The following is a 117582-nucleotide window of genomic DNA, read 5'->3' as shown; positions in this document are numbered from 1 at the left end:
TTGACACATTATTTTCTTCTTGTGGCTTGAGATGGTATGTCTCTTTACTACCTTTTGCTTCTTTTTGGACTAAAAATTTGATAAGGCCTGATGTTGATCTGAACAGTCAGGGAAACTGAGTATGATCATATGATCTCATACGAATTTTCAGATTGTATTCTATATTTTATTTGTGCTCAATTTTCAAGACAATAAATATTTTGTCACGTGGATCTGTGGCCCGTGAAAGTGGACAAAAATAAGTATGGAAGAGAGAGAGTCAGATGGGTCGGAATCCAATGTCAGGCCACCCTAGTGAAGCATCACAAAATCAGGACAAAGAAACAGGCCAGAAACCAAGAAAGCAGAAAATACATATACTAAAAGTATGTGGGGAAGGACTTCCAGGTTTAATGCCAACATAGAAAGAGCTTGGCAGTGGCCATGATTACAACAAGAAAAAATTGAACAGACTAAAAATCAGTGACTTTCCTTGGATCTATCAGAGAACTGAGGTCACAAGGCAGACCTCCACTGCAAAATCTGCAGAGACAGACACATCCAGACAGCTGCAGCAACCAATATCTCCTCACCTGGAGCAGAAGCTCTGAGGCCATCAACTAATAGGAACGCCTAAATGGTGAGCTGGATGAATTGCTGAACATAACTGTGGACTAAGCGTGAGAAACTCATGGGAACCATAGTCTAAGAGGGACCCCGAAAGCCACCAGAGTCTCACCATGAGGATTCAAGAAAGATTCCCTCATGGACCTGGCCAGGGAAGGGGCAGCATCACCACTGTGAAATAAGCCAAGAGCCTTCTCAGTAACAAAGACCTACACTCCAGAGGAAAGGACTTTGTCAGAGCACAGTTCTCAAACCTAGTCCCAGCTCCTGCAGCCTTCCTGTCTCACCTAAGAAAGAAAAATAAAAATCATAAGCATAATAACATAGTCAACAGTGGCCAGGCTGTCATGGAAGTAGACTGGAAACTCTGCAGCCAGGGATTGGGGTAGAGGGCAAGAGGGAAAGCAATTCTGCCAGGGAAACATCTGTGAACTTAACAAAGTCATAGGCTTAGACTAAATCATACAGTAGTAGAACACCCTCCTCCCCCGCCACTTGCCATCACACCAGTAGGGGCCCAGTATAATCACAGCAGACTGCAGACAAAAGAGCTCAAGAGGGAAAATCTCTCTGAGGAGTACCTAGGAGTACTCGGTACATTTTTTTCTTTTTTGCTCTTTGTGAAGTCTCTCAGGAAGGGAAGGGGGCACATGCGAAGCTCTCAGGATGCACTTTGTGAATGTGGCTGTGTACGGGTGGGGAGTAAAGTGCAGGTCCAGGTAGAGGCTCAGGCAGAGAATAGGCTGGGATGTGCTCAGTGTCAGGAGCAGCTAAGAGGACAGCAGAAAATGCCCAAGATGCTGCCCGGAGCATTCATTCCAGAACGAGCCCGATGTCTCCTGATCTCAGGAGTTCCTGGGGTGGGGTGAGGGGTTGGGGAGAGGATGGAGAGTCCTTGGATGGAAACACCTGGGCGCCCCAGTTGCCAGAGGCCCTTATTCCAGACTTGGGAGTATGCAGTCTGGTCCACGCCATCTTTCAAGCAAACCCCAATCATTGTCAAGGCCTCCCAACCCTCAGTCAGAATCACAGTGCGCTGAAGTCTCACCCCAAAGGCACAGCCAGCTGTGGGGACCAGGCTCTGGGCCAAAGGACACACAGGGGCAGGACTGACCAAAGCCAGGGCAGGGGTATGTACTGCACATGTGTGGGCCGAGAGTGTGTACATTTCCAGAGCATTCTGGGCCACAGTGAGGACTCCTGGGGGCCAATCCAATGTCTGCCATGGTCCAAGCCCATAGCTGGAGATATATAGGACATGCTAACACAATTCAAAAGAAAGCTGGAGCACCTGTTTAATTTTAGACAAAGCAGACTTCAGGACAAGGAATGTCCTCAGGGATGAAAAGGGCATTACATGTGACAAAGTGGTCAATTGTCCAAGAAACACTGACAATCCTAAAAGTGTATGTTCCTAATAATAGAATATCAAAATACACGAGGCAAAAGCTGATAAAACTGCAAGGTGACATAGACAAATCCATAACTGTAGCTGGAGACTGCAACATGTCTCTATCAGCATGCGATAGAACAAGCAGGGAGAAAATCAGAAAGAATAAGGGTGACCTGAACAGCACTATCAGTCAGTCTGATCTACTGAACATTTGTAAGATATTACATCCAGCAGCAGAATGCACATGCTTCTCTAGCTCACGTGAAATATTCTCCGAGGTAGACCATATTCTGGGCCATAAAACACACCTTAATACATTTAAAAGAATAGAAATCATACAAATAATGTTTTCAGACTACAACAAAATTAAATTAGAACTCTGTAAGGCAAATATAGTAGAGAAATCCAAAAATATAGAGAGGTTTAAAAAGCATTTTTAAATAACCCATGAGTCAAAGAAGCCTCAAGAAAAATCCAAAAATATCTTAATTAGAGAAAAATAAAAATACAGCTTACCAGAATTTGTGGGATGCAGTGATATTTAAAGCATTAAATGCCAAGAATGGAAAGGAAGAGAAATCTAAAATCAGTAACCAAAGCTTACACCTTAGGTAACTAGAGAAAGAAGAGCAAAATAAATCTAAAGCGAGCAAAAGAAAGAAAATAATAAAAATTAGAGCAGAAATCAATGAAATTGAAAATAACAGAATAAAATCAATGAAACCAAAATCTGATTCTTTGAAAAGATTAAAAAAAAAATTAGTAAGGTCGAGCAAAGGTAGTCAAGAAAAAAAGAGAGAAGACAAAAATTACCACCATCATAAATAAAGAAGGATCATAATTACGTATAACCAATTGAAGAAACAATTGGATGTTAAAGGGTAATAAGGGAATATTGGGAACAACTCTATGCTAACAACTTGATAACAGATAAAATGGGCCAATTCCTTGAAAGGCATAAACTACCAAACCTCACACAAGGAAAAACAGACGAACTGTACAGCCCTATATCTATTAAAGAAATTGAATCAAAAATTAATAACCTTCCAAAGTGAAAGTACCATCCTACCAAACATTTATGGAAAAATATAATACCAATTAATTCTCTACAACTCTTCCAAAAAACAGAAGCAGAGAAATCATGTCTAACTCATTCTATGAAGTCAGAACTATCCTAATATCAAACCAGATAAAACATTGCCAAAAAAAAGATAAATATCTCCCATAAACTTAGATGAAAAAAAATCAACAAAATATTAGCAAAACAAATCCAACAATGTCTAAAAATAATTATTGTTATCAGCTAGGATTTATTACAGTTATGCAAGACTGGTTCAACATTCAAAATTCAGAAATGTAATCTACCACATCAACAGGCTAACAAAGAAAAGTAATATAATCGTATCAATTGAAGCAGAAAAGGCATTTGACAAAATACCACGTGCATTCATGATTTTTTAAAAACTCTCAGCAAATTCAGAGAAAAACTTTCTCAACTTGATAAAGAACATCTACAAAACACCCACAGCTAACATCATACTTAATGGTGAGAGAAGGCAGGAATGGACTATCTTATCACTCCTATTCAACATTTTGCTGGAAGTCCAAGCTGCCACAATAAGACAAGGAAAAGAAATAAAATGCATAAAGATTGGGAAGCAATAAATGAAACTATCTTTATTTGCAGAAGACATAGTTGTCTATGCAGAGAACTCCAAAGAATCCACCAAAAAAAAACCCCCTGAAACTAACAAGCGAATACAACAAGTTAATAGGATACAAAGCATACAGGTCCTGTACATATTTAGTTAAAAATACACCTAAGTAGTACAGCACCACCAAACCAGCTTTACAACAAATTCTAAAGGAACTTATCTAGGCAAGAAACACAAGAGAAGGAAAGGACCTACAATTACAAACCCGAAACAATTAACAATTAACTGATTCATTTTGTTGTAAAGCAGAAACTAACACACCATTGTAAAGCAATTATACTCCAATAAAGATGTTAAAAAAAAAAAAAAAAGAATGAACCAGCAGAAAAATATAAAATCAGCTGAGGTTAAATTTTGAAGAGTGAAGAAAGAAAGTTATCAGAGCTCAAAGTGGTTTCCTGCTTGTGGACCATTGGAGTTGCCACTTTTTCTCTGTTTTCTAAACTTGTTCCATCAGTGTCCTGGAACTGCTATGAGCCACCCATATCGCTCAAATAAATTAACTGTTTTTTCTATAACATAGTCAGCATCTGCTTCTAATGCTTAAAACCAGTACCCTCAACTTTTACAGACACAAACCCAAATATAACAGGCTTCTTATTGTGCCGTTTTCTGGGTACTGCTTAAATACTTGTAATCTGGCACCTCATATCCTTTTATACTGGGAAATTTTCTCGAATTGACTCCAGGATGTACTGTCCTCTTTCTACTTTTTTCTGGATGAAGAGAGACACCAGGATGACAGCTATGCAGAAAGAATCACTGCTTGTCAGCCCAAGTCAATGTTCTAGGGTAATTTTTTAGGAGGAGGAGATTGACTAAATATCTATTGCATGTCAGAGAATCTGGAAAGATCTCTTAGACCATTGGTGAAGAGCCTGAGATAGATTTATGGTAAATACAAAAATAGTAAACTACAAAAAGAGACAATTATTAACTCTAGGTAGGAAAAAAAGTTATGTAGGAGAGAATGCATAATCATTTTTACCATGGGATTCAACTAAGAAGAGTATTGGCAAGATCATCAAAAATAAACACCAAATATTGAAATAATCAAAATTTTAATATAAATATTTTGGAAGGATGGGTACATGGGAAAGGTATACATGTGTGGTGAGTTCGTGGAGAGCAAGACATCTAAATCAATAAAGAATGTCTAAAATTTTAAAAATCTAGTAATGATATATGTATACTATTCAGAAAAGTAGAAAAAATAATCAGAAGTGAAATTTGTTGTCTCAATGGAGGGAAAATGCAAAGGACAGGGTACTATTTTTTTGCAAAAAACAACCCTTGAACAGCACACTTTGACTCTTTGAACTACATGCACTTATAAAATGAACTGAATGTTGCATTGAGATAGAAGCTACAAAGTAACACTGGTTTGATTTTTTTCTGCATTTAACTCTTCGTGTTAATATTATTCTGTAGGAATTTTCCCCTAATATTCTTTGATAACAAGTGAAACTAACAATCATGGAACTCTACATTTTATTCATTCAAACAACAGAATACAGTATATCAAGGTAAACATTTGCATGCCTTACAAAACCCAAGTCTGAAATTACATATAAAGCCGGAAAAAAATGTTCTAAAGAGGGTGACTATGTTACTTATTCAAACAGGGACAATAGGCAATAAATGGGGATTATTCCAGACATTTATCACCCATACCCCCAAATTAGATCTTTTCTTACAACACCTTACAACATAGTCTTTATATCTCGAAAAACATAATATGTAATCCAACCTTGAAGACTTGTAAAATTTTTTAAGAAAGCATTGCAGTTAATTCTAGAAGCCACAGTTCTACCTATTGGATCACTAGCAATAGAAAAGTTTTAAAAAAAGCTTATTTTTACTTTACAAATGTATAAGAGCCTAGAGACTTGACTTAGAATAATCCAAAGAACAGACCAGTGGAAAAATGTATTAATTTATGCAAAAACCTGCACGTGAAGGTCAATACTTTCTAGACACTACATTCTAATAGTGGCCTAACTAATGATGATAATAAAATAATGGTATTACATGTTTCTATTGTTTTATATTTTTCAAAGATATTTTCTTATCTCTACTGTGGAAAGAAGCTAAACTTTGTACTCACTGTTTAGCACCTTCATTCTCACTATATAAGCATCTGTATTCTACAGTATCTTCAATCTTGTTGACATTTCACACCAGCAGTACAAAATACAGCACGTTATTAAAAATCAAGGAGAAGAAAAAACAACAAAAATCAAGGAGAAGCATTTTGATTACGGTGATTTCTAATTACGATGTGGACTCTACCAATCTGGAAAATTACTGTAATGTAGCTGTAGCTATTTTTTAACATAGTTCTATACAAACAAACATAACTTGGATGTTTACAATAAAGGTAAACCTATTTAAATTATTTTTATTTTACTTTATCTTGTAAATTGATAGTCAAAGTATTTTAAATGTATATGTATAATATTTTAGTAATAAACCGTGAATAAATGTGAATATTGACTAGCTGAAAACGCTAACCTCATCCACCTGCCTCCCACCCATATAAGCATGATTACAAGCTAATGAAATTCCTATGCGATTTTCTCAGCATGCATAGAGGCTTTTAAATAATGTTCCAAGGTCTCTCTGATGATAATATAATCAATACCCTAATCATTGTAGGTTAATAAGATGTATTCTTTCCCTGACAAAACTGTGTACTCTATACTGACATTCAACAAACTTACCTACCTTGTCATTACACAGCAATTCCTTGTAACTGGTTACTTTAATGTAAATACTAAAACAAGGGCATTCAAAGGAAACACAGATTATTATTTAATGTATTATGTATCAGTATAAATTATATATGTAAAAAAGAATCTTAGGAAGCATCTTGTTTCCTAAATAACACCTTGCAAAAAAGATTTAAAACATAATTTAATTCAAGTCTGACCTTTCATTCCGTGGATCTGTTTTGATCTGTTTCCTTAGTAACAACTGGAATAGTAGGTACAACAGATTAGGGAAAAAATATATACATGTGTGTTTGTAGGTGCATATATATACACACACATACTATATATATACCATATACCTACTATAGATACCATATATAGTGTGTGTGTGTGTGTATATATATATATAGAGAGAGAGACAGAGAGAGAAAGACAGAGAGAGCAAGCATAGTTTTTTATATATATTAGGTAGAGTTCACAACTCCAGCAAGTTAGGTATAATATTAAAGAGACTACAATGAAAGTGATTTGTTAAGTAGAATATCCAAAGAAAGAAAATGAATGAACGGAATTTCATCAGCATAACAGCTGACAGTGTAGCAGGATCAGTAGAGGAGATCAGAGAAATTTCAGCAGGATTTAGGAAGGTTCCAAATCCCCGAAAATATTCTGAGCCCTGCAGAGGAAGAATTTATAGAAACGAAGGGACAGAGTAAATAGTTCTCGTAAGTATTTTGAGTGAGAGATTTTTATAAAAGGTCAAAACACCCATGGAAAAAGAGATGAGTTTCAAGTGTTCTGGAGGCTTTGCAACACGTAAGGGGTTTGCCACAAAAATCTTCCCTGAAACCATATTGTAATGGTAGAAATGTTTTACTTCTCACCTACATTAGTCATTGAGGATTTGGTTATCAGAATCTTCCAGAAAGTAATATTTTTATTAACTTTTAGGGAAAATAAGTCATTTATCTTTTAAAGGATGTTAAGTTTGCTTCACCATGCAAATTGATAGATTCAGCCACGAAAACTTTCATTGATCTGATATAGTCAACAAAACAGTAGATGGTTTTCTTGTAAAACTGCCTTCCAACTTTGTTACAAATATATTTGTGGAAACACTTCTTGAATCCAGATATAAAGATCTATAAGCAAACAAAATAAAAATGAGAGCTAACTCTCATTGCATGTACGTAAGTACAACTGGGAGTGGTCGGTTTTACTTTTTCCCTTCTGAAATAGGTAGGGGCATTCACAATTTCTGTAATTCACAGATAACTGCACTATGTGGCGTGCGTGTATTTAAAGATAAAACCATAAAATACCCACTGGCCTGCTAAAGCTGCCAATTACAGCTTAAGAATCTGTCTAGACAGTGTGAGAATTTGGTCTGGGATTGCTTTAGATTATCATGAAAAGTCTGCAACTTTGAAACCTAAATGCAGCCATTGTGATGAACCTTTTAGAAATGAGGATCTTCTTTTTTCTTTCTTTTTTTTTTTTTGGCTGTGCCACACAGCTTGCAGGTTCTCAGTTCCCCAAGTAGGGGTTGAACCTGTGCTATGGCAGTGAAAGCCCAGAATCCTAACCACTAGGCCACCAGGGAACTGCCTAGAAATAAGAATCTTTTAAAGATGAGTATTAGAGACACGAACGATCATTATATTTGGTCATTACCAAACCATTGTGGTTTCAAGGTGACCATGACTGTTACTGAGTTTCACAAATTCTTTTCATTGTTGCCTGCATCTAGAATTTGGACAATGGCAGGCATGGTCTCTAATTGCCCTGTCAGTCATAACATTAGGCCAAACTGTGTCTTTGGCCAAACTTTGAAGCAACAGAAGTTTCTTTGCACCTTCCTATTCTTTGATCCCTTTTCCTCGTTCCCTAACCCTCCCAGTGCTTTGCCCCCTCTCTTTTCTACCCTACCACCCTATACCACCACCTCCAACTATCATTCTTTTTCTCGTATTTAAATTTCACATAATTATTTTTTTAAAAGCTAATAATGTCTAGGTACCTCTTTTGAGAGAAATTATGTATTAAAAACGATTCTCAGAAGTATAAAAAATTCAATATAAAAATTGTTACTGTTGGATCATCTACTACTCTTGCTTATAAGGCTAAAGCAGGGATAGTGAAATTCTATATGAAATCAGAAATGGATTTATTTGAGAGTAGCAAAGGAAGAGATTTCCCTGCCACATTTATCTTCCTCTTGACCATTTAGTCCTTCTACTGCCAAGTACTCTTCTGGACCAAGCTGGCAGAGTAGGTTCTAGAAGTGGGAAGAGGGAGAGCTAACCTAGACCTGCCCTCCTACTCTTTTTAGCCGGCTAACAGAAGATGTCTTGGAAGGTCATTACAGTCCGCATTTGTTGGCAACCAGCCCAGCTTCCAGGCTCCCCTTTACTTTTTCTAATAAAACTCTGAATTTCCCAGTAGGGTGCTTTGGTCCCACTCCTACCTAGCTCTAGAGGTGAGCCCTTAACTGACTTAAGCATTTTCATCCTTTCTGGCCATAATGACTGTTTTATGATGGACAAGTAACCAAATGTGTTTGCTCTATCAGAACAAACTCTTTGCCAGACAGAAACAAGGATTATGAATTGCCAAGAGTTGTTGGCAGTAATCTTGGAAACACAAGGGAAAAGCCTGAATGAGAGCTAGGCTAACACCAAGGAAGTGGATCCAACACTGTGAAAGGGCATGCAGAAACTGTCTTATATCCATACTTAATTCTAGACATAATATTTAAGCCCTGGTAAATAACCCTTGCCTGAAGGTTGATCTCCCCTTGATTGTTCCATTACAGGATTCAGTAAGTTTCCTTTTATGTGTGAGCTAATTAGAGTCAGGTTCTCTAAAACATTTCTGTTAAGAATGCTCTCTAGTTAAGGCAGTATTTTTCCTGTCAAATGAAATAAATTTGGTCAACTAGTATCCAAGGTAGACACTAAATAGTGGGAAGAAATTGTATAAAGATCCATGTGCATAATAGTCATCATTAATATGCTCAGATTAAGGGAAAAGCTTAGGCTCTAGTCTTTGGTCTACGAGAGAAGGTTGGGTAGTTGACATAAATATCCTCTCCTGCACCATCTGAAGGCTGATTGGCAGGGACAGGAATTCTGTAGTTGTTGGTTGCCTAGAAAGACAAACACAAAGGATGTTAATAATTCACTGCATTTCAGCACTTAATAAAGACACTCAAAACATAAATCTCTCCTTAGTTCAACCATGATATAGGTCAAATTTCTAGTACAGTTAATTTCATAAAACATTCTCTTCACTGTATTGAACTTCTGTGAGAAATTACATTCTTGATTTGCAGAGTGGTGAGTGAGATACAACAGAGACCTAGCCTTGATTATCACTTGATATATTGTGATATAAATTACCTGTTTAAATGTAAAACTCCCTCTCCTGATGTTAGGCTATTTCGAAGAGAACCATTATTTGTATTTTTTATATGGAAAGTCTAGTACAGTATTTTCCCATAGTGGATAATCATTAATTTCTGTTGAATGGAAAAATAAATATTTTTAAAGCACACAGTGTGCTGGCTTAAAAATAAGCAACTGAACACAATTAAAAAATTACAGGGACTCCCCTGGTGGCACAGTGGTTAAGAATCTACCTGCCAATGGAGGGGAAACAGGTTTGAGCCCTGGCCCAGGAAGATCCCACATGCCGCGAAGCAACTAAGCCCATGAGCCACAACTACTGAGCCTGCACTCTACAGCCCGTGAGCCACAACTAATGAGCCCGCATGCCACAACTACTGAAGCCCACACGCCTAGAGCCTGTGCTCTGCAACAAGAGAAGCCACCGCAATGAGAAGCCCGTGCACAACAACGAAGAATCGCCCCCGCTTGCCGCAACTAGAGAAAGCCCATAACGAAGACCCAACACAGCCAAAAATAAATAATAAAATAAAATGAATAAATGTTTTTAAAATTACAAAAATAAATGCACATTCACTTTCAAGATGATGTTATACAATCATTAATCTTCTCTACCTTAATTGGGTCACTTTGACCACCTGTATGTATGTGTGTGACAGAAAATACGTAAGCATAAGTGACAGAGGAGAGAGAGTGGGGGTGGGGCAGAATTGAAGGGAGGAGAAGAGAGGGAGAGAGAGGGGTCTTTCGGTGAGTAGTCTGAAAATTTAGTGTGGTTTCAGTGTTTGCGAGGAGAAAGTAAAAGGAAAATTCAAGTGCTATTGTTTTCTACGTAGTTTGTCTAAAAAAATACCCCGCAGAATCAAGTAGGTCTAACTTCACAGACCAGTTTACTGTCTAACTTTCTAATCACCATTCAAATTATCATTATTCTGCAAGAGCCTGGAAGAGTTGAATACCTAGTGAGGAAGTTGCAAAGCGCCTTTCCTCCTCTGAAATTCACAGCAATAAATGTGGCTTTGGATTGGCTTGAATGGACAACAGCTAAGGACAGAGAAGGGATCCGGAAATTGCATGTGACAGAACACGGTTTCCTTGCGTGCAGCCATGGCAGGTCAGACAAGGCCAGACTTCTCCAGCCTTCGCACTTGGTGCCCAAAAGCAAACCATGAGATATTCAGAAAAAAAATTTTTTTTGTTTTGCAAAAAAGTAACTACCTAACAGAAAGAAGAATGTTAAACTGATAGATTATTAAGAAGTTTGAAGCACACACACTGGATTGTCAGAAACTTTTTAGTACTTGAGGTTTGGGCCATGTAGCATTCAATGGCAAATAATTAAATTGAAGAGATATGGATGTAATTTTAGATAACACTTAGGGAAATGTTTTATTGTAAAATTTTGTAAACACAATGGTATGTGTTAAAGAGAATATCTGACCTATAGTGGAGACAATGAGCACGAAAATAAGTGTCCCTCTTATCTTCACACCCAGAAGGGAATTTCTCCTCTGTCAATTAAACATTAAGGGGCAGGGGCACGTAGAATAGGAGGACAATGTCAAGTTCACTCGATTCCTGCAGCCCAACAAAAAGGTCTTTAGCTTTATAATCTGAATGTCCGTTAATTAATAAATTAATCCAAACATCGTAACAATAATGGATATCCTGCATTGCATTTTTCTACGTGCTTGCTATGCTTTTAGTTACATTTAATTTAATCCTCACAATAACCTCATGACATAAAAATATTATCATGCCCTGTACTGGGTCAGATATCATCCCCCCTAAATTTTTGTCCTTCCCAGACGTTCATTAATGTGACCTTATTTGGAAATAGGGTTGCTGCAGATGTAATTAGTTAAAATGAGGTCATACTGAAGTAAGGTGGGCTCTTAGCCCAATATGACTGGTTCCCTTATAAAAGGAGAAGAGATACACACACACACACACACACACACACACACACACACGGAAGAACGCCATGTCAAGACAGAGGAACAGACTGGAGTGATGCGTCTACAAGCCAAGGAATGCCAACAACCACTGGAAGCCAGGAGAGAAGCACAGAACAGAGTCTCGTCCCAAGAGGGAACTGATCCTGCTGAGACCTTGATTTTGGATTCCAACCTTCCAGAACTGTGAGAGACTAGATTTCTGTTGTTTCTAGTCACCCTCTTTGTGGTAATTTTGTTGCTGCAGCCCTAGGAAACTAATACAGATTTTGGTAATGTGCAATGTTGATTATTATTATCTAGTGTAATTGCTCCTTTATTTATGTGAATGTAAAACAAACAGTTTCAAAAGGTATTAATAATAGGAGACTAGTTCAGAAAATAACCATTTCATCAAATAGCTGATACTGGAACAACAGGCAACTGCACTGGTTAGGTTATTGAAAGGAGAATAAAAAAGAAGATTGCTAACTACAAAATGGACTGACTTTACATTTATCATGCACAAAACGGGGGGGGGGAATGACAATTCTGAGAAAACTTACCCTATTCTGTGTGTCCCAGTACTCTTTAAATAGGCCTCTTTTCTGTCTCCTTCTCCTTCTGGGGAAACATGTACAAGAGAGGTAATAAGAATGACACTCCAGCACCAGCGTTATTTCAGACACTCTATAATACCTCACCTGTACCCGCAGCCCACATGCCCTTAGTGATTATGTTAAAGCAGCTGTCCACAGCGGTTTTATACATACTCACCCAAAATTCCACGGTCCTAGATTTTTTCATTTTTCGTACCTTCTCCAGTGTGCTCACAGATGGTGAAGGCAACTAAATGGATATGCAGCCAGTTCCTTAGTAATTAATCTCAGTGAGTTTACTAAACAATGGTGCAGAGTGGGTTATTATTGATACATAAATGACTTAGAGATTTCCCACAATTAAAACTTCCTTTTAAACGCTAACAGTGCAACTTCTTGGATGACAATGACAGTATAACTAAGCTTTATGGAATCTTCCGGGTGTTTTACGAAACCACCTGTATGGATTACTTTATTCAGATTTCATCAGAAACTCTCTATTTAACGAACTGGGGAACTGAGGCACTGTGAGGAAGAGTAATTTGCCCCAAATCACATGGTTGGTTATCAGCAGAATCGGGATTTGAATTCACAGCCCTCCTTCCCGACTACCGGGCTCACTGCTTCTACAGTCACATTGCTGCTGCTGCAGCTGAAAACGGGCCATCCGAAACCATACTATTCAATAAACTCTCCACAGTTTCAACAAAACTTATAAAAACCTAACTTCAGGAGGAATCTTTGAAAAGAAAATACAAGAGAAGAGAGTAATGTAATTGAATGCAAAGATGAAATAACTACATCCAAGTGTATGGAAATTGTTATCATGGGGAGATGATTTTCATCCCTCTACAGAAAAGATTCTTATTGAACCACAGAGGGGACGGGTCAGATACAAAAATGTCGAGGTTTTTTTTAAAGATGAGGTTATAATTACTCCACAGAAATTTTGAAAACCTGGCAAGATAGTCTCTCTCCAGGGAAAGGTTGTTCAGATAATCATTGTTGACTCTGATGGTCTCTTTTCTAGTTGCTATGAAATCCTCCTACCATGTCAACAGAATCACAGACTATGTGCATTTATGTATTTACTTATTAAGTAGTATTTAAACGAATTATTTACTTACTTTATGTGTAAATTTACTATGTGCAAGTCATATTTCTAAGATCTTTTATATAAATTATTTATTCCTCATAAGAAATCTATGATACAGACACTATTATTACCCTCTTTTCACAAGTGAGGAAACAGACACAGATCTATGACTTTTGATCCTTTGTTAAATTATCCTTCACAAGGCTTGTTATATCATAATATAGAGTTAACTTTCCCAAGTAGGTCCAAATATATATATATATATACATGTGTGTTATATATATAAATAAATATATTTTTAAACATCTTTATTCGAGTATAATTGCTTTACAATGGTGTGTTAGTTTCTGCTTTATAACAAAGTGAATCAGCTATATGTATACATATAATCCCCATATCTCCTCCCTCTTGCGTCCTCCTCCCACCCTCCCTATCCCACCCCAACAAATATACTTTTAACATAAGCTTAGCATATACAATGTGATGAGGAAAAGAGAAGATGATTTTTTTCTCCAGTTTTATTGAGATACAATTGATACAATACAGCACTGTGTAAGTTTAAGGTGTACAGCATAATAATCTGACTTACATACATGATGAAACAATTTCCACAATAAGTTCGGTGAACATCCACCATCTCATATAGACACAAAAGTAAGGAAATAGAAAAAACATTTTCCTTGTGACGAGAACCCTTAGAACTTGCTCTCTTAACAACAGGCATACATAATGTAGAGCCGTGTTAATTATATTTACCACGTCGTAGATTGCATCCCTAGCACTTATTTATCATACAACGAGAACACGAAGTTTAGAGTTGGATGATCTGCGTCTAACTTGTGCTCTGCAATTGACTAGTTATTTGCATCTCTAAAGGTCAGTCCTCTCACCTGTAGAATAAAGGCAGTAAACATATTCCCGTTCTGGCTTGCTTGATTCTAAGGAGTTTCCCTGGGATGAGGAATGATCAGCGCTGAAACCCGGAAAGTCCCAGGCAAACCAAGACACCCTATTTGCTGTGAACCTCGAAGCTGACAACAGAGGTAAAAGTAAGTGCCTAACATTTGCTCGCTAAATATTAAATTTCTTCCTACAGACTCAGGTGTCAATCCCTAGACTGTATCTCGGCTCCTGTCATGCTTACTGGTGCTATGCCTTCCCCTAGCCATGCTCACTGAATATGGTCACTATTCTGGTCTCTAACTGGAAATGACACCAACTGTGCTCCAAAGGCCTCGTGCTCACAGGCTCCCCGGTGCCGGGCGTGAAGGAAGAATTCAGTCTCCTTCAGGCACCCTGTGATGTATTTTGGCTTCTCTCTAGGTCAGCACATCTGAAGCTGAAGCGGCAGGATTATTTTAAACAGTTGCTAAGACAGAGTTCAGAAGGTCATTGTTTAGTCCCTTGGGTCATTTTTCAAGACGTTTCCATTCTAAGTAACGACCACAAATCAATACCAATGACAAGGTAGAAAGAACAAGTGCTTTTTGCTGTGTGGTGTTTGGCCATGGTTATGCATTCAAGTCCACTGATCTTCTTTTTATCACATTTAACCAAGTGGGACAAGATATTCTACAGTTCAATTTAGCTATTCATGTAAAACTGATGCATTTTCATGAAGCTAAATCCTTTCTGTCCAGTATCTGTGACCCTCTCGAGGTCTGTCCTGTCACTCACTCTCTCCTAGCCATATTCCTTGTGTTCCCATGTGCTCCTGCTGTCGAATCTGCCCTCAGTGCATTTTTTAATCAACCAAGGTGAAGCAGTAGAGAAATCCTCAGTGTCACTAACATCCTTACCTCAATTTGCTAATTTCTGACCAGGGAAAGACTGGAGGGCAGCCCATGATGGACAGAAAGGAACGACGACAGTTTCATGTTTCAATTTAATTAGACAAATGCTTATGGACCATCCTTATTTGGAAAGATTAGCGCTAAATGCTATCAAACACTAAAAAATGAGTAAAACATAATCCCTGCCATTATGAATAGAAGGGAAGCCAAGCATGGAAGTGATTAAGCTACAAAGCAGGCTGCGAGGTGTGGTGGTTAAGAAGTGCAACACGATTCTGGATGGTGACATCACGTCTACTTGTAGGGAGGGAGAAGCAGGACAGCCCTCCCAGAGGGGACACGCATCCCACACCTTGAATGGTCTGCAGGACCAGATCACTCTAAGGCCAAATATGGGGGAAATCAGCATTTTGGTGTCATAACAAATGGGAAGAGTCAGGCGTGTTCACAGAATAAAAGTTGTAGTTTTAATACATTTTGTCAATATCAGGGGAGTAAGTAAAGTAGAAAATATGAATGAATATTAGGTTGGGGTCAGATTAATTGGGCTGGGGTCAGAACAAAGGGCACCTGTGCCACAAGGTTAATGAGCTTAGCGTTATCCTGGTGCCAGTGGAAAGACAATAAACAAGTCTTAAACAGGGAGACGACGCGGCCAGTCTAGCTTTTAGAAGAGGAACCAGGAAAATAACGGATGAGTTAGAAAGGGGGAGTACCGCTGAAGTCAGGCGAGCAGTGAGGGGAGACTTCGAAGAGGATATGGCGACGAGATGGGGAAACCGATGGGAAACCCCGTCAATAAGCACGCAGGACTGTGTGTGTGTGTGTGCGTGTGTGTGTGTGTGTTCGTGTGCGTGTGTGTGTGTGTGCGCGCGTGCATGCGTGAGTGGTAACATTACTGGGGGAGAAGAGTGGAGAAGGATGTATTCCTTCACTCAACAAACATACAGTAAGTGCCTACCATGTGTCGGACATTCAAAACGTAGACATCAAAAGTTTGGTTCCTTCTTTCCTTAAGAATTTAACACTTTAGTTGGATCACAAGTATAAGGAATGATTCCAACCCAATATGACTACAGCTAAGATTGCAACAAATACCTAGAGTGGTGAGTTGATGAACATGGGGCAGCTAAGAAGGGAAGAGTTAACCAAGAACAGCCTAGAAAATTGCCAAGTGTGCCACAGGCGGTAAAAGGTAGGAAACTTTAGAAGAGGCCAATGGCCACCTGCTCTCTCTAGGGCAGCCCCTCCCAACTCCTTTCTTCTCAATGATTTGTAATAAAGGCACCTACACTGATTGTTTCAGAGAATATAGAACCATTTAAAATCACGTTGCTTGCTTATTAGAATATGCATGCCACTATATCTCAGTCACCACTGCCACAATAAATATTTAATGAATGAATGAATGAAGGCATTATTACTGTTCAATCCTGATCTTCTCTCAGAATCCATCTCTCTCTCTCTTTCTCTCTCTCTCTCTGTTACACACACATACCTCCCCCTCACCTGACAGCCGTTTTCCTTTGCAGGAGGAGATGAGAGACGGGGTAGCAGACAGAGCAGAGGCACCAGGCGGCTGGCTTTTTTAGTGCAGGGGTGCACTGCCCACTCCTACTAATTCTGAAATGAGTCATTCTAGCCTCCTCCTCCAACTTTAACTCCTTCTCTGCTACGTACAAGAGCAGCGCTCAAAGTACATGGACTCAGTACCTGCGTCGTACGACAGCTTGACCAACTACTGGGTTATTTAATGGAGAAACTCCAGCATCAGAATTACTCAGGGAAAACTAGATCCAGGAGGAGCTGCAATACTCACCTCTTATAAGGAATGGCAATGACGGTGGTAATTAGGATAATCAACAGCAACAACATGGTCCCTGCGGCCATGAAGAGGATGGATTGGTTATTGGTTTTACCTAAGAGCAAACAAAGTTATAGGAGGAATTAGGAATTCAGCTAAAGCCAGAAAGGAAAGGGAAGTGGGAAAATTAGGAAAGGGTGTATTAATCATCATAGGGTAACAATGTAAAACAAAGATTCCAATAAAAAATAGGATGAGATAGGGGAAAAAGATTTTTCTTTCAGTCTCCTAAATACTTCTGACTCCTCACAGATTTTCACTAGTTCCTGGATCTAATGGTGGGTTTGACACCTTATTGAGACCAAGAATAGAAAGCATTCAAGACAGATATCACTTCATTCTAATGAGCTCCTGATCACATACATGAAATCTTTTGTAGGAAAAAAACACATCAAAATAGTATATAAATGAAGATTACTTCTTAGTTCTATTGCATTAAGTACTTCCAAGACACAACAGTATGTAACTTTGAGGTTTATAAGTGGAATTTTGTTCAAGAAATATTGTCTACTCAATTACGGTTAATGATAAAAATAATCAGGAAAAGCATGTTACTTTTCCAACTCAGCGATTAACTGGAAAGAGCAATGGCCAGGGAATCTGAAATTCTCATCCTGCTTCTTTCACTGTTTAGCTTGACCTCCAGCAAATTCCTAACCTTCTCTGCCAGCCTTCCTTCAACTGTCAAGTGATGCCAACACTTCTAATTACATCACAGAGCTGTGATAAGAGGCTAATAAGGCAATATTCAAATATTTGCTCACCTCTGGAGCCAGATCCCATGAGGCCAGAGACCATTTCCTCTTTCAAATGTCCTCCTGCCCACAGCACACCTCACCCACCGCCACCCACAGAGCTCCTTACAAGAAGAAGAAACTCATCGGTATGTGTTGTTGATGGAAACAGGATTAAATTGAAACCGAGGCGCCATCTTTTTTTCTTCTTCTTTTTTTGCGGTACGCGGGCCTCTCACTGTTGTGGCCTCTCCCGTTGCGGAGCACAGGCTCCGGACGCGCAGGCTCAGCGGCCATGGCTCACAGGGTCAGCTGCTCCGTGGCATGTGGGATCTTCCCGGACCGGGGCACGAACCCGTGTACCCTGCATAAGGCAGGCGGACTCTCAACCACTGCGCCACGAGAGAAGCCCCGAGGCGCCATCTTTATGGCCATCTCTATATCTTTAGGCAGCAAATTTCCCAGGAAATTTGTAGGAAAGGGTCAGCTATGGCAGAGAACAGCACAGCTTCCCTCTCTCTTGAAATAAAAGCTCGAACGCTTGTACCCTGACTCCCAGGCTATCTGGAATCCCACAGCAACCTGTAAACCATACTTTTCACAGCATTCTTCCCAATCCTTCACTCAGATGATTTCTTCCTTCCTGACCCACTACAGCTGAGATTTTTTTCATGATAAGAGCTCAAAGTCTACTCCACTCATTCTTTTGCAAACTTTACTGCAAAAAGAAACTAAGTCAAAAAATAAACATTGGGCTTCCCTGGTGGCGCAGTGGTTGAGAGTCCGCCGGCCGATGCGGGGGACATGGGTTCGTGCCCCGGTCCGGGAGGATCCCACATGCAGCGGAGCGGCTGGGTCCGTGAGCCATGGCTGCTGAGCCTGCATGTCCAGAGCCTGTGCTCCGCGATGGGAGAGGCCACAACAGTGAGAGGCCCGCGTAACGCAAAAAAAAAAAATAAAATAAAAATAAAAAATAAAGTAAGACGACACAGCTGAGGGTCTCAAATGTAATTAGAATCACAGGGCAGGGGGATGGGGGGAGGCTCGTTAAACCACAGACGGCTGAGCTCCCCCCTCAGAATTTCTGACTCAGGAGGTTTGTGTGGGTCCCAGAATTTGCAGCTCCTGTGTGATGCTGGTCTGGGGCCACCTCCTAGAGAATCACAGCTATAGACGTTAGGATCATGGGTGTAAAGAATCCCAATGAAATGGAAAACTGCTGACTCCAGATAGAAAGTTAAGTAAAATTTCAAAGCCAGAATTCACAGTTGTGCATGCTATGATATCTCAATCAAGTATAGAACTTAGGAGGAAAAAGCCTGCCAGGCAGCAACATGCCAAAATTTTAAAGTGATGATCTTCAGGGAATAGAATTAAAAGCAATTGTTTCTTTAAGCTTTTTGCTATTTTCCAGATGTACTAAATGATGTATTGCTTTTAATAATCAGAAAAAAATAGTACAAACATTTAAAGGTCTGCATGCTTAAAGCAGAATACTCTGCCAGTTTTTCGTGGTTATATTTAAAGTGCAGGATGTAGAGAGCATCTTTGCAGAAGTGCACTCCGAATCCTTAACAATTAAGATGGCGTTCTTTGCTAAGCTCTCAGTTGTATGAATTAAGTAGAAAGCACTGGAAAGTATCTTCATTTGTTTCACACTGCTCACTTATAAAATCTAAATTTCAGATGCATTCCTTAGTGTGACATATGTTGCCTCTTTTTAACCTCTTCTAGCAATGGGTGACCTGCTGGACGCAGATCCATCTTCTTCACTCATCTTTTAACACATAGTTTTGAGGCAGACTGTGTACCTGGCATTAGAGATGAAATGGTGGGCACCGAGAAAAAGCATGGGAGTCTGGTAGAGATTCACTTACAATCCAGAGTATCCCAGCCTATAGCCAATCCTACTTGTTACCTCCTTCTCAGCTTCCCACCCCTCTGGCTGCGTTACTATGAACCAGCAGTACTTGGACCGGGCTGGTGTAATCACCCAACTTGCTGGGCCCTGTACGGCTAAAACCAAAAAAGAATGGAAAAGCGAATGGGTGTGGGTGCTTTAGGGAGTTAATCAATAGCTCCTAACGTTCACTTTTTCCTAAATTATTTTAATAGATCTTAGCTTGAGTAACGTCAGCCCTCAAGCCCCTCTCTTAAAGAAAGAATTACTGTCTCTTCTCGGCAGCCACTATTTTGCTGATTTTTTTTCAACCTTCATCCCAATGCGGTGTTGATTCATAGGAGGACAAAAGTGTCGTGAGCCATAAAGCCATTATTTTCCCTCCCATCAAGAAAGATAAATAGGACTCCCCTGGTGGCGCAGTGGTTAAGAATCCACCTGCCAATGCAGGGGACATGGGTTCGAGCCCTGGTCCAGGAAGATCCCATATGCCATGAAGCAACAAAGCCCGTGCACAACTACTGAGCCTGTGCGCCACAACTACTGAGCCCACATGCCACAACTACTGGAGCCCGTGTGCCTAGAGCCCGTGCTCCGCAACAAGAGAAGCCACCGCAATAAGAAGCCCGCGCACTGCAAGGAAGAGTAGCCCCCGCTCGCTGCAACTAGAGAAGGCCTGTGTGCAGCAATGAAGACCAAATGCAGCCAAAAAAAAAATACATAAAATAAATAAATTTATTTTAAAAAAGGAAAGAAAGGTAAATACAGTTAAAACAATTTAAAGCACGTCAGTGAGATATATAAATGAGTAACTTACTCGAGGACTGCAAACCTCCAGGCTACGTTTCTGCCAACGACAAGTATTTACAGCTGAGTTATAAACCCTTAGAAAGGCTTGGGATATAAATGCTTCCAGGTCCTTGCCTCAGAGCCAGGCGGTAAGAGCAGGCATTGATGTTTACTATTTATCTTTTATTAGAGTCTGGGGTGGGGTTAGGGACTGGGGAAACCAAGCAACTTAGAACCTAAATATCTGGACCAAAAAACATGCTGAGAAAAACTCAGAGATCCTGACCCTCTACCCAGCCCTGGGCAGGTCATGGTAGATACGAGTAAAAGTTATTCTTGCTGTCTTACCTCATTAAAAAGAAGAGAAATATTTGATTTCGCTCTATGTACAGATGGGATACACACTGTGTATGTTCCCACAGGATAGATGTGTGTTAGTTGACAGACCAGGACTATCAGGTTGATTCCAATTTTTGACTCACTGTATAATGCAAATATCCAATCTTCGTCCCACATTAGACACTGATTTGCTGAAAAAAATAGATGGAGGAGGGAAGCCTTCAGTTCTAAGTCCTATCTTCTGATTCTTTTCCCTGGAAGACCCTGGCATAAGATCACTTGATCTTCTGGACACTTTTCTGGCAACTGCAAAATGATGATGCAATCAATCCAAGGGTGGCCATGGGGGTGGCTCTAGATAAAACATGTAGGGGGGCTTTATTTACATATTTAAGCACCACATAATGTAAGCTATTAAGAGTGAACTTATGTTTTATCTGCACACATTCAAAATTAGAGTTAAATAACTAATTTCTATTCTTTTCACGTTGACATTCCATGTTGCACTAGTCATGTATAACAGAGGATGCCTGTCCCTGTAACTAGATTCACCTTTCTGGGGAAAGGTAGAAGTGGTGTTGATAAACATGTATAAGATGGTTGTAGCTTTGGAGGACCCCTGGAAAAAATGGTAGTCTGAAGTCTGTTGAACGTTCCTGTATGCCTGAAATACAGGCATGGTAATATGATCCCAAGTTTTCAAAGGTCGACTTTCTTTGTGCAGACCGATTTTATATTCTTTGTAGTTCAGAAACCTTTCCCTGTTTTATAGCAAGAAGGTCCTAGGGAATAAATTATTTTCAGAGAATTAAAGGGCCATGACATCAACCTCTAATTTTTCTTCTGAGTGAATAGTAACTATTCCTCCTCAAAATGAAAGTATTATCGTATATGTGGAATCTAAAATATGACACAAATGAACTTATCTATGAAACGGAAACAGATTCACAGATATAGAGAACAGACTTCTGGTTGCCAAGGGAGAGGGGGTTGGGGGAGGGGTGGGTTGGGAGTTTGGGGTCAGCAGATGCAAGCTATTATGTACAGAATTGATAAACAACAAGGTCCTACTGTATAGCACAGGGAACTCTATTCACTATTCTGTAATAAACCATAATGGAAAGGAATATAAAAAAGTATATATATACATGTATAACTGAATCACTTTGCTGTACAGCAGAAACTAACACAATATTGTAAATCAACTATGTTCAATAAAATTAAAAAAAAGTATTATTAGATTTTAACTGAGAAACATAAGGTGCAGAGAATCGAAATAATTGTCCTATAATTACAGAGCAAGCCAATGAGGAAGCGAGTTTCTAATCTTATGTACACGTTTTGCTGCAATGGTTTTGCCTCTCTTGATGGAAAATAGTTTCCCAAGTGACTTAAACACTTTAAAGCTTTACGTCAGTTGAGAAACACATAGTCTAAGATAGGTTGTAAAGTCTACTACTCAATAGGCTGACCGCAGTAGCTACATTTTCTGGTGTCACTATGTGCACTGGCCGTACTCTGGGCCATAGTGCTCTACAGCGAGTGAAGTACGGTAAGGGTACCCAAGTCAGCATATGCGGCACAGGGATGGTGAACGTTCTGATCTGCTAATTTGTTGAGAAAATTTTCAAGGCTGACTCCATCATATTAGATGTCTCACCTTTCTACCCAAGTATTCCTTAGTCTTATGTTCTATTTCTTAAAATATTTCTCCATTTTCATAAACAGATATTATTTATTAAAGGAGATTGTAATTTATGCATCACAAGTCAGAATGTCAAGACCTGCACACTTCCTGCTCCCTTCTGTGGTGAATTAGTGTGCAGAAAAGAGTTAATGTAGCAGCCCGAAGACTGCTGGCCTTAGAAAGGCCTGCTTACAAGGTTGGCTCTTGGCTAATGTGTGGGAACTTGGATTTGGGGAGTGCTCTCACCATTTCTTTTTTTTTTTTTTTCTCACCATTTCTTAACTGTTAGGGTGGTTTATTGAGTCTAAACTGTTGATACAAACAATGTGGTTTACGCTAAACACCTGCTTTCCTTCTGGGAATTAGTCCTTCTGACTTTGCCCCATGCATCTTTTCCCTTTGCTGATTTTGCTTTGTATCCTTTTGCTGTAATAAATCAAAGCCATATCTTTGGAATGTAATCATCAAAGAAGAGAGAGCCCGTATTTTCCAATTCTGTGGGAAGGTAGAAGCCTAACTTCCAAGGGAACCTTGCTCCGAGGTGCAAAACTACCTCCTGGCGTAAAGATGTAAGAAGCTCATTTTTCCTTTGGATAAAGCCAATTAGCTAACATAGATGGTCATACCAGGTGAATTTAGGATGAGCTGTGTGTGACAAATGATGCTATCAAGTCCTCCTACTTGAGGACTAGTTACTGTTTACCTTGAGAACATGCATATAATGGGTTGTATCTGCCAGGCTTTACAAAAGGTTAAGATTTCCTTCTGTCTTTGCAGTGTCTTAGTGGACTGCCTGCGATGCATATCACAATTCTGGTTTCATGCTTATTCAACAATAAAATTGTTTTCTTTCCCTTCTTCCTTGGTGGAGCAGTTTTCTGGGTAGGGAGGAGATTTTGTTTCCCATTCTAATTCCCCAACACATTGTTGTTATTACTGTTGTTTAACCAAGTGTAAGTCTACATTACTGTGTCACTATCATGCTTATCCACGAGGAAATAATGGGAAATTTTTCAAATGTTCCACTAAAATCAAGATGAACATTTTACCCATGCAATAAAACATAAGTAGGCCTAACATACCATTTAAATTATTTATTTATTTAGCTGTTCAAGATAAAGGTCCATAAATGTGAGAGAATATAACTCTTGAGAATATTTAATATAGAAAATAGACTTCCGTTTTTTCGTGGTAGATTGTGAAGGCTAAGTCCTTGCTGTCCTTATTCTGATGGCTAATAACTGCAGCTCTGGGTCCAGTGGTCATTAGTCAACTATGAGAACTGGAGGGAGAGCCGGATTCGAGAGGAAGGAGGAGGGACTTAAGGCGGAAGGAGGGCGTGTTCAGGAACTCTGAGCCGGTTTCAGGGCAGTTGCTCAAGGAGGCAAGCTTGCCCACAGGGAGATTCTGCTGGGCGGGTCTGGTGAAGACCTTGGGGGCAGGTGTTGGCAAAGCCAATGAGTCACGTGAGAGCTGAGCTCTCACCAGTTCTCTCCAGCAAGGACCTTAATTCGCCTTTGCCTGGAGGCTACTCGTAAAGTTGCCCTAGCCTGTGCCTGGTGTGGACATGACTTATGAGCAACCAGCACTCCCCTCCAGACCCTAACACCTACTACCTGATTTTGCTTGTGCCTCATGTGACTGTGTGAACACCCCCCCTCACGTGACTTCAGGATACCTGCAAACCCCAGAAAAGGGGACGAGTCAGCGGGGAACCCACAGACACAGCACCTGGGGCGACCTCAGCAGGTGGAGCTGGAAGAAACTAGCGGACGATCAAACTCCCGCTCCGTTGCCTACAGATGCTCTTTTGTGCTGGTTCAGTAGGTAACCCATTGCACCTATGAACCTCCTAAAAGGATGGACACAAGGCTGCGGAACTCCACAGTAGCCAGCTTCCCTTGTGATGTTGCTGTTGACGGCAGTAATGATTTTTTCCTTCCACTTGGAGAAGCAACATAGTGCCACAGTTAAGAAAAAGAAGCCTGAAGCCAGTCTGCATGGCTTTGAATCCCAGCCCCTCTCCCTACTAGCTGTGAAGCCTTGGATAAGCCTTCATGCCTCACCTAACCTCTCCATATCTCACTTTCCTCATCCATAAAATGTAGATAATAACAGAGCTGTTGCGACAACTAAATGAGTAATTACGAGTCGATCCTTAGTGACTGGCACAAACAAGCATAATGTGTGAGTTTGTCATATAATGGCCAAGACAAAGCCCTGTGACACTTAGTTCTTATAACTGCTATTTATCACTTTTCCCTTGGTTCTTAGAAAACTTTAGACTGCAAACTATATGGCATTTATAAAGGCCTATATATAAATGTGCTATAAATGTCATACAGATATTTTCAGAATATGAAACAGACAGCAAGCTTTGGGCTGAATATTTACCTCCAAATATTCTATCCAACTTAAGACATTTTAATTAAAAAAGTGTTTACTAAGTGCTCTACAAAACATGTGAAAGCTAATGCCTGGCTATAAGAAATAAGCGCTCTGGTAATAATTGCAAAACCTGCAGCTTTATGCTCTAGAGTTTAATTATCCATCTGATCTTTCCACTTTTAAAATAGCCAGTGATTACAAAAAAGGAATTGCACGATTGGATTTCAAAGCTGATATCTTCACTTATTAGACCAGGAAGAGGAGACGGTAGCCAGCATAAAAGCAAAGCAACCTGTTTTGATTAAAGTGGGATTTGCGTGTTTCTTGTGAGCGTAAAATTGCCCACAAGCACAAGCACATGTATTTACTGAATGTTTACCATATGGCAGATTGTCCCACCTAACAATATTCACAGTTATCTTAATTCACAAAATTTGTGTATATACACAAACAAATTAAAAGAGTGAAGAATTTATCTCAGTGCTCTATATAAAACATGAAAAAATCAGAATAATGGTTATACTTTGCAAGCCTGCATTTTTTTTATATTTGTAAACTCACCTCTTATGTGGCCCCAATTTGGGGGTCATTTGCACATCCATCATGTCCTTGAGCTTCTTTGATTTGAAGCCACAGAAAATATCCCATCCTTTGTTAACGTAGTTTCTCATCTCAATATTTACTCTTTACTTGCCCGTGTCTATCACTGTGTTGATAAGGATTTTTCATTTCACTCACTATTCACCTTAGCTAAAGCCATTTCTCCTCACCAGTGCAGTGGAGAGCTTTAAACAGTTCAACCTTACATCCGTGAAAGGAAGAATCTCTTCCTGTGGGTTAATTAAATAAAACACTACTCTTATACTTAAAAGATTATGAACATCATAGCTATTTTTGAGTTTTAGGCAAAGTGAAATACATCAAATTAACTCTGGAAATGAAGTTTAGAGTGACCAATGAGAATTACAAAATATTTATTTTATTAAATTATCCAAGCATACTCCTCTGTTAAATAAATAACTCTTTAAAACCCCTGAATCGTTTCAGTGTAAATAACTTTAAGATACAAATGGGGGTTCAAAGATGTATCTCTACAAATGACAGATCCGTGTTTATTCTTCATTTCTTGTTCTTTTAAATAACATAGCCCTCTGCAAACCTACTAGGTCACCTTTGAATATTTGTCAAGGGTCAGGTCAGTACGTGTTTGAAATACCTCAGTTGAAGTTGGAAGTAGTTGTCTGACTAATTGAATTGCAATACTTAAAGCTAGAATTGCTATTAAGAATGAAATGCCATTAATCTTATATGAAGAACTAATTTTTTTTTAAATTTTAAGTAACTTTCTACTTGCCTTTGGGGAAAACTTCACACAGTCATCTACGTTCAGTTTCTAATAAGGCTCTCAGAGACAATTACAAGCTGTTAACAATTCCCAGATGCTTTAAAATAAAAAAAGCACACACACGACAAAGGAGTCCAAAGGGCTATTTTGCCTTTGGAGTCATTAGGTAGGTCTCTCACACAAGTGTGGTCATGGATTTTAAGTGGGAAGAAAATCAAATTTCTGAATTTGAACTCCTACCTGTACTCTAAGTTCCTAAAGAGAGGAAAGTGTCATGAAGATTACTTGAAATTCAGGCTGAGGATAAAGATCCACTTGAAGAAAAGCAGTTCCTTGGATTAGCTGCTTTCTAATACCACCGACTTACTTTGTTTATAGTAGTGATAACAATACACATTCATCAATGTTCCTTATGTAAGAGCACCATCAAATCCACTTAACATTAGATTTTCAACATTTCCTTCTCTCTGTTAATAACTTGTCAATCCAATACCTTGTTTATCCACACAAATATGGTACGTATAAACAATGACTGCAGGCAAACATTCCAGGATTGTGTGCCTTAGGAAAGAAAGATGAATAAATCAACATGTGGGCTCACAAAACAAACTGATGAATGACTGACTGCTTGCTTTTTTTTTTTTTAAATTAGATGTCTCATAAAAGAACTGATGTGGGCAGAGGCAACTGTAAAACTACAACGACATAATAGGCCCTGATTGAGCAATCAACTCACTTGTGATGTTGGAAACAGTATGTTTCATCTGGATACCCAGTTATCATCCAGAATTTTAATAACATAACTAAACTGGGCTAAAAATTGTACTTGATCCGTATTGGTAGAGGCTATTTGAGCCTCCAGGCAGTGACACCAGTGCTCTGGGATTCCGGTCCTATGGTTCTATCATATAAATTAACTGTCATGGACATTATTTTCTATGTAGGAAGAGATGATAAAAGGCTGAGGTTCATCACACCGGGTCATGGAAATGTACGTATCTGGCAGCCCAGCACATACCAGCTCAGAAAAATGCCATGCCTACAATAGTTGCATCTATTATAAATTCAGAGGAGTGGGACAGAAGGTTCTGGATTAATAAATCCCTAAAAATATACATTTTGTCGACAACTTCAAACTGTTTAGGAATCCAAATCACCTGGGAGAAAAATGAGTGAATTTTAGCAGAAACTAAGGCCAAAGAAAGAAATGAAGTTTATTTCTCCTCCATAATATTCTCATGGTCTAACTCAGGAGCACAGAGTCCAGAGGCAGTAATCTCCACCAAGCCAGCACAGGCAAGATTTAGAACCTATAGCATCTATTCCTCAAAGTTACCCCTTGGTCGACCCCATACCTGACAGAAGAAAGATATGGGAAGATTCTCTTGGTTGTGGCCCCATGATTTCCTAGTGAAAACTTCTGCAATCTCCATTTATAATTTCCATCCTCCACGTCTATTGACTAGCAATTATACACCATTTATATAGAATATGCAAAACAAGAGAACTAAAAAAAAGAAATCACCTTTTCGAAAGATACATATGTGAACAAAGTTCATGAAAATTTTCTCCCCAAACATTGCAGTGGATTTTCTGAGAGTTCAGGTTTCTTTGATCAGCAATCACTAAACCTCAAATGCTGTGTTGATGAAGAAAATCTAGAAATAATTCAGCTAGAAAACTGGGAAATAAAATGGACACAGTCCTTACTAGAACATACAGAAATATTAACATACACAGAATCGGTCAAGAACACTTATTAAGCACATTCTGGAAAGATACATTGACAGCTCTAAGCAGAGATGTCATAATCCTTAATCTCAAGTAATTTCTAATATAAGAGTCAGGACCATTGCAAACAGGCACAGTTATTAAATGACTCAAGGGTATCAGTTTCCTAGTTATAAAAATTTGAGAAATTCAAGATGCTTGATGGTTCGATGTCAGGGAAGCAGTTTGAGCTAATGTGAAAAGATCGTGAAGATGGTAAGATCAGACTGAAACCCTAAAGGAAAGGAGGTAACTGTGGTGAAAATTAGTAAATTGGTTGGGAAAAGGAGAAAGTAGGAACGTGGCATTGATGACAAGCGCAAGCTGACGTTCCAATCTGACCAACGACACCTACCCCTTCTCCAGGCCACCTGTGTGCCCAGCCAAGTGGGTAGGGGACCTGTGGCCCATCACCAAGCCTGTGCATCAGCTTGGGTCTGCATCAGTGTGGAGGAAGGGGCACCTTTTTTCTAATTTATCTGCCACTTGTCATTTGTCTACCTGAAGTGGGCTCCTTTTTTGTGGCCCAAAGACCCAGTATGTGACAGTGGTAGCCTAGTTTGAGAGCTCAGTCATTCATGTACTCAGTCATTCATGTACTCAGTCATGCATAATTACTGCAACTGACTCTTAGCTAATTTCCTCTGCCTCAAATTTCTCTTTTTCTACTATTTGACTTACTTCCTTAAATACTACTTTGTGCCATCTTTGATCAAGAACTGATAGTGGCTTTAATTGCTCTTACATGAGATCTAGTATTTCACCAAGTTATCACTTAATTGAGCCTACCTCCTTCTATATTAATCCATAACTCAGAATCTCTGTACCAACCTAGTCATTTGAGTGCAATCACCCATGCACAACTCCCCTGCCCCACCCCGTGCATACTGTTTACATCCCCGGACTCTGTTTTGTCCCTTTGCTCTGCTCTGATCATCAAAGCTGTACTTGAAACTTGATGGTTCAGCGGCCATGGCTCATGGGCCCAGCCGCTCCGCGGTATGTGGGATCTTCCCGGACCGGGGCGTGAACCCGTGTCCCCTGCATCGGCAGGCGGACTCTCAACCACTGTGCCACCAGGGAAACCCCCTACATTGATTTTTGACCAAACAGTTTCAGGACTTGAAATAATCGAATCACATCAGGGAAACACAAGTGATCTATTTTTGCTTTCCATCTGATTTTTTATCTTCAATCTTTACTTATAATTATTTTAAAAAGGAATTAAACCAAAACATACAGTAAACAGCTGTCATCTTCTATCAAATATAACTTTTTACTAATGGGCCGAGTTGATATTCTTTCAACCGGTCAGTTGAATGTCAAAAAGCCATTTTTCAAGAATTCAAAACACTTGAACTCTAACAATGCTGACCATTACACTGTCACCTTCATTTTGGACACTGTTTATAGCTTATGTACAAGGAAAAGAAACAGCTTTGTGCAAGGAACTTAGCCATGTTTGGGTAACTGAAAGACATTTTTATTAATTAGTAAGAGTTAAATAATTATACCTCCAAGAATCCACTTTCTCTATGATTTAAGGTGTTTTTAATAACTTTTTCAACATATAATAGACAAGATTTTATTTCAGAAGTGTTTGAAAATGGTTCTTTATGACATTTTCTGAATAGAACTTTTTTTTGCCTTGGTCTCTGAGAGAAGATTAGCGACTACCTTTATTCTTTCTTTTTTTCTGGCCAGGTTTTAAAAACACTTCTATAATGCAAGAGTATTTTTTTTTTAAAGGTGAGAAATATTTTCTCGATGTGTCTGAAGGAATGGAGTCATGAAGAACCTCTTAATATCTCTCCCCCAATATTCCATCAACCCTCTTTTTCATCAAGTTCTAAGCTCCCTCTGTCATTAAGAGGAGTAGAGAAAGCTTTGATGCTGTGAGAGGTGACTATGTACAAAAGCTGCTAACCTCTGGCAAAGGGCCTCCTTAGCACACACAGCTGCTACAGTGACAGCAGTGGAGGCTGCTCTGCATACAAAACCTCCTCTTCTTCCTTCCTGATGCAGGAGGGAATCTCAGCCTGCAGTATAAGCAGAGTCTATGAACGGGCAGCCACATCCTAGGAAGCCTTGGCTCTAAAAGTCTACACACAGGCCAAGGCACATGAGTTGGCTAGAAGCATATGGAAGAAAGGCAGAAGGAAAGATGGATGGATGGGTAGATGGATAGATGGAAGGATGGAAGGAAGGAAGGGAGGAAGGAAAAGAGGGAGGGAAGAAGAGGGAGAGAGTAAAGTGAAATAAAATTTCTGTCATCAGTAAATATAGATTATTTTCTCTGACAGGTCCCTCTGCAGTGAGAAAACTTGCCTGGAAGCAGAACTGGCAGTCTGAGACAGACTTCCTCCCACTCAACTGGAATGCGTCTACACAGGCCTCTCTGTACCTGCCCATCAGTCGCTGAAATACCACTTCTCCTTACACTCACACAGGTTTTGTGGAGCCTGAAGCTTACACAATTTAGGGCTTCATCATGACACAGGAGACAAATAACTAATACAAAGTAAGTACTGGGCCTTGGAAAGAGCCAGCTCAGGTGAGAGGCCCTGAAGGTCAGTTTCAAAGCTTCAGGGCCAGTCTGTTCCTGCTCCCAGCTCTGGAAAAAACTGAGGGAACCAAAGCTCTGATCTGGCAAAGTAGCAACCACATTACTAAACAGTTATTACCCTTTACTCAACACTGATTCAGCAAATACCAATCTAACACCTTATTATTACTGAGGATACACGAGGATTATAAAACTTAGTTACCACCACCAAAAAGTTTTAAAGTAATTGGAAAATTAAAAATTATACAGCTGAAAAAAAAAGAAATTATACAGCTGAAACTTATAGGCTGTTGATACCGTGTAGTTTTCAGACGGACTGAATCTTTCTTTTTAATTTTAGGAAAGTGGCAGATCAAAAAAATGGGAAACATCTATTATTGTTAAATCTGTGATTGATGGATTAGCAAGATAAACACTAACATTTGATAACTGACAACTTACCAAATTCAATCATTAAAGATATTTTGAATAATAAAGTCATGAAAAGGACAAAATAAACCAATCCACAGTGGCTGGCTTTTTCCATTTTTGACACATTAAGGCATCTGTCACCTACTCACCATCGGTTACGATCAGTTTCATCACGAAGGTTTCAGTTTCTCCTGTGCTGGCTTTGAAGCCACAGCGGTAGAGTCCTGAGTCAGAGGTCATAATGTGGGGCATGGTGATGAAGGCCCTCCTCATTCCCTGGGTGCAGTTGCTCAGTATCTGTCTTGGGTACTTTGAAGTGTAACTTCTTGCTTGGGACAAGTTGCAGCTAGTTAAGAGGTCAATCTGATGGGGCTGGATCTTCTCCCATGTAACTTCTTGTAACAGCCATTTCATTTGAGGCTGGCAGGTGAGTGTGACATTTTTTCCAGGTTCTGAGACTGTCTGGCTATTTGATGGCACAGCTGTCTCAAAAGTGTCTGAAAAGAAGAAGCAAATGATTATACTTCAGTCCTCGAATTCTTGGATGCTAAGGCGGAAGCCACCCAGAAAGTTCTATCAAAATGGTTGGTGATGGAGAGGAGACCTTCAAGATGGAGAAAGAGTAAGAAGTGGAGATCACCTTCCTCCCAAAAAATACATCAGAAATACGTCTACATGTGGAACAGCTCCTACAGAACACCTACTGAATGCTGGCAGAAGACCTCAGACCTCCCAAAAGGCAAGAAACTCGCTACGTACCTGGGTAGGGCAAAATAAGAAAGAAAAAACAGAGACAAGAGAATAGGGACAGGACCTGCACCAGTGGGAGGGAGCCGTGAAGGAGGAAAGGTTTCCACACACCAGAAGCCCCTTCGCGGGTGGAGACTGCGGGTGGCAGAGGGGAATCTTCGGAGCCACAGAGGAGAGCACAGCCACAGGGGTGCAGAGGGCACAGTGGAGAGATTCCCGCACAGAGGATCAGTGCCGACCAGCACTCACCAGCCCGAGAGGCTTGTCTGCTCACCGGCCGGGGTGGGCGGGGGCTGGGAGCTGAGGCTCGGGCTTCGGTTGGATCCCAGGGAGAGGACTGGGGTTGGCGGCGTGAACACAGCCTGAAGGGGGCTAGTGCACCATGGCTAGCCGGGAGGGAGTCTGGGAAAAGGTCTGGACCTGCCTAAGAGGTAGGAGACCATTGTTTCGGGGTGCATGAGGAGACGGGATTCAGAGCACGGCCTAAATGAGCTCCAGAGACAGGTGCAAGCCACGGCTATCAGCGTGGACCCCAGAAACAGGCATGAGACGCTAAGGCTGCTGCTGCTGCCACCAAGAAGCCTGTGTGCCAGCCCAGGTCACTATCTATATATCCCCTCCCAGAAGCCTGTGCAGCCCGCCACCACCAGGGTCCCGTGATCCAGGGACAACTTCACCAGGAGAACACGCAGCGAGCCTCAGGCTGGTGCAACGTTACGTGGTCTGCATTCCATACCCCTCCCTCCCTCTGACCTGAGTGAGCCACAGCCCCCTAATCAGCTGCTACTTTAACCCCGTCCTGTCTGAGCAAAGAACAGATGCCCTCAGGTGACCTACATGCAGAGGCAGGGCCAAATCCAAAGCTGAACCCCAAGAGCTGTGTGAACATAGAAGAGAAAGGGAAATCTCTCCCAGCAGCCTCAGGAGCAGCAGATTAAATCTCCACAATCAACCTGATGTACCCTGCATCTGTGGAATACCTGAATAGACAACGAATCATCCCAAAATTGAGGCGGTGGACTTTGGGAGCAAATGTAGACTTAGGGTTTGCTTTCTGCATCTAATTTGTTTCTGGTTTTATGTTTATCTTAGTTTAGTATTTAGAGCCTATTATAATTGGTAGATTTATTTATTGATTTGGTTGCTCTCTTCCTCCTTTTTTTTATATATAGATATAATATTTTTTTCCTTCTCTTTTTGTGAGTGTGTATATGTATGCTTCTTTGTGCTTTTGTCGGTATAGCTTTGTTTCTACCACTTGTCCTAGGATTCTGTCTGTCTATTTTTTGTTTGTTTGTTTGTTTAGTATAGTTTTTAGCACTTGTACCATTGGTGGATTTCTTTTTTGGTTCCATTGCTCTCTTTTTACTTTCTTTTATTAATTACTTTTTAATAATTATTTTTTATTTTAATAACTTTATTTTATTTATTTTCTTTCTTTCTTTCTTTTTTTCTCCATTTTCTCTGAGTCCAGTGGCTGACAGGGTCTTGGTGCTCTGCCCAGGTGTCAGGCCTGTGCCTCTGAGGTGGGAGAGCCGAGTTCAGGACATTGGTTCACCAGAGACCTCCTGGCTCCACGTAACATCAAACAGCAAAAGCTCTCCCAGAGATCTCCATCTCAATGCTAAGACCCAGCTCCACTCAACAACCAGCAAGCTACAGTGCTGGACATCCTAACCAAACAACCAGCAAGATAGGAACACAACCCCACCCATTAGCAGAGAGACTGCTTAAAATCATAACAAGGTCACAGACACTCCAAAACACACCACCAGACGTGGTCCTGCCCACCAGAAAGACAAGATCCAACCTCATCCAGCAGAACATAGGCACTAGTCCCCTCCACCAGGAAGCCTACACAACCCAAAGAACCAACCTTAGCCACTGGGGGAAGACACCAAAAACAACGGGAACTATGAACCTCCAGCCTGTGAAAAGGAGACCCCAAACACATTAAGTTAAGCAAAATGAGAAGACAGAAAAACACACAGCAGATGAAGGAGCAAGGTAAAAACCCACCAGAGCAAACAAATGAAGAGAAAATAGGCAGTCTACCTGAAAAAGAATTCAGAGTAATGATAGTAAAGATGATCCAAAATCTTGGAAATAGAATGGAGAAAATACAAGAAATGTTTAACAAGGACCTAGAAGAACTAAAGAGCAAACAGTAATGAACAACACAATAAATGAAATAAAAAATTCTCTAGAAGGGATCAATAGCAGAATAACTGACAGAGAAGAACAGATAAGTGACCTGGAAGATAAAGTAGTGAAAATAACTACTGCAGAGCAGAATAAAGAAAAAAAAATGAAAAGAATTGAGGACAGTCTCAGAGACCTCAGGGACAACATTAAACCCAAGAACATTCAATTTAAAGGGGTCCCAGAAGAAGAAGAGAAAAAGAAAGGGACTGAGAAAATATTTGAAGAGATTATAGTTGAAAACTTCCCTAATATGGGAAAGGAAATAGTTAATCAAGTCCAGGAAGTACAGGGAGTCCCAACAGGATAAATCCAAGGAGAAACATGCAAGACACATATTAATCAAACTGTCAAAAATTAAATACAAAGAAAAATATTAAAAGCAGCAAGGGAAAAACAACAAATAACAGACAAGGGAATCCCCATAAGGTTAACAGCTGATCTTTCAGCAGAAACTCTACAGGCCAGAAGGGAGTGGCAGGACATATTTAAAGTGATGAAGGGGAAAAACCTACAACCAAGATTACTCTACCCAGCAAGGATCTCATTCAGATATGACAGAGAAATTAAAACCTTTACAAAAAAGCAAAAGCTAAGACAATTCAGCACCACCAAACCAGCTTTACAACAAATACTAAAGGAACTTCTCTAGGCAGGAAACACAAGAGAAGGAAAAGATATACAATGACAAACCCAAAACCACTAAGAAAATGGTAATAGGAACATACATATCGATAATTACCTTAAATGTAAATGGATTAAATGCTCCAACCAAAAGACATAGACTGGCTGAATGGATATAAAAAAAGACCCATATATATGCTGTCTACAAGAGACCCACTTCAGACCTAGGGACACACACAGACTGAAAGTGAGGGGATGGAAGAAGATATTCCACACAAATGGAAATCAAAAGAAAGGTGGAGTAGCAATACTCATATCAGATAAAATAGACTTTAAAATAAAGAATGTTACAAGAGACAAGGAAGGACACTGCATAATGATCAAGGGATCAATCCAAGAAGAAGATATAACAACTATAAATATACATGCACCCAACATCGGAGCACCTCAATACATAAGGCAACTGCTAACAGCTATACAAGAGGAAATCGACAGTAACACAATAATAGTGGGGGACTTTAACAATTCACTTACACCAATAGAGAGATCATTCAAACAGAAAATTAATAAGAAAATACAAGCTTTAAATGACACAATAGACCAGATATACTTAATTGATATTTATAGGACATTCAATCCAAAAACAGCAGATTACACTTTCTTCTCAAGTGTGCATGGAACATTCTACAGGATAGATCACATCTTGGGTCACAAATCAAGCCTCAGTAAATTTAAGAAAAATGAAATCATATCAAGCATCTTTTCTAACCACAACATTATGAGATTAGAAATCAATTACAGGGAAAAAAACGTAAAACACATGGAGGCCAAACAATACGTTACTAAATAACCAAGAGATCACTGAAGAAATCAAAGAGGAAGTCAAAAAACACCTAGAGACAAATGACAATGAAAACACAATGATCCAAAACTTTTGAGATGCAGCAAAAGCAGTTCTAAGAGAGAAGTTTATGGCTATACAAGCCTACCTCAAGAAAAAAGAAAAATCTCAAATAAACAATCTAAGGTTACATCTAAAGGAACTAGAGAAAGAAGAACAAACAAAACCCAAAGATAGCAGAAGGAAAGAAATCATAAAGATCAGAGCCGAAATAAATGAAATAGAAACAAAGAAAACAACAGCAAAGATCAATAAAACTAAAAGCTGGTTGTTTGAGAACATAAAAAGTGTTGATAAACCATTAGCCAGACTCATCAAGAAAAAGAGGGACAGGACTCAAATCAATAAAATTAGAAGTTAAAAAGGAGAAGTTACAACAGACACCGCAGAAATACAAAGCATCTTAAGAGACTACTACAAGCAAGTCTATGGCAATAAAATGGACAACCTGGAAGATATGGACAAGTTCTTAGAAGGTATAACCCTCCAAGACTAAACCAGGAAGAAAGAGAAAATACGAACAGACCAATCACAAGTAATGAAATTGAAAATGTGATTAAAAATCGTCCAAGAAACAAAATCCAGGACCAGATGGTTTCACAGGTGAATTCTGTCAAACATTTAGAGAAGAGTTAACACCCATCATTCCCAAACTCCTCCAAAAAATTGCAGAGGAAGGAAAACTCCCAATCCCATTCTATGAAGCCCCCATCACCCTGATACCAAAACCAGACAAAGATACTACAAAAAAAGAAAGTTACAGACCAATATCACTGATGAATAGGTGCAAAACTCCTCAACAAAATAGTAGCAAACAGATTCCAACAACACATTAAACGGATCATACACCATGATCAAGTGGGATTTATCCCAGAGATGTAAGGTTTCTTCAATATATGCAAATCAATCAATGTGATACACCATATTAACGAATTGAAGAACAAAAACCATACGATCATCTCAGTAGATGCAGAAAAAGCTTTTGACAAAATTCAACACCCATTTATGACAAAAACCCTCCAGAAAGTGGGCATAGAGGGAACCTATTTCAACATAATAAAGGCCATATACGAAAAACACACAGCAAACATCATTCTCAATGGTAAAAAACTTAAAGCATTGTTCTAAGTTCAGGAACAAGACAAGGATGTCCACTCTCACCACTCTTATTCAACATAGTTTTGGAAGTCCTAAGCATGGAAATCAGAGAAGAAAAAGAAATAAAAGGAATCCAAATAGGAAAAGAAGAAGTTAAGCTGTTGCTGTTTACAGATGACATGATGCTATATATAGAGAATCCTAAAGATGCTACCAGAAAACTATTAGAGGTAATCAATGAATGTGGCAAAGTAGCAGGATGCAAAATTAAGGCACAGAAGTCTCTTGCATTCCTGTACACTAATGATGAAAAATCTGAAAGATAAGTTAAGGAAGCACTCACATTTACCATTGCAACAAGAAGAATAAAATACCTAGGAATAAACCTACCTAAGGAGACAAAAGACCTGTATGCAGAAAACTATAAGACACTGATGAAAGAAATTAAAGATGATACAGATGGAGAGATATACCATGTTCTTGGATTGGAAGAATCAACATTGTGAAAATGACTATACTATCATAAGCAATCTACAGATTCAATTCAATCCCTATCACACTACCAATGGCTTTTTTCACAGAACTGGAACAAAAAATTTCACAATTTATATGGAAACACAAAAGACCCCAAATAGCCAAAGCAATCTGGAGAAAGAAAAACGGAGCTGGACGAATCAGGCTCCTGGACTTCACACTGTACAACAAAGCTACAGTAATCAAGACAGTATGGTACTGGCACAAAAACAGAAATATAGATCAGTGGAACAGGATAGAAATCCCAGAGATAAACCAAACACATATGGTCACCTTATTTTCGATAAAGGAGGCAAGAATATACAATGGAGAAAAACAGCCTCTTCAATAAGTGGTGCTGGAAAACCTGGACAGCTACATGTAAAAGAATGAAATTAGAACACTCCCTAACACCATAGACAAAAATAAACTCAAAATGAATTAAAGACCTAAATGTAAGGCCAGACACTAGAAAAGTCTTAGCAGAAAATATAGGCAGAACACTCTATGACATAAATCACAGCAAGATCCTTTTTGACCCATCTCCTAGAGAAATGGAAATAAAAACAAAAATAAACAAATGGGACCTAATGAAACTTAAAAGCTTTAACACAGCAAAGGAAAACATAAACAAGATGAAAAGACAACTTTCAGAATGGGAGAAAATATTTGCAAATGAAGCAACTGACAAAGGATTAATCTCCAAAATTTACAAGCAGCTCATACAGCTCAATATCAATAAAACAAACAACCCTATCCAAAAATGAGCAGAAGACCTAAATAGCCATTTCTCCAAAGAATATATACAGATTGCCAACAACCACATGAAAGGATTCTGAACATCACTAATCATTAGAGAAATGCAAATCAAAACTACAATGAGGTATCACCTCACACCAGTCAGAATGGCCATCATCAAAAAATCTACAAACAATAAATGCTGGAGAGGGTGTGGAGAAAAGGGAACCCTCTTGTACTGTTGGTGGGAGTATAAATTGATACAGCCACTATGGAGAACAGTATGGAAGTTCCTTAACAAACTAAAAATAGAACTACCCTACAACCCAGGAATACCACTCCTGGACATATATCCTGAGAAAACCATAATTTAAAAAGAGTCATGTACCATAATGTACATTGCAGCTCTATTTACAATAGCCAGGACATGGAAGCAACCTAAGTGTCCATCGACAGATGAATGGATAAAGAAGATGTGGCACATATATATAATGGAATATTACTTAGCCATAAAAAGAAATGAAATTGAGTTATTTGTAGTGAAGTGGATGGACCTAGAGTCTGTCATACAGAGTGAAGTAAGTCAGAAAGACAAAAACAAATACCGTATGCTAACACATATATATGGAATCTAAATACAGAAAACAAACCAAAAAAAATGTTCTGAAGAACCTAGGGCAGAACAGGAATAAAGATGCAGACACAGAGAATGGACTTGAGGACACAGGGAGGGGGAAGGGTTAGGGTTAGCTGGGATGAAGTGAGATAGTGGCAGGGACTTATATATACTACCAAATGTAAAATAGATAGCTAGTAGGAGGTAGCCGCATAGCACAGGGAGATCAGCTCGGTGCTTTTTGACCACCTAGAGGGGTGGGATAGGGAGGGTGGGAGGGAGACGCAAGAGGGTGGAGATATGGGGATATATGTATATGTATAGCTGATTCACTTTGTTATAAAGCAGAAAATAACACACCATTGTAAAGCAATTATACTGCAATAAAGATGTTAAAAAATTAATTAATTAATTAAAAAAATAATTGGTGATGTTATTTCACATAGTTTCACTAATTGTAAATATCTTTATATCACATTTTATGTAAGAAAAAGGCTTTTGAAAGAGGCTAGAACATAAATAGAGAAGAGGATATGACTGTTCACACATATTCCTTCAATTTTTACTCTGTTAACTGTATAATAAGAAACATAATTGAACCCCCTGGAGCTTTCCTTGGTAGTGATCATATCAAGAGGCTGAATTTCACAGTACTGTTCTGTGGTAATGCTGGGCTGGTGACTCAAACACTGAGTGTTTAAGTATCAAATATCCAGCTTTTTATCATACCAACTAAGATTTCAATGGTCGTAAAAGAGAGAGAAAATCATTTTCATTGAATATATACATAAACTTATTTTTCAGATATATGAGTTGTCTTATGCAGAGATAGGGTAGGGACCCACATGTGATATGAATTCCTGGATACTAAGAAGGTCATCCAGTATTTTCCTGCCTTCCTACCACCACAGCTAGAATACCCAGCACAGAGCACTCAGTAAATATTCACTAGCTAAGTAAGTCAGTAGTTCATATAGTGTGGTCTGAAGACCCCAGGGAGTTTCTGTATCTCCCTCTGAGACCTGCAAAATCAAACTTATTTTAATAGTTATATTAAGATTTAATTTACCTTTTTAACTCTTATCATACAAGAATATATATATTCTTAGAAATTCACTCATATAAGAAGATACTGATGTTTTCAGAGGCTCTGATGGCTAATGGGTATGTGCTTATAAATTCTGGTCTTTTCAGTTTTACTTAATTTTAATTTCTAATACAGTAAATATTGATGGTTATAACACACATAAACAAAAAACTCTTTGGGGTCCTCAATAACTTTAAGAGAGTAAAGGGAAAAAATAATTATAAAATTCATATGGAACCACAAAAGACCACAAATAGCCAAAACAATCTCAGTAAAGAACAAAGCTGGAGGCATGACACTTCATGATCTCAAACTATATTACAAAGCTCTAATAATTAAAACAGTGTGGTACTGGCATAAAGACATAACTTCAGACAAATGAAAGGGACTAGAAAGCCCGTAAATAAATCCACACATGCATGGTCAACTGATCTTCAACAAGAGTATCAAGAATACACAATGGGAAAAGGACTGTCTCTTCAACAAATGTAGTTGGAAAAACTGGATATGCACTTTGTGAAAGAATGAAATTGGACCATTATCTTATACCATACATAAAAATCAACTCAAAATGGATTAAAGACTTAAACGTAGTATCTGATACTCCAAAACTCCTGAAGAAAACATATTATGACTTTGGCCTTGGCAATGATCTCCTGGATATGACACCAAAAGCACAGACAATAGAGCAAAAATAGGCCAGTGGGACTACATCAAACTAAAAGCCTTCTGAACTGCAAAGGAAAAAATCAACAGAGAGAAAAAGAACACCTAAAGAACAAGAGAAATATTTGTAAACCTTATATCTGATAAGGGTTAATTTCCAAAATATATAAGGAATTCCTATAGCTCAACAGCAAAGTAAACTAATTGCCCAATTTAAAAAATGGACTAAAGACTTGATTTACATAATAAGACATATAAATGGTCAACAGATACATGAAAAGATGCTCAATGTCACTAATCACTGGGGAAAGGCAAACCAAAACCACAATGAGATATCACCTTACATCTGTTAGGATGATTAATATAAAAGGAAGGAAGGAAGGAATGGAGGGAGAGAGGGGAGGGAGAGGAAGGAAGAAAGAAATTAGTTGTTGGTGAAGATGTGGAGAAATTGGAAATTTTGTATATTGTTTGTAGGAAGGTAAAATGGTACAGCCTCTATGGAAAACAGTATAGAGGTTACTTTAAAAAATTAAAAATAGGACTACCACGTGATTCAGCAATACCACTTACGGGTGTTCATCCAGAAGCAGCACTCCTATATTCATTGCAGCACTATTCAAACAGCCAAGACATGGAAGAACCTAAATGTCCATCGATGGACAAGTGGATAAAGAAAATGTGGAATATACATACAATGGGATATTATTCAGCCTTAAAGAGAAGAAAACTGTGCAATATGAGACAACAGGGATGAACCTGGAGGACTCTATGCTAAGTGAAATAAGCCCATCACAGAAGGACAAATACTGCATGATTTCACTTACATGAAGTATCTAAAATAGTCAAGTCATAGAAGCAAAGAATAGAACAGTGGTTTCCAGGGTCTGGGAGAAGGAAGAAATGAGGAGTTGCTAATCAATGGGTATTAAATTTCAGTTATGCAAGATAAATAAGCTCTCAAGATGTGCTGTACAGACTGCCAACAAACACATGAAAGAATGCTCAACATCACTAATCATTAGAGAAATGCAAATCAAAACTACAATGAGATATCATCTCACACCAGTCAGAATGGCCATCATCAAAAAACTCTAGAAATAATAAATACTGGAGAGGGTGTGGAGAAAAGGGAACACTCTTGCACTGCTGGTGGGAATGTGAATTGGTTCAGCCACTGTGGAGAACAGTATGGAGGTTCCTTAAAAAACTACAAATAGAACTACCATATGACCCCGCAATCCCACTACTGGGCATATACCCTGAGAAAACCATAATTCAGAAAGAGTCATGTACCAAAATGTTCATTGCAGCTCTATTTACAATAGCCCAGAGATGGAAGCAACCTAAGTGTCCATCGACAGATGAATGGATAAAGAAGATGTGGCACATACATACAGTGGAATATTACTCAGCCATAAAAAGAAACGAAATTGAGCTATTTGTAATGAGGTGGATAGACCTAGAGTCTGTCATACAGAGTGAAGTAAGTCAGAAAGAGAAAGACAAATACCGTATGCTAACACATATATATGGAATTTAAGAAAAAAAAATGTCATGAAAAACCTAGGGGTGAAACAGGAATAAAGACACAGACTTACTAGAGAATGGACTTGAGGCTATGGGGAGGGGGAAGGGTAAACTGTGACAAAGCGAGAGAGAGGCATGGACATATATACACTACCAAACGTAAGGTAGATAGCTAGTGGGAAGCAGCCGCATAGCACAGGGAGATCAGCTCGGTGCTTTGTGACTGACCGCCTGGAGGGGTGGGATAGGGAGGGTGGGAGGGAGGGAGACGCAAGCAGGAAGAGATATGGGAACATGTGTATATATATAACTGATTCATTTTGTTGTGAAGCTGAAGCTAACATACCATTGTAAAGCAATTATACTCCAATAAAGATGTTAAAATAAAAAAAAAGATGTGCTGTACAACATAGTGCATGTAGGTAACAATACTGCTTGTATACTAAAAAAAACCTGTTGAGAATTTAGATCACATATTAAATGGTCTTACCACAATAAAAAAAATTTTAAGAGTATAAAGGGATCCTGAGAGCAAGCAGTTTAAGAACTTGATCTAGAGAATAAACTTCAGGAATTATTTTTCAAAATTACAATAGCCCAGAATGGTAACATGTCTATCTATTTAGTAGTTATTAACACCTTTTTAATTTGATAGCTTCACAGTTGCCAACAAGGAATTCTGACCTACTGTCTAAGTAAAAAGAACAGTAACGGTGTCATAAAGCACAGAGACTCCAGATAAGAAATGCAGGAAGGTGAGAGCTTCTGTCACAGCCTCTGCCTGTGTCACAAATTTGTTCAGGGCTTGTCTGGGAGCCACTTTCTTGTCTTCCAATTAAAAAAGCAAAGAAGGGCAACAAAAATAAATATAAACAATGGGACCACATTAAACTAAAAAGCTTTTGCACAGCAAAGGGAGCCATCAACAAAACAAAAAGGCAACCACTGAATGGGAGAAGATATTTGCAAGTGATATATCTGATAAGGGGTTGATATCCAAAATATTTAAAGAACTCACACAACTCAATTTCACAAAAGCAAATAACTCAATTTAAAAATGGGCAGAGGGCTTCCCTGGTGGCGCAGTGGTTGAGAGTCCGCCTGCCGATGCAGGGGACACGGGTTCGTGCCCCGGTCCGGGAAGATCCCACGTGCCGTGGAGTGGCTGGGCCCGTGAGTCATGGCCTCTGAGCCTGCACGTCCGGAGCCTGTGCTCCGCAACGGGAGAGGCCACAGCAGTGAGAGGCCTGTGTACCGCAAAAAAAATAAAAATAAAAATAAAAATGGGCAGAGGAACTGAATAGACATTTTTCTAAAGAAGACATATACAGATGGCCAACAGACACATGAAAAGATGCTTAACATCACTAATCATCAGGGAAATGCAAATCAAAACCACAATAAGATACCACCTCACACTTGTCAAAACGGCTATTATCAAAAAGACAAGACATAACAAGTACTGGCGAGGATGAGGAAAGAAGGGAACCCTTGTGCACTATTGGTGGGAACATAGTAAATTGGTACAGCCACTGTGGAAAACAGTATGGATGTTCCTCAAAAAATTAAAAATGTAACTACAGTATGATCCAGCAATTTCACTTTTGGGTATTTATCCAAAGAAAATGAAAACACTAATTTGAAAAAAGATACACGCACCCCTATATTCACTGCAGCATTATTTACAATGACCAAGATATGGAAGCAACCTAAGTGTCCATCAACAGATGAATGGATAAAGAAGATGTGGTACATATATACACAATGGACTATTACTCAGCCATTAAAAGATAATGAAATCTTGCTCTTTGAAACATCATGGATGGACCTAGAGGGTATTATGCTAATTGAAATAAGTCAGATAGAGAAAGAAATACCATATGATTTCATTTGTTTGAGTAATCTAATAAAATAAAACAAATGAACAAACAAAACAAAACAGAAGCAGACTTATAGATACAGAGAACAAGCTGGCTGTTGCCAGTGGGGGAGGGAATGGGAGGTTAGGTGAAATAGGCGAAAGGGATTAAGAAATACAGACTTCCAGTTATAAAATAAATATTGGGATGTAATGTACAGCATGGGGACTATAGTTAATAATACTGTACTGGGAATTCTCTGATGGTCCAGGGGTTAGGACACAGCGCTTTCACTGCCGTGGCTCCAGGTTTAATCCCTGGTCGGGAACTAAGATCCCTGCAAGCCACGTGGTGCAGTCAAAAAAATAATAATAATATTGTATTAATTTTGTATGGTGACAGATGAACTAGACTTATCGTGGTGATAAATTCCTAATGAATATAAATGTTGAACCACTGTGTCGTACACCTGACACTAATATAATGTTGCTTGTAAACTGTACTTCAAAAAAAGAAAAAAAAAGAGTAGAGAAGAGAGGACAGGAGAGAAGAGAAGGGAAGCCATCCTTGAAAAAAAGAAATTTATTTTAAAATACGATAAGATGTGCTATCTGTGTTAAACTACAATATTGTGTCTATGAGTCTCATATCTACCAAAAACTAGCTTCCTTTCTTCAGCAAGTGGTTCCATGTGACAAAATGCTGGAAAGAGAAACCACAGCCCTCCAGTTGACAACCTGAAACCATACAGCTATTTACCAAAGTTAACACTTCACCCACATAACAAGCACACAGAAAACATTTCATCTCTAAGTAAGGTGAGACAAGACCAGGGCAAAAGAAGAAGAAAAGGGAGAACACTCATAAGAAATGGAAAAAGTAAGAAAATAAAAGCTTAAAGGAAACGAATGAGAAATTAAAATTCATACAGGGAAAGGAAGGTATGAGAAAAGAGAAGGAAACTGTGGGACAATATAAATAAAAGGCGAAATCAGATATGGGACACTGTGTTGGGAAAATGAAAGAACATAAACAAAATTTTAACAAGAAGGAGAAACAAAATTTTCTGTGAGCCATGCTGGACCCTGGAAAATAAGAGGCAGGCTTGCCCTTGCCCCAGTTTTGCTGTCTGTCTTCAGGGCCAACGCACCTGTTTCATTTTGTTTGGTTTGGTTTTCCTCTGTGGGTCTTGCTCGGGGGTCTCAGGTGGAGCTGTCCCTTGGGGAGCAGGTACAGGGAGGCTTTCACAGCACAGGTTCTGTGTAAGGACCCGAGCCACCTGTCAACAGACGAAGACTGGACCTGAAGGCCGCAGGCCCTGCCCCAGCGGCAGGTGGCTGAGAAGCACAGAGTAACCCCACTTAACCTCTCCTGATGAACAGAATAGCCGACTGATGTCAGAGGAAAATCCAGACCCAGCTGAGGTCTGCAGTACCTGCCTCGCCTTGCATGCTCGTTGATGCTCAGGCCACCTGATCCCCCTGCTGGGCACGTGTAAAGTGACATGAAATGACCCCAAAAACAACAACCAGAGAGACCGCACGTCACAAGAAGACCCGGCATCTGGAGGTGCTTGGAATTGGAAAGGGAATCTACTTAAAATAGGGATCAAAATGTCATCGTTAATAGGGAAGGAAAAGTTTGATTAGGATTTAATTGTAAAAACAGAAACAAAAATAATAAAAAGCAGTTAATTTTGTATTTCTATTTAGTTATATATTAATTCACAGCACACACATAGAATAGTCTGTGCTGTGTTTTGTTTGAAAGACTATTTTTTAGAACAGTTTCAGGTTTCCAACAAAGCTGAGAGGAAGGTACAGAAATCTACTTAATACTTCCCTGCCCTTGCTCACACACACACGCACACATGCACGCACACACACACAGCCTCCCCCATTATCAACATCCTATGCCAGAATGATACATTTTTTACCAAGGGTGAACTAACACATCATAACCACACAAAATTCATAATTTACCTTAGGGATTACTCTTGGTGTTGCACATTCTATGCGTTTGGACAGATGTACAATGACACGTATCCATCACTACAATGTCATACAGAGGAGTTTCCCTACCCTAAAATCCTCTGGGCCCTGCCTAATCATCCCTCCCTCCGCTCAATCCCTAGCAACCATCGATTTTTTTATTGCCTCCATAGTTTTACCTTCTCCTGTGTTTGCATGTTTGATAGCTTGTTTCTTTTTAGCACTAAATAATATTTCATCATCTGATGTAACACAGTACCGTTCACCTACTGAAGGACATCTTAGTTGCTTCCAAGTTTAGGAACTTACGAATAAAGCTGCTATAAACAACCATGTGCAGGTTTTCGCGTGGATATAAGTGTTCAATCCCTTTGGGCAAATGCCAAGAAGCATGACTGTTGGATTGAATGGCAAGAGGTTGTTTAGTTGTGTAAGGAACTGAAAAACTGTCTTCCAAAGTGGCTGCGCCATTCTGCATCCCCAGCAGCAACGAATGAGGGTTCCCGTCGCTCCCCTTTCTCACCAGCATTGGGTGTTGTCAGTGTTCTGGATTTTAGCCATTCTAATAGGTTTGTCTGTGTGTTGTTTTCACACGATATTTTGTTGTAGAATAACATGATGAAATCCTCTGTACTTTGTGATTTTTCTGGCAAAATAATAGATCATTTTTGAAAATTATTTCAGTGCTTCATCAGCTTTTCCAAGCACCATTCAGTCCCTGGTTACTACAAACATTCCTGGGTACCCTGTGCATCACGCCACTGCCCCAGCCCACCGTCACATCCCAGCTGCTCACACTTCCTCCTTCACAGTCCTCACTGGTCATTGGCTCTGCATGCAGTTTGAGCAGCTCTGCAACAAAACTCATCAAATTCACAAAACCCTGAGGTTTTTTTTACTATAAACTTCATAAACCCAGACCTTGGTATAGATGTTTATATATCATTCTATCCTTAGGACTTAGAACAGTGCTTGACATATAATAAAACATCAATCACTATTTTTCTAATAAAAAATTAATTTGCAGTTTCACTTGGCAGACAATATGCAATGTGTATCCATTGATAATATTAAGAAATGTGTTTAGAATCACATTTGTAATGCCTAAATGAATTAATGTTTCCGGGCAACAATCATCAGTGCCAGCAAATTCACAAAAAAAGGCACTCATGTCTCCACAGCACCACATTGGAAGTAGTAGCCTTGCCGAAATCATCAAACCTGACTCTGATCAAGCCTCAAAATCTAGTGACCGATTTGCAGAAGTACAAAGAGCAGAGAAATATGTCAGATGACACCCTGGCAAGCAGTCCCTGGGGATACAGAAGACTCAAAACGCCTCAGCACTGAATAGGATCTCTCCCAGGCCCGAAAACCAACTTCAGGTGCTGACTCTCTCTCTTCTTCCCCATCCGTTCATAATTCTGCAGGGAACCCATTGCTCCCCTGAACATGCCTAATCAATTCTTACGTGAGCTTCAGTGCAATGAGCACCATTTCCGCCAAATCCAGCACTGCAAACGTCACCAACGTTCCTGACATTCAGAACTGGATCCTTGCCCTCCTGGAAACGCCTTGGCTTCTGTGACACTGCACTCTCCTGCTTCTCCCCCGTCCTTCCTGACCTGCCCCGGTCTCCTTTAGGGGTCCCTCTTTCTTTGCTGGTCTTTTAAAATGCCGTCGTTCTGCCAGGACTCCACTGCTCCCCCCGCCACTCCACTCCCCATCCCTGGTCATCCCACCTGCTCTCCGGAGGAAGGCCAAGTCAACAGCCCCTGCTCAGTGCGACCTCTTCCCAGGGTAAAGCCTGAGACAACACCTTCTTCTTCTGATGTTTAAAACAGGCTAAAAATTAAACAGCCAGAGTTGCCTGAAACTTTCTGCAGGAGCACTGCTTTTACACCAGCTAAAGAGAAGTGATCAGAGCAGTAGCTTTGCACACTCCCAGCTGTGCCTAGACTATGTATGTGCTCAGTTGAGAGCTTTTCTAGAAACTCGTTAATATAAAGTGTTCCCTACAAATGCAAAATAAAATGTTGGCTGCATGGGACTGTGGAAGTATTCTAAAGTGACCTGAGAGGAAGCTCTCAAAAATAGCAAGCAATTGCTAAGAAAGTACATCTTAAAATTTCTCAGCACAAGAAAATTTAAAATTCTCTATCTATATACATAGGGTGACGGATGTGAACTAGATTTACTGTGGTGACCATTTTGCAATGTATACAAATATCAAATCATTATGCTGTACACCTGAAGTTGACAATGTTATATGTCAATTATACCTCAATACTAAATCAATTCATCAAAGGGAAAAAAGGCAAGCAAAAGAAACAAACACAAATTCCTGATCACAAGCAGGCAGCAAGGTTCAGAAAGAAGAGCAGTGGCCCTTCTGGGGCTCAAAGGGCACAGGCAGCGTGGGGAGGAAGCTGCGGGTGGAAGGAGGAACACAGACTCAAAGGCCGAATTGCCGCGTATGACTTTGCCTCCCTCCAGCTCCGCCTGTGACAGGCACAGAGTGACACAGAACTGAGGTGTTGAGCAGCTTCAAGCAGAACAGAAATAGAGCACCCACAGTGAGCTGTATGGGCTACACACTCCGACCACCCCACAGGCTCCTGTGAAGTCACCATTTCAAATGTAGAAAGCAATGAGTAGTGACGGCATTTCTCCAAAAAGCTGGAATCCTCCCAGGTGATGTTTGCAGATGTTGTGGGCTGAACTGTATCCCCCAAGATTCCTAAGTTGAAGCCCTAAGCTCCAGCACCTCAGAATGTGACCTTATTGGAAACGGGTTGTTGAAGATGTAATTAGTTAAGATGAGGTCATGCTGAAGTAGGATGGGCCCTGATCCAACAGGACTGGTATCCTTATAAAAGATGGAAATTGAGACACAGACTTGCACACAGGGAGCATGTTGTGTGAAGATGAAGGCAGAGATCAGGGTGATGTGTCCACAAGCCAAGGAATGCCAAGGATTGCCAGAAACCACCAGAAGCTGGGAGAGAGGATGGAACAGATTCTCCCTCCCGGCCTCAGGAGGGACCAATCCTGCAACACCTTCATCTCAGGCATCCAACCTCCAGAGCTGCAAGATAATACATTGCTGTTGTCTAAGCCACCCAGCCAGTTATCTTGTTCTAGCAGCCCTAGCAGACTAATGCTGGGGGTGAAGACTTCATTGGCTGAATTTCCAGTACAATCTGGATCTTGCCAGGACTGATCAGAAGCAGCAAGGCCGTCAGGTTAGGGACATGGGCAGTCTTCACAACTCCTCTCCCCATGTGTTTTGTGTCTTTCATTTAAAGTGCAGATAAGAGGTAAATGAGCCAAACAAGATAAAAATAAGCTAATAGATTGCTTGATGGAAAAGCACAGATAAAGTGGGAAGAATGAGAGCTGCATTAAAAGATAAAAACACGGGCCAACAAAGTCATCACGGAGGCAGGCCCAGCGAGGCCATTTGTTTAAACAAAAGAAGTAACTAGAATCAGGCAGGTGTGTCCTGGATGGCAAGTCAGAGATTCGGCCCAGAAAATACACAGTAAGACAAGGTTTGCATCATGTCCAAAATGCAATGACCCACTCTGGGCATCGAAGAGTAACAGGCTTGCAACTCAGCCTGGAAGGACTTGTGATTAAAATTCCCTGTGATTCAAAGCAGCTGCTGTGGCTGTAGCACCCAGTCCAGAGCCCAGCTGCCCCCAGAAGTCTCATGGAGCTCCTAGATGCTCCAGGAGGTCTGTGGGAAGGGTGACCATGCCTTCTCACACTGTAAATTTTCCTCATGGTTTTTTTTTTTAATTGGAGTATAGTTGACTTGCAATGTTGTGTTGTTTCAGGTATATAGCAAAGTGAATCAGTTATACATATACATATGTCCACTCTTTTTTTTTTTTAGAGTCTTTTCCCACAGAGGCCATTACAGAGTACTTAGTAGAATTCCCTGTGCTATACAGCAGGTTCTTAGTTATCTAGTTTATATATAATAGTGTGTATATGTCGATCTCAATCTCCCAATTAACCCTCGTGGGTTTTAATTGTTGAAAGAACAACACTGCAATCTCTCTGTCATGGTACAATGAGAATGATGCTTTTTATTTAAGTCAGTAGCACAAGGTTTGTTGAAAAAGTTTAAATTTTGGGCAACTCTGCAATTTCTACCAACTAGAAAAAGAAATGACTCATGGGATATAAGAATTTTAAACAGTCTAGTTCTAAGGTCTTATAAAACCAATAGATGGCAATACTTCCCAGGAGTATTGGCTTGTTTTCTGCTAAAATGTTAGCAGTTGACCTCCCAGATTTGGAAATTTAATGTAGAGTTTCTGCATGGCAGAGTTTCACAGAAAAAGAATCAGAGATTAACACTAACCCTAATCATCCCCTACTAGAGAATATGTCACGTTAGTGAATTGTCTAGACTACATTAAAGCATTTGGTCTCAGATACTTTAAACATTTTTAACATATTTTAAAAGCAAAATAATAAACCTTGAATGAGTCCTTATTATGTGCCACACTAATGCATGACATGTGCTAACACATTTAATCCTCAGACCAGCCATCAGAGGTGAGTCTCCCAGCTGGCTGACAGCACAGAAGGGAGTCCCCCCTGACCCCCGGGCAGGGGTTTATGGAGCCGCCCTGGCCCTCGTCTCTGGGAAGGGTCTACATGTGATACTCAGAGTTTTCCTCTCCACCCTGCAACTGGGCTAGATTGCACAGACGCAAAATAGGCTCCCAGGAAGCCCTTCTTTCTAAATATCTTATTTTACGATGCCTTAAACCCTATAATTAGAAATCAGTTTCTTTACTTGTCCTTGTTAAAATGCACATAACAACCTCAGCTCTTGGCAGGCGCCAACACACGGTGTGAAATCGTCCATTAGATTGCTTTCTGAGTGGAAGGAAAGCAGGTGAGTGGCCTGGAACAGACAAGCTGTAGTAAAGGACACTGAGAAGAGGTAGGAGCCAGCCTGGCACAGGCCATGAGGCTCCCGGGGTGGGGGGCAAAGGGCAGCAGAGAGGGTGCACCTGTGAGTGCAGGGAAGGGGCAGGTGGAGACATAAGCAGGGAGACAGATTACAAATGGGAGGCAATGGGCTTCCCTGGTGGCACAGTGGTTGAGAGTCCGCCTGCCGATGCAGGGGACACGGGTTCGTGCCCCAGTCCGGGAAGATCCCACATGCCGCGGAGCGGCTGGGCCCGTGAGCCATGGCCGCTGAGCCTGCGCGTCCAGAGCCTGTGCTCCGCAACGGGAGAGGCCACGACAGTGAGAGGCCCGCATACCGCAAAAAACAAACAAAAAAAATAAATGGGAGGCAATGGTATTTTACCTATTTTGTCATTCATTCATTCAACAAAGATTACTGACTATTCACATAAAGATAAATAAGCCACACATAAGTCGATGATGTTAGAATGTTCCCTCACACCATGCACAAAAATAAACTGAAAATGGCTTAAAGATTTAAACATAAGACACGACACTGTAAAACTCCTAGAAGAGAATATAGGCAAAACATACTCCGATATAAATCATACCAGTGTTTTCTTAGGTCAGTCTCACAAGGCAAAAGAAATAAAAGCAAAAATAAACAAATGGGACCTAATCAAACTTATAAGCTTTTGTGCAGCAAAGGAAACCATAAACAAAATGAAAAGACAACCTGTGGAATGGGAGAAAATATTTGCAAATGATCCAAAATACACAAAGAGCTCATACAACTCAATATCAAAAAAACAACCCAGTTGAAAAATGGGCAGAAGATCTAAATAGACATTTCTCCAAGGAAGACATACAGATGGCCAACAGGCAAATGAAAAGATACTCAGCATCACTAATCATTAGAGAAATGCAAATCAAAACTACAATGAGGTATCACCTCACACCAGTCAGAATGGCCATCATCAGAAAGTCTACAAATAATAAATGCTGGAGAGGGTGTGGAGAAAAGGGAACCCTCCTACACTGTTGATGGGAATGTAAATTGGTTCAGTCACTGTGGAGAACAGTATGGAGGTTCCTTAAAAATCTAAAAATAGAGTTACCATATGATCCAGCAATCCCACTCCTGGGAAAATATCTGGAAAAGATGAAAACTCTAATTCAAAAAGATACATGCACCCTCAATGTTTATAGCAGCACTATTTACAATAGCCAAGATATGGAAGCAACCTAAGTGTCCATTGACAGATGAATAGATAAAGAAGATGTGGTATATGCATGTATGTGTATATATACACACATATATATAGCTTAGCCATAAAAAAGAATGAAATATTATCATTTGCAGCAACATGGATGGATCTAGAGATTATCATACTAAGTGACATACACAAGTAAGTCAGACAGAGAAAGACAAATATCACATGAAATCACTTATATGTAGAATCTGAAAAAATGATACAAATTAACTTATTTTACAAAACAGAAACAGATCACAGACATAGAAAACAAACTTACGGTTACCAAAAGGGAAAAGGGAAGGGGGAGGGATAAATTAGAAGTTTGGGATTAACAGATACACACTATGCATAAAATAAATAAACAACAAGGACCTACTGTACAGCACAGGAAATTATATTCAATATCCTGTAATAACCTATAATGGAAAAAATCTGAAAAATCATATATATCGATATATATGTATAACTGAATCACTTTGCTGTACACCTGAAACTAACACAACATTATAAATCAACTATACTTCGATTAAAAAAAAAGACGAATAAGGTACAGTTCTGAGTGGGTGGAGAAATATATAACCAGGTCACTGCACAAACAGAGCCTCTGGAAATTGCCCGTTGAAGCTCTGTGTCTGCAGAAACCCTGGGATGAAAAGGTGTGATTTTGGTTCCCAGCCAACTAAAAGCCATTCTGTAGGCTGACTCTGGACTCACCAAGATGTGTCAAAGTTTCTCTGACCAAATGCAAAGTTATTTGCCCTAAGAAAATCTGCTGAGGACGTGAAAGGGAAGATGCCTGATTAACTAAGCTTCATGCATTTAGAGCATCTACCCCAGGTTCAATTTCCTTCCTCATTGCACATTTTCTGGCACATCACTATTTACAGTATTTATTTTAGTATCTACTTCATTACATTTCTTTAATATTTCCAGTTGTTTTTGTGGAGAACAAATAAAAAGGATTTCTGATGAATGACATATGAAAAATGGCTAAGGAGCGATTGATATAATGTTAAAAGGGGGGAAAGAAGAAATGACACATGCACATCCCCACAATCCATCACACACACATCACATAAACATGTGTTCAAGGGCTCACCTACTTCAACTGCCACAGAAAGAAAAGGTGTAATAAAATTAACTGAATTGCAAAACTTAAGTTTTAAAACACACTGCTCAGAAAATTGGGAGTTCACAGTTTTTGCCAACGTGATTCCTATCCAATTAGAATTTCTCTGAGAAAGTGGAAGCACTTTCTGCAAAATTCCACAGCCAGAAGACTTGATCTATGAAACAGAAGACATTTTAAATAAGGAAAGGGGAACTTGCTGCCCTTTCGTCTCCTTCGGCATTGCAAAAATCTCCAGTTAGTAATAGTAACAGCATTTAAAGAAAAGCAAGCTGAAAGTTCACTCGTACAGCTCTCTTTTGAAATCAAATCTGAATATAAGTCTATTTTACTTAGGAAAAATATCGTATGCTGTATCTGGCCATCACTGAGAAAGGCTAGGGTTTCTGGGGGGGCTTAGATTTTCAGACATTTGTGTCCTCCATAAGAGATAAAGGCAACTGATGAAGGGGGAGAATTGAAAGATCTGGTCGCTTGCTTGGGTCTCTCCAAGCAATGAGTTCCGAACAGCCCCTGCAATGCAGGGAGCTCTGTAAACTTGAGAAGGGGCGGTGGTTGACATGGACACTGGCACATGATTTCAGCACTCCAGGCAGATCCCCTGGGACCCCTCTGCCCTTTGGGGGCACACCAACCCCTGGGTGTTCTCCCTGGGAACACTTCCTAACAGGTCTCTTTCACACTCACCATCCTCCTCAGGGGTTGCACTGAGGCCCGCACGGTTTCAGAACTTTACAAAATTTTACTTGGAGCCTAGAATTTGAGCTTCTACCAGTGTGAGGGGAGGAGGCCACCGAAAAGACTTCTTCAGAAACGTGGCTGGAGCTGATGAAAACTGTTTCACTGTTTGATTCCATCACCCCTTCACGGCCCAGCTCGTCTTATTCCTTTCGAAGGGCCTGCTCACCGCTCCCCACAGCAACCTCTCCACCACGGAGTCCAACGGCTTCCACTCTCACTCCACACGTCTATTTAACTAGTAACAAATTATTACACGTGCAAAATAGAAACTGCTGTGTTTCCTGTTTTTGTGGCTATGCCTTGCTTTTCTCGGTTAGGCTGAGTTCCTTGGAAGCAAAAATCATCTTTCGAATATTTGCTTGTTGCTTGTTTCTCCACCAGGTTCCAAGAGTTTTCAACATAATTGCACCACGAATTGTACTTATTTTAATCTCTGGAAACACCTCACATAATATCTTACACATACATGATGATCAATAAACACTTGCTAATTCATTTACTTCATCAGTAGCAGTTAAGCATGTTCTTGGAGAAATCTGTGCAATAGCTAAAAATGCAAATTATGCCACATCTCTGCTTTGAAAGGTTCAGATGTTTCCTGTTGCTACTATAGGACAAAAACATATTCTCTAGCAAAATCCTTTATGATTTTCCCTCTGCCCTTATCTCCAGTCTCATCTCCTGCTAGAATCTGTCAAACTCTCTAGTTTCCCCCAAGAACAGCATTCACTTTAATGATCTTGCACCAGCTACCTCGTCTCCTGAAATGGCTTAATACTCTCCTTCCACCCATTCGAGGAAAATCGCTATTTACCCTGAAGAACTCAACAGTGACACGAGCTTCTTGGAGGATCATCATAAGATAGACAAACCACACCCTCCTCTGTTTTACTTCTCTACCTGCTATCGTGCCGTCTTTTATTTGTTGTTCTTTCACCCTGCCCTATGAAACCATCAAGGCCTTAGGCAGTGTGTCTTCAACACACCCACTCAGCACAATGCCAGGCACGTGAACTTGCTCAATAAATGCTGTGGAATAAATGGGTGTGAAACCATCTCTTAGGATGGCAACACATTATAAATTTAGCAGAAGATCCCAGGAACCTAAGGTAATATCTTCCAGTCCAGGTCCTCCATGAGTTTGGCTCTCCATTCCCAGATTTGCCAAGTGGAAGAACACACAGGAGCCATGCCTCCTGGCACATCACTGAGACCAAGCAGCACCACAGTGTTTACAGCTTTAATACCTTCTCTCCAAAGGGGTGCAGGTGCTTTTCCAACCACAGCAAGAGCAACAGTATTCCTCACAACCCTCTAAGGTAGGAGAGGCTGAAATTATGTCATTCAAGCCACAATTAAAGACTTAACAATATTGAAAAGACAGTGTGAGTGTGGCTATAGTCACCAGATCTGTCCAGAAAAGCAAGAAGCCGGGAAAGAGACATAGAGAACTGGATCACAAGGGAAACAAGGAGTTCCCATGCCATTTATTTGGGATTTAAAAGGGAATTTGGGATGTATATAAAACATAAGTTTAGTAGCAAAAGGAGATAATAATATATGTATTCAGCATTCAATTTCTGTTCTTTCTAAGTCAGAGAAAATGTATACAAATCAATCCTAGGAAACAGTAATCTTTTAAAAGAAGTATATGTATGAAGATGGCTATCAAGCATTAGTTAAAATACTGGGGTCCTCCTAAAGCTCTGAAGGGCTGCTGCTGTGCTTCTGTGCTCTCCCTGTTCCGTTACCTTGGTCTCCCAAGGCTTAGAGAGGAATCGGATGCCATGTCATAAGGACATTCAAGCAGCCTTAGGAGAGGCTTATAGGTACATGAACTGAGGATTCCAACCAACAACCAGCACCAAATTGCTAGCCAGCTGGTGCTTTTGGTGTCCTATTCAAAAAAGCATTGCCCCACCAGACACAGCCCTGCCCAGCAGAAAAACAAGACCCAGTCCCACCCACCAGAACACAGACACCTGTACCCTCCACCAGGAAGCCTACACAACCAGTTGAACCAATCTGACACACTAGGGGCAGACACCAAAAACAACAGGAACTACGAACCTGCAGCCTGTGAAAAGGAGACCCCAAACACAGAAAGTTAAGCAAAATGAGAAGACAGAGAAACACAGAGCAGATGAAGGAGCAAGGTAAAAACCCTCCAGACCAAACAAATGAAGAGGAAATAGGCAGTCTACCTGAAAAAGAATTCAGAATAATGATAGTAAAGATGATCCAAAATCATGGAAATAGAATGGAGAAAATACAAGAAAAGTTTAACAAGGACCTAGAAGAACTAAAGAGCAAACAAACGATGATGAACAACACAATAAATGAAATTTAAAATTCTCTAGAAGGAATCAATAGTAGAATAACTGACGGAGAATAACAGATAAGTGACCTGGAAGATAAAAGAGTGGAAATAGCTACCACAGAGCAGAATAAAGAGAAAAGAAGGAAAAGAATTGAGGACAGTCCCAGAGACCTCTGGGACAACATTAAACACACCAACATTCAAATTATAGGGGTCCCAGAAGAAGAAGAGAAAAAGAAAGGGACTGAGAAAATATTTGAAGACATTATAGCTGAAAATTTCCTTAATATGGGAAAGGAAATAGTCAATCAAGTCGAGGAAGCACAGAGAGTCCCATACAGGATCAGTCCAAGGAGAAACACACCATGACACATATTAATCAAACAATCAAAAATTAAATACAAAGAAAAAATATTAAAAGCAGCAAGGGAAAAACAACAAATAACACACAAGGGAATCCCCATAAGGTTAACAGCTGATCTTTCAGCAGAAACTCTGCAAGCCAGAAGGGAGTGGCATGACATATTTAAAGTGATGAAAGGGAAAAACCTACAACCAAGATTACTCTACCCAGCAAGGATCTCATTCCGATTTGATAGAGAAATTAAAACCTTTACAGAAAAGCAAAAGCTAAGAGAATTCAGCACCACCAAACCACCTTTACAACAAATGCTAAAGGAACTTTTCTAGATAGGAAACACAAGAGAAGGAAAAGACCTACAATAAAAAACCCAAGACAATTAAGAAAATGGTAATAGGAACATACATATCAATAACTACCTTAAATGTAAATGGATTAAATGCTCCAACCAAAAGTCACAGACTGGTTGAATGGATACAAAAACAAGACCCATATATATGCTGCCTATAAGAGACCCACTTCAGACCTAGGGACACATACAGACTGAAAGTGAGGGAATGGAAAAAGATATTCCATGCATATGGAAATCTAAAGAAAGTTGGAGTAGCAATTCTCATATCAGACAAAAAAGACTTTATTTTTTTTTTTTTTTTTGTTTTTTTTTTTTTTTTGTTTTTTTTTAAACATCTTTATTGGGGTATAATTGCTTTACAATGGTGTGTTAGTTTCTGCTTTACAACAAAGTGAATCAGCTATACATATACATATGTTCCCATATGTCTTCCCTCTTGCGTCTCCCTCCCTCCCACTCTCCCCATCCCACCCTTCCAGGCTGTCACAAAGCACTGAGCTAATATCCCTGTGCCTTGCGGCTGCTTCCCCCCAGCTATCTACCTTACTACGTTTGTTAGTGTGTATATGTCCATGACTCTCTCTCGCCCTGTCAAAACTCACCCTTCCCCCTCCCCATATCCTTAAGTCCGTTCTCCAGTAGGTCTGCGTCTTTATTCCTATCTTACCCCTAGGTTCTTCATGACATTTTTTTCCCTTAAATTCCATATATATGTGTTAGCATACGGTATTTGTCTTTTTCTTTCTGACTTACTTCACTCTGTATGACAGATTCTAGGTCTATCCATCTCATTACAAATAGCTCAATTTCATTTCTTTTTAAGGCTGAGTAATATTCCATTGTGTATATGTGCCACATCTTCTTTATCCATTCATCCGATGATGGGCGCTTAGGTTGTTTCCATGTCCTGGCTATTGTAAATAGAGCTGCAATGAACATTTTGGTACATGACTCTCTTTGAATTTTGGTTTTCTCAGGGTATATGCCAAGTAGTGGGATTGCTGGGTCATATGGTAATTCTATTTGTAGTTTTTTAAGGAACCTCCATACTGTTCTCCACAGTGGCTGAACCAATTCACATTCCCACCAGCAGTGCAAGAGTGTCCCCTTTTCTCCACACCCTCTCCAGCATTTATTGTTTCTTGATTTTTTGATGATGGCCATTCTGACTGGTGTGAGATGATATCTCATTGTAGTTTTGATTTGCATTTCTCTAATGATTAATGATGTTGAGCATTCTTTCATGTGTTTGTTGGCATTCTGTATATCTTCTTTGGAGAAATGTCTATTTAGGTCTTCTGCCCATTTTTGGATGGGGTTGTTTGTTTTTTTGTTATTGAGCTGCATGAGCTGCTTGTAAATTTTGGAGATTAATCCTTTGTCAGTTGCTTCATTTGCAAATGTTTTCTCCCATTCTGAGGGTTGTCTTTTGGTCTTGGTTATGGTCTCCTTTGCTGTGCAAAAGCTTTGAAGTTTCATTAGGTCCCATTTGTTTATTTTTGTTTTTATTTCCATTACTCTAGGAGGTGGGTCAGAAAGGATCTTGCTGTGATTTATGTCATAGAGTGTTCTTCCTATGTTTTCTTCTAAGAGTTTGATAGTTTCTGGCCTTACATTTAGGTCTTTAATCCATTTTGAGCTTATTTTTGTGTATGGTGTTAGGGAGTGATCTAATCTCATACTTTTACATGTACCTGTCCAGTTTTCCCAGCACCATTTATTGAAGAGGCTGTCCTTTCTCCACTGTACATTCCTGCCTCCTTTATCAAAGATAAGGTGTCCATATGTGCGTGGGTTTATCTCTGGGCTTTCTATCCTGTTCCACTGATCTATCTTTCTGTTTTTGTGCCAGTACCATACTGTCTTGATTACTGTTGCTTTGTAATATAGTCTGAAGTCAGGGAGCCTTATTCCTCCAGCTCCTTTTTTCGTTCTAAAGATTGCTTTCGGTATTCGGGGTCTTTTGTGTTTCCATACAAATTGCAAAATTTTTTGTTCTAGTTCTGTGAAAAATGCCAGTGGTAGTTTGATAGGGATTGCATTGAATCTGTAGATTGCTTTGGGTAGTAGAGTCATTTTCACAATGTTGATTCTTCCCATCCAAGAACATGGTATATCTCTCCATCTATTTGTATCATCTTTAATTTCTTTCATCAGTGTCTTATAATTTTCTGCATACAGGTCTTTCGTATCCTTAGGTAGGTTTATTCCTAGATATTTTATTCTTTTTGTTGCAATGGTAAATGGGAGTGTTTTCTTGATTTCACTTTCAGATTTTTCATCATTAGTATATAGGAATGCCAGAGATTTCTGTGCATTAATTTTGTATCCTGCTACTTTACCAAATTCATTGATTAGCTCTAGTAGTTTTCTGGTAGCATCTTTAGGATTCTCTATGTATAGTATCATGTCATCTGCAAACAGTGACAGCTTTACTTCTTCTTTTCCGATTTGGATTCCTTTTATTTCCTTTTCTTCTCTGATTGCTGTGGCTAAAACTTCCAAAACTATGTTGAATAAGAGTGGTGAGAGTGGGCAACCTTGTCTTGTTCCTGATCTTAGTGGAAATGCTTTCAGTTTTTCACCATTGAGGATGATGTTTGCTGTGGGCTTGTCATATATGGCTTTTATTATGTTTAGGAAAGTTCCCTCTATGCCTACTTTCTGGAGGGTTTTTATCATAAATGGGTGTTGAATTTTGTCGAAAGCTTTCTCTGCATCTATTGAGATGATCATATGGTTTTTCTCCTTCAATTTGTTAATATAGTTTATCACATTGATAGATTTGCGTATATTGAAGAATCCTTGCATTCCTGGAATAAACCCCACTTGATCATGGTGTATGATCCTTTTAATGTGCTGTTGGATTCTGTTTGCTAGTATTTTGTTGAGGATTTTTGCATCTATGTTCATCAGTGATATTGGCCTGTAGTTTTCTTTCTTTGTGACATCCTTGTCTGGTTTTGGTATCAAGGTGATGGTGGCTTCGTAGAAGGAATTTGGGAGTGTTCCTCCCTCTGCTATATTTTGGAAGAGTTTGAGAAGGATAGGTGTTAGCTCTTCTCTAAACGTTTGATAGAATTCACCTGTGAAGCCATCTGGTCCTGGGCTTTTGTTTGTTGGAAGGTTTTTAATCACAGTTTCAATTTCAGTGCTTGTGATTGGTCTGTTCATATTTTCTATTTCTTCCTGATTCAGTCTTGGCAGGTTGTGCATTTCTAAGAATTTGTCCATTTCTTCCAGATTGTCCATTTTATTGGCATAGAGTTGCTTGTAGTAATCTCTCATGATTTTTTTTATTTCTGCAGTGTCAGTTGTTACTTCTCCTTTTTCATTTCTAATTCTATTGATTTGAGTCTTCTCCCTTTTTTTCTTGATGAGTCTGGCTAGTGGTTTATCTATTTTGTTTATCTTCTCAAAGAACCAGCTTTTAGTTTTATTGATCTTTGCTATTGTTTCCTTCATTTCTTTTTCATTTATTTCTGATCTGATTTTTATGATTTCTTTCCTTCTGCTAGCTTTGGGGTTTTTTTGTTCTTCTTTCTCTAATTGCTTGAGGTGCAAGGTTAGGTTGTTTATTCGAGATGTTTCCTGCTTCTTAAGGTGGGCTTGTATTGCTATAAACTTCCCCCTTAGAACTGCTTTTGCTGCATCCCATAGGTTTTGGGTCGTTGTGTCTCCATTGTCATTTGTTTCTAGGTATTTTTTTATTTCCTCTTTGATTTCTTCAGTGATCACTTCATTATTAAGTAGTGTATTGTTTAGCCTCCATGTGTTTGTATTTTTTACAGATCTTTTCCTGTAATTGATATCTAGTCTCATGGCGTTGTGGTCGGAAAAGATACTTGATACAATTTCAGTTTTCTTAAATTTACCAAGGCTTGATTTGTGACCCAAGATATGATCTATCCTGGAGAATGTTCCATGAGCACTTGAGAAAAATGTGTATTCTGTTGTTTTTGGATGGAGTGTCCTATAAATATCAATTAAGTCCATCTTGTTTAATGTATCATTTAAAGCTTGTGTTTCCTTATTTATTTTCATTTTGGATGATCTGTCCATGGGTGAGAGTGGGGTGTTAAAGTCCCCTACTATGAATGTGTTACTGTTGATCTCCCCTTTTATGGTTGTTAGTATTTGCCTTATGTATTGAGGTGCTCCTATGTTGGGTGCATAAATATTTACAATTGTTATATCTTCTTCTTGGATCGATCCCTTGATCATTATGTAGTGTCCTTCTTTGTCCCTTTTAATAGTCCTTATTTTAAAGTCTATTTTGTCTGATATGAGAATTGCTACTCCAGCTTTCTTTTGGTTTCCATTTGCATGGAATATCTTTTTCCATCCCCTTACTTTCAGTCTGTATGTGTCTCTAGTTCTGAAGTGGGTCTCTTGTAGACAGCATATATAAGGGTCTTGTTTTTGTATCCATTCAGCCAATCTGTGTCTTTTGGTGGGAGCATTTAGTCCATTTACATTTAAGGTAATTATCGATATGTATGTTCCTATTTCCATTTTATATATTGTTTTGGGTTCGCTACTATAGGTCATTTCCTTCTCTTGTGTTTCGTGTCTAAAGAAGTTCCTTTAGCATTTGTTGTAAAGCTGGTTTGGTGGTGCTGAACTCTCTCAGCTTTTGCTTGTCTGTAAAGGTTTTAATTTCTCCATCAAATGTGAATGAGATCCTTGCTGGGTAGAGTAGTCTTGGTTTCAGGCTATTCTCCTTCATCACTTTCAGTATGTCCTGCCACTCCCTTCTGGCTTGTAGGGTTTCTGCTGAGAGATCAGCTGTTAACCTTATGGGGATTCCCTTGTGTGTTATTTGTTGTTTTTCCCTTGCTGCTTTTAATATGCTTTCTTTGTATTTAATTTTTGACAGTTTGATTAATATGTGTCTTGGCGTGTTTCTCCTTGTATTTATCCTGTATGGGACCCTCTGTGCTTCCTGGACTTGATTAACTATTTCCTTTCCCATATTAGGGAAGTTTTCAACTATAATCTCTTCAAATATTTTCTCAGTCCCTTTCTTTCTTTCTTCTTCTTCTGGAACCCCTATAATTCGAATGTTGGTGCGTTTCATGTTGTCCCAGAGGTCTCTGAGACTGTCCTCAGTTCTTTTCATTCTTTTTTCTTTATTCTGCTCTGCAGTAGTTATTTCCACTACTTTATCTTCCAGGTCACTTATCCGTTCTTCTGCCTCAGTTATTCTGCTATTGATCCTATCTAGAGTGATTTTAATTTCATTTATTGCATTGTTCATCGTTGCTTGTTTCATCTTTAGTTCTTGTAGGTCCTTGTTAACTGTTTCTTGCATTTTGTCCATTCTACTTCCAAGATTTCGGATCATCCTTACTATCATTATTCTGAATTCTTTTTCAGGTAGATTGCCTATTTCCTCTTCATTTGTTAGGTCTGGTGGGTTTTTATCTTGCTCCTTCATCTGCTGTGTGTTTTTCTGTCTTCTCATTTTGCTTATCTTACTGTGTTTGGGGTCTCCTTTTTGCAGGCTGCAGGTTCGTAGTTCCCGTTGTTTTTGATGTCTGTCTCCAGTGGCTAAGGTTGTTTCAGTGGGTTGTGTAGGCTTCCTGGTGGAGGGGACTAGTGCCTGTGTTGTGCTGGATAAGGCTGGATCTTGTCTCTCTAGTGGGCAGGTTCACGTCTGGTGGTGTGTTTTGGGGTGTCTGTGGCCTTATTATGATTTTAGGCCGCCTCTCTGCTAATGGGTGGGGTTGTGTTCCTGTTTTGCTAGTTGTTTGGCATAGGTTGTCCAGCACTGTGGCTTGCTGGTCGTTGAGTGAAGCTGGGTGCTGGTGTTAAGATGGAGGTCTCTGGGAGATTTCCGCTGTTTAATATTATGTGGAGCTGGGAGGTCTCTTGTTGACCAGTGACCTGAAGTTGGCTCTCCTACCTCAGAGGCAGAGCCCTGACTCCTGGCTGGAGCACCAAGAGCCTTTCATCCACACGGCTCAGAATAAAAGGGAGAAAAAGTAGAGAGAATTAGTAGAAGTATGAGGAAAGAAAGAAGGAAAGGAGGAAAGGAAGGAAGGAAGAAAGAAGCAAAGAAGGAAAGAAAGGAGGGAGGGAGGGAAGGAGGGAGGAAGGAAGGAAGGAGGGAAAGAAGGAAAAAAAGACAGAAAGAAAGATGATACAGTAAAAATAAAATAAAGTATAATATAGTTATTGAATTAAAAAATATTTAGAAAAAAAAGGGACGGATAGAACCTTAGGACAAATGTTGGAAGCAAAGCTATACAGAGAAAATCTTACACAGAAGCATACACATACACCTTCACAAAAAGAGGTAAAGGGGGAAAAATCATAAATCCTGCTCCCTGAGACCACCTCGTCAATTTGGGGTGATTCGTTGTCTAAAGGAGGGAGGGAAGGAAGGAAAGAAAGAAAGAACGAAGGTAAAGTATAATAAAGTTATTACAATTAAACTTAATTATTAAGAAAAAGAATTTTTAAAAAAAGGTCATGGACGGATAGAGCCCTAGGACAAATGGTGGAAGCTAGAGTATACAGACTAGATGTCACACAGGAGCATACACGTACACCTTCACAAAAAGAGGAAAAGGGAAAAAAATCATAGATTTCGCTCCTAAATTCCACCTCTTCAATTTGGGATCATTCCTTGTCTATTCAGGTATTCCACAGATGCAGGGTATATCAAGTTGATTGTGGAGCTTTAATCCGCTGCTTCTGTGGCTGCTGGGAGAGATTTCCCTTTCTCTTCTTTGTTTTCACAGCTCACAGGAGCTCAGCTTTGGATTTGGCCCTGCCTCTGCGTGTAGGTCGCTGGAGGGCGTCTGTTTTTTCGCTCAGACAGGACGGGGTTAAAGGAGCCGCTGATTCGGGGCCTCCGGCTCACTCAGGCCGGGGGTTGGGGGGTGGGGGAAGGAGGGGCACTGCGTGCGGGGCCGGCCTGCGGGCGGCAGAGGCAGCGTGACGTTGCGGCAGAGGCCGGCGTGACGTTGCACCAGCCTGAGGCCCGCCGTGCGCTGTCCCGGGGAAGTTGTCCCTGGATCCCGGGAACCTGGCAGTGGCGGGCTGCACAGGCTCCGCGGAAGCGGGGTGTGGAGAGTGACCTGTGCTCGCACACAGGCCCCTTGGTGGCGGCAGCAGCAGCCTTAGCGTCTCCCGCCCATCTCTGGGGTCCGCGGTTTTAGCCGCGGCTCGCGCCCATCTCTGGGGTTTGTGCTTTCAGCCACGGCTCGCGCCCGTCTCTGGGGCTCGCGCCCTCAGCCGCGGCTCACGCCCGTCTCTGGGGTTTGCGCTTTCAGCCGCGGCTCGCGCCCGTCTCGGGGGCTCGCGCCCTCAGCCGCGGCTCGCGCCCGTCTCTGGGGTTCGCGCTTTTAGCCGCGGCTCGCGCCCGTCTCTGGAGTTCCTTTAAGCAGCGCTCTTAAACCCCTCTCCTCGCGCACCAGGAGACAAAGAGGGAAGAAAAAGTCTCTTGCCTCTTCGGCCGGTGCAGGCTTTTCCCCGAACTCCCTCCCGGCTAGTCGTGGTGCACTAACCCCTTCAGGCTATGTTCAAGCCGCCAACCCCAGTCCTCTCCCTGAGCTCCGTCCAAAACCAAAACCCGAGCCTCAGCTCGCAGCCCCGCCCGCCCCGGTGGGTGAGCAGCAAGCCTCTCGGGTTGGTGAGTGCCGGTCGGCACCGATCGTCTGTGCAGGAATCTCCCCGCTTTGCCCTCCGCACCCGTCGCTGTGCACTACTCCGCGGTCCCGAAACTCCCCCCTCTGCCTCCCGCAGTCTCCGCCCGCGGAGGGGCTTCCTAGTGTGTGGAAACTTTTCCTCCTTCACAGCTCCCTCCCACTGGTGCAGGTGCCGTCCTTATTCTTTTGTCTCTGTTTTTTCTTTTGCCCTACCCAGTTACGTGGGGAGTTTCTTGCCTTTTGGGAGGTCTGAGGTCTTCTGCCAGCCTTCAGTAGGAGTTCTGTAGGAGTTGTTCCACGTGTGGATGTATTTCTGGTGTATCCGTGGGGAGGAAGGCGATCTCCGCGTCTTACTCTTCCGCCATCTTCAAGGTCCCCCCCCAAAAAAGACTTTAAAATAAAGACTATCACAAGAGACAAAGAAGGACACTACCTAATGATCAAGGGATCAATACAAGAAGAAGATATAACAATTGTAAATATTTATGCACCGAACATAGGAGCACCTCAATACATAGGTAAATGCTAACAGCCAAAAAAGGAGAAATTGACAGTAACACAATCATACTAGGGGACTTTAACACCCCACTTTCACCAATGGACAGATCATCTAAAATGAAAATAAATAAGGAAACACAAGCTTTAAATGACACATTAAACAAGATGGACTTAATTGATATTTATAGGACATTCCATCCAAAAGCAAGAGAATACACTTTCTTCTCAAGTGCTCATGGAACATTCTCCAGGATAGATCATATCTTGGGTCACAAATCAAGGCTTGGTAAATTTAAGAAAATTGAAATCATATCAAGTATCTTTTATGACCACATCACTATGAGACTAGATATCAATTACAGGAAAAAATCTGTAAAAAATACAAACACTTGGAGGCTAAACAATACACTACTTAATAACCAAGAGATCACGGAAGAAATCAAAAAATACCTAGAAACAAATGACAATGAAAACATGACTACCCAAAACCTATGGTTTCAGTGCAACCTATGGGATGCAGCAAAAGCAGTTCTAAGAGGGAAGTTTATAGCAATACAATCTTACCTCAAGAAACATCTCAAATAAAGAACATAACCTTGCACCTAAAGCAGTTAGAGAAAGAAGAACAACCGCCCCCCCCCCCGAATTTAGCAGAAGGAAAGAAATCATAAAGACCAGATAAGAACTAAATGAAAAAGAAATGAAGGAAACAATAGTAGAGATCAATAAAACTAAAAGCTGGTTCTTTGAGAAGATAAACAAAATTGATAAGTCATTAGCCAGACTCATCAAGAAAAAAAGAGAGAAGACTCAAATCAATAGGATTAGAAATGAAAAAGGAGAAGTAACAACTGACACTGCAGAAATACAAAGGACCATAAGAGATTACTACAAGCAACTCTATGCCAATAAAATGGACAACCTGCAAGAAATGGACAAAGCACAACCTTCTGAGACTGAACCAGGAAGAAATAGAAAATATAAACAGACCAATCACAAGCACAGAAATTGAGAATGTGATTAAAAAACTTCCAAAAAACAAAAGCCCAGGACCAGATGGCTTCACAGGCAAATTCTATCAAACAATTAGAGAAGAGCTAAAACCTATCCTTCTCAAATTCTTTCAAAATATAGCAGAGGGAGCAACACTCCTAAACTCATTCTACAAGGCCACCATCACCTGATACCAAAACCAAAGATATCATAAAGAAAGAATACTAAAGGCCAATACCACTGCTGAACGTAGGTGCAAAAATCCTGAACAAAATACTAGCAAACAGAGGGGGACCTTGAAGATGGCGGAAGAGTAAGACGCGGAGATCGCCTTCCTCCCCACGGATACACCAGAAATACATCCACACGTGGAACAACTCCTACAGAACTCCTACTGAAGGCTGGCAGAAGACCTCAGACCTCCCAAAAGGCAAGAAACTCCCCACGTAACTGGGCAGGGCAAAAGAAAAAACAGAGACAAAAGAATAAGGACGGCACCTGCACCAGTGGGAGGGAGCTGTGAAGGAGGAAAAGTTTCCACACACTAGGAAGCCCCTCCGCGGGCGGAGACTGCGGGAGGCGGAGGGGGGAGTTTCGGGACCGCGGAGTAGTGCACAGCGACGGGTGCGGAGGGCAAAGCGGGGAGATTCCTGCACAGACGATCGGTGCCGACCGGCACTCACCAACCCGAGAGGCTTGTCTGCTCACCCGCCGGGGCGGGCGGGGCTGCGAGCTGAGGCTCGGGTTTTGGTTTTGGACGGAGCTCAGGGAGAGGACTGGGGTTGGCGGCTTGAACATAGCCTGAAGGGGTTAGTGCACCACGACTAGCCGGGAGGGAGTTCGGGGAAAAGCCTGCACCGGCCGAAGAGGCAAGAGACTTTTTCTTCCCTCTTTGTTTCCTGATGCGCGAGGAGAGGGGTTTAAGAGCGCTGCTTAAAGGAACTCCAGAGACGGGCGCGAGCCGCGGCTAAAAGCGCGAACCCCAGAGACGGGCGCGAGCCGCGGCTGAGGGCGCGAGCCCCCGAGACGGGCGCGAGCCGCGGCGGGAAGCGCGAGCCCCAGAGACGGGCGGGAGACGCTAAGGCTGCTGCTGCCGCCACCAGGGGGGCTGTGTGCGAGCACAGGTCACTCTCCGCGCCCCTCTTCCGCGGAGCCTGTGCAGCCCGCCACTGCCAGGTTCCCGGGATCCAGGGACAACTTCCCCGGGAGTACGCACGGCGGGTCTCAGGCTGGTGCAACATCACGCCGGCCTCTGCCGCAACGTCACGCCGCCTCTGCCGCAACGTCACGCCGCCTCTGCAGCCGCAGGCCCGCCCCGCACGCAGTGCCCCTCCTACCCCCATCCCCCAACCCCCGGCCTGAGTGAGCCGGAGGCCCCGAATCAGCGGCTCCTTTAACCCCGTCCTGTCTGAGCGAAAAAACAGACGCCCTCCAGCGACCTACACGCAGAGGCAGGGCCAAATCCAAAGCTGAGCTCCTGTGAGCTGTGAGAACAAAGAAGAGAAAGGGAAATCTCTCCCAGCAGCCACAGAAGCAGCGGATTAAAGCTCCACAATCAACTTGATATACCCTGCATCTGTGGAATACCTGAATAGACAAGGAATGATCCCAAATTGAAGAGGTGGAATTAAGGAGCGAGATCTATGATTTTTTTCCCTTTTCCTCTTTTTGTGAATGTGTACGTGTATGCTTCTGTGTGAGATCCTGTCTGTATACTCTTGCTTCCACCATTTGTCCTAGGGCTCTATCCGTCCATGACTTTTTTTAAAAAATTCTTTTTCTTAATAATTAAGTTTAATTGTGATAACTTTATTATACTTTACCTTCGTTCTTTCTTTCTTTCCTTCCTTCCTTCCCTCCTTTAGACAACGAATCACCCCAAATTGAGGAGGTGGTCTCAGGGAGCAGGATTTATGATTTTTCCCCCTTTACCTCTTTTTGTGAAGGTGTATGTGTATGCTTCTGTGTAAGATTTTCTCTGTATAGCTTTGCTTCCAACATTTGTCCTAAGGTTCTATCCGTCCCTTTTTTTTTTTCTAAATATTTTTTAATTCAATAACTATATTATACTTTATTTTATTTTTACTGTATCATCTTTCTTTCTGTCTTTTTTCCTTCTTTCCCTCCTTCCTTCCTTCCTCCCTCCCTCCCTCCCTCCCTCCTTTCTTTCCTTCTTTGCTTCTTTCTTCCTTCCTTCCTTTCCTCCTTTCCTTCTTTCTTTACTCATACTTCTACTAATTCTCCCTACTTTTTCGCCCTTTTATTCTGAGCTGTGTGGGTGAAAGGCTCTTGGTGCTCCAGCCAGGAGTCAGGGCTCTGCCTCTGAGGTAGGAGAGCCAACTTCAGGACACTGGTCAACAAGAGACCTCCCAGCTCCACATAATATTAAACGGTGGAAATATCCCAGAGACCTCCATCTTAACACCAGCACCCAGCTTCACTCAACGACCAGCAAGCCACAGTGCTGGACAACCTATGCCAAACAACTAGCAAAACAGGAACACAACCCCACCCATTAGCAGAGAGGCTGCCTAAAATCATAATAAGGCCACAGACACCCCAAAACACACCACCAGACGTGAACCTGCCCACTAGAGAGACAAGATCCAGCCTCATCCAGCACAACACAGGCACTAGTCCCCTCCACCAGGAAGCCTACACAACCCACTGAAACAACCTTAGCCACTGGAGACAGACATCAAAAACAACGGGAACTACGAACCTGCAGCCTGCAAAAAGGAGACCCCAAACACAGTAAGATAAGCAAAATGAGAAGACAGAAAAACACACAGCAGATGAAGGAGCAAGATAAAAACCCACCAGACCTAACAAATGAAGAGGAAATAGGCAATCTACCTGAAAAAGAATTCAGAATAATGATAGTAAGGATGATCCGAAATCTTGGAAGTAGAATGGACAAAATGCAAGAAACAGTTAACAAGGACCTACAAGAACTAAAGATGAAACAAGCAACGATGAACAATGCAATAAATGAAATTAAAATCACTCTAGATAGGATCAATAGCAGAATAACTGAGGCAGAAGAACGGATAAGTGACCTGGAAGATAAAGTAGTGGAAATAACTACTGCAGAGCAGAATAAAGAAAAAAGAATGAAAAGAACTGAGGACAGTCTCAGAGACCTCTGGGACAACATGAAACGCACCAACATTCGAATTATAGGGGTTCCAGAAGAAGAAGAAAGAAAGAAAGGGACTGAGAAAATATTTGAAGAGATTATAGTTGAAAACTTCCCTAATATGGGAAAGGAAATAGTCAATCAAGTCCAGGAAGCACAGAGGGTCCCATACAGGATAAATACAAGGAGAAACACGCCAAGACACATATTAATCAAACTGTCAAAAATTAAATACAAAGAAAGCATATTAAAAGCAGCAAGGGAAAAACAACAAATAACACACAAGGGAATCCCCATAAGGTTAACAGCTGATCTCTCAGCAGAAACCCTACAAGCCAGAAGGGAGTGGCAGGACATACTGAAAGTGATGAAGGAGAATAGCCTGCAACCAAGACTACTCTACCCAGCAAGGATCTCATTCACATTTGATGGAGAAATTAAAACCTTTACAGACAAGCAAAAGCTGAGAGAGTTCAGCACCACCAAACCAGCTTTACAACAAATGCTAAAGGAACTTCTCTAGACACGAAACACAAGAGGAGGAAATGACCTATAGTAGCGAACCCAAAACAATATATAAAATGGAAATAGGAACATACATATCGATAATTACCTTAAATGTAAATGGACTAAATGCTCCCACCAAAAGACACAGATTGGCTGAATGGATACAAAAACAAGACCCTTATATATGCTGTCTACAAGAGACCCACTTCAGAACTAGAGACACATACAGACTGAAAGTAAGGGGATGGAAAAAGATATTCCATGCAAATGGAAACCAAAAGAAAGCTGGAGTAGCAATTCTCATATCAGACAAAATAGACTTTAAAATAAGGACTATTAAAAGGGACAAAGAAGGACACTACATAATGATCAAGGGACCGATCCAAGAAGAAGATATAACAATTGTAAATATTTATGCACCCAACATAGGAGCACCTCAATACATAAGGCAAATACTAACAACCATAAAAGGGGAGATCAACAGTAACACATTCATAGTAGGGGACTTTAACACCCCACTTTCACCCATGGACAGATCATCCAAAATGAAAATAAATAAGGAAACACAAGCTTTAAATGATACATTAAACAAGATGGACTTAATTGATATTTATAGGACACTCCATCCAAAAACAACAGAATACACATTTTTCTCAAGTGCTCATGGAACATTCTCCAGGATATATCATATCTTGGGTCACAAATCAAGCCTTGGTAAATTTAAGAAAACTGAAATTGTATCAAGTATCTTTTCCGACCACAACGCCATGAGACTAGATATCAATTACAGGAAAAGATCTTTAAAAAATACAAACACATGGAGGCTAAACAATACACTACTTAATAATGAAGTGATCACTGAAGAAATCAAAGGGGAAATCAAAAAATACCTAGAAACAAATGACAATGGAGACACAACGACCCAAAACCTATGGGATGCAGCAAAAGCAGTTCTAAGGGGGAAGTTTATAGCAATACAAGCCCACCTTAAGAAGCAGGAAACATCTCGAATAAACAACCTAACCTTGCACCTCAAGCAATTAGAGAAAGAAGAACAAAAAAACCCCAAAGCTAGCAGAAGGAAAGAAATCATAAAAATCAGATCAGAAATAAATGAAAAAGAAATGAAGGAAACAATAGCAAAGATCAATAAAACTAAAAGCTGGTTCTTTGAGAAGATAAACAAAATAGATAAACCACTAGCCAGACTCATCAAGAAAAAAAGGGAGAAGACTCAAATCAATAGAATTAGAAATGAAAAAGGAGAAGTAACAACTGACACTGCAGAAATAAAAAAAATCATGAGAGATTACTACAAGCAACTCTATGCCAATAAAATGGACAATCTGGAAGAAATGGACAAATTCTTAGAAATGCACAACCTGCCAAGACTGAATCAGGAAGAAATAGAAAATATGAACAGACCAATCACAAGCACTGAAATTGAAACTGTGATTAAAAACCTTCCAACAAACAAAAGCCCAGGACCAGATGGCTTCACAGGTGAATTCTATCAAACGTTTAGAGAAGAGCTAACACCTATCCTTCTCAAACTCTTCCAAAATATAGCAGAGGGAGGAACACTCCCAAATTCCTTCTACGAAGCCACCATCACCTTGATACCAAAACCAGACAAGGATGTCACAAAGAAAGAAAACTACAGGCCAATATCACTGATGAACATAGATGCAAAAATCCTCAACAAAATACTAGCAAACAGAATCCAACAGCACATTAAAAGGATCATACACCATGATCAAGTGGGGTTTATTCCAGGAATGCAAGGATTCTTCAATATACGCAAATCTATCAATGTGATAAACCATATTAACAAATTGAAGGAGAAAAACCATATGATCATCTCAATAGATGCAGAGAAAGCTTTCGACAAAATTCAACACCCATTTATGATAAAAACCCTCCAGAAAGTAGGCATAGAGGGAACTTTCCTAAACATAATAAAAGCCATATATGACAAGCCCACAGCAAACATCATCCTCAATGGTGAAAAACTGAAAGCATTTCCACTAAGATCAGGAACAAGACAAGGTTGCCCACTCTCACCACTCTTATTCAACATAGTTTTGGAAGTTTTAGCCACAGCAATCAGAGAAGAAAAGGAAATAAAAGGAATCCAAATCGGAAAAGAAGAAGTAAAGCTGTCACTGTTTGCAGATGACATGATACTATACATAGAGAATCCTAAAGATGCTACCAGAAAACTACTAGAGCTAATCAATGAATTTGGTAAAGTAGCAGGATACAAAATTAATGCACAGAAATCTCTGGCATTCCTATATACTAATGATGAAAAATCTGAAAGTGAAATCAAGAAAACACTCCTCTTTACCATTGCAACAAAAAGAATAAAATATCTAGGAATAAACCTACCTAAGGATACGAAAGACCTGTATGCAGAAAATTATAAGACACTGATGAAAGAAATTAAAGATGATACAAATAGATGGAGAGATATACCATGTTCTTGGATGGGAAGAATCAACATTGTGAAAATGACTCTACTACCCAAAGCAATCTACAGATTCAATGCAATCCCTATCAAACTACCACTGGCATTTTTCACAGAACTAGAACAAAAAATTTCGCAATTTGTATGGAAACACAAAAGACCCCGAATAGCCAAAGCAATCTTGAGAACGAAAAAAGGAGCTGGAGGAATAAGGCTCCCTGACTTCAGACTATATTACAAAGCAACAGTAATCAAGACAGTATGGTACTGGCACAAAAACAGAAAGATAGATCAGTGGAACAGGATAGAAAGCCCAGAGATAAACCCACGCACATATGGACACCTTATCTTTGATAAAGGAGGCAGGAATGTACAGTGGAGAAAGGACAGCCTCTTCAATAAATGGTGCTGGGAAAACTGGACAGGTACATGTAAAAGTATGAGATTAGATCACTCCCTAACACCATACACAAAAATAAGCTCAAAATGGATTAAAGACCTAAATGTAAGGCCAGAAACTATCAAACTCTTAGAAGAAAACATAGGAAGAACACTCTATGACATAAATCACAGCAAGATCCTTTCTGACCCACCTCCTAGAGTAATGGAAATAAAAACAAAAATAAACGAATGGGACCTAATGAAACTTCAAAGCTTTTGCACAGCAAAGGAAACCATAACCAAGACCAAAAGACAACCCTCAGAATGGGAGAAAACATTTGCAAATGAAGCAACTGACAAAGGATTAATCTCCAAAATTTACAAGCAGCTCATGCAGCTCAATAACAAAAAAACAAACAACCCCATCCAAAAATGGGCAGAAGACCTAAATAGACATTTCTCCAAAGAAGATATACAGAATGCCAACAAACACATGAAAGAATGCTCAACATCATTAATCATTAGAGAAATGCAAATCAAAACTACAATGTGATATCATCTCACACCAGTCAGAATGGCCATCATCAAAAAATCTAGAAACAATAAATGCTGGAGAGGGTGTGGAGAAAAGGGGACACTCTTGCACTGCTGGTGGGAATGTGAATTGGTTCAGCCACTGTGGAGAACAGTATGGAGGTTCCTTAAAAAACTACAAATAGAATTACCATATGACCCAGCAATCCCACTACTTGGCATATACCCTGAGAAAACCAAAATTCAAAAAGAGTCATGTACCAAAATGTTCATTGCAGCTCTATTTACAATAGCCAGGACATGGAAACAACCTAAGCGCCCATCATCGGATGAATGGATAAAGAAGATGTGGCACATATACACAATGGAATATTACTCAGCCTTAAAAAGAAATGAAATTGAGCTATTTGTAATGAGATGGATAGACCTAGAGTCTGTCATACAGAGTGAAGTAAGTCAGAAAGAAAAAGACAAATACCGTATGCTAACACATATATATGGAATTTAAGGGAAAAAAATGTCATGAAGAACCTAGGGGTAAGATAGGAATAAAGACGCAGACCTACTGGAGAACGGACTTGAGGGTATGGGGAGGAGGAGGGGTGAGTTTTGACAGGGCGAGAGAGAGTCATGGACATATACACACTAACAAACGTAGTAAGGTAGATAGCTGGGGGGAAGCAGCCGCAAGGCACAGGGATATTAGCTCGGTGCTTTGTGACAGCCTGGAAGGGTGGGATGGGGAGAGTGGGAGGGAGGGAGACGCAAGAGGGAAGACATATGGGAACATATGTATATGTATAGCTGATTCACTTTGTTATAAAGCAGAAACTAACACACCATTGTAAAGCAATTATACCCCAATAAAGATGTTAAAAAAAAAAAAATACTAGCAAACAGAATCCAACAGAACAGTAAAAGGATCATACACCATGATCAAGTGGGGTTGATCCCAGGAATGCAAGAATTCTTCAACATACGCAAATCAATCAATGTGATAAACCATATTAACAAACTGAAGGAGAAAAACTATATGAACATCTCAATGGATGTAGAAAAAGATTTTGACAAAATTCAACACCCATTTATGATAAAAACCCTCCAGAAAGTAGGCATAGAGGGAACTTACCTCAACATAATAAAGGCCATATATGACAAACCCACAGCCAACATCGTTCTCAATGGGGAAAAAACGAAACCATTTCCTCTAAGATCAGGAACAAGACAAGGCTGATCACTCTCACCACTATTTTTCAATATAGTTTTGGAAGTTTTAGGCACGGCAATCAGAGAAGAAAAAGAAATAAAAGGAATCCAAATTGGAAAAGAAGAAATAAAGCTGTCACTGTTTGCACATGACATGATACTATACATATAGAATCCTAAAGATGTTACCAGAAAACTACTAGAGCTAATCAATGAATTTGGTAAAGTGGCAGGATACAAAATTAATGCACAGAAATCTCTGGCATTCCTATACACTAAGGATGAAAAATATGAAAGAGAAATTAAGGAAACACTCCCATTTACCATTGCAACGAAAAGAATAAATACCTAGGAATAAACCTACCTAGGGAGACAAAGACCTGTATGCAGAAAACCATAAGACACTGATGAAAGAAATTAAAGATGATACAAACAGATGGAGAGATATACCATGTTCTTGGAGTGGAAGAATCAATATTGTGAAAATGACTGTACTACCCCAAGCAATCTGAGATTCAATGCAATCCATAACAAACTACCAATGGCATTTTTCACAGAACTAGAACAAAAAATTTCACAATTTGTATGGAAACACAAGAGACCCCGAATAGCCAAAGCAATCTTGAGTAAGAAAAATGGAGATGGAGGAATCAGGCTCCCTGACTTCAGACTGTGCTAAAGCTACAGTAATCAAGACAGTATGGTACTGGCACAAAAACAGAAATACAGATCAGTGGATCAGGATAGAAAGCCCAGAGGTAAACCCACGCATACATGGACACCTTATTTTTGATAAAGGAGGCAAGAATATACATGGAGAAAAGACAGCCTCTTCAATAAGTGGTGCTGGGAAAACTGGACAGCTACATGTAAAAGAATGAAATTAGAACACTCCCTAACACCATACACAAAAATAAACTCAAAATGGATTAAAGACCTAAATGTAAGTCCAGACAGCATAAAACTCTTAGAGGAAAACATAGGAAGAACACACTTTGACATAAATCACAGAAAGATTCTTTTTGACCCACCCCCTAGAGAAATGGAAATAAAACAAAAATAAATAAATGGGACCTAATGAAATTTAAAAGCTTTTGCACAGCCAAGAAAACCATAAACAAGATGAAAAGGCAACACTCAGAATGGGAGAAAATATTTTCAAATGAAGCAACTGACAAAGGATTAATCTCCAAAATATATAAGCAGCTCATGCAGCTCAATATCAAAAAAACAAACAACCAATCCAAAAATGGGCAGAAGATCTAAACAGACATTTATCCAAAGATACACAGATTGCCAACAAACACATGAAAGGATGCTCAATACCACTAATCATTAGAGAAATGCAAATCAAACTACAATGAGGTATCACCTCACACCAGTCAGAATGGCCATCATCAAAAAATCGACAAACAATGAATGCTGGAGAGGGTATGGAGAAAAGGGAACCCTCTTGCACTGTTGGTGGGAATGTAAATTGATACAGCCACTGTGGAGAACAGTATGGAGGTTCCTTAAAAAACTACAAATAGAACTACCATATGACCCAGCAATCCCACTACTGGGCATATACCCTGAGAAAACCATAATTCAAAAAGAGTCATATACCACAATGCTCATTGCAGTTCTATTTACAATAGCCAGGACCCGGAAGCAACCTAAGTGTCCATTGACAGATGAATGGATAAAGAAGATGTGGCACATATATACAATGGAATATTCCTCAGCCATAAAAAGAAACAAAATTGAGTTACCTGCAGTGAGGTGGATGGACCTAGAGACTGTCATAAAGAGTGAAGTAAGTCAGAAAGAGAAAAACAAATACCGTATGCTAACATATATATATGGAATCTAAAAAAAAAAAAAATCGTTCTGATGAACCTAGAGGCACGACAGAAATAAAGACGCAGACGTAGAGAATGGACTTGAGGACACAGGGAGGGGGAAGGAGAATCTGGGACGAAGTGAGGGAGTGGCATGGACATATATACACTACCAAATGTAAAATAGGCAGCTAGTGGGAAACAGCTGCATCACATGGCGAGATCAGCTCGGTGCTTTATGACCACCTAGAGGGGTGGGATAGGGAGGGTGGGAGGGAGATGCAAGAGGGAGGAGATATGGGGATATATGTATACGTACAGCTGATTCACTTTGTTATTCAGCAGAAATTAATACAACATTGTAAAGCAATTATACTCCAATAAAGATGTTAAAAAAAATAGTGGGTATTGGAAATAGTCTAAATACCCAGAAACATAATAAGGCTAAGTGGGTTATAAAAAATAAAGATGTCAGTGCACCCATGTTGGAATGTTTATGATATAACGTAAAGAGAAAAAATTTATTAATGCCATCTGCACTTTGCTGAAAATTATAAAATATGTATGCCAATGAATAAGAATTGAACAGGAAATGGAAAGATGAAACAGGAGAATGGGATCTTGAGCTCTCTTATTTATTTTTCATGAGGTTTCAATAAAACCTCTGTAAATATTGTTTTGATCATTTTGGTAAGTTGTGTAAGGAATTATTTTCAAAGGAAGGGGAGCCCTTTTGAAGGTGGGCTAAACTTGGTGACTCATGTCCAAAGACTAGAACATAGAAAGGGAGAAGATTAACTTTTTGGTGGAGAAATGTGGCAAACACACCTTAACCAAGGGATGGGGGTAACATTCCCAGTGGTGTGTGGATATCAGATACCCCTGATATGATCTGATGCGAAGGGCACCTCACCTCTGTGTATTCTTTCCAAAATCCCAAAATCCCAGGATAATTATGAGAAAAACATCAAAGCCCAAATGGGGGACACTCTGCAGGCTACATGGCTAGTACTCCTCAAGACTGTCAAGGTCATGAAAACTAAGGAGAGACAGAAATTGCCACAGAGCAGAATAGGCTGGGGAGACGTGACGGCTAAATGCAGTATGGTGCCCTGGATTGGACCCTGGAACGGAAGGAGGACTTTGATGTAAAAGTGAGGAAACCCCAGTAAAATCTGGAGCGTTGCTTGCTAAGAGTAATTAATTTCATTTTCTTTATTTTAACAAATATATCACGGTAATGTGAGATGCTAGCAAGGAGAAACTGGGTAAGCAGCACGTGGGAACTCTGGACTATCTCTGCAACCTTCCTGTAAACCCCAAATACTCCAAAATCAAAGTTTATTAGAAAGAGAGGGGTGGGATTTGGGAACCTAGAAGAGGAAAGGGAGAAAAGACTGATGGTGGAGCAGAGGAATATTTTTCCAATATCATCTAGAGTGAGACAAGGAAAACTGAGTAAATACAGTGGGAGCACTGGGGCTGCACTTCAGGGGGGTCAGAAAGAGGGATGATGACGAGATACGGGTGGACGCACAGACAGAAATAAACTGGGTGTTGGTGAAGTGAGTCAGCACAACAAGCTGGTATACACAAAGCAACGTTATATTAAAAGGACCTATTGTACAGCACAGGGAACTCTACTCAATATTCTGTAATAACCTAAACGGGGAAAGAATCTGAAAAAGAATGGATATATATATGGATATATATGAATCACTTTGCTGTCCACCTGAAACTAACACAACATTGTAAATCAACTATACCCCGATAAAAAATAAAAATTAAAAAAAAGAAAACTGCCCAACATTTTGTTAACTAAGAATATAAGTTTCTCTGTTTCTTCTGAGACATGACCACATTGAGGATGGGCTAGTCCTAATTTTTAAAGTAAGTAATAAATGTCAAAATTCAGAGAGAGCTTCAGTGAGATAGGTTTGGGCTCTGCAGGACAGAGCAGATTAGTGAAATCAGCTGAGCTCCAGTATCTTTCGCCCAAATACTGACATTTATCCAACTAAAATAATACGTTATTAGAAGCCAATTAGCTCACCACGTGCTAGAGCCTGCACTTTTTGGAAGCGGGGACCAAAACAAATTGGAAATAACCCCTAAATAAGTGTCTCTCCCAACCCAGTGCCAGGACAGCCTTAAAATCAGTGCTTGTAGAGAGAGGCGGAGCTGTCAGCCCACCAGTCATGATCGCACCTATTCCTTCAAGTCACTGTGTCTCCAATATCATAGATGAGGACATCCACCCGGGTTTGGGAAATCACCTGCTGCCACTCGAAGTGCAGCCACGAGCCTCAGATCCATCTCCTCCTGGGTATCTGCTCTTCACGCCTTCCTCACCTACTCCTCATACTGTTCAGTCTGGTTTTTCATTTATTTCCAAATCACTATATCAAGATAAAGAGGTAACTACTTTGGCATACATTTTAAAAATTCTGTGTCTTTTATTCTTTTCTCAAAATAAAATAGAAATTATTCAGGAATATACTGAACAAATAATTTTTGCCCGGTATATTAATTAGGATATCTCTTAATCATATTTCTTAGCTGTGAACTTCTTAAGTTTTTATTCAGTTGAATGCAGTAAATTCTTCATTTCCTTATGCTTATTCAAAGTGTTTTTTGAGCGTCTTCATTTCAACATAAAATGGCCAAGCCCTGTTATGGGAAGGATATTGTGCAAACCCAGCAGACCCCAAAAAATCAGAGGTGTTACATGATGTAACGTAACTGCCTACTTTTAAAACGGTGCCCATTCTGTACTTTTTCTTTGTTTCTATCCACATGTCTCTTTCTTTCTTAGTCTAGAGAAAGGGTAAATAAAACTCTATAAATTTTGAAACTGAGATACCTAGAGTATAAAATTGTTTAAAATTTGGGATCAAAAATCCTCCCCACTGGAGCTATAATTGTCACCCTGATTTGCTGAGCATTTCGGCTATGTTTCCTGATCCCTGTCAAGAAGGATGATAATAATGTAATCTCTGGATCTGAGCTAATAATAATAATAATAATAGCCATACTTTCTAGAGTACTTCTTATTTGCTTGTCACTATGCTAAATGCTTTTCATATAGTATTTCATTTTAGTGTTTACAATAATCCAATAAGGTATATACATACCTTATTATTAGCATCATCTTATAGATGATGAAACTAAGGCCAGAAAAGTAAGGGAAAGAGGCAGGATTTGAACTTACCACTCGTAATAAATGCAATATATTCCCAAGTCACCACATACAGCACAAGAAGAGGCTAGGAGATGGAGAGCATCTCAGAAACCAATCTCAACAAACAGTCACATTCACTGGCTTCTTATAACTAGAATAAGGTACTCCCAGGCTTCAGTGACACTCTGCTTCTTAAGAGGAGAAGCAGTAGAAAAGATCACATCTGATGGGCAAAGGCCCCTCACACAGCAGGTGGTACATGCTGCCTCTGCAGACGTGCCTTTAATGTTGGCCTAGCTTCACCACTAACATCTTACCTGGACCCATAGAGTCATCGTCCCAGCCTCCACCTCATGACCTTTTCAAAAGCAGTGGAGAAATGAGAGAGAGAAAGAGATCTGGAGAATATCAAGGATATCACAGAAAGAAAAAGGAACCTAAGGACGTTTTAGAAAGTAGAGTGGCAGAGTTTTGACCACAAAACAAGGCCTTAATTGAGATGAAGACGCGTAAAGGATTTGATATCGTCATAGATCACAGATCAGATTATTTTGCCATTTAAGTTTCTCATTTCTCAAAGTAGAAGAAGGACTAGCTTGGCCACAACCGGAAAACAAACAAAAACTTTTTTGATTTTCTAAAATGGAAAACTGCCAGAAGCAAATTCAGAATTTCACTAATCTATGCTTGTGCATTAAAGTGTAAATATTCAACAAAAAAGATCACCTTAGAGCTAAACTGGTAAACCTCTACCTGTCTTGCTCTGTGGTTATGGTCCCTTTGCCGGCTCAGGTCTCAGAGGCAGAAGGAGGCACTGTGGATAGAGAATGCTTCTCCCACAGCTCAGGTGTCCTAGTCAAATGCTTGTCATTAAACAAAGAACCGGCCCCAGGGACACAGGAGAAACCTCAGACAGGCTAAGAGAACTGAGGGTTCTCTTAGGAGAGGGAAGGAAAGAAGATGCTTCTTATCAAAGTGTGCGAGGAAGAAACTGGCATCCCATGCCTTCTCTATAATCCCTAGTGCTCGTAATGAAGCTTCCGAAAACAAGGTAAGTTGGGGAAAATACATCACTGTTACTAGAGACAGTTCCAAAATTTGGAAAGCTGTCTTATGGTGATCATATTTTCTTAGCGTTATTTCAGAGCAATGATCGAAAGTGTCTGTTATTTATAATACTGTCCAAGAGTTGGGTTTGTAAATATAACAGGAAGTAGAATTTTTCTGGCTCTGAAATCCTACCTTTCCACAAAAATATTTCATACGACGCATTTCAAACAGCTCCGTGGCCCTTAGTGTGTTAGGTGAGCACGTGTTAAGAAGTCTTGAGAGCAACCCTATTGCTGAGCCTTCCGAGGAGTTTGATGGGATCTTCCTGAACTGTTTCTGACCACCTCATATTAGTGCTATTGGCAATGAGAGGAAGAACCAGTGGAGCTTAGTTCAAGTTCATTACCACTGCAAGAAATGAAACTCACAGTGTACATCCTACATCAATATATTCGTCGTGTCCATGGACCCAGGGCAAAATATTTCTTTTTCAATTTTGATTTGAACCTGTAATTGGCAATTCCTTGCAATGGCTCTTTCAGTCTCCAATTTTCTCACTGAAGAGCTGTACAGTTCAATATTTGTGCCAGGTCCTATACATCACTCCTTTAGAAAAATATTTCCACTCAAAGAAATTGGAAAAAAGAAGGAAGGGCAAGACAGAACAGACTTTTGGCCCTTCTTCTAATTGAGAATGACAACCAAAACCATTTCAGTTGCATTCAGCTGTCATTGTTACTCCCAATAAAATAGGAATGTTCACGCTCTAAAGTAACTAACACACAAATAACCATCAATTGAGGACTTACTATATTTAATACGATGTTTTTTGAGTTCTGAGGCAAAACCTAACAACCTTCAAAGGAATTACAATTAATAATGCAAGAGGTCCTGACTCATCTGAAAGTAATTTGGTACAAGAAAAAGCCCACAAAATATTTCTGAACTTGTTTTAGGAATTCTATTCCTGGTCAGTTTAAATGGGGGAGGATTTCACCTTGAAGTATCAAAACTTCAGCAGGAGTTGTTCATTTCGAAAACAACATCATTGGTGACAATACCACTCAGGGTACTTGCATCTTCAATGGCACGTGTTGTCATGGTTCACAGTGATTCTAGATGGAGTGGACACATTTGACCACATTTTGTCTTTTCACATAATAAAGCCTGAACACTTACATGTTTAAATGTAGACTTATAATAAATTAATTTCTTGTTACTTCTCCTTGAAATTATACTTAAAGCATTATGTTTATTCTTTTGAAATTGTATGTGTAGGTAGGTTTTATTATCTGTAATATGATTTCAAAATAGCTAAAGGGATTTATAAAGTATTGATTATGAAAGAGAAGATTGGCTCTAATAGGGTTTAGAATCACTGCTACTTGCTTTAATTTATTAGTAGAATATGTGGAAATATATAGACACATATAGGCATGTTAGTAAGTGACCAAAGAGCCTGTGTGATGTATTTTTCAGTCTAATAAGTGAATCCACTGTTAATGTCACTAAGCAAAGACCCTGGGTGCCTTCTGTTGTGCCGTGACTCTCCACTTACTAGAATTCATCTAAAAGCTCCATTAAACTTGTAAACACTGGAAGCAAAGATGAACTAGAAAAAAAAAAAAACAATTCTTTTTCAGATTACCATTAGTTCTCAAACACACTGTTTGAAACAAGGTCATAAAGAGCTCATATAAATATGCCTCTTATGAATGTGTATGTCCTATTGCTACGTGTCACTTTTTAAAAGCAGAAACTAATTGAAATGGTTATATCTGAACCCCACGTTTGCCATCTCCCTGGCTTTTCTGTCTTGCTGTAAACTCTTCCTCTAAGTTAGGGGTGACTTCCATTTTCCCCGCACAGTACACACTTCCCTCCAAAGTCTGCAATTTAATTTCTACTTCTGTAACTTTAAATATTTTAAAGTCATCATTTTACACTTTCCATTTTCCTCTAAAACTGCCTTCAGTGATGGCTTCCTAACTCCATTATCTTGGAATTACATTGATCACATTTATGGGTTTGCCTTTTAAAAACAAAACAAAAAGCTGTAAAACTGGGGGATCTGAGTCTAATCACAGGATGTGTCAGAGCCAGTGGTGGGGATTACTAATATACCCTAATGTGTTGCGATCAAGGTGAGGTTTATCACAGTCATGTTATTTCATGTCACAGGTAAACCATGTAGAGTAACAGATAGGAGAATAAAGCATCTTTTTTTCCCTGTCAATAGATTCAGTAGTATTCAGCTGCAAAAATAATTTACTCATGGGCTTAAATTAGGCATCTAAGTGATGCACATAAATAAATTGCTGGTGGCTTAAGCAACTAGAAATAACCATCAAGACGATGATTTGTGAGCTATTTGCGATACACCACAAATAAAATCAAAAACTTCACTGCAGATTTCAGGAAAAGATTGATTTAGTGCATAGTTACTTATAAAATCATATATGATAGGTAAACCAAAACCAATTTTAAATAATAGAATTTAAGAATATGCTAGCCCTAGGGAATAATTTAGTACGGCATTGACCATCTCCACTTGCCCTCTCCCCAAATATTATTTCAACTCTGAAAATGAAATATATCTTCTGAAAAAATTAAAAATAGAAGGTAAAAAATTAGGTTGTCAGACTAATCTGTATGAAATAAAATGTTTTCCAGAAAGCTATGACTCGAAGCATTTATCATCTCAACCAGAAACAGTCATCATATGTTTGATTCATTGCATAATACAAAAAGTATATTTTCTTGATTTTTAGACAAAAGTCAAACCACAAAATAATATTTTGTAATGAGTCATTTCTGGGGAACTAGAGATCTAGCTTCATCTTCTGGAATGAATAAATGGTTCATCAACTGAAGTATAAACCTCCTAAGGGCATGAACCATGTGTATGCCATCTGTGTATAAGAGAACACCAGGGAAGATTTTTACACTCAATATGTGTCCCTAATGACCATTCATTATAGTCTCAGTTTTGCTTTAAGAGATGTTAAAAGAGCAGTCCTACTTCCTGCATGTAACTTCTGAACCTTTGTGACATGGTATCCTCCTGATGGTCTCTGTCTTGGTACATGCATCACCACATGTCATGTTACCTGAGTAGAAGCCAGCCTTAATATCCCCCTGCCTACTCCTCTCATCTAACTCACCTCCAAGTTCAGTCACTCATGCTCTCTAAAAGCCTTCAGTCTGCCCCTTCCCTGCATCCCACTCTTACATGTTCTTATCGTCCCCACTGCCCTGGGTTGTAGCAATAGCCTGATACTGACTCTCCCTATTCATGCCCACTTCTATCCATCCATCCCTTATCATAGAGTCAGAGCAATCTTGGTAAAACACAAAGTTGGCCCTGTAGATCCCAGTTTAAAAGTCTTGAATGCATCCCCAAAGTCTTTATGGGCCTGGTTTTGCCAACCTTCAACTTTGGTCCACTGCCCACCTGTCCCTGAGCTCGCTCTGGGTCCTCCCATCCCCCCCCCACACGAGGTCAGCCCCTCCCTCAGCTCCATCCTTCCTTCCCCTCCTGCCCTGCCTGTGCCTCCGCCTTGGGAGTCAGGTGCGGAGCCTTCCGTTAAACTTTTCTGTATCACTCCTCCTGCTAGATGAGACCACCCTCCCTCAGTTTATGCCCATATTTTAACCTACATTTATCTCTCTATTCACACTGCTGCTTCTAAGATACGCTTCTGCTATAGCTGTTGGCTTTTAAAAATAAAACAGAAGGACTTACATGTTTTCTTACCCAATTTTGTCTTGATAGTTTGAGTGCACTTTCCCAGATTGTTGCTTTTACCTCTTTATCATCATTCAGAACATCAGGTAAGCCCTGAGTTTTGCGTATAAACATATCTTTGATTCCTTACACAACTTGTTGGCAAAAAAAAAAAAAATGTCACTGAAAATTATCCAAGACTGAGGCTCCAGTGTAATAATTCATCCACTGCTCACTATGCTTTGAGATCACAGGCGAAAGGTTTAGTGAAAGAAAAAAAAAACGAGTAGTTTGGATTCACTCTGAAAAGGAGAAAAAGAGCTTGATAATTGCCGGGAGGCCCTGGATTCAAACCTTGAAAATGGCCTGGGATGTTGGATGTGTGCTTAACGCTGAATTTTGTAGATGGAATGTTTGGGGCAAAGTAGTGATACTGCAGGAGAGTGAGTTGGACGCCGTTCTCTGGACACAGGAAGCCATCAGAGGAGGCAGGAGGTGGTGGAGAGCCTGTCCAGGGCCTAGAAATTGAAAGATGAAGGACGACTTGGGAATCATGTAGCTTCAGGAAGATCTGGCAACCAAAACGAGAGAAAAGAGCAATGGGGAGAGAAATGACGAACACACAAAAAGGCTGAAACTTTACATAGTAAATGTTTTGACGGGAGAGGCTGCGACCACTGCACTGAATGAGTACTGGATATTATCTCAGCCAATCTGCCGCTTCATTTCTCAAGGGATGACCCAACACTGGCTGTGGCCTCTCTGCTTCCATCATGCTCAAGGTGAGAAAGAATACTGGAGAAACTTGAGTAATTCAAACATTCCAGAAAAGCTGCTGGGGAAAGCTTTTCAAACACAGAAGAAAAAAACTTGACCTTTTATATGACTAAAGTAGAATATCTAAAATATTTCAAAAGAAGCCATGAACCAGGAAATTTTATCACATAGGAAAAAACATTTCATTTTCACCACAATAATTGAAAGGGCCGTTTGGAAGGTAGATAAAACCCTTCAACCAATGTCTGGCAGCAAAAGAAAAGTCACGACTCTACTTTTTGAAAGAACTGAAGGGAAGAAGGTTAAACTTTAAGAATAAATAGATGGTGAAGAAACAAAGCATATTATCTCTGTGTGAAGTAAATGGCATTCTGCAAAGCATATTTTTATCTTATTCTGCTGAACAACGCAAGGCAGGACCATCGAGTCTAACAACAAAGAATTGTTTTATCATGACTGATAGGTAAGTACGAGTAACAAGATGCGTAATTTGCAGAGTACTAGCAGACACTGCATGAGGATTTTAAAAATGAATTTCTTTCAAAAAAGATCCAGCTCGTTATCTTGAGGACCATGAACTATCCCCTTACCTTCAGCTGCTCTGTTCTCACTCTTTCCTCATAGACTCTAACCCCAAACTGGCAAACATGGAATATGATCTTAACTGTCTCCCTCACCTCAGGAAAGATACAGCAAATGAACTTATTTCTTTCCCTCCACTGGCTCTGATTAAAGGTGGCCTAGTCTCTTTGTCCTTCATATTTATGAACCTTCACTTCCTGTGTTTTGAAACACAGGAATTTCCCACAGGAAACACACCCCTGTTACTTTCAAATGTCAATTCAGATAGGAGATAAAAGAATGCCCCGTGCAGCATGTACTATATCAGCCCTTATTGTCCTACGAATGCATCCCTTTCTTTTTTTATTGTATTAGTTGAAAAATCTTGACCCTTCTCTCTTTTACTTTCATGAACATATGTTCTCTGTATCTCTCACTCTACACAGCACTACCCATAACTCTTCTTCAAAAGAAAACAACTTTGGTGCATTCTTTTTGATGTGGTAATTTTGGCCAATTAATGATAATAATATTTAACATGTACTCAGTACTTACAATTTGACCTGAGACGTGACACCTTCTGCGGAGTGTTTCATTGAATCTCAAAGCCACCCTACATTTTAAAGGTACTATTATTATCCTTCTCATTTTAAAGGTATGGTAACAAAGTCGTGGCTACTGAATCTACAGTCAGTATTTGAATCTGAAATGTGATTCAATTTCTTAACAGAAACAATCAAAGGCTCATTATGGACCAGAAGAGTAGGTGTGTATCTTACAGCACATCATAGCTCCTACTTTTTTTTTTTTTTGGCCAGGCTGTGCGGCCTGTGGGATTTTCATTCCTCCACCAGGAATCGAACCCGTGCCCCCTGCAGTGGAAGCACTGAGTCCTAACCACTGGACCGCCAGGGGAGTCCCGCAGCTCCTCCTTTGACCTATACAAACTACTGATTCTGGAGCTCTTTTAAATAAAAACGTTAGCCCACGTGCACAGTGTAAATCAGCTCTACGTGCCCTCCTCGTATCTTCAGTCACCGTCATCTTCAGATGCGCTTGCTTTTCACGCGGAGGCTATGCAGACGTACATGCATCTTTCTCCCGAGAGCGCAGTCTTTCCCAATTGTCAGTCTGATCGCGACCATCTCTGCCACACGAACCCACAGTTTCAGCCCCCCCAGGGCCAGCCGAGTCTGTCGTCCCTCTTCTGCCCTCTGCGCCTCGTCACCAAGTCCACCCGCGGCTGTAATCTCCGTCCTCACCACGCCACTCGAGGCCTCCGTGCCCACGCTCTCAGCCACTCCCCCGCGACCTCGTGCGGGCTGCTCTGTCCGCTGGAACCCTCCTGAATACCTCTTCCACGGTGATCTTCTGTAAAGCCTTCTCCGCCTTCACTGCACAGGTAGTTTTCACCCTGGTATCTCACCCGTCTAGACATTGCTGTCAGAAATGAACACACCTTCTTGTGCACTACACTGTGAGCACCTCCAGGGCAGGAGTGGCCTCAGCCACTCCGGTCCAGTGAGACCAGAGGGCACCAGCCTTTTCACCGACCCACCCAATCTCCTTAATATGCCAGCGACCCCGCCCTCCAGGCTGAGCCCCTGTGAAAACGTCAAGTTCAACGTGCGCCTGGTGGGGAGACTCATGAGGTCTTCCTCGCTTTACCTTATCTTTGAGTATGACCTCACATGACCTGTCTGCTCATCAGTCAATGTAACTGTACATCAAAGTGAAGGACACAAACACTAGATGTCCTGCACACTCTAAATTGTACCCAGTGCCGTTTGGAATAATTTGTCTCCATGATGTTCTTTATTCTTATTACCGTAGAGACTTCTTTTCTTCAGGTTTTTGGTTTTGGTTTGGTTTGGGTGGTGTGTGTGTGTGTGTGTGTGTGTGTAAATTAAAAACAAGATCCTATTTCCGTCTTTGGATGACTACACTTAAGAGAGTACTAAGAATCCTTACTGTTTTTATTACCCATCATTACCAGGTCCATCAAACAAAAGAAATTCCCCATGAAAAATAACAAGTTATCATTTACTAAATGAAGCACTAAGGTGTATACAAAGCTGGAAAAGTAAACATTCAGAAGGTTTTTAATAACAACATTGGAGATGCGGCAAATATATTGCAAAATTTAACATTTGTTCTAACTAAAAAGGATAGTCTTTTTCAAATATTAATAGAGGCCTAATAAGGATCATTTCATTGAGAAATCATTTCATTGTCAAGATGAAAGTCCTTTCGTGTTTGCTGTGTCTATCATGTTTTTACACTAAACATAGACTAGGGTCAAAGGAACAACTGGTGTCGAAGAGCCCAAGACCCAACGTAGAAACGCTAGACTTCAACAGAACCTCACACTCTTCTCTGCACTAATCTCATGAAGTCAGAAAACTCAGACCTAGGCCAAACTGAGGACACGCAGTGCTGAAAACCAAAGCCTGGGAAGGGAGCCCCTCTCGGCCCCCTCCCCCAGCTCCACCTCCACCTCCAAGCAGTTTTAAGCTAGAGGCATTGAGAGTAGTTTTGAAGCAGAAATATGGTAACAAAATTGCAAAATACAGTTGGAGAAGCTGGGTCAAGTTGCAGGAAGACAAGATTGGAGGATGAGGGGCTGGTAGATACAGGAGGACCTCAGCTTTGACTGATTCAAACCCCACCAAACACTTGATTTTTCAAGTATCTTAACAGCAACTGCCAACATGTTCTCATTTATCCCTGCCTTGCCCCATCAGCTCTGGCCTTTTTTAAGATGTGCTGTTCCCTAGTGAAATCTCTATCCCCCTTATCTGGGAACTGACCAATAGGAATCCATCACTTTATCTCCGTGTAACCTGGAGGCCTAAAACAATTAAGTGGGTTAATGGGAAACTTTCAAGAAAGTGACAAGCTTGATATAAGTGACACATCTGATTCAGGGTGGAAATAGGTTAATCAATAAAAATCAATGGAGTCTTGTGCCTTTGGACAAAAGAAAATGTTTCTAGAAGATAGGTACAGCATCATGTATAAAAGGACAGCATACACAGAAACTGTCTAAATAGACAAGTGCTACAGAAACAAAATTTTTACAAAGTGGGCACTAGCTTGGGTTGTTCTTTAGACCTTCTAGCCAATATTATAAAACTCTGAGGAAAATATTATGCAAAATGGAGCAGACTGAAAAATTAAACTGGTGAACTCAAATTTATCTACACTGTATCTTGAATTCCCCCTCTGAAAACACTATTGACCCCCTGCATTTTGGTTGTACATGTAACTGTTCCGTGAGTCCACAGGAAATAAAGATACATTGAAATTTATATCACATTGTGAAACGGAATAGATACATGTTATGTGCTTTGAAGCACCTGTCATGATCAAAATGACTAAAGGCACTTCTAACTAGAAAGCAAAGCAAAAAAATAAAATTGGAAATTTTGTATAATGACATGTAGAAAGGATAATAAAATGCACGTTTTCTGGTTAAAAAAATAAAAGATATAGTTGAAAGAGTAAAAATCCCAGAAGAAACCCCAAAACTACTGAAAAACACCTTTTTTGAAAGTCCAGGGAAAGTAAGTGCTGCAGATCTAAAGGTCTGGATGTTTAAAACAAAACCACTCATGGTTAGACTGGCAAAGTGAAAGTGCCATAGTAGGATGAACTTCTCACCAAAAAACAAAAGATCATTCAACTGAGACAGTGCTGAAGCCCAGAGGCACAAATGAGGCCAAAAGAGTATTTGAAAACCATCTTGCAAAAGACCGCAAAATAAATGCCAAAAAGTTTTTAAATACATCAGAGAGAAAGTGAGAGAAACTTGATAGCATTTGAAAATAGCACCCCCAACAAGTTTTTCAGAGAACAAAAAGAGAATGAGAATAAGGACACTTAAGGAATGATCTGATTCCATCTTTATGGAAGCTATTAGGGAATTTCCAAATTTTCCCATTAGAACAGAGAGGTAACATGTTACTCTAAAGAAATGATGAGCACTTGACCAAACTCAGGAACTGGACAAAAATGACCTCCCTAAGAATAGGGAAACTCCACTCAAGTTTCTCAGCAGATGCTCGATGAAGGCTTGTTTGACAAAATGTGCATCTTATATTTACGAATGGCGGCCATGCTTCAGAACAAGTATCTTTCCAGTGGGCACCATCCAACAGGGGGGCTCTAGATAGGTCACAAAATTAACTACACTGAGGCTCACTCTTGTCCAGAAAACTGGGAGGATATGCAGGAACAGCACTTAGTTCATAACCAGCTATAAACGAGAAAGGACACTACATGATGATATCTGCAAAGAGAAACAACACCTAACTCACCTCCTAGGATTTCTTAAGTAGATAGTGATGTGGAAAAGGAGAGCCAATGGATACACTTATTTAGATTTCCAGAACTTCTTTCTCCACTTTCTATTCACAGATATTGCAAAGCCACGTCCCCCTTTCCAAGAAGGCTCCATCACACTCTCCCCACTGTTCAGAGCCCCGGTGTCATGCTGAATTTCTCTTCCCTTACACGCTCACGCAATCAGTGGCTAGATCCTGTCAGTTGTACCTTCTAAATATCTGTCAAACATGTCTCCTGCTCTCCATCCCCATTGCTCTGTTCTAGTCCAGTCACACCCCCTCCAGGCTGTGTTCCTGAAATAGCCTCTGGCCCAAGCTCCCTCCAGTCTTGGTCCCATGCAAACTACTCTCCACGACACAGTCAGTCTACTCTCTCTCCTCTGGCCAAACCCTTCAATCACCTCCCCATCCCTGGCATGGCACACAGAACCACTTAGTGCATGGCCCCTGCTTGCCTCTCCCTTTTACCTGTCCCCATCCCTACCTCATGTTTTACCTTCCAGGTTCATGGGCTCCCACCTCAAGCACCTCACACTCTTTGTTCTCTGGACGTCTGCACGTGCTGGTCCTACTGTGGAGGGTACATCTACTCGGCTCCTTCTTTGGCCAACTCTTAGCCCTCCTTTAGTTGTCAGACACTCTGCCCACAACTTGCACAATAAGGAAAGACAACGGTCACCTTAAGGGCTCTGATGGCCCCCTTTGGCATTCATCCCCATCAGAGCACCTATCATACGGTGATATAGTACCACCTATTTCTCTCCCCTACTAGTATATAACAGGGATGAGGGCAGGAGCTCTATCTTCTCACTCATCATAATATCTCAGGCTCCTGATGGACTGCCTGGCAACTAGTAACTGCTTACTTGGTGTTTGTGGAAATACTCTTGACACAGAACAAGAAGATCCAATTTTTTAGGGAGCGTGGAAAGGGAATCCAATGCAGCTACCATGTACCCAGCACCTGCTATGACCTCATAGGGCCTTGAATACATTATCTCATTAATCCTCAAGCCTGCCCATAAGGTGTGTATTATTATTCCCATTCTATAGATGAGTAAACTGAAGCTCGATAAAAATGAAGGAACTTTCCAAATGTCACAAGACTATTAGGAAGAAGGGCAGAACCAGAACCCAAAGTTCTCTGCCAACAAATCCATTTTTGTTCTCAGTGTCATGAAGACAAAAAGCAACACAATAGATGGCAAGAACTTCTCTGAAAAGGAAATTGTTAACAGTGTAAATCTCCCATGAATTAATCCTGTAACTAAGCTCACTATTATATATTTAATATATATTTTTTCTATATTTATATTTAATTGTGGAAACATTTATTTAGCATACAATTGACCACCTTCACCATTTTTAAATGGCACAGTTCTGTGGTGTTAGTACAGCCACGTCATCGTGCAACCAATCCTCAAAACTTTTCATCTTGCAAAATTGAAACTATGTACTATAGCCATTAAACACCCCCCATCCCCTGGCCTCACCCCAAGACAACCAACATTCTACTTTCTGTTTCTACGAATCTGACTGCTCTAGGGACCTCATATAAGAGGAATCGTGCAGTATTTGTCTTTTTGTGACTGGCTCATTTCACTTAGAATCATGTCCTCAAGGTTCATCCATATAATATCATGTGTAAGAATTTCCTTCCTTTTTTAAGGCTGAATAGCATTTATTGTGTCTTTACCACATTTTGTTTATCCATTCATCCCTCAGTGGAGACCTGCATTGCTTCCATCTTTTTGGCTTATGAATAATGATTCTGTGAACTTGGTGTACTAAACTCACAATATATTCACGAATAATGTGCTAATAGACATCCATAGCAAAACCTTGCAAATGACACTAAACCATTCTGTGTGGTGAAATAACAAACCAGTGGGGTGAATTACCAAGGTATCTCAGCAACCTGTGAAATATGCAGAAAAGTGGTTAGGTACATTTTAATAAATGCCCAATGGAAGGAATATATTTAGGGGATAAAAAAAATCTCCTCTACTTATCTTTTAGAATGAAGTTAGGTATAAATAATTAAATTATTTAAGGGAAAAAACTACACCAAAAAATACTTCAAACTATATTTTATATATAATGTGCTATAAATCTCTGTTTACCACCCAGGAAAGTACTTTACACTTCCTGGAAGGTATCAGAAGAGGTTGTTCTGTTCCACTTAATTGTGTTTGGAATAAATACCTTTCCTATGTACCGATCGGGGTTGATGCTGACGATTTTCTATGGAAGATTCACTCCCCTCCCTTCACCCCCACCTTTTTGCTGTTTTATTGAGTCATGACTCCTAAGTGCAAAGCACACTGTCCAAGTGTGCTAGGATCGTGGGGAGGGGGATGGGGGATGGTCCTCAATGGAGGGATCTGAGGGTTTTGATGGGGGAGGCAGTAAAGAAACTGGCATGGTACCCACTAGGTGGAATACACAGAAAATGACATAGAGTCCATTTTTTTTTAAGTTTCTTTTCTTTTTTAAAAAAATTATTTTTATTTCTGTCTGCATTGGGTCTTTGTTGCTGCACTCGGGCTTTCTCTAGTTGCGGTGAGCGGGGGCTACTCTTCAGTTGCGGTGTGCGGGCTTCTCATTGCAGTGGCTTCTCCTGTTGCAGAGCATGGGCTCTAGGGTGCGCGGGCTTCAGTAATCGGGGCACGTGGAACCAGTAGGTGTGGCTCGCGCGCTCTAGAGCACAGGCTCAGTAGTTGTGGCGCATGGGCTTAGCTGCTTCATGGCATGTGGGATCTTCCCGGACCGGGGCTTGAACCCGTGCCCCCTACAATGGCAGGCGGATTCTTAACCACTGCAACTCCAGGGAAGTTCCAGCCTATAGTCAATTTAAAAGTAGTCACAAACAACATCTGGGGAGTGGAGAAGGAGGCACTGTTTTCCATTTTAGAGACGGGCCAACGTTTCCTTAGACGTGCCCTGAAGGATGAGTAGCATATGGAGTGAAAGAATATTTAAGGGAAAGAAAAGGCACAAAGACATGAAATTCAGAAATACAGAGGATGTTTAGGGAATTAAAACTTAACCCGCTTTGGCTGAAAGAAGGATGCACAAAGGGACGAGCTTGGAATGTACACAAGGACCAAATCTTAGAAGGCCTTGAATAGCACTTTTCAAGATTTAGGCTTAATTGAGTAGATAAGGATTGAAATGTCAGATTCCCAGAGGTTCCAGGAAGATAACAGAAATTACAGAAGCCAGAAGGTAGAACGAGAGGGAATAGTGGGAACTGTGGAGAACTTACGAATGTATCATTCACGAAAAAGCAGCTGCTACTCAGCCTAGAAAAGGCTGCCAAACAGAAAAGTCAGGTCAATATCGACAGTCCTTTCAGATGTTTATGAGTGTCTCCAATTCTCTGAAAATGTGCTGGTCAAATGGAGTGGTTCTTAGGGGCCAGAACTGGCCTGCAAATGCTGGTTTAGGTAGTGAGGCTTCTCATGGTCCAATAACATCTCTTTCATCTTGGTTTTTTCATGTCCACTAAACACTGTTTTATCAAGTCACCCTTATGTGCTAAGTTCTTTTTCTCCCTCCACTCTCATGGTTTGCCCTTCACTTTCTGTTTGAATGCATTTTCAAAATTCTGTATTAATAAGACTACTTCATATGGGTATTGCGAGGAATAAATAAAAGAATCCATGTAAAGCCTTTAAGATCCTGCCCAGAGGCTGCCACATAATAAACATTCAATAAACCATAGTTATTGATGCAAAAGATCACCAGCCAGGGCTTCCCTGGTGGCGCAGTGGTTGAGAGTCCGCCTGCCGATGCAGGGGACACGGATTCGTGCCCCGGTCCGGGAAGATCCCACATGCCGTGGAGCAGCTGGGCCCGTGAGCCATGGCCGCTGAGCCTGCGCGTCTGGAGACTGTGCTCCACAACGGGAGAGGCCACAACAGTGAGAGGCCCGCGTACTGCAAAAAACAAAAGAAAAAAAGATCACCAGCCAAAGCTCTGAGTGCACACTCACGACTGCACGTTTACACTCCACCCCAATTTCTCTCTTGGGCTCAGACTCAAAAATCCTCCTGCCTATGAGAGAGCTCCATGTGGATGTCCAGAACTAAACCACTCAGCCCCACCCTAGACCTTCCTCTCACTTCATACACCCCAGTTCAGGAAATGATAGCACCATCTGCCCGGGATCCCAGGTAAAAACCTGATACCACTCTTGAATCCTCCTTCTACTTCACACCCAACACCCAATACAAAATGAAATCTTCTCTCTCAACTCTCCTGCTGTATAATCACTGTCGGAGCCCATTCCCAGAAATGTGGAAGCTGAGCAGACTGCCTGCCTTATCAGGGGATGATCAACAATGAAGGAAATCAGGCACCCCTTATCGGCACGTAGAACACAGACAACTAGAAACATAGTCCTACCAGGTCCAGAGTCCAAAAACCGGAGCAACAGATGTTGTCTTTCTGGGTGGTTGATGGGCTATGTTACTCAGATCAAACTTTCACGTAAAAGCATCTAGATTATGAATAAACTTTTTAAAAAAATACATAGAGGTAAGAAACAATAGTGCTTTGCAATATAGGCTGAGATAACATGGATGAGATATTTATTTTGAAAGTCTAGCCACTTAAATGGGAAGAATGAGAGAAAATAAGGTATAAAGAATGACTTCTATGGTTTTGAGAAGCAGGGATATTGACTCAAATGAGAGAGACTGGGCGCAAAACAGATTGTGTGCGGGGGTGGATTTATTGCTTAGAAATGTAGATATTTGCATTTCTAGTAAAATACCAGGCTCCGTTATTAGCACTAAACCTCCTTTTAAAAACTAAATATGCTGGGATGAAGTGAGAGAGTGGCATGGCCATATATACTACCAAATGTAAAACAGATAGCTAGTGGGAAGCAGCCGCATAGCACAGGGAGATCAGCTCGGTGCTTTGCAACCATCTAGAGGGGTGGGATGGGGAGGGTGTGAGGGAGACGCAAGAGGACGGGGATATGGGGTTATATGTATATATATGGCTGATTCACTTTGTTGTACAGCAGAAACTAACACACCATTGTAAAGCAATTATACTCCAATAAAGATGTTTAAAAACAACCAACTAAATATGTATGCTAAACAATTTAAAATATCTTAAAAGCAATTTAAAAGCATCAAATTTCAGACAACATAGGAGTCACCAGAAGAAATCTAAGAGAAAGTGACAAACTAGGGAGGTGAGAACATGGAAGGAAGCCACTTTGGCCCTGAGCACACCTGGTCAATCTCAGCAAACTTGAACTCTGATTCTGAGCCTCACACAGCACAAGTGACATGGGTGCCAAGGCCCAGGGCCTCCCTGCGATAGGTAATGGAGGAGAAGACCCTCTTCCTGTTGAGACATCTGCGGGTACACCTTCATGGTAAGGATGAAAAGGAAGTAAACCTGCCCTCATTCACATCCCTAGGAGACCATGGAAAGAAAGAAAATCCTTGAGTAGCTGTCAGAACAAGTCAGTTCTCACGTGAATTCACAGTCTAAATTCCCAGAGCAGGGGTGCTCCATAAAGCCTAAGTTTAAAGTAATCCAAGACAACGCCTCTGTGAATGAAGGTCCATTTATTCTGGGCCTCAAAGAACAACCAGAAATGCTTTATGAAGAGTGAAGTGCAGCACACAGTCAAAAACAGCCAAGAACATGGGGCTTCCCTGGTGGCGCAGTGGTTGGGCATCAGCCTGCCGATGCGGGGGACGCGGGTTCGTGTCCCAGTCTGGGGGGGGGATCCCGCGTGCCGCGGAGCGGCTGGGCCCGTGAGCCATGACCGCTGAGCCTGCGTGTCCGGAGCCTGTGCTCCGCGGTGGGGGAGGCCACGGCGGTGAGAGGCCTACGTACCAAAAAAAAAAAAAAAAAAAAAAGCCAAGAACATAAGGAAATAAAGTAGTAAGAGGAAGAATCAGCAGCAGGAAAAGATATTAGAAATGAGCCTTTTGATATTAGAATGTCAGACATAGATTATAAAACAACGATGTGTACCTAGTCTGGGGAGAGGAGAGGGTGTGCATTGAAAAGAATAAATTAGGATAGAGAGACAATGAGAGCCAGGAGTGGCTGTGAACAAAGTCCCAACAAAGCAGGAAGGCAGGGGGAGCCCTGCTCCAGCAATTTCTGAGCCAAAGTGCTGGCAGCTGTACTGTTTTTTTATAGAATTTCTGAATCTGTGGGTGGGTGGGGGGGAAGAAATCAAAATAATGAAAAGCACCCTAGAAAGAGACTCTATCTTGAATATACCCGCTCTCTACTTTATCCCCACTGTGCTGCCTGGGTTTAATTCTTTTGCCTGTCTTGTCTGACCCACTCCTATAGCCTTTGTATTACTTTGCTAGCGCTGGCATAGCGAAGTACCACAGACTGGGTGGCTTAAACAACAGAAATTTATTTCCTCACAATTCTGGAGGCGGAAAGTCAGGGTGCCAGCAGGGTTGATTCCTTCTGAGACCGCTCTCCTTGGCTTCTGGATGGCCACCTCTTCCTTGTGACTTCACATGGTCTTATCTTTGTATACGTCTGCGTCCTTATGTCCTCTTCTCATAAGGACACCACTCATATTGGATTAAGGCCCACTGTAATGACTTCATTTTAATTCAGTTATATCTTTAAAGACTCTATTTCCAAATACAGTCACATTCTGAGGTACTGGGGTCTAGGAATTCAACATATGAATTTTGGGAGGACACAACTCAGCCCATAACAGCCTCTGGACTTCCCTCACTTGTCCCTCACCTCTAATCCCCTTGTAGAGTCTTGTCTGACTGCTCTTTCTAAACTGCAAACCATTCACCTAATCCAAATTCTTAATGGCTCCCCATTGCCTAAAATAAAGTAAAATCACCTTAGAATGGTGTACGGTTGTGACACAAAATGGAACTAGAGGGGCATTAGCTCCCACCCCACTGCAAGGAAAATGCGATCTAAGTCAGAATAATAAACACAATTCCAAGTCGAGTATCCTGAAAACTGACCCCACCCCTCCCCAGCAAAAATCTGGAGCCCCTGTAGAAAGCATAACAAAGTTCTTTTCTGCTCTCCACCCTCCAGATTCGCCACCTGGCACCACTAGCCTCTTAAACTAATTTACATTCGGGCTTTACCCAGCAGGCTGGCTCCTAAGCACAGCAGACTCACTTTGCTTCTGTAGCATTAGCATGAGTTCCCTCTAGCAGGCATGCCATCCCGCCAACAGCATGATCAGCCTTCAACCCAGGAGGTTTGGCATCTCCCTCTATGAGTAAGCTCAAGCATCTTTTATTCTCTGAAGCTTCCGTAATGACCTCCCCCCCACTCCAAACAATCATTCTTCCAACACACACGTATAGGCGCGCGCACACACGCACTGCCGCCACCACCATGCTATCGCAACCAGCACCTGTCCCATGCATCGAATGGCATTATAAATGAGTCCTCAGCTTGAGATCAGAGACTGGGACGTGTCTATGTACCCGCAACCTCACACAGCCTCCTGGCACACAGTCAGCATTCATTAACTGTTTATTGAATGAAAGCTAGGAGTGGATGGGAAGGAAGCCCTTGAGGAGGGGGAAGCTTCATTTGGCTGTGATTTAGCAAGGTGAGCAGAGACTTTGTGAAGATTGCATTGGTGGGCCATGCCCTGGAGGCAGTGCCCCGGCTGCATTTCAGGGCTGCAGGCTCCCTCTCCCTTGTTTCCTAGTCTCCCATCTTTCTTTTTCCCCACCTCTAAATCATCCCACACGCAGCTGCTAGAGTAATGGCTCCAAATAATGGCTGCAAACATGACCCATGTGACTTCCGCTGTTTGGAAACTTTACTAACCACCAAGGAAGTTCAAAACTAGACCTTCCACCACTGCCCTTCCTCTAAGCTTGTGACCAAATGTATTTTTCATTTGCCCCAAATGCAAAGAGCATTTCCCTTTCATGGGATTTTTTCCATGAAGCATTTTTTTTTCTGGAATCATACCTAGATTTCCAGCCTGGTGCAGGCACCTTTCAACGTCCCCCAAACCGGAAGTAACCTCTGCCACTCTCAACTCCCCAGACATTGTTCTATGCTACTTATCAAGTTCCACTGTACATCACAGTTACTCAGTCCTCATGTTTACATAATGTATAGTACGTACCCCCCCCCTTAGATTATAAATGTCTCAAAAACAGTGACCTTCTTACTCATTTCTTCTTCTCCTCATAGCAAACTGTAAATGTCTATTCAATGTATTTAGAAAGGGCTTACAATTCTTTAGATTACTGTTATCAACATTCATCCAATAAAAGACTAGAACATCTCAAAGTGTCATTTGAACAATAAGGTATAATAATTTGCTCTTTGGTTCAGTTCTGCTATTTTCACTGAAAACATAATAGTCAGACTGTGTTAAGAATAAAAGTTCAAACACTGTCAGCTCAAAGAAACACAATACCAGTAATTGGAAATGTTTCCATCTTATTAAATGTTCATTCTTTTAGGAACCATTTGTAGGATTTAAGGAAAATAAGAGGAAGAAGTAACAAGTCCTATGTTCAATAAATATTCTTTATTTATATTTACTGACTTATTTAAATGAGCAACTATGCTTTTTAAAAGATAACAGGGACATAATTTGAGAATTGTGGTGCCACAAGCTAATGGGACACAAAATGGTCTCATTTGGGGGACATACACTAACGTTACTGAGCTCTGCCTCAGAGACAAGTATTGAATTCCCTGGCTGTTTCTCAAATGAAAAATGGTATACACACTTTCAATTGTAGCACCCAGTTTGTAAAGAGAAATAAATGTCCTCTCTCCATTAGTGGAATGAATTAGGTGGATGACCTAAAATTTTCTGAAGTTTTGGGTTCTTTATATGTCAAGAAGGAAATTATCCTAAACATATGCACACACCTTCAGTAAGCTATTCTGGAAACGTCAGTGTTGGTAGCATATAGGATTTCATGTAGCCTGCCAAGAAATGGAACAAATATGCTCTTAAGGGGTAATTTGCTGAAATGAGAATATTAAGTTTCTTAAGTATTCTGCTAGTTAAATGCACATAAATGTGCATTAATAAATGCTCACAGAATTCATGCCCAGACATCATCCTTATTGGCCCTACTAAACCCAGCAGGTATGACGTGTATAGCTATTTACAGTGCTATTAAATGTGAATATTGCATCTCACATCTCCATCCTTAGAAAGCTTTCTATATCAATCTTCTACGGAACATAGGTCTTTCTCTCTGGGCAGATTATGCGGAAGACTTTTTTTTTTTAATGTAGGTTGGTTAAATAGCTTAAGTCAGGGAAAATTTTCTCACATTGAGATTTATTGGATTGTGAGTAATCTCTCAAGGGAAGTGCCAGAAGCCCCATCAGCTGAGTTATTTAATTAAAACTATTGTGGAGTAAGTAGAAGAAATGGTGAGTAGGGGAATGATTTCTCATTGATCCCTGAAGGATGGGCTTGATAGTCTTAAAATTCTTAACGGTTTCAAAATCTTAAATGTCTTCAGAAATGTTCTCGAAGGAACAGAAAAGCTATCCTGTTTGCAACCTCTACTCCCTATAAAAACCAAACAAAAACAAAAACCAGCAACCAAGATCAGAGCTTAGAGACAAGTCTTCTTTCTATAAACGCTAAGCCAGCTGCCCCTGGACAGCATTGGCTCAAAGAGAAAGTGGGCTGCACAGCCCTAAGCTTCTGGTCCCGAGAGCTTGACCTTTTTCCTTCTTTCTTCAGTTATTTATTTTCCTTTTGTGTCTTTGTTTTTAAATTTCCCAAATCCAGCATTTTTAACTCACAAAATTTTTTATCATTTTAGCCTCCATCAGGACTGTGATCTGTCAGGATGCACATCCCCGTAAGGTCTCTTTGAAGGTCCCTGACGCCTCCCCCTAATCCTACGAGAAGTTTCTGAGAGAAGATGTGGTGAACACAGCTCCATCGGGGCTGTACTCAACCTTTGATGAGAGGAATTTTTTTTTAAAGAATCTAGAAGCCAAGACGGTCCAGGGGAGTGTCTCAGTGTGCGTGGGCCCAGCAGGTTCCGATTACCCGGAGGGGCTCTTACTCACGAAGCCACGATCCCCACCCTGCACTCACACCACAGGCCAGCAGCACCCACTCTGCAGAGGAAGCATGTTCCAGAGCCCGCGGTTGGCAGCCGCCCGAGTGCTGGGGAGAGGGGGGTTGTGGTCACCAGTGATAGAACACTTGTGGTCACGAGTGTTGTCTTGATCGCTGAGGGCTGGAGGAGGAAAACCCAAGAACTGTGTGTCTCCGCTGCACGAAGACCATCTCCGAGGGCCACAGGGGAGCCGGGGCTCCTGCTTCAGCTGTAGTTCATCCTCGAGCCAAAGCCACCCTTACGCTATGGTCATCTTGGAAATAACAATAGCTGCTCAAGGAAGGGTAGGGCTTGTGGAAGTAAACAAAACCACCACAGGCAAAGATCACAGCCAGGTGCCTCCCCTGCTCTGGACCGCCTGAGTGGATTTCCCAACAGGTCTAGGGAAAATGTCCTCTTCTGGATGTTGACCCGGCTGAGAAGTGGGAAAGCCTGGGCAGCCTCGCAGGGCATGGAGGTAGCACAGCGGACACAGGCCTGTGCCCTCAGGCGGACAAGCAGAAAAAACTATTCTCACCAAACCCAAATGTGTATTTGTTCCTGTATGTTAAACTTTACCTTCCATTCAATTGTTGAATCTAATTTTGTATATCAATCCAGTATTGCCTTGTTTCAGAGCTGTTTTTTATGTCTCCCTTTCTGATTTTTGATTACAGAGCTTTACCCCAAAGCCTGAGCACTGAATCTCGTGGTGATATGTGCTCTCAAGCATCTCCTCCCTGGCCTAGCAAACGGAAAGCAAGTCAATAAAAACAACCTTGGCCCAGGTTCTGGTAACTAGTCCACTTTCAGATTCCCATAAATTTCACCCTTGAGAAGTGCAGTGACCATAACCTTGCTTTCCACGAGTCTTAAAATGCTCTTTATCATTTGCCTTCTCTATGTACTATTTTATTTCATTAAGGAGTGAGACTTCTCAGCCTTTAAAATGTTTTTGGGGCTTCCCTGGTGGCGCAGTGGTTGAGGGTCCGCCTGCCGATGCTAGGGGACGCGGGTTCGTGCCCCGGTCCGGGAAGATCCCACATGCCGTGGAGCGGCTGGGCCCGTGAGCCGTGGCTGCTGAGCCTGCGCGTCCGGAGCCTGTGCTCCGCAACGGGAGAGGCCACAGCAGTGAGAGGCCCGCGTACCGCAAAAAAAAAAAAAAAAAAAAATTGTTTTTGTTTTCATCAGTTGGTTATTTCTTATTGATACTACTTAATATCTTTTCTCTTCCTTAAATGAAAAACTGCTGAAATGTAACATTTCACAGAACCCTTTTTTATTCTCATATATGTATGTGTATAACACAGTTATACAGATGGAGAAACTTTCATGACTTATTTCTAAGCTTGTAAGAATGGACCTTAAGAAAGTTTATTATTTATTAATATTACCTATTGTTATCTATTAATAATTATTTATTAATTCTTCAAACAGTAGATATGAAAGAATTTTTTTTATTATTCTTCTACCTCACTTAAAAACAAACAAACAGGGCTTCCCTGGTGGCGCAGTGGTTGAGAGTCTGCCTGCTGATGCAGGGGACACGGGTTCCTGCCCCGGTCCGGGAAGATCCCACATGCCGCGGAGCGGCTGGGCCCATGAGCCATGGCCGCTGAGCCCACGCGTCCGGAGCCTGTGCTCCGCAACGGGAGAGCCCACAACAGTGAGAGGCCCACGTACCGCAAAAAAAACCCACAAAACCCAAAAAACAAACCCAACCTCAAAGCAAAAGAGAAGCATCTGACGGGCAAAGCTGAAAGAATCCAGCAGGGACAAAACATGCTGGTATGTATTGGTGACCCATGTAACAGGAGAGTAAGAAAGACTCTTTTTCCATGGCCTCTTAGTCCTGTTTGGAATTTCCACTGACAGGCAAAGAAGGCTTTTTTAGACAAAGGCTTCCCCTCCATCCTTTTGCACCTTTCACTAATATATAAGGTAGTGCAGTTTTCTTCTTTCCTTCTGAATTTGGGATAGATAACACACAAGCTGAAATGAGAGTATGAAAATATTCTCAAGATACGTTGCAGAATATAATTGCATAACCCATCTGGATTCCTATGCCTTTTGAAGCATTAAGTCAACATGTTGAAATAAACCAAGCCATGAATTTTAAACCCGAATAAACTGCATTCATTGCTGATCAATCCTATGTGTTGGCTTGCACAGTAGGTTAAAGCAGAGCCAAAGTTATCTATTTTTTAGATAATATTTAAAGCAAGTCTCCTGAATGCTACTCCGCCCAGCTCCAGGTCCAAATATTCTGACTCACCTCCTTCAAGGTAAACTTCAAATTCCCCCCTTTCAGGGAATCTATCCTGAGTTTCCCGGTTGAAAGTAAATTCTATCCTCTGAACTACAATAGCCCTTACTCTTTGCTTTACGTTATAATTTGTGATATACAACTTTTATCTCCCCTAAAACTCTGCATTCTGTTTAGAGCTAAGATCATGTCTTTCTAGCTTCCCCACCACAGACATTATCTTGAATATAGTAGGTTCTCAATAAGACTGGATGAGTGAATTAATGGATAAGTGAATTCGGTCCCACAAATCAGCACACCCATTTCTACAGCCAGATCTGGGCCACTCCCCCATTTCCAGATTTAAATAAAATTTAAATCCTGAGATCACTCCAACATTAGAAGAAAAAAAAAAGTAACTGGCAAGAGAAAAGCAAATACTGACGTCGACGGGAATAGAGATAAGACCCATCTAAGACCGAGCATGGATGACACACAGGGAGCCCCATCCCATCCAGGAAAGAATGAAACCTTAAAAAGGAGACAGTGAGGAACATCCCATGTCAAAGTTGAGATGGGGGGGTTGGAGTGTGGAAGATCACAGAGTGAGAAATCTATGTGATACAGCAACACAGAGCAGAATGTGTGGAGGGGACCATCTAACCCTCTCCTGTACACATGAGCTAGGAGGAAACCCATCTGGCTCCTACACCAGTTACGCGTCCGTCCTGCACCTCGAGTCTCCCCCGCTTCTTCCCTCCCACCCCTCGCTATGCCCTCTCCAGTCTTTAACACGAATGCTCCCCCCACTTCGATGTGACCATCCTTCAATGCCACGGCCTCAGCTTCTGTCCCATGTACAGGTACTTTCTTAGTTAACCATCTTCTTCACGTGTGCTGGGTGATCATCCAGATGACTCCAAAATTGGTATTTTCAATCCTGAACTTCATTACGGTTTGTCATTCCATAATTTCAGCCATGACCTGGTCAAAGGCTACCTTACAACTCAATGCATCTGAAACTGAACTTATTTACTCTCTTCCAAGCCAAACGGGTCTCTTAATTTCCCATCTTTTTAAGTGAAACCATCATTTTTCAGTCCCTGAATCATAAAAATTTGGAATCCTTGTTTTCCCTCTTCCAGACCTCCAGGCCAAATCAGAATGAAGATCTTACCCTTAACTTAGATAATTACCTGTGAACTGCTCAAAATTGCAACTGTATCCTCTTCACTGTTTTTATTAGAAATTCAATAGATTTGAGAGAAGTTTCATAAAACATTTTTAAGACAGATGGGAAATAAAACACCTGCATAAGAAAAACACCTGATTGTGAACTTGGAAGACCCTTGTATTCCTTCCTGCCTGTGCTTCGGAGATCTGCTTTCCTCAGAGTTTTACCACACGTTTGTATCTATAAGTAGCATATTGTTTAGCTGCATGTCTCTAAACTTTAAAGGAAAGGAATCATCCCCTGTGTGTTTTTTTGAAACTTGCTTTTTTCTTTCACACAATGTTCCCCAAATTCATCCCTGTTGATGAGCCTCGCGATCAGTCATTCATCTGTTGGCTATCACAGTGATCTGCTGCCTTAACCATTCTCAGGCATTTCTCCTACACGTGGGCAATCCCCAGAATATACAATAGAGAGAATGATTAGGTCTTAGGAATGGGGTTCTTTAACTAGCTAATGCAATATCATTTTCCAAAAGAGATGTGATGGTTAATTTTAGGTATTAATTTGGAGGGTGGTTTGGGATAAGATTAACATTTAAACTGGTGAATTTTGAGTAAGCAGACTGGCCTACATAATGTGGGTGGGCCTCATCCAATCAGCTGAAGGTCTGAATACAACAAAAAGACTGGCTTCCCTGGCCTCCTTTCCACCTGCATCTACACCATCACTGGCTTTCCTGGGTCTCCAGCCTGCTGGCCCACACTGCAGTCTCCATGATCACATGAGCCAATTCCTCATGATAAATGTCTTTCTAGACACAGACATATCCTATTGGTGCTGTTTCTCTGGAGAACTCTGAATATTACCAATACCAATAACACAGCAGACCCACCGACTTACACTCCTACTAGCAGTGGATGAGCGTTCCGATACATAAAATAATAGTTGTTCACCCTGCCCCTTAAACTCTTCCCCTTCTGTAAGGATGCAACTAGTTTAACCTTCTAGGTGGTGAAAAAAAGTGGTCATTATGTGTCTCCGTCTGAAAACATTCAGACACTTCCCACAGTCTACACTGCAGGGGCAAGTTCCAACCCCGTTAGGCTCAGCAACATTGGGCCGTCCCATCTTTCCAAGTTCTTCTCCGACATTCTCTTGCCCCATGGGCTTCGGCTTCTTTTTTAAACATAGGATCTACTGTATAAAACCTTACCTGGGGCCCCAGAGCACCTCTGCTGTAAGAGCAGAGAGAGGGGTCCCACTGTCACAGTTTCTTCCTCACCCTCAAGGCTGCCTCTCAGGCGGTGAGGGGCCCAGGAGCCCGGGTGAGACCTACCCCTCCTGGAGCTCCATGCTCCAGGCACACCATCCAGTCTCTGTCCCCTGCGTGAATCAACTTCCTCATGCCCCCTCCACACCACCAGTACCCCCGGAGACACCCTTTTCTCTTCTTCCCTCACACCAGTCTCTCGATGCTAAAAAATTCCTGGTACAAACTATTATGTATTAAATAAGCTACAAGGATGTATTGTGCAACACAGGGAATATAGGCAACATTCAATAATGACCATCAATGGAGTATAAGCTTTACAAACCGTGAACCGCCACGTCGCACACCCGTCGCTTATATAATATGGCCCAGCAACTCTACTTCATCCTTGTTTTTAATTGTTCACGTTCACCCTGCTAGTGTCAAGCTCCCCTCCCTCTCATTTCTGGCTCTTTGGAAACACCAGCTGGTGTCATCCTGGTGCCGCGGCTCAGCAACCTTCAGTTGGTTAATGACCCTGAACTTCAGTTTCCTCAGCTTGTATCACGTGAGCAGCTCATCTCCCGCCTGGTGTTTCACAAACATGAAACGAGAGGACAGGCATTTACTTCACACACAGTAGGCACCTAATCAGAGTTAGCTAGCAGAGTTTTGGGGGTGCATCATACATTTAGGGGGACATTTCCATAAATATAACTACATTTGCCATAAGTGACTAGTAAAGCCAGAGACACATGGGTTACGGTAATTTTCTCCACAACCCCACTTCCACCGCAAACTCTGCCATGAAAGGGCCACCTTTGAAATGTCACCTCTCGAGTGGCCTCAGCATATTCTTCCACGAGGCAGTGAGATAAATGCAGCCATTCTTGCCATTGAATGCTCTAAATCAGTTACTGATTAAGAAATGCCTGTTCTGAAGGTAACTCATGTTTTAACATAATTTTGCATTAACAATATCATTTATCCAGAAGAAGACATCCAATTTGCTCTTCAACTCTGGGCTGAAAGCTCAAGGGGGAGGGAGGCCTAAAGGACAAACAATGATGGATGTCTCCTCATTCAAGGGCCCCCGCCGGCTCCTATGCCCCCCAAACTGGCACTTTCCATCCTGTAATTGCAACTCTATCCAGTGGACACAAACGAAGTCTGAGAACTTGAGCAGATTACTGGACCTTACTTCCCTTCGGTGTTCTCACTCGAAAGTCAAGGTTACGTCCACAGTCAAGTGTGCAGGGGACGTTAAACGAGAAGACCTGGGTAAGGTACTGATCCAGTTCCTCACACATCATCAGCTTTCAGTGAACAGGAGAAATCAGTATCTTTAGAGAGCGTGTGACTCAATTCCCTCACCTTTTTGAAGATCTCAACGATCTATTATACAGATTAAGATTTCCGGATTCCAAGTCCAATCTTTCACCGTTAAACACATCATCAACCCTCCCTTTATGTCATACAAGCATGTGATATTTGTAGATCCTAATATGTTGTTAATAAAGCACACATGGAAGAAGTTAAGTATATTTAAGGTTAATTTAGTACATTTAAGGTTAAGTATATTTAATGTAAATACAGCTACTATATTTTATAGATTCACTATCGTTCATCGTTTTAAAAAAATATGAAGCTCTCCAAATCTCAAAAGTGAATGAAATACTCTCACTGGCTGGTTAATGCAATCTATTCTTTAAAAATATAAATGATCAAAAACAACAGCAAAATATGTTTAAGAATACCATCAGATTCTAATCTGAACTAGATGGAGAGTTGGCCGCCCCTTTCTTGGTGACTGACTGAAAATCTCACCACTGTTTTTGAAAAAGCCCCATGAGGCAGAGATCTCCCTTTTCCTGTCCTCAAAATAATAACAGGAGAAATAAATCTGGATGATAAAATTAAGAAAATATTGCCAAAATCATTCATACATGACGCTAAAAATCCTACTTTGGTGTGGCAACCATAATTGAGTTCTCAATAATTTAGTGCTACCCTCTGTCCTAAACCTTCACAAGAGGTCAAGCTACCTGTTTCTGTTTTGTTTTGCCTTTAATAAAAATTGCGTATGTTTAGGGCATATACAACAAAATGATATGTGGAATGATTACTGTAGTCAAGCTAATTTACACATCTTCTCCCCATATAGTTACCATTTTTTGGTGAGAAGGGCACCTGAAATCTACTCTCAGCAAAATTTCCAGTGTTCAAGACAATGATATTAACTATCATTAATGTCTTCATGCTGTACATTGGGTCTCTAGACTTGTTCATCCTACATAAGTTCAACTGTGTACTCTGCCCGACATCTATCTCCCCCGTTCCCCACCTCCCCACCCTGGTAACCACCGTTCTACCTGTTTTCTTTTTTTCCTTCTTTTTTTTTTATTGGGGTATAGTTGATTTACAATGTTGTGTTAGTTTCAGGTGTACCTGTTTTCAATTGGTTGCTCTTTACAGAAATCGGAATAACCTGATTTGGGACCCAAACTACAAAAGCTCACCACACGAGGCAGGGTGGGGAAGGGCATGTATTTCTGGCCATGGTGGCTCAGGCCATGTGTCAAACAGCTCACCCCTAAGACCCTTCCCATCCTCTCCGTCACTTGCATGGCTAATCAGAGTGGACTATACGCTGAAGACTTGCAAACAGCATTTAACAGGTGGCTGCACACAACAGCAAATGAGATCTTGCGTGGCAAAACGGAGTCTGTAATAAGTAAGTATTTAACTAAAGAGATTTTGCTAATTGACACTCTGTAAGCCTCGCCCATATACACAGAATTATTATTGAGCTTAGCTACACCTAAACAGAAAGGGAAAACTAACACGTGGGAATTTTTCTTACTTCCTGACTATTAGATATTCCTTATATAGTACTTTAAATTGTTCTTTTATAATACGGATTTCTTAAAAAGAAAGCACTATATCAGGTGGTATATGATGTGCTCTGCTGGATGTCTATTTGGGATATAATTTGACAGACACCAGACAAGAAACACACAGTCCCAAATTATTTCCTTCCCTAGACTATCTCTGACAACTAAAAATTTCATCACTAGTCATTTTGTATCAAAAGCCTAGGAAATAATAACAGTGACAGTAATAACAATACCTACCATTCCCCAACTACCATGGGCCAAGTTCCTTACATATATGATCCCTAAACCATTCAACAAAGAGAAGGGTATTATTAACTCAATTGACTATTCAGGAACCTAAGATTCAGAGGGACTGAGCAGCTAATATAAGGTTATAAAGGAAGTAAAGGCTATAAAACCCAAGTTTTTCCAACACGTCACACCCAATCCATGTGGCTATTACCTGTAGGACTAACTAAGCTTCAAACTACAATCACTGGTAGACATGGCAGGAAATACTTCAAGAGATCATTTGATTATTTCTGAGATGACAGCTTGCAATTTCTGAAGCATCTTCTCTAGTGAAACTTGGATGAAGCTAAAAACAGAGTCGGTGCTTGAACTCTGCCTAGGATTCACTAATAAACCCAGATTTGGTGTTACAGAAAGGACTCTGAACAAGCAGGGTTGGAAGCAAAAGGAAATGGGACTACGTCACAGGAGGTGTCTGACCCCTGAACCCCAACATTGCCAACATCAGCTTAATCTAGGTTCAAGTTCTCATTAAGACAAGATAAAACCTGTGCCTTCTCCCATGACATTCGAATTCATGAGACGCTTCTTCTACTCAGAAATGATAGCACATTAAGAAAAATGGAACTGATTCACAGTATTATTTCTTTGAAACAATAATATAGAATCTAGAAATGGAATTGGAAAATGACACAAAAATATGATAAAGCATTTCACAGTTTCTACTTGGTCTTTACAGAAACAAATATTGTAGATGGGTAAAAAGGTAAATAAAAATTTCACTTACCTGATGGAACCACCTGTATCACCTTTTCCCAGGTTCCATGTGGGAAAGTATGAAGAAAGCAGGAATAGAAGCCAACGTCCACCTCAGAGGCATTACGGAAGGACAAGGTCATATCGTTAGAGGCCGTGGTTGAATTTGAAAAGTAAACCCTATCAACATACGGCTCTCTTATGATCACATGGTAAGTAGGGTTGAAAATGGCTATGGACTCTCTCTCCAGTGTCTTGATCTTGAACCACTCCATCTGGGTTAAAGTGTCCTTTGATGGATACACACATTCTAGGGCCATATTCTTAGCAAGTTTAACAGTTGTGTCCCAAAATATCTGTTCACATGGAGCTGAAAGACACACCATCACGTGATCATGTGAATTCAATTAGACCCGATGATTGAAACACCAAACAGACATCTGAAGCTTACTCTAGACCTAGCAAGATAGTAAATTGAGGCTAACAGTTTCTACCTTAGTCTAAAAAGGTTTCCACTGCTGATAATTGGTATTTACAACTTGTAGTTTTTCTGAACAAGTGAGAAATTATCTAAGCCAAGTAAGGGCATTATAAATTCTGAACATGTCACACTATAAGACTAAAAAAGGAGTAAATTCTTTAAATGAAGACATTATCTTTACCTTTGTATACATAAAGAATAGCCAAGAGGAAAGTAAGGTAATCCATCTCTGGAACCTGTTTGGGAGGCCAGTCTACAGAAAGACAATTTATAATGTCACATTGAGAGCCCCAGCTCGATGCACTGTTTCCTTCCTCTCAGATCCTATCAGCAGTGTCTTCTTTGTCTGAAGTATGAACACAGGAAAAAGGTCTTAGCTTCAAAGTCAGGTTTGCTCTCGTACAAAGATGGGCGGATTTGAGTTACTTCTCTCTCGGGGAAATAGCTTATTTTCAAGCTTTCATTTTCTACAAAGATTCATTCATTCCAACAAACATTCTCTGAGTGCCTGCTCTGGGCCCAACTCTGCTCTAGGTGATGAGGATACAGCAATAAATTAAAAAAATATATCCTTGCCATAATGGAACTTACATTCTAGTGGGAGGAGGCAGAAAATAAAATAGAGAAGGACAAAATAGAGTTAGGTGGTAAGTGCATGAAGAAAAACAAAGCAGGACCGGGATGGTGTGGTAGTGTCCCCCCTGGATAGGAGGGCTGGGAAGTCTGCACTGAGAATGTGAGATTGGGGCAGAGTCTACAGGGCACAGGAAGGGGCCTGCAGCTCCACCAGCATGGACGGCCCACGGGGCATGGCCTTCCTGTCCCCTCTGCCTCTTTGCTGACCTCAGGCATTTGCTTAGGGGGTGATGAAGGGACCGCTGAAGGCCCTCCAGATTCCAAAGTATCGTGGCTCAGGGAATATATAAATCCACCATTATCGTTGATTTTTAAAAACTTTTTATTTTTAAATAATTGTACAGTCACAGGAATTTGCAGAAATAGTGCAGAGAGGATCTGTGTACCCTTCACCTAATTTCCCCCATGGTTCTGTCTTGTATAATCTTAGTAGGTACGTCATTGCTCCCTTCCCTCTCTTATAAAATAACAGTTCAGTTTCCTAAGAACTTGCTGGGAACGTATAACCACGTCAGCATAAAAATATATTATTGCCTCTGTAACAAGAGGCAACAATGTAAGAATGCATTTGACCCCTGATGAGAGGTTGAAAATAAAAGGGGGGTGAAAATTGAGAAAAGGGGGAGCAGGCACCACTAAAGACAAGTTTGCCTAATGCTGACTCTGAGCTTACGTGATTCCATCCAAAAGTTCACCAGCAGGTGTCTTCTCCTTAACATCAGTATCTAATGTGGGAACTTTCTCAGGAAACATGAAATCAAATATGAAGTAAAAAATGTAATGATAATCAGAACAAAATTATAATGTGTCCATATAATAACACATAGTGCTGCCTTATGGTTACAGAACATTCTATTTTCCAAAACCTTTCACATCTATATTATCTGTGCCTATAACAGCTCTGTGATATAGTCAGATGAAGTAACTCTCATCTCTGTCTTGTAGGTAATTTGATGAAGCAATTTGATGAAAATTTTACTGAGCTCTACCAGGTACCCTGCTTAGGTCCTGGAGACACAAGCATGAGAAAGACACAGTCTCTGCCCTCTAGTCATGCATAACGTATTGGGTCAGATAGATTAAAGGAGCAATTCATTATAATAAAACTAGATCATTTCTTTGATCAAGTTTTACAACATCCCAGAGAGGAACAATTCATTCTAACAGATTTGGGGAAGATTTTGTAAAAAAAAATAAAAACAAGTGTACCACATCCTGGGCCTTCCAACCTGAATGAGACTTTCCAGGTAGACAAATAAGAAGAGGAGATAAAGGTGCAAAACCACGGGGCATTTTCAGGAAATGATGTGATTACCATCTAGTGGGTGGGAAGGGACAAAAATGAAATTGGGTCTTGTTTGAAATTATCTTGAATGACATCCATAAGGGAGTTCAAACTTGACATCTTTTTTTTTTTTTTTTGCAGTACGCGGGCCTCTCACTGCTGTGGCCTCTCCCGTTGCGGAGCACAGGCTCCGGACGCGCAGGCTCAGCGGCCATGGCTCACGGGCCCAGCCGCTCCGCGGCATGTGGGATCTTCCCGGACCGGGGCATGAACCCGTGTCCCCTTCATCGGCAGACAGACTCTTAACCACTGCACCACCAGGGAAGCCCCCAGACTTGACATCTTGCTTACATCTGTCACTCCAGCACCAAGCACGATTCCTGGGACATGTGTCTATGGCATAAACAATAACAGCTCTAGGAGGAACTTGTTTTTAAAAATCATTGTAGCTGGAGCCATTGAGAGGAGATGCGGACAACGACAAGAGATTAGACTGTGTAGATAGACAGGATGAAGATTTTCTGATACAATTCTAAGAGCAAGTGGAAGCTGTTGGAGGCTTTTAGGCACCAGAATTACATGACCTGATTTAAATTCTTAGAGAGCTGAGCATCACCCATTTCCCTCTCCTCACTCCTAACAAAAACCTGTTTTGGTTTGGGCATCCATTTCTCCCACACCACCGGGATATTATGACAAATCTGAGCTATTCCACCGACAACTATGACTAATTCGGGGGCTGGAGGTGGAGAAGCCAAGCGTGGACTGAGTAGATCCAATCAGAGTCAAGGAAATTATATTTCACGTCAGAAAGACAGAAAGACCCTCAGTGAATGCCTGCCTCCGCACTGGGAGTAAGGACTCAGGAATGTGGGAGGATTACTGGAAAACAGGTGCTCATTGATAATAACTAGTAGCAACCCCTTCATTCGCAAGGCACCGAAGTCAGCGTAGCTAAAGGATGAAGAAAGCAGAAGGGCACTTGCATTCTGATATGTCTAAACTCAAAGGACCTAGAGGCCTCGGATGTGAACGAAAGGTGCAGAAAGACACTGGACTGAAGATAAAGTTCAGCTGTTACAACTTTGCTAAGGATGAGCCCTATTTATCAACGTCTAACCAAAGGCAAACAGAGACTGGCCCGGAGCTATTTTTGTTGTGTAGGCAGACATTTTTTGCATGATTTATGAAGGGATTTTGGCTCAAGGTTTTTTTTTCTATTAGAGCTGTCTGTATAAAAGAGCTTCATCCTCAAGGATGCCATTAATCAAGATATTCCTGGATTTCTCTACTGTTAATACATCTCAGCAAACCTCAGAAGTGACTTTGCTCACAAGTTCATCTGGGTTGGGTGCCCCTCTTCAGACCTGCTGCTTCCTCTGCTGGCTGTCCTTGCAGACCTTCCCCACCTCCTCAGACACACTGTTCTACCCTCTGTGAGATGTTCTGCTTTCCCGGATGCCGGGGCCCTTTCTGAAACTCGGAGGATCCTAGTCTCCACTCGGTTCCCCAAGCCAGCATTCCCCAGCCCGCGCTGAGACTCCTGCTGTGTCTGGGAGCCCGTTCCTGCTCCCACATCTTTCCTGCCCAGCTTGGACAACTGTCCACATGCTGGGGAGCCGAGGCCTGTGAAAGAGAAAACCTGGGCTAAGCCCTGAGAACAAGCCGCTGGGCTGGAAGGGTCACAGCTGTGTGGTCCTTAGTCCCCTCCCTTGTTTTTAGAGGCAGGCCTGATGGTGCCCGTGGCTGGGAGGTCTGGGCTGCTCAGAGGCTCCTGCTTCCAGGGGGTGCAGGTGGTCCAGGTTTCCACTCCCTGCCTCACAGCATCTTCTTAAGAGAATCTACCAGATTTTCCCAGGAACAGACTGAGAAAAAGGACTTTATGCAACACCCTTTTACTACACTATGCCCATCAGTAAACGTACAGGTTCACAGAGATCAACCATTCTGCGAATTAATTAAAGCTTTTCCCCGCAGCTCTCCTCCTGCTTTCCCTACTGGTCATCCTCCTGTATCCACAGCCCGACTCCCTGCCCACTAATAATTTTAAAAGTGTGAACGCGGTCACACCCAGTCTTTTTTCTAGAAGGTTACTGACCTTGAGATGTGAGCGCCCTGCTCGCTCTGACTCTTCTTTCCCAGTATGTGTCTTGGTTAAGGGCTTCCTGTTTACCATGGCCTCTTGGCCTCACCCCCTTTTGGTCAAGGCCATCTCCCCGGCTGTACTCATCCCCTAGTTTGCATCTTGGGAGCAGCTGGGGGCGTTCGTCCTATGCCCTCTCCACCAGAGCTCCCTCAGGTTGGAGCTGAAGTAAATCACTAATATTTCACTAAGGAGGATTAAAACCAGTCAAGAAGTGTCCCTGCTTCTGGAAGCATCTTTACCGTTTTAGCTGCTCAGACTCATTCCCAACTCAGATATACTTCTGTCCTTCTCTTTGCCCCACCTAAGCTTCTACAGTCTAAAAGGATATACTTTCACTGTGAATGTTCTAACTCTGAACTGAAACTACACACAAAAAACTTGAACTTGGTTACTTTGCCTTTTCTTCCCCATCTGCTTTCCTGCCAATCAAAGCACTTCAGAGTCAGAAGTCTCTGAAGTGCAGGAAGCTTATCTCTGCCCATATCTCAGGGCATTTGAATCCTACCTCCTAGATACTCTTTTCGGTGTTGTTTTCTGACTCTCTGATTCTCTGACACAAAAAGCACACAAAGTTGGTGGTTTCCTAAGAACTGTCCCTGCAAGTCTATCAGCTTCTTTGTCCCAGACATGAAACAGTTTCTAGGTTGTTCCAGAGGACAGCAGAGTTAGTTTTACTCATCCTTTTGATGTACTAGGGAATGGAGGTTAAACCACCATGAAGGGCTGTGGCTGAAGTTGAGTTCATGCAATTCGTGGAAATACTGGGGAGAAAAGATGGCATCTGACAGAAGAGAAGCCACTTGCTGGGGGCTAACCTGCCCCAAACACTGAACGACAGGTCACACACTCGGGCTGGCCTCTTCTGCACACTGTGTATGCCTGAAAGCATGCAAAAGACCTTGAAGTGCTGCCTTGCATCACACAAATATCTTTTGAGCACTTAATTGTGGGACAGAGGAAGCTTCCTAAAACACCTGCTTGACTTGTGTCACTCTCTTCAAGGCCTCACCATCCTCAAAAGAATATCCAACTTCTTACCGACTTACGAGGCCAGATACACTTGAACTCTGCTGTTTTTTCCTGTCTTACATCTTACATCTTTGCTCACTCCCTTCCTTCACTCCAGACCCACCTAATAGTTTGGGCTTAAAGGTGCTGCTTACCTAAAAGATGAAGGTGGTTTACTGATCTCATGCAGCCCAGAGAGCAGCTCTGAATGGAAACCAGGATCCCTTCAAAGATTTCAAAACAAATGTACCTCTGCTGGGACCAGAGGGGGATCTGCTCCGTTCCTTCGTAACAGCAAGAATACCTGCACAGGCATTGCCATTCTGATACAATCAGGCTTGAAATAATAATAAGCAACAAACCATGCAGGAAACCAATACAGAACTTTTTCATCAGAGTTCCCTCTGGCTAAAGAGTGAGTTAGTGAAAGAAGTAACCAGATCTGTGGCGGAAGCTCGGCTCACGCAAGAAGTCAGTCAACCTCACTGAGGAATAATATCAAGAATATGGCTGAGCAAAGGGAAGAGGCCTCCTGGAGGAGGAGAAGATGCTCTGAGCAACTGTGAGACACGAAATACTCTCTTAATCCACTAAAATGGCTTTCTTTGTCTTATGTGAATGGTTTACCATCTTTTCAACACTAACATCTAAACTCCTGTGTCACCCAATGCTCTAGTCGGTCAGGATTGGGTAGATGTTTCACATACGTGTAAAACGTTTTCCCGTAATTAAGCTGCATCAAATAAAGTGTAATTAGGTCTCATGGAAAACGGTTTTTCAGAAATGAGTAGACAGTGAATGGTGGCTCTGCAAGTCAGGTTGTCAGCCTCTTTTTCATAAACCCAGAATTAATTTGGGTTTAAAAAACAGAATTACCAATGTTCAGCATATGACAACAGTGACACTTCAGCACAGCAGGGAAAGAACTCGTTGTCTACTGTAGGGTGTTAGTGAAAGTGACTGCCTATTGGGAAAAGCTGCAGTCGGCATCCACCCCCGGGGCAGCAGGACCTCCCCACGCCCACCAGAGGGCCCGCACAGCTAGTGCCTGGGTGGGGGACCTAGACTCTTGCCAACACATTTATTCCATCGGAATCCAAATCCAAAGCTTGAGGATTCAAAGCAGGGGATCAGCAGGGCCCCAGGGCCCATTCTGGCCAGACGGCAGCAGGGCTGCAGCCCTACCAATGCCCAAGACAGCAGCACACAGGCTCTGCCAGCAGCAGGGGAGCTGGGTGTCCCCGTGGAGTGGCGGCAGGGCCTGTGCCGGCTGCAGGGGTGTCTTCGCAGGCCTGCGGGGGTGGCCCTGGGGGAACTGTGGCCGGCCTAGTGGCACGGAGCCGGTGCCCCCCAACTCACACCCATTCGTTCTGTGACCTGCTCCGTGTCCCCTGTCCCTTCAAGTTGCTTCCTTCTCACCTTAGACAGAAGTACTTTGGAAAGGTACAACTAAGGACCCTGATCACTACACTCAACTGTCACAGCAGCACACATTTCAAAGGTATTAATAATTTGAAAAAGAAAAATATTCTAAAAAAGGGGAGAATATATTTTATAAGCTTGAGGGTAGAGATGGATTTTTGGTTTTGAGATTAAATACATACAGAATATGTATATATATAAATATATTAAGGTACACGTTTTAAGATGTGTATATATATGTGTGTGTCTGTATATATATATATATATATATATATATATATATATATATATATATATATAAAATGCTAAAGCCAGGGAAAATGTGATAGCTTTTCCTACATAAAAACTTAAAACTCTGGCGTGACAAATATCACACACTAACAAAGCAAAAGGCAGGACAGTCAGGAGAGGGATGACATAGAAGTACAGTATTTTCTAAGTGCAAAGTACTTAAATATCAATGACAGAAAGAAATCCCACAAATGTCCCAAGAGAAAACAGGCAATGGATGCTAAACATCAATTTACATAAGAAGCACTACAGATAGAAAAATGTAAAAAGCTATTTGATCCCACCAGTTGTAATAAATGAAATGAATGAACGAATAAAAATGAAAACAATGACAAGTTAATTTTTGCAGGTCAAATATGCAAATATACAAATGAAAAGAATGACAGTGACCGCAGTTAACAGGAGCAGACGGAGACACAAATGCCATGTGCGGTGAGTAAAAATGCACACAGGTACACATTTTCTACGCAGAAGAGTTAAGATATGACTTATTGTATCCTCTGACCCAGCAAGGTCACCACAAGATAGTTATCCTAAAGAATGATAAATTCAGCAAAGATCTGTGTTTACAAATGGAAATGTTTATTACAGCATTATTTCTATCAATGAAAACAGGAGACAATCTGCATGCCTTTCTCTAGTGGACTGGCTCAGTTAATTGTGCTAAGTCCATCGGCTGGCATGCTCTGCGGCTCTTTAATGATTATGCAGATCTATATTTTAGACATGCAACATGTCTGTAATATACCAAGTGAAGAACTTCTTTCAACGCACGTCCACTCGTAAAAATAAGACAGCAAATGAGCCATTCTGAAAAGTTCTACCCAGACTGGGAGCCCTCAGCCTCTCCTCACCTGGTGGGGCATTGCTGGGCCCAGCAGGCAGCACCCAGGACTCCACTGGCCACTGTCTTCTTCTTCCTCCTCTGTTTATCAACCTTCCCTCTCCTGATGGTCTCAAGGTTTCAAGGAAATAAATACTTGCACACACATTTTCAGGACTCCTGCCCTGAGTATCTGGCCCGGGTAAGTACTAAGTTCTTCTTTGGGAATTGGTTCTAAAGACCCCAGGAAGCAGCAGACAGCCACTGTCCATGGACGGATGGGGACTTGCAGATATTCACTATCTCTTCTCTGCAGCCATCCCCTGACAGAGCTCATTCCTTTCTCCTCTGCATCCCACATTACTCTGTGCTGCTGCTATGTGATAAGACTCCCTCTGCATTATGGTTAGTCAGTGAGAGAGAGTGAGAGTTACTCCCCTATAAACAAGAGTATGGGCTTTGCAAAGAGACTTATGTTCAAATCCTGATCCATCTTGGACTAGCCGTGGGGCCTCCAGCTCCCAGGACTTTGATGACAGCAAAGACCCTGCCAGCCCCAGTGGAGCACCCAGGCTGGCAAACCCCACCCTCATGTTATCCCAGCCAAGTACCCTCCACCCAGATGGGGAATTTCAGACACAAAGCTCTGAATATTTTATTCGGCCTCTTATACTCTCAATACTGCTGCATCCCAGGTACTTTAAAGAAATTTTTTACTTTCCAAAACAGCACAAAACATACATGTGCAAGGATACAAAATTAATATACAGAAATATGTTGCATTTCTATACACTAATAATGAACTATCAGAAAGAGAAATTAAGAAAACAAACCCATTTACAATCGCATCGAAAACAATAAAGTACCTAGGAATAAACCTACCTAAGGAGGTAAAATATCCGTACTCAGAAAATGATAAGACCCTGATGAAAGAAATTGAAGATGTCACAAACAGATAGAAAGATATACTGTGATTGTGGATTGGAATAATAATATTGTTAAAATGACCATACTATTCAAGGAAATCTACAGATTCAATCTAATCCATATCAAAATACCAAGCATAGGGCTTCCCTGGTGGCGCAGTGGTTGAGAGTCCACCTGCCGATGCAGGGTACATGGGTTCGTGTCCCGGTCCGGGAAGATCCCACATGCCGCGGAGCGGCTGGGCCCATGAGCCGTGGCCGCTGAGCCTGCGCGTCTGGAGCCTGTGCTCCACAACGGGAGAGGCCACAACAGTGAGAGGCGCATGTACCGCCAAAAAAAATAAA

General features: G+C 40.9%; 1 protein-coding gene and 1 long non-coding RNA gene across 4 annotated transcripts; both read right to left on the bottom strand.

Annotated features, from left to right (window-relative positions):
* Window positions 1-5373: 5373 nt before the first annotated feature.
* CD226 (CD226 molecule) lies at window positions 5374-116542 on the bottom strand. Of its 3 annotated transcripts, none has more exons than XM_032603105.1 (7): window positions 116343-116542; window positions 108882-109046; window positions 108251-108589; window positions 31200-31547; window positions 17077-17176; window positions 12336-12393; window positions 5374-9576 (listed from the first exon to the last, which is right to left on the bottom strand). In XM_032603105.1, exons 2-7 carry the CDS (start codon window positions 108925-108927, stop codon window positions 9463-9465), a joined length of 1005 nt encoding a protein of 334 aa, XP_032458996.1. In that variant the 5' UTR covers window positions 108928-109046; window positions 116343-116542; the 3' UTR covers window positions 5374-9462. The 3 variants fall into 3 exon arrangements, with proteins under 3 accessions (XP_032458996.1, XP_032458994.1, XP_032458997.1); XM_032603103.1 differs by lacking the exon at window positions 116343-116542 and adding an exon at window positions 112720-113122; XM_032603106.1 differs by lacking the exons at window positions 5374-9576; window positions 12336-12393; window positions 116343-116542 and adding exons at window positions 13946-14833; window positions 112720-113122.
* LOC116739050 lies at window positions 66023-73820 on the bottom strand. The gene is made up of 3 exons (XR_004345446.1): window positions 73790-73820; window positions 68447-68452; window positions 66023-66144 (listed from the first exon to the last, which is right to left on the bottom strand). It is a non-coding gene; the product is annotated as an uncharacterized LOC116739050 (long non-coding RNA).
* Window positions 116543-117582: the final 1040 nt, after the last annotated feature.

The sequence above is a fragment of the Phocoena sinus genome, chromosome 14 (assembly GCF_008692025.1).
Source record: "Phocoena sinus isolate mPhoSin1 chromosome 14, mPhoSin1.pri, whole genome shotgun sequence".
NCBI lineage: Eukaryota > Metazoa > Chordata > Mammalia > Artiodactyla > Phocoenidae > Phocoena > Phocoena sinus.
This window is presented reverse-complemented; position numbering and strand designations above follow the sequence as displayed.

What these genes read in the sequence shown, in the direction of transcription:
- CD226 (XM_032603105.1), bottom strand. Translation starts at nt 108,927, where the DNA reads ATGGATTACCTTACTTTCCTCTTGGCTATTCTTTATGTATACAAAG. An exon ending in GATACAGGTGGTTCCATCAG is followed by an intron (nt 31,548 to 108,250) that starts GTAAGTGAAATT and finishes TCTTCTTTTCAG; the next exon opens with ACACTTTTGAGACAGCTGTG. An exon ending in ACTGGGACACACAGAATAGG is followed by an intron (nt 9,577 to 12,335) that starts GTAAGTTTTCTC and finishes TTGTCTTTCTAG; the next exon opens with GCAACCAACAACTACAGAAT.